Source organism: Corythoichthys intestinalis, chromosome 5 (assembly GCF_030265065.1).
Source record: "Corythoichthys intestinalis isolate RoL2023-P3 chromosome 5, ASM3026506v1, whole genome shotgun sequence".
NCBI classification, from domain to species: domain Eukaryota; kingdom Metazoa; phylum Chordata; class Actinopteri; order Syngnathiformes; family Syngnathidae; genus Corythoichthys; species Corythoichthys intestinalis.
This window is the reverse complement of record NC_080399.1, coordinates 46,769,655-46,891,550: the sequence shown is the minus strand read 5'-3', so window position 1 is coordinate 46,891,550 and position 121,896 is coordinate 46,769,655. Positions and strand designations below refer to the sequence as shown.

The following is a 121,896-nucleotide window of genomic DNA, read 5'->3' as shown; positions in this document are numbered from 1 at the left end:
ACTCCGTGGCGACCTTCATGTCAGGGAGTTCCAGCAAGAAATTCTAGCAATTCACCCCTGCTACTAACCAAAACCTGGTCTATAATGCACCATTTCTCTGGCTGCAGACTATGTGAATTAAGTTGTAAACTGTTGACAGTTGTTATTGGTGTAGCCTAAGGCTATCTTTAAAAAGACCTTGTATTCTTCTTGGCTGGATAGTGGTGATATTCAGGACTGAGCAGGTGCTAGCTGCACCAAGGTAGAGCCAGACCATAGTGATACACAGTAGGCTGGTAACACACTATCCTCTCATTAGTTAAACTTTTACTGCTTGTGAACTGAGCATAATATTGCAAGCAGTAAAATGTACTTAATAAAAGTAAGTATAACTTAAAAAAAAATAGAATATTGTGATAAAGTTCATTATTGTCTGTAATGTACTGATAAACATTAGACTTTCATATATTGTAGATTCATTACACACAACTGAAGTACTACAAGCCTTTTACTGTTTTGATATTGATGATTTTGGCGAAAAAGTCAAGAAAAAACAAAAATCCCTATCTCAAAAAATTTGCATATCATGAAAAGGTACTCTAAAGAAGCTACTAACCTAATCATCTGAATTAACGAATTAACTCAAAACCCCTGCGAACGATTCTTGAGGCTTTTAAAAACTCCCAGCTTGGTTCATTACTCAAAACTGCAAACATGGGCAAGACTGCCGACCTGACTGCTGTCCAATAGGCCATCATTGACACCCTCAAGCAAGAGGCTAAGACACAGAAAGACATTTCTGAGCGAATAAGCTGCTCCCAGAGTGTTGTATCAAGGCACCTCTGTGGGAAGTCTGTGGGAAGGGAAAAGTGTGGCAGGAAACGCTGCACAACCAGAAGAGGTGACCGCACCCTGAGACAGACGGTGGAGAAGGGCCGATTCCAGACCTTGGGAGACCTGCACAAACAGTGGACTGAGTGTGGAGTAGAAACATCCAGAGCCACCGTGCACAGCGTGTGCTGGAAATGGGCTACAGGTGCCGCATTCCCCAGGTCAAGCCACTTTTGAACCTGAAACAGCGGCAGAAGCGCCTGACCTGGGCTACAGAGAAGCAGCACTGGACTGTTGCTCAGTGGTCCAAAGTACTTTTTTCAGATGAAAGCAAGTTTTGCATGTTTTGTATGTCATTTGGAAACCAAGGTGCCAGAGTTTGGAGAAAGACTGGGGAGAAGGAAATACCAAAATGCCTGAAGTCCAGTGTCAAGTACCCGCAGTCAGTGATGGTCTGGGGTGCCATGTCAGATGCTGGTGTTGATCTACTGTGTTTTATCAAGTGCAGGGTCAATGCAGCTAGCTATCAGGAGATTTTGGAGCACTTCATGCTTCCATCTGCTGAAAAGCTTTATGGAGATGAAGATTTCATTTTTCAGCACGACCTGGCACCTGCTCACAGTGCCAAAACTGGTAAATGGTTTACTGACCATGGCATTACTGTGCTCAATTGGCCTGCCAACTCTCCTAACCTGAACCCCATAGAGAATCTATGGGATATTGTGAAGAGGAAGTTGAGAGACACCAGAACCAACACTGTGGATGAGCTTAAGGAATAGGCGGAGTTTGACTTTTGGGGCAGGGGGGCACAACATGTTGAAGACCCCGACACGCAGTGTCAGCAATAAAATTAACTTACAAGAATATTAATAATAATTAGTTGACAACGAGTGTTTTTTGTTTTCCATCATTCTTGAGGGAAATTCTAAATAAGGCTGCTTAGGCAATACTTTTCACCAAGATTGTCATCCATTGAATATGTTACGCCCGCCAGTGTCGTGTCAATGTAGTTAGCCCAGTCAAAAATTGTATCCCCTGGGCAGAGCCATATGGAGGTAGATTTGTGTCTTTATTATTCAATCAAAAAAAAGTTGCTTCAATCAAAATATATATTTTCAATTTTAAAAAATCGCTTCAATCAACAACAAAAAATGTGTTTGAATGCAAAAATAAATTTGAAACTCAAAAAAATGCATGTGAAATCTATTTTTCCTTGATAGAATTTTTTTCTTGGATTTGAGTCGTTTTTTTTTTTTTTTTTTTTTAATTAAAGCAACTTTTTTGATTGAAGTAATGTTGATATGTGTTTGGGCCACATTTTGGCTAGGACGTTTTTGTCTTTATGATTCAATCAAAAAATAAGTTGCTTCAAAAACTATTTTCAAAAAGAAAAAAATATCTTCAATCAAAAAAAAATTTTCAATCATAGAAAACATTTTTGAATGTGAAAAAAATATTTGAGATTGAGAAATTTGCATTTGAACACTTAATTTTTAATTGAAAAAGTTTTATTTGATTGAAGCAATCCTTTTTGTGTTTGGGCCATTTATGGGTAGGACATTTTTGTTTAAATCATTCAATCCCCCCAAAAAGTTGCTTTAATCAAAATTTAAAAAAAAAAAAAAAAAAAAAAAAGGATTTTCAATAAAAGAAAAAAATCATTTGAAAAATAAAATTGCCCTCCCCTAATTTTTTAAAAATTATATGCAAAGCAAATGACTGTCTAAGGCGCTAATCACATGATCTGTCCGAAAAGTAATTTTGACCCATTATAAAAATATTTTTTTTGTTGTTCATTTAATTCATTTTTGTTGCAGTTTTATTGCTTTACAACTTTTATATATATAGGAAAGTCAATTTCATGCAATGACACTTTTCGGCCACTTGGGGGGCCTGGCCCCCTAGCCCCCCCCCCCCCCCCCTTAAAATCCGCTTATGGCTTAAGGCCGCTATCAAAGCATCCTGGGCCTCCATAACACCTCAGCAGTGCCACAGGCTGATTGCCTCCATGCCACGCCGTCATGACCACGCAGTCATTTCTGCAAAAGGATTCCCGACCAAGTATTGAGTGCCTAGCTGATATGATTAATTGAAGGTTGACTTTTTTTGTGTTAAAAAAACACTTTTTTTGTATTGGTCGGATGAAATATGCAGATTTTTTTGAGATAGGGATTTTTGGTTTTTCTTGACTTTTTTGCCAAAATCATGAATATTAAAACAATAAAAGGCTTGAACTACTTCGGTTGTGTGTAATGAATGTAAAATATATGAAAGTCTAATGTTTATGAGTACATTACATAAATAATGAATTTTATCACAATATGCAATTTTTTATAGAAGGACTAATATGTTCAGTATGTTGTGAAATTATGTTATATGGATCTGAATTATTTGGGTTTGGGGGGCCCGGTCAATTTCCTTGCCCCAGGCTCAACTCTGATTTGTTCTGACACTGGTTGATCAAGTTGCATTCCATGTACAGAATTGACCGTATTTGAATTTAAGTGTTCAATGAAGTTGTTGCTGCTCAGTGTTGAAGAAAAGGCACTTTTTTGGAAGGGTCGCTGGCGGTCCCTAGCCGAACCGCAGTTAGAGAATCACTATCCCAGAGGGCCACGCTCTGCAGCCGGCTTTCTGTCTCCGCCTCCATCTCTCAACAACAACACAGGAGCGACCTCGTCCCCAGCCTGCCAGCCTTTGCCCCGTCCATGTTCAGCCTGCCCCCCGCTGCCGTGTCCAGACGCTTTTACCTCAAATCAACGCGAGCTCTTCCAAGAAAGGCAGAAAATGTTATCTTTTAATCCACCGCTGGAAAAGTAGTTCCAGTTCTGAAGTCCAACAGGCGCGATTTGGCGTCGCCGAGGAAGTTTTTCTCCCCCCGCCCCTCGTCGGATTTTGGCCCCGCGGTGGAGCCAGGAAAGCTCAGATCTGGGGGAAAGGAACGCGTATGATGTGGATCTGGTACATTATACTCGGCTCGAAAACAGTAGGTAAGTTTTACAAATGAGCGCTACAACTAACTAATGTCTGTCAGATGCGCGAAAGGTCGCGGGGAGAGTTGAGGAGGGTGCGTCGTGGCATGTCTAGCGCCTACTAGCTAGTTTGGCTGGTTGAAGAACTTTATTCCCCTCTATAAAATGTGGATTTTTGCCGTGAGCTGAGTGTAAAAACATTGTTGAAGCAATCCAGTCGATTCGTCTCTGATTGATTAGAGTTTTTTTGTTGAAGCCTCCTTCCACGCTTTCCATCCTTCCTGTGTGAGTACTGCGCCGGCGAGGAGAGTTTTTCAAGCCGCGAGCACCCTGACACACTCTTACCCAAGCGGGCCATGCATGGCAGCCAGGCCCAGCAGACCTGACAGAGGTGGCTTTTCACTAGGGCTTCATAACGGGACACTTGGCACTTGACTCGTCGGCTTGATTTGTGTTGTTTTCTTAAATAAGCAAAAGATGGCAAACGTTGCTCACTTTAACCCTTTACTGGGCAAGTGACTTTTTGTCAAAACAACAACACAAAACTAACATTATTAAATTAATATGATTATAGTAATAACTTTTGACCCCAAAATGTGATGTCCACATATGTGGTTGCCAGGTCTTAACAAAATAATAAATATAATAATTAAAAAAAAAGTTTTAAATCAAGGGGGTAGTTTTGGTCTTAACATTGGTAGGGACCATATAACAGCATGACTTGCATGTACAATTTTTGCTGGGGATGGGACATTAATAAGACCAAACAGATTTTATGACCGGGTATCAGATCATTTGCTCAATGCAAAATAAATCTGTATTGCTTACATACTACATACATACTATACTAACTTTCATATGTATTGGTTGAGGTGATACACCGTTTGATTTAAACATTTTTTTTTAACTCCTAAAGAAAATTTTGAAAACTTCCAGAATAAATGTCTGGATTTTATCAGCAAATTAAAATTTTCAATATTTGAACATAACTTAAATTACATTACAATACACAATAAAAACAAACTTGTTACTAATCTCTAACTATCTAGGAATGAAAAAAAAACAACATTTGTCTTGACCACTCAGCACTGTATGTCTGAACAAAGAAATTAAATATAACTGAACAAATTTATTGTTGAAAAAAAAAAAAAAACACAGGTAAAACACTACTGTTTTTGTCCACACGCACAGCCAAACTCAACAAAAAAATGAAAGCTACTTTGGGCTGCTTTAAGATCACATGAATAAAATAGAAATTGGGGAGAAAGAGGTTAACCTCGAATCACTACATGTCTCGAAATTTAATTAACGTTAACATAGAAAACACAACACGAGGACACTTATCTCTAAGCAGCTTCCTACTCGATTTTTGCACGTTAGCAAATTCACACAGTTTATGGTGATGCTAACTCTGATGCAGGTCACACTTTCAGTAGCAAAATTAGTGGTGTGTTCCCCACCTCCACAACATTGGCATCTTTTTACATTATTCTATTTATTGTATTGCATTGTATTTCTGTCAGGGCTGTGAGTGCGTGTGTGCGTGAGGGTTTGGACGTGTCAAGTCATCAGCCAATCAAACGTGCGGTTGAGGAACAAAAATGGATATGCACATTCAGCAAGTGAAAAGGAGTAAATGTAAGTCTGATCATAATGAAAAAAATTCACTTAATAAGGGTAGGTTCAATTCTATCCGTACAACATATGGGAAGAGGATCTAAATTATCTATATAACTGAACTCATTACATAATGCAAATAAGGTTGCTTAAACGTTGGTGGGGACAATTTGAGCATCCTGAAAAGTTGGTAGTGTTATGTCCCTTCCGTCCCTATGCAAACCTACGCCTTTGTTTTAAATTATTAATAATAATAATAATACGGCGGAACAGTGGAATAGTGGTTAGCCTCACAGTTCTGAGATTTTTGGTTCAATCCGGCCTCCTTGTGTGCAGTTTGCATGTTCTCCCTGCACCTGCGTGGTTTCGCTCCAGGTGCTCCAGCTTTCTCCCACATCAACAGACATGCTTTGTAGGCTGATTGAACACTCCAAATTGTCCGTAGGTGTGAGTATGTGTGTGTGTGGATGGTTGTCTGTCTCTATGTGCTCTGCGACTGACTAGCAACCAATTCAAGGTGTACCCTGCCTCCTGCCTGTTGTTAGCTCAGATAGGTTCCAGCACCCCTGCGACTTTTGTGAGGTTAAGCGGTTCAGTAGATAAATGAATGAATAATTATAATAATTAATAATAATATTACAGATAGACCTCGAGATACGACAGAGTACTGTTCCCCAGATGGCAGACCGACGTTGAATAAACGTTGATTTTCCATTAAAATCGTCGCTATAGTTGACATTGAAATATTTGACAACAAACAATGTTGAATCAACTTGCAAATACCGATGACACCTGACAGTGACGTTGAAACAACATTGTTCTATGGTGTGTCAGGCGATGGTTGGGTTAGCATTGTTTTATAGTTGATAAAATAATGTTGACAAATAATTGATTTTTGATTGACCGGGAAATATGACTGAAGTCATCGAATTATGGATGAGTGGGAGTTATGGTCAAAAATGGTTGTGTTCGTGGCTGAGCGGGAAGACTGCATATCACCTTTAGGGAACTCCACTGGAAACGCCTCATTTAAGGATAGCCATATATAAAGGTAAGCCTTTTGCTTTTCTTCAGAGCATTTATCTGCAATTATGTATTACCGCAGAACAAAACGCGTTTGCCATCAAGGTTGTACATAAAACGGTTTGCCAGACACAACGTGACAAAGTTGCTGAAATTGTAAGAAACGGTGCATTGGCTGTGATTGGCATACAAGCAAAGACCTACGTCCAGGATAGGATGTTAGCTAAGTAGAACTTAGTTCAGGCAAACGTAATTCTTTTTCCAATTAAAGTGCTAAAATCACTAGCCTTGTCTAAATTAATTTATTGAACACTAATACAGTGCAGTCATTTTTCCATTGTAGCTAGTCAACTAGCTAGCTCTGTTCCCATATGTAGCCCTAACTTGGTTTGGGATTGGTTGCTAAATTAGTTTAAAAAATAAATAAATGAATAAATAATAGATTAGTCGACTAATCGTAAAAATAGTCCGCTGAGTAATCGGGAGAAAATTATTCGTTTGGGACAGCCTTAATCGTAACTTGAGGACACCCTGTAATAATAATAATAATAATAATAATAATGATAATTAAAATTAATAAAAACAGATATACACTCTGGTAATGGCCCACATTATGACTAAGTTAAGTTCCTTTTTCGTATAAAACAAAACTTTCAACTTTCCATTTTCGGCGATTTTGGCGATGCCAGTGGACACAAGCAGCAGTGTTTTGACCTACTGAAGACTGCATTTCCCCCGAGGTCCTGTGCAAGTGTCGTAAAATCCTGATCTGCCAGTTGCCTGCAGTCAAACTGAACTACATTTGTGTTACCAATGGCTGTGTGAAGGATGAATAGAGATGAGGTAATGAATCTAATTGTGGCTGAACAATATTATATGACAATGTAACCAAAGGGGAAAGTGACGTATGCCATAAAGCAGGCAGCACATTTATAGTTTTTTGTGTGGTAGGGTTCCTACTAAAGATGTCCCGATCACCTTATTTTCAAAGTATCGGAATCGGCAAAAAAATATCGGACATGCCTTTTATATATAATTTTTTTATTTAAATCGTTTTCTAATTGTATATAACGTTACAGACAAAATGCCTTACACTCATCCAGAGTAGTTTTGGCTTAAAGTAGGGCTATTAAATTTATTGCGTTAACGGCGGTAATTATTTTTTCTTAATTAATCACGTTAAATAATTAACACATGCGCTGCACGTCCCACTCACGCATTGTTGCGTTCAATCCATAAAGCCGCCGTTTTACCAATATATAGAGCTAAACGCAGCGTATAATGAGTAGAGAGAATTTTGACAGCCTTTGGAGCCTTTTTTTATTTGGCTAAAGCCTTACATTCCCTCTCTCAACAACTAAAATTACCGCGGGAGGCAATGTGAGGAAGATTGGAGGTAGCTGATCATTTTCTTAACACCCTATGTTCTTTCCCAACGCAGAGAAGATATATCAATTGGTGCCCCTACGCACAGTCATGGTTGGACTTCCCATCATGCATTTGGGTTGAATGGCTGTAGTATCATTTACTGAAAGTTCAACAAATAGTCACAATATACAAAGTCACATTTATCCTTTAAGAATTGCAAGTCTTTCTATCCGTGGATCCCTCTCACAGAAAGAATGTTAATAATGTAAATGCCATCTTGAGGATTTATTGTCATAATAAACAAATACAGTACTTGTGTACTGTATGTTGAATGTATATATTCGTCCGAGTTTTATTGATTTTTTTCTTAATGCATTGCCAAAATGTATATGATCGGAAAAAAATTATCGGGAATGATTGGAATTGAATCGGGAGCAAAAAAAAAGCAATCGGATCGGGAAATATCGGGATCGTCAGATACTCAAACTAAAACGATCGGGATCGGATCGGGAGCAAAAAAACATGATCGGAACAACCCTAGTTCCTACCCCCTTCCTCGAAGTTGCTTTGTGCCAGTGAAAGTAATACAGACACCTAGGACTGTGACAGAGGTGTCATTCAACTACTTGTAAGTCGATGTTTAATCACAAAAGTGTAAATAATATGTTAAGTAAAGGTTGAAAAGTTATTAAGTGTTGCTTTAAATGTGATTGTTTTCAACTCATTGACTGCTGTTGAGTTCATTTGACATCCCATTCATTTAAAGTGGCTGTAAATGTTCATCTTTCAATGCCATTGGCGACACTAAAGGTCCAATCCATTTTGACTGGGAGGGATAGCAGTGATCATTCGGTGCTATCCTCTCCCAGTAAAAATGGATTGCACTTTTAGTACCGTAAATGGAAAACAATGAAGTCCTGTAAAGGGTTAAGCATCTTTTTAAAAAAATTTTATTACTTCACTTATTCATTCATCCATTCATTCATTCATTTTTTAAAGTAATTAAATACAAACTCTGAAATGTAATACATCACTGAAATAATCAGGTTTTCATTTACAATGATTCACTGACGCCTGTCACTGGAAGTCAGGAAACAAGTTTTCTATAGGCTTAAAGTGCATGTGACACGAAAAAGCATGTTTATTTCATAATACACACGGTATTTTATGCTCCTGAATGATATGGACTGCTTGGATGTGTGTGGAAGCGATCGCTATATTTATTTAGTTTTTTTTAATCCCGCGCCATGAAAATGAGTGACTTCCGGCTTCGGTCTTGCATTGAGGAGGAGGGCGCTGTGACATGTACGGGTGAAGGCGTCCTCTTCACTAAACAGCGGTACTGTTGTGTATGAGGACTAAGGATTCAGCTTATTTTGCGGCTTAATAAGTTTATTTTTCGCATCACACCAGCCAAACGGCTGCAGAAAAATCTTGCTTTATGAGGGAGAGGCGTGTGCGCCTTTTTGGAGTTTCAAAAGGTTCCCATTCACCGTGGATATTGGCCAAAACAAGCCCTACTACTGTGGGACCATTGGACTTACGAGGAAGTGAGTAAACATCTTGTTTTGTATTATGTCAAATACGAATACAGCGTTTACAAAGTAAACACTACAAACTTTCTTTAAATAAAGGACTACTTACATTTGATCATTGATAGGCATATAAAAAGCTCTCCTCAAGCACATTAGCTGCATGTTAGCTGCACAACAACTGCAGCCGCCCTCCTCTGGGGAACGAACTGTAAATTGCTCTCCGCCAGGCAGTTTGCCAATCCGCGAAAACAATCGACAACCCCGTCGTCATGTCAAACAATCCGGGCTAGTTATGTGTGATTTTCCACTTCGAAGACTTTGAAACATCACTCGGTTCGGGTTAGCATGTCGGCTAGCTGTCACGCCTCTTGGTTTGTTTACATTCTCCGAAGCCGGGGAAGGGAAATGACATATGTCTGATTTAGGTGTCATAAAATATCGTTCGGGAGGTGCGACAGTAAAGGTGAAGTCGACAGTTTTGACCTTATGGAGTCATTTTGCCATGTCGTCCTGAATAAGTGCATTTATGTTATTTCATGTTCCATTTAGCACAAGACTGTTATTTGTCATGACCATGCCATTTATTTAGCAATTGGGGTAAATACTTGGATAAAAAGAATATCCTGTAAAAATATTGAAGTAACGAGACAGAAACAATGACATTTTGCAGCTCTTTTCGTCGCGTTTTCCTCGTTATGAATAGTTCCCCCTCGACGGGCTGACTGGTCCTTCTCAAGCCATTTATTTAGCTATTGGGGGAAAAATACTCGGATAAAAAGAATATCCTGTAAAAATATTGGAGTAGAGAGACTGAAACAATCACATTTTGCGGCTCTCTTCGTCGCGTTTTCCTCGTTCTGAATAATTTCCCCTCAATGTGCTGAATAGTAAAACCGATGAGCCCAGTCACCCGCTGACGTCATCCACCTGTTGGGGACGCTAGAGCCCTATAATGGTAGGCGCGGCTAACCGGCAGATTAAAAGACTAATTTCTCGTCATCTGCGCTTTGCTAAATTGTTGTATATAGTCGAATCGTCTCAAAATATGATTCTAATTCACATAATAATGCTATTTGAGTTTTTTTCTCCTGTCGTATGCTCTTTAATACACACAAATTAATTGTAACATTTTTGTTTTGTTTTTGCCTAAGCCAACAAAAAATGGACACGTGACATAACTGTTGTCACAGTTGTTGAGTCTATACATTAACGTTGCTGAGCAAGTTAACAACTTTACAAGAGTTACGATCAACAGCTGACACTGAAAGCGTTGTAAGTTTGCGACCCACAAACTCTCCTCGTGTTTATTCACAATAAGTTTTCAGAGACACAGAACTCTGGATAATGTTGTCTAATATCAATTAAGCGTGTTCACTATTTCTCAATGATCATTCAGCACAGCTATCAAACAACCTTGACATGCTGCTCTCGTCCAATCCACCACTTGCATGCCATCGCTGTTGTACTACCCATGAAACCCCATATGCTTCCACACAACTTAATAAAATGAAGCAGAAGGACCTTGAAGCCCCTTTTTGTCATCCAAACGTCCTGACATCAGCTTTTCTTCCTTTTCCTGTCACTGTCAGTTGTCACCTTTGGAGTGTGGATGCTACAATGAACTGAAGAGCATTTGTGGCAGGACTGCATGCACCGAACTAGAGGTGTAATAATCATTGATAAATTGACTACTATTTTGAAAATTGACCAATCAAATCCTTGGACTTTCAACATCTCAACAGAAAATATTTTAAAGATTTCTGTTTACGCCCATGAAATCAAACAGAATATATTTGTTTGATCAAAAGTAAATGTTTGAAAACATTGGATGTTTTTTTGAGAGAAAAAAACAACAACATATTTACCAATTTCTTACTTATTGGGGAGTAAAACAACTATTCAATCAGAGTCAAATCTTTGAGCATTTTCTGCATTATCAAATTTTAAATGTCCTGTTTTGAATAAAGGGATTTGATTGAAATATTTTTTTCTACCTGATCCACCGATTAAGCAAAGAAGTAATTGCAAGATTTAATGATTGTTAAAATAATCATTAGTTGCAGCATTACACCAAACCGTGATGGTTTGGGATGAATAAATATAATGTCACTGTCCCAGTTGCAGCTCTAACTTGCAATGGAAAAAGTTTCTTTTTTCCAGAGATATCCAGGTTCTACTTTGCTTAAGGCTGAAGAGGATTAGATCAAGACAAGATGAATTTACTGACACAATACCAATCATCTTTTTGGTGGTGCATTCTGTTCACTAACTACATGCTTCTTGTTTAATCAATCAATTTGTCATCTATTAGTTATTGTGCCATCAGTTTGCACAAAAACACACATGCACACACGCACTCAAGGATTCATTTTCCAATTATAATAAGACCACATAAGGTAATTTCTCATATTGAGAAGTAGAAAATGTCATGTTTGTGTAATGTGTTTTTGGTTTAGCAGTTTGACTTTGCTCTTGTAGGCATTTCAACTCAGTAAAGTGTGACTGTATCCTATTATGTCTCTGGAATGCTAAAGCCCCTTTCAGACATACGCTGAACTCCGGGTAAATTTAAACGGGTAGCCCTTTTGTCTGAAAGCAATTTTCAGGGTCGACTGACACGGAGATGACACGGACATTAACCTGGTCGCGTCCTAGTATAATGTCCGGGATATACCTGCCATGCGGCATGTGTGAAAGCAGCCATTTAATTCCCGGGTCACAGCGCGAAGGCTGATGGTGTAAATATCATGGCGGGCCGATCGTCATTTCCTCTTTCTTCGCAGTAAGACGAAAAGCGGTAAAACAAACATCTCAATTATCAACATGGCAAACTAGAAAGATAGCAAAATTAAACTGGAAACATAACCAAATAATTACTACAGGATCATTGAGGCTAGGAAGAGACGTTCCATCTTCCATCTTTGGAAATGTGTGGTTTATTTTGTTGCCAATGCTGACCAAAAATGACGTTATGTCTGGGTTATAAAATCCGGCCCACGCCCTCCCCGCATAGTGAGAGTAAATAAAAATCTCTTGTAAACAAGTTTGTTTATTGTAATGTATTATAAATTGTATTGTATGTATATTGCACAGTGGCCACAGCAATATTTACAATGTTGTACATTATTCAAAATAAACAAGCCATTTTAAATGTTTATACTCAAATGTTTATTGTTTATTTATAAGAGATGTTTATATACTTTATGTTCACACTGAATGTACAATTGTTAAATATGTTAAATTTCAAAGCTGGTAAATAAATCAAGGAGAAACTTTTAATTTGTATTTCATACATTTATTCAGATTTTCAAATTATATAACAGTTCACTTGGGCAAATTTATCGTTATCGAGGTAAATCTGCTCAATAAACCGTGATACAGTGGGGCACATAAGTATTTAGTCAACCACTAATTGTGCAAGTTCTCCCACTTGAAAATATTAGAGAGGCCTGTAATTGTCAACATGGGTAAACCTGAACCATGGGAGACAGAATGTGGAAAAAAAACAGAAAATCACATTGTTTGATTTTTTAAAGAATTTTTTTGCAAATTTAGGTGGAAAATAAGTATTTATTCAATACCAAAAGTTCATCTCAATACTTTGTTATGTACCCTTTGTTGACAATAACGGAGGCCAAACGTTTTATGTAACTCTTCACAAGCTTTTCACACACTGTTGCTGGTATGTTGGCCATTCCTCCATGCAGATCCCCTCTAGAGCAGTGATGTTTTGGGGCTGTCGTTGGGCAACACGGACTTTCAACTCCCTCCACAGATTATCTATGGGGTTGAGATCTGGAGACTGGCTAGGCCACTCCAGGACCTTGAAATGCTTCTTACAAAGCCACTCCTTTGTTGCCCTGGTTGTGTGTTTGGGATCATTGTCATGCTGAAAGACCCAGCCACGTCTCATCTTCAACGCCCTCAATTTTCACTCAAAATCTCTCTATACATGGCCCATTCATTCTTTCCTTTACACAGATCAGTCGTCCTGGTCCCTTTGCAGAAAAACAGCCCCAACGCATGATGTTTCCACCCCCATGCTTCACAGTGGGTATGTTGTTCTTTGGATGCAATTCAGTATTCTCTCTCCTCCAAACACGACACCAAAAAGTTCTATTTTGGTTTCATCTGACCATAACACATTCTCCCAGTCCTCTTCTGGAACATCCAAATGCTCTCTAGCGAACCGCAGACGGGCCTGGACGTGTATGTTCTTCAGCAGGGGGACACGTCTGGCAGTGTAGGATTTGAGTCCCTGGCGGCGCATTGCGTTAGTGTCAGTAGCCTTTGTTACTGTGGTCCCAGCTCTCTGTAGGTCATTCACTAGGTCCCCCCATGTGGTTCTGGGATTTTTGCTCACCGTTCTTATCATTTTGACGCCACAGGGTGAGATCTTGCATGGAGCCCCAGATCGAGGGAGATTATCAGTGGTCTTGTATGTCTTCCATTTTCTAATAATTGCTCCCACAGTTGATTTCTTTACACCAAGCGATTTACCTTTTGCACATTCAGTCTTCCCAGCCTGGTGCAGGTCTACAATTTTGTCTCTGGTGTCCTTTGAAAGCTCTTTGGTCTTGGCCATAGTGGAGTTTGAATTGTGACTGACTGAGGTTGTGGATAGGTGTCTTTTATACCGATAATGAGTTACAACAAGTGCAATTAATACAAGTAACGAGTGGAGCCTCGTTAGACCTCGTTAGAAGAAGTTAGACCTCTTTGACAGCCAGAAATCTTGCTTGTTTGTAGGTGACCAAATACTCATTTCCCACTCTAATTTGGAAATAAATTCTTTAAAAATCAAACAAGGTGATTTTCAGTTGTTTTTTTTTTCATTCACATTCTGTCTCTCATGGTTGAGGTTTACCAATGTTGACAATTACAGGCCTCTCTAATATTTTCAAGTGGGAAAACTTGCACAATTAGTGGTTGACTAAATACGTATTTGCCCCACTGTAAGTACAGAAGGCTATATTGCCCAGCCCTACCCATGAGTACCACAAAAGTGCTTATACCTACTCCTGAGAAAATGACTGGGTCAATGAATAACAATAATAATGAATAATGAGTTGTGTTTCTCTGTCATATTTCAAAACCTATTGCAATTAGTGGACAAAGAACATTGACGTTAACTAAAACTGTCATTTTCACATGTTACGTAATAGCAGTGGGGAAATAATTTTGATCGCTAAGTAAGCCTGAACGATATATCGTTTAAACATCGCCATCGCGATGTGCGTGTGCGCGATAGTCCCATCGTAAGCACGTGCGATAGTTTTTCTTTTTTTTAATCCACATACGCCTTGCTTTCTGGTCTGCGCACAGCCTTAGACTCTCCCTCTCCCAGCCTTTTGATCCTCTCAGTCACTGCGGCACAACGATGGCTTTGATCTGGCCAAAGAAGCAGACTTCACAGGGGCATCTGTCAATCATCGTTTAAGTTGTTAAACAGTTTCTGCAAGGAAGCCGCGCTGGAATGAATGTGTGTACTGTGGGGACGTTGGAGACATATAAATGCCAGAAGTGATCATGAGGAGTTTGAAATTTCTACATGTCACTTCAACGGCCACAGCTAAAGTAGATAAACAGAAGCGTTTAATAAAGCCAACCATTTATCTGCTACAGTACTTTATTCCTGTTCAAAAATGATTTGGTTGGACAATTATGTTTAAAACTTATCATAATTATGACATTTGAAGTGCTTAAAAACCATTTATTTATAGACATTTTTTAAATCACTTTGGGGGGAAAAGTGAGGAAAAAAACATGTCTTATATGTATCTCTTTCCAATGCTAAATTTGAATAAATACATTGGGCACAAAAAACACACACCAAAAAAAAAATGGGGGGGTGCGCTACTTTGCGGTTTTTCACTTATCGCGGCAGGTTCTGGTCCCCATTAACCGCGAAAAACAAGGGATGACTGTACACTGTGGTGATGGTGAGTCATCAAGTGTTTCCAAACAGCTATTTAAGTCATCTTGTGAAAATTTCTTGAAAAAAAAATATATACATTTTTTTTAATATCGCAATATAATATCGCAATATGTCAAAAACCCCAAAAAAATCACAGCAATTGTTTTTTCCAATATCGTTCAGGCCTATCGCTAAGGATGTTTGATAATTTAACACCCTGTCATCTTAAAGGCAACGATAACACATTTCTCATGTCCATCCCAGCAGGAAAAAAAAGCACAAAATTTAATTTCTCTGATGTGCAATGGTGGAGAAAAACGTAAATGAAAGCCAGTATCCTGTAGTTGGTTGCCTGACTCAATATATATTGTCAGATTGACAGCATTACCTCACTTACCAAATTTAATTCTGATCCTTCTGCAAGAAATGGAGGAGTAGCAAGTTTAGTTACTGTCCTCGCCAAGAAGAAGAACAAAGCAAGCGAGAACTTGAGACCTCCATCCGGGGGCAGTCTAAAAATGCCCTCTGAGAGGACGACACTGTATTTGTCCCCTGTGTTGTTTTCTCTGCCTAGGCAGAGTGGCAGCTGGTCAACCTGCTCTCCCCATCATCTGTAGTCATTTGCTGTTTTGTTGTTGTCTCATAGACGCCATGGCAGGCACTTATCTGCTGACAGTCTATTTTAGACTGCTGTTTGGGCATTGCATCCAATGCCGTACTACAAAAACAGCACGTTAAAGCTGTGTTTCCCAAAATGTGACAACTATAGCAGTGTTTCCCAACCCTTTTTGAGCTGAGGCACACTATAAGCATTAAAAAAATCTCAAGGCACACCACCAGCTGACAATCTTAACATTTATATCTCTCTAACCTATATTATCAATATAAAATGTTCTCATCATTTTTTCAATAGGAATCAAATAAACACATAACAAGTATTTAAATAAGTAATTTGTTTATTTTTATTCAAAATAGCAGCAGTAGAAAATCGATTTTGTGTTCACACCAACGTCGCCAAGTCCGCGGATCCCGAAGATCTTCAGTTTTACGTAATGTAAAAATAAGTTGTACAAAGCGGTTCGAAATGAATGTCCTAAAATCATCAAGCGATATGTAAAAAAAATGAAAAACATTACAAAATTCAGGCTCGGACACACACAACTTCATGTTTTCCATGGAATTCCTCACCAACACGCCTTGGTATGTTGCAGTCTGCCTCGCAAAAGGCAGCAAAGCGGCAAATCTCTCCAAACATTTGAAGGACAACCATGAGGATTTGTTCCGCAAACTATGTCAACAACGAGAGGTGATTGTTGTTCATCAGTTCACTACACTCACTGTAATGTCAAAGAAAATAAGTTTAATGCTCCTCCAAACCAGTAGTAAACCTTCAGTAACCTACATACAAAGGCTAAAACGGGTCCAGGCGTTAAAATTAAATTGGTTTAATCTCCCAATGCAAGTGATTTATGTAGTGCTGTTAGTTTAGCGCGTTATTTTGATTAAATTAACGCGTTATGAAAATTAACGCAATTAATTATGAGTATCAGCTCGCTCTTAACTACCTTTTTCACCTCCCGCTATGACAGGGCTGTTCTTTGACCAACCTCCGTTGTGTTTACTTTACAGAATCTGCATGTAAATGAGTAATGTAATTGTAGTTGTTGAAGATGTTGAAGATTAATGATGTGATTATAGTTGGTAGATGACCCGTTTCCAAGCGAATATCACCTGCCATATTGTTAGCCGCAGCAAGCTCACCACTGGGAGCTAACCGCTAGCCGTTAATGCTAATCTTCAGTTACATTGATTGTTGGAGGTGAGCTGCCTTATCATTTTGATACAACTGCTAAATGAGTATGTTGGTTAATGTTCGTGATGATTATTCTATTCACTTGTGAGCAGTGTGTTTCATTTATATTCATAAATGTATTCTTTATTCTTGTTCTATTCATCCATCATCTACTTCCTAATCAGGGGTCGGGTCACTGGGACAACAGAAGACAGGCGTAATGTATTGATTTACTTACCTGGTTCTGACAGCGCAGCGTGTCAACTACGTAGCACTCAGCTAGCTGTGCACTTGGCACTTAGGCTACAGTGCCTTGCAAAAGTATTCGGCCCCCTTGAATCTTGCAACCTTTCGCCACATTTCAGGCTTCAAACATAAAGATATGAAATTGAATTTTTTTGTCAAGAATCAACAACAAGTGGGACACAATCGTGAAGTGGAACAACATTTATTGGATAATTTAAACTTTTTTAACAAATAAAAAACTGAAAAGTGGGGCGTGCAATATTATTCGGCCCCTTTACTTTCAGTGCAGCAAACTCACTCCAGAAGTTCAGTGAGGATCTCTGGATGATCCAATGTTGTCCTAAATGACCGATGATGATAAATAAAATCCAACTGTGTGTAATCAAGTCTCCGTATAAATGCACCTGCTCTGTGATAGTCTCAGGGTTCTGTTTAAAGTGCAGAGAGCATTATGAAAACCAAGGAACACACCAGGCAGTTCCGAGATACTGTTGCGGAGAAGTTTAAAGCCGGATTTGGATACAAAAAGATTTCCCAAGCTTTAAACATCTCAAGGAGCACTGTGCAAGCCATCATATTGAAATGGAAGGAGCATCAGACCACTGCAAATCTACCAAGACCCGGCCGTCCTTCCAAACTTTCTTCTCAAACAAGGAGAAAACTGATCAGAGATGCAGTCAAGAGGCCCATGATCACTCTGAATGAACTGCAGAGATCTACAGCTGAGGTGGGAGAGTCTGTCCATAGGACAACAATCAGTCGTACACTGCACAAATCTGGCCTTTATGGAAGAGTGGCAAGAAGAAAGCCATTTCTCAAAGATATCCATAAAAAGTCTCGTTTAAAGTTTGCCACAAGCCACCTGGGAGACACACCAAACATGTGGAAGAAGGTGCTCTGGTCAGATGAAACCAAAATTGAACTTTTTGGCCACAATGCAAAACGATATGTTTGGCGTAAAAACAACACAGCTCATCACCCTGAACACACCATCCCCACTGTCAAACATGGTGGTGGCAACATCATGGTTTGGGCCTGCTTTTCTTCAGCAGGGACAGGGAAGATGGTTAAAATTGACGGGAAGATGGATGCAGCCAAATAAAGGAACATTCTGGAAGAAAACCTGTTGGTATCTGCACAAGACCTGAGACTGGGATGGAGATTTATCTTCCAACAGGACAATGATCCAAAACATAAAGCCAAATCTACAATGGAATGGTTCAAAAATAAACGTATCCAGGTGTTAGAATGGCCAAGTCAAAGTCTAGACCTGAATCCAATCGAGAATCTGTGGAAAGAGCTGAAGATTGCTGTTCACAAACACTCTCCATCCAACCTCACTGAGCTCGAGCTGTTTTGCAAGGAAGAATGGGCAAGAATGTCAGTCTCTCGATGTGCAAAACTGATAGAAACATACCCCAAGCGACTTGCAGCTGTAATTGGAGCAAAAGGTGGCCCTACAAAGTATTAACGCAAGGGGGCCGAATAATATTGCACGCCCCACTTTTCAGTTTTTTATTTGTTAAAAAAGTTTAAATTATCCAATAAATTTTGTTACACTTCACGATTGTGTCCCACTTCTTGTTGATTCTTGACAAAAAATTAAAATTTTATATCTTTATGTTTGAAGCCTGAAATGTGGCGAAAGGTTGCAAGGTTATAGGGGGCCGAATACTTTTGCAAGGCACTGTATATTCCATGAAGCCGGTCGTGCATAATTGGTCGTGCAGCCACTTTTGCATGACATAGTTGTATTGCAAATGTTGCACTGAGCTAACTGGTATCTTTTTTTTTTTTTGTAAAGTTAAGCCAAACTTTTGAGCGCCGCCAACACCGCACCGTGTCCATGGTTGTAATCAAGTTGCAATGCATCAACACGGACTTCATGTGGCTTCTTCTTCGTGGTTTTCGGCAGGCAGCATTTTTTTGTCCTGCCCTGCGGTCAGGGCATTGAAACATGGAATCGAAATTTAAAAATCCAAACGGTTCCGGGAGAACCGGAGTGTTAGAACCGGGTCCCATCGATGCTCGATGCCCAACCCTAGTGTCGACACAACACTAGTTATTATATACTTGCCTATTTTTGCATTGCTAGTAAAGTGTTGGCATCCCTAAAACGGCAAACAAACAATTAAATAAAAGCTTTGTAAAAAGAAAAAAGAATATGCAATCCTTTTGCTATTTTAGGCAGGAAAATGGCTGGGAAGGGCAGTTCTGCTGTGCACATATTATTATTCACTTTGCTGTCTGTTTGCATGCATGGCTTCTTTATTCTAAATCTGAGCCTCATTAAAGCCACACTTGGTCTGTTGCTTTGTGAATGCTTTTGCCTGTGTGCCTTTGTTGGATGTCTTTGATGAAGGCCAGCTTTACAGTTGTGCTTACTTTACTGCAGGCTTCAGTGAGCTTAAGGAACATAATGGAGAATATTCTACATTCATACATGCAGACACAAATACTCTCTAAAATGCGCACACCCTCACTCACTGAGAACGCAATATCGCTTCCTGCTGCTCCGCAGAGCCTGATTATGTCTCCAGCCCGTTCAGAGTAGTCTACATTTTAAGTGTGCTCTTTATCTTTGAACCTTTCAAGCCTTCCGGTGTGTTATTTTTATTCAGAACTGTCATGAACATGCCTTTTTTTCCTTTACATTAACAGCTATGATTATGTTTTTACCCACTCGATTGTTTCACATTTTACATTTCTGTCTTTAAAACACATAGGGAAGTCCAGATGATGAGATAATGCCTTTGGAAACTCCTGATATGTTAACTAACAACATGTGAGTTAATTGATGGCAAAACTTGGGATGTATTTAAGGCCACACCTTAACTCTCTACTTCCTCGTTTGAAATCATGAAAAATCATAAACTGGCCACGAAATCGGAGAACAACGTGGCGCTCAACAGGTCTGGCCTATCCTTGGGTGCAATTTTCAGATGCTTGAAGGTGCCACGCTCATCTGTTCAAACAATTATACATAAGTACCAATATAATGGTAATGTCCTTTCATCACACCGCTCACTGTCTCAGAGTTGAACATGTTTTAGTCCTAAATGTGCGAATAAACTGCAGAGTAAAAGCTAAAGACCCTGTGAAGATGTTGGATGAAGCTGGTCAGAAAGTGTCATGATCCGCAGTGAAACAAGTCCTGCAGTGGCATGGGTTTGAAAGGAAATTTATTAAGGAATATAGACAGATTACAAATATTGCATTGCAAAAAAGACACCAAGACAAAGATCTTAACTTCTGTGGTCTGATGAAACTTAAGTGGAGCTGCTTGGGCAAAATCCAACATTACATCTGGAGGAAAAAGGGGAAAGCTTGTAGACCTGAGAATACTATAACAACTATGAAGCACAGAGGCGACAGCATGTTGTTGTGTAGCTGTTTTGCTGCATCAGGAACAAGAGCTCTTCATAAAATAAACAGCATAATGAAGAACGAACATTACATGGAGATATTAAGGTGACATCTCAACTAGGGTTGGGCATCGTTTGAAATTGAGCGGTTCCGATTCCGGTTCAATGTTTCGATTGTAGTTCCAAATGATTCTCGATTCCGATTCTTTTAAGGGGCAGGGTAAAAAAAAAAATAAGGCATGGTAAAGAAAATCTACAGTTTAAAAATTTATTTGTTTATATTAATGTCTTTTCGATTTTTTAAAAAGTTATATGAATTGAAAATTTATGATTATTATTTATATGAATTTAAAATTAATCATCAATATTATTAATATTATCAGGTTTCCTTATTTGTAAAACCAATTCTGTTGTGTTAACAGACGCAAGCAATGTTTTATGTTGTGACAATACCAGTTAGGCCAGTGAGTGGCGCTGTAGGAGTGCATAGGTATTAGGGCTGCAGCTATCGAATATTTTGCCAATCGAGTAATCGACTGAAAATTCTATCGAGTAATCAGATAAAACATTTTTTTTAGGTAAAGAGCAATTATAAGTATACATGAGAAAAAAAGACATCCAATATTGAACCATTTTCAGTCAATCAATGTCTTTTTTTCGATGTACATTGTTGAAAACAGACAACAATCTCAGATGTGACTAGAAAAAAAATTCAATGCTTTTTACTCAAAAAAACTTCTAGATCTTAAAAAAACAAAAAAAACATATTTCTTACCTAAAAATGTAATTACGCCTGATAACACACATCACTTGAAAGCTACGTGTTTTTCCCACGTGTTTCAATTAAATTTCCATTCGTGTCTAGCTATTTTTAAGTTCTAGTTAAGTTTTAGGTTAGTCTAAACTGAAAGTACTAATAGGATTTTGAGTTTTTGCAGTGTTCAAAATAAATGTATGATACCTGCTGTATTGGAGCACATTAGGAACTAGTGCTACTTGGTGTTTTATTCAGAAATGACTACTGAGCTAAAACTGACAGTTAGCTTTATTATGTTTTAATTTTACACCCTCATCACTCTACAGCGCTGTTTTTTTTACAGATTAAATAAAGCCTGTATGTAAGACGCGTTAACCACGCATCGACAGTGGTCATAATCAATAGAAACCTAGCCCTCCGAAGGGCTAACGTTACGTGAGCGAGTGACACTAACATTATATTTATTAGCGCTGAGAAGTCTACTGCTTAAAGATGGCGGCTTTTTACAAACGCTGCCCAGACGCGGCCGTGACTGTCATTTCGCATCTAGTCCTAAATGCATGCGATATCTATGAGACGCATTGGACACTACCTGCTACCACACTAGCATCATGCGGGCGTAGTTTTTAGCAACGTCGGCGTAGTTTGTAGCGGCTGTCGGCTGCAGTAAGGTTTTTTTTTTTTATTGCTTCTTCCTCTACGCACGTGACGTCAGCGCGTTGTCCCGCATTAAAAGTAGTCCAGGCAAAACGTGATGCTTAGAGCTGGCAAAATTAAAAGATTCTTTGAGGTGAATAAAATTACTCGGATCAGTTTTTAAACTCGAGTTACTTGAGTTGCTCAAGTATTCGTTTCAGCTCTAGTACGTATAATGCGGAGAAGAAGAGATGAGAGCATCTGGCTAGGATGCTTTGTGATGTGAGGCTATGTTTTTACTGCTAAGAGTTCATTAAAAACGTAATTGAATGCTTCATATGGCTGCTTCTTTCTAAATAAGCAACACAACAGATTCCAAAACAAAAATCCTTTTAAAACTGTTGATTTTAATGGAGGCGTCTACTGCTTTAAGGTTGCAGCTGTTTACTAACACCAGCGAGTCTGTCATTTCGCATCTAGTTCTATTTAGATGTGATATCGACCATAGCAATAATACGATTTATTCTCATACTATTCCATCCAGCCATCATCTACTGCTTAATCCGAGGTCGGGTCGCTGGGACAGAAGAAGACAGACGTAATGTATTGTTTTACTTACCTGGTTCTGACGGTGCAGCGTGTCAACTAGGTAGCACTCAGCAAGCTTTGCACTTGGCACTTAGGCTATATTCCATGAAACTGGTCGTGCATAGTTGGTCGTGCAGCCACCTTTGCAAGATATAGTTGTGTTGCATTTTTTGGGGGGGGGGGGTTAAGCCAAATTTTTCAGCTCCACCGCACCATGTCCATAGTTGTAATCAAGATTCAATGCGCAAACTATGCTTGTTGTGGCTTCTTTTTCGTGGTTTTCGGCAGCATTTTTTTCCCGCTCTGTGGTCAGGGCATCGAAACCTGGAATCATTCCAGGAGAACCGGAGTGTTAGAACCAGGTCCCATCGGTGCTCGATGTTCGATGCCCAACCCTAATCTTAACATCAGCCAGGAAGCTGCTTAGCTGCAAATGGGTTTTCCAAATGGACAATGACCCTGAGCATAAAACGGATTGAAGATAAAAAAGTCAATGTCTTGGAGTGGCCATGACAAAGCCCTAATCTGAATACCGTATTTTTCGGACTATAAATCGCATTTTTTTTTTCATAGTTTGGCTGGGGGTGCGACTTATGCTCTGGAGCGACTTATGTGTGAAATTATTGACACATTTAGTTGAGTCATAAAGTGAGGTTCTGTGACCATCCTCTGGCAAGGATGTTTTGATGATTGATTTGACATCTATGGACCATTTAGAAAAGATTTAGCCCCCAGGTCCCTCCCAAAAATTCCGGCATTTTTTTCTAGAGAGCCAAGTTCAAAATGGTGCATGGCCACATCTCAAAAAAATAACTTTTGATCTGATTGACCAAGAATCATGCATGAAGGCACTTTTTCATACAAGTAAACCATGAGGATTCTAAATCTGACATCATTTAAATCATTAAAACTAGTTTTGACATTAAATTTCAAGATGGCCGACATTCAGTATAGTGAAAATTGCCAGATAACCAGCTGGGGGTACTTCCCCCTTAGGGTCTGCCATCTTGCCCTGAACCATTCTTCGTCAGGCCCCTCACCAGAGACCAGTTTGTCATGGGAGGCCCTACCAAGAGCACAAGGCTCCAGACAAGATAGCTCTCGGGTCATAGAGACACACAAACCTCTCCACCACGGTAAGGTGACGGTTCCCGGAGAGGGTAGTTTTTTTTGTTTTGTTTTGTTTTTTTTTAAAGATTTTTTGGGGCATTTAAAAAAAAAAAACAATTCAGAGGTGCCACTTGCTGTATGTGGAGAGGAAGGTATCATCAATAATAGCAACACTTGTAACCAGAAAGCATGTATCAGTTTGAATCAGAGCATTCCGAGTCACTGCGTTCTGAATAGAGAGGTGAGAGCTCTTCCTCATCCTCCAGTTCTTCAACCCTTGGCGGCCATCGGGTGAGTTTTACAGATTTTATATCATCCATGATCCGCTGAGCCACATTGTACACCAGCTGCTCATTACTGACGCCAATGGAGTTTAGTGCAGCTTCAACATATGACCCACCTCCAGACGTGTCATAGACTAGGTCACTCTGGTTCCTCTGTGAGCGTGAATGGAAACCAATCTTATTCCCAAATTCCTGGGTCAGAATATCTTTGATGTAAAATGATTTAATGCCAGACGTTGGGAATCCATAATGACAAATTATAGAGTTGTAGTCTTGGAGGAGGCTCTGCAGTAACCTTAACTCATGTTCCTCATAAATAATTTTTGTTACGTGATTAAAGAACATAGTCTGTGCCTCACGTAGAGTGACATTGTGCATATGTGGGAGTTTGTCATCTTCTGTCATTTTCTTGTATTTTGTCACATATTTCATCCAACATGTGTAATGATATCGGATCTCAAGTGCATAGGGCTGATCAGCTGCAGAATCGATGATTCTGTCCCGCTTTGCCTGATCTTCCAGGGCCACTGTATGGTTCTTGAAAGCTGCCCATGCATGATCATAGGAAATCAGGCTCAACTTTGTGCCTGGGTGCTTTGGGGACTCAGGCCTACAACACCAGACACATTTTGTTTTATCATGTATCTGCCCAAGACTTGATCGCAGTCGTTCGGCAGGTGGATCTGCAGCTCTGAGACGTTCATCTAATATAGAAGATGACTGAGATGGGCATTCATTAGTCTCTTGTTTTCTCTGTCTTGTTTTGGCTTGTTCCAGTTTTATAGCGTTACATAGCGTTAACCTACATGCTTCGTGGACAAATTTTCCAACTGGACCTTTATCCCAATCAACAGTTGCATAGACCTGCCCAAACCTGTCAAGGCCACTCCATAAAAGTGACTTTTGTTTTATGTTTTCCCATCGCTGAGTTGACCTAATGGTATCTGTGGCTTCATTACACAGGGTACCACATTGAAGAACACATGCAGTCATATTTGTCCCTGTTGATATATTGTTTTCTTCCATAATCAAGCTGTTGTGCCATGCAGCATGTCTTAAGTATCTATTTTCTGTAATTCAACAGAGAGGTCTCAAGGTGAATGAGCTATCCTGCATGGACGATGAAGACATCTGACTATTCTCTATTTGAGCCTAACTAGCCTTTAGCATTTTCCCGTATAAAAAAAGTGTTTTTATCCTGGTTTTGTTGACTTTGTAAGTTTTAGAAAAGATAACTATACATTTGACGAAATGGTAAATTGCATAAAACTATATTCTTATGACAACATACGCATTTAAAGGCTGCCTTGAAATATTCTCTAAAAATGTAAGAAAAAAAAATATCCCGGAAGAAACGATATAGCCCACAACAAGGGGTCACGGCCTGTAAATGTTGAGAACCACTGCACTAGACGGAGGGCATCTTTAATTTTAATGTCGAAACTAGTTTTAATGATTAAACCAATGTCAGATTTGGAATCCTCATGGTTTACTTGTATGGAAAAGTGCCTTCATACATGATTTTAGGTCAATCAGATCAAAAGTTAATTTTTGAGACGTGGCCAGGCGCCATTTTGAATTTGCCTCTCTAGAAAAAAATGCCGGAATTTTTGGGAGGGACCTGGGGGCTAAATATTTTCTAAATGGTCCATAGATGTCAAATCAATCATCAAAACATCCTTGCCAGAGGTTGGTCACAGAACCTCACTTTATGACCCGACTAATTATTATATCATTTCACATGTTATTTTGGTGTTTTGGATTGACACTGATGGTTTGGTAAATTTGTTAGCATGTTCTTTATGCTATAGTTAACTGAATAACTCTTAATAGCTATTTTACATTAACATACCGGCCATTTTCGCATTTCGTTGTTCATGCATCATGTAACAATATCATACTGTACACTTATTCAGCATGTTGTTCTCTATTGTATTTTTATTTTAAATTGCCTTTCAAGATGACATATCTGTTCTATGTGTTGGATTTTATCAAGTAAGTTTCCCCCATAAATGCGACTTATACTCCGGTGCGACTTATATATTTTTTTTCCCTCTTCATAGCGCATTTTTGGCCTGGTGCGACTTTTACACAGGTGAGACTTATAGTCCAAAAAATACCGTACTATCGAAAATTTGTGGGCAGATCTGACGACAAGGCAACTGACAACCCTGACTCAGTTACACAAGTTCTGTCTGGAGGAATTAGCTGTGATTCCACCAGAGTACTGTCAGAGGCTTATCAAAGGATAGCCAAAACATTTGACCTAAATCATGCAGTTCAAAGGAAATACTAGTAGCCATTAAGGATTAAATGTAAACTTCTGACCTCTAAGAAAATTATATAAAATTCTCTCATAAATTCTCTCATTACTGTGGCATTCAACAAAAATGATTTCAGTAATCTGACAGACCCGAGACTAGGTTTATTCTCATTTGACTTCAGACAGTGAGGCAAAAAATAAAATGTGTGTTTTTGCACAGTGTCCTCACCTATATATTTAATGGTTTTTTAATTTTTTTTATACCATAATTCCTTCTCTTCTTCTGTCTGTTCTTCCTTTCTCTTTGTTCCCCCCAAAACCTTTTCTATCAAGCTGTTTTTTCTAAATAGACAACACAATATAAACAACCATAATAAGAGTACACCCAGCTCCCACGTGGCACATTAAAATGTTCAGTTATATTTAAAACATCATTTTTAATCAACGTTCACTGAATAATGTATTATAGCTTACACTTTAGGCATTGTGTGTGTGTTTGTTAAAAGGTACGATATGGAATTTTTTGTGTTAATTTGAAATACTTTTCTACTCAATGCATTCTCCACCAATGCCATGATGATTCCACAGACCCCTAACATTTAAATGGGACTGCCCCCAAAAGCCCTTTTTTTCCCCCTTTAGGAGACAATGTTCGGACCGTTCTCTCCGGGCCAACGCGCGCATACCTGCGGCAGTAGTGCAGTCTCACCGAGCCTCTGCCTAGTCCCCATTGGGCAAAAACACATTTCTAACCCACCAAAGACCTGCTACTAACAGTTAACAATCACATTTCCTGTTTTTACATTTTATGGTGCTGATTTGATGGGCCAAACCCATTGGTTTATGTCCGTGCTCGCACAAGCATGCGTGCCATGCAAGAGCTAGCTAAGCTTAGTTAGGCTTCAGGCTGGAGGTGGTAGTCGTGAGTAAAAAAGTGACAAGCTCCATATGGCACCTTTAAACTGACACATTTAAATAAATATGAACTTTGAAACTACAAAAAAATGTTCACCTACCAAGATAAAAAAAAATTAATGCTAATCATAGGAATAATGACACAGTAATTTAGACAAGAAAATACTTTCATCTGATTAGTTGTGCATACAGTTGTGGTCAAAAGTTTGCATACACTTGTGAAGAACATAATGTCATGGCTCTCTTGAGTTTCCAGTTATTTCTACAACTCTGATTTTTCTCTGATAGAGTGATTGGAACCGATACTTCTTTGTCACAAAAAACATTCATGAAGTTTGGTTCTTTTATGACTTTATTATGGGTGAACAGAAAAAAGTGATCAAATCTGCTGGGTCAAAAATATACATACAGCAGCGCTAATATTTGGTAACATGTCCCTTGGCCATTTTCACGTCAATTAGACGCTTTTGGTAGCCATCCACAAGCTTCTGGCAAGCTTTTGGTTGAATCTTTGACCACTCCTCTTGACAGAATTGGTGCAGTTCAGTTAAATTTGATGGCTTTCTGACATTTACTTGTTTCTTCAGCATTGTCCACAATTTCTCAATGGGGTTTAAGTCAGGACTTTGGGAAGGCCATTCGGGCCATTCCATTACCACTTTTGATGTGTGTTTGGGGTCGTTGTCCTGTTGGAACACCCAACTGCGCCCAAGACCCAATCTTCGGGCTGATGACATTAGGTTATCTTGAAGAATTTGAAGGTAATCCTCCTTCTTCATTATCCCATTTATTCTCTGTAAAGCACCAGGTTCATTGGTAGCAAAACAGCCCCACAGCATAATACTACTACCACCATGCTTGACGGTAGGCATGGTGCACTTGGGGTTAAAGGCCTCACCTTTTCTCCTCCAAACATATTGCTGGGCATTGTGGCCAAACAGCTCGATTTTTGTTTCATCTGACCACGGAACTTTCCTCCAGAAGGTCTTATCTTTGTCCATGTGATCAGCAGCAAACTTCAGTCGAGCCTTAAGGTGCCGCTTTTGGAGCAAGGGCTTCCTTCTTGCACGGCAGCCTCTCAGTCCATGGAGATGCAAAACATGCTTGACTGTGGACACTGACACCTGTGTTCCAGCAGCTTCTAATTCTTGGCAGATCTGCTTTTTGGTGATTCTCGGTTGAATCTTCACCCTCCTGACCAATTTTCTCTCAGCAGCAGGTGATAGCTTGCGTTTTCTTCCTGATCGTGGCAGTGACAAAACAGTGCTATGCACTTTATACTTACAAACAATTGTTTGCACTGTTGCTCTTGGGACCTGCAGCTGCTTTGAAATGGCTCCAAGTGACTTTCCTGACTTGTTCAAGTCAATGATTGTTGAAGTCAATAATCACTCACAAGAAATTGCTAATTCTTGTTGCTGTATGTATATTTTTGACCCAGCAGATTTGATCACTTTTTCTGTTAACCCATAATAAAGTCATAAAAGAACCAAATTTCATGAATGTTTTTTGTGACAAAGAAGTATCTGTTCCAATCACTCTATCGGAGAAAAATCAGAGTTGTAGAAAATAACTGGAAACTCAAGAGAGCCATGACATTATGTTCTTCACAAGTGTATGTAAACTTTTGACCACAACTGTGGATCGTAACTTACTACTGTATTTAGAAAAAGAATCACTGATTGCTTGGAAATTTGCTGCCACTGTTGCTGATGGCATTTACATAATGCCATGTGTAGTACACAAAGCAAGGAAAGAACGAATTAATTAGATGGCATGTTGTTTACTATGATTTCTATTGAAATAGTCCGTATTCCGCTGCGAGCATTTCGCTGTCCTCATTTATCGAGATCAGTGGCTAACTGTAAGTGGTGCAATGATGGGGGGCTCATTTGTTACCTGAACTGTAAAGTACTAAAATGCTTGTCAACTATTTTGACATTCGTAAATAAGGTTGGTCAAGTTTGCGGTAAAAAAGTCTCAAAGCATGGTCGTGAAAGTGATTTTCACAATGTTCAAAACCAATGAGATCATGTTTTTTTTGTTCCTTTCTTCAACATACACAATACACAAATGTTCCTCTGTGCTTTCTCTCATGTCTCCACACCCAACTGTCCAGTTATCTTCTGCCTCTCATTTTGAAGGGCTTTGTGTAAAAGAAAATGCTGTTCTCTGCTGATGGAATAGTAGGGATGTCCTGATCCGATTACGTGATTGGAAATCGGGCGGATCACGCCATTTTCCACAGGACTGGAATCGGGTGAAAAGTAACGGTTTTTAATTCAAAAAATATATTTGTTTCTTCAGCCTCTCACCTCCTTCCTGCTAGCTAAGCAGTGCGACCAAACGTTTTTTTTTTTCTTGGCCACGAGCTGATGTTTGGTACTTAAAGTTTACGATGATTGACAGGTTTGTAGCTTTGAACTAGTGAGAGAAAGCTTGTTAGCTTTACGATCAAAGGCGCAAATGTGTCAATCATCGTTTAGTTTGTTACACATCAGTCTGTGGCAACTCATTCAAGTAAGATGTTGTTCCTTGCTGCGTGAGCATCAAAGCGTGAGTGAATTTGAGTTGACACACTCAATGAAGCATTTAATTAAGACAAGCATTTTTCAATGTTATTCTTGTTTAAAATATTTCACATTATGAAAGCGGTATGGTGGGAGAGTAATATGTTTGAATTTGTTTGTGTGACTTTGTTGTCAGCACATTCAACTATGGAAAGAAAACAAAGTATTTTATAAAAATATTTCATTCATTCAGATCTACAACATGTTATTTTCGTGTTTCCTTTTATTTTTTTGAGCAGTGTATGTCCCAATTTCAATTTTTTCCAATATCTTTGCCAAATTTCGTTTTCTTTTTAAGGGCTAAAAATTTACAAAATACAAAATAATACATAGGCATTGTCAAAAGATATAAACTATATATGTTTTATACTCCGCAACTCTCCGGGAAACAGCGGAAGAGGAAGTATTGTAAAAAGTACAGTCCTGTAATATGTTTGGAACTTTTATTCAAATAAAAACAGAAAAAAAATATCCGATATCGGATGGGAACTCTGTATCGGCAGATTCTATAAATCAGGTGACTCGGACTCAGGTGCAAAAATATGTGATCGGGACATCCCTATGGAATAGTAATTACACCTATTATTTAGGTTGTAGCTTGTTAAGGTTTTGGTACCCTTCTGTGTAAATGAGGAAAACCTTTTTTGGGGTTTTCTCTCTTGCTTCAATCTAGTATGTTATATTCATTCTCAAGAGTAAAGCCTGTAGGCCAGCCATGTACAAAGTCCGGCCCGGGGGCCATATGCGGCCCTCGGTCAAATTTCTTCCGGCCCCCATCCTCTGTCATGATAATCATTAACATCTGGCCCGCATAGACTTAATATATTGGTCAGCAGTACTGCTACCAGCATATGAAGTAGCTTACACACTAAATGCTGCTCCTCATTTACCCACTAAAAGGCAGCAGCACTCTAAGCAACATTACCCTGTGTGACCCTTTACTCCCAATTTTCTAAAATGGCGACAATCAACAAAAACTGTTGACTGCGACGGCCGACGCTTCAGGGATATGTGGAAAGTGAACTATTTCTTCACTAAAATACACAGCTGTGTCTGCATCATTTGCAAAGAGACGGCACTGTTTTTAAATAGTTCACTGTTAGGCGATATTACGAGAGGCGATGTTACCAAACAAGACACGCTGACATGTACGAAAAGATTACAGGGAAGAAGTGAGAAATTGAAGCAACTTGAAGCTAGTTTAATTTTACAGCAGCATTATTACATTATTACATTACATACATTACATTACAGCAGTATTTCGCAAGAGCCCGAGAATCGAAAGACAACGCCACAAAGGCTAGTTGCGAGATTGTTGGAATTATTAATTTTAAAAATTAGGTCTGCAGCTATTGATTATTTTAGTAGTCGATTAATCGATGAACTAGTTAGTTCGAATAATCGAGTAATCGGATAAGGAACATGAAAAATTAAAATACCTGAGCTGAGCCTCAAACGCTATAAAAAATAAATAAGGATTGACAAAAGAACAATGGCTAATTTACATAGCAAATGTCTGCTAGCTTAAATGCTATAAAATACTTAAGCTTTTTTTTTTTTTTTTTTTTTTTTTTAACAATGCTCTTGACAAATGGTTCGGACACATATTCCCACAAAAAAAAAAAAAACTGCTAAATATACCAATACACTAAATTACGAATGCATTTAAAAAAAAAAAAATAAATTGCTCAAACAAAAACTTTGCTTATGTTGGTTTTAACATGGAGCAGCTGGATTCAGCCATGTGAAATGAGTCAGACTAGAGGGCAGTGTATCACTTTAATTAAACGAATACTCGAAGCAGCAAAATTTAATTCGAATCTTTTTTCTTTAATCGAATGCTGGAGTTAATCGAGTCATCATTTCAGCACTAAAAAAAATAATAAAGCAGATCTGACACACAGAATGGCTTGCTAACATTTCCTTAAATATATTGTTCTACGTAAAGGATGTCAGCCAAGGTCGGCCCTCCACATTTTTACCACACCAAATCTGGCCCCCTTTGCAAAAAGTTTGGACACCCCTGCTGTAGGGAATTTTCTCACAGGCAGAAGTATTTAATTTAACTCACCAAATCAGGACTGTCCATAATATTTTGCCTCGTGAGCTACTTTTCAAACGACCAAGCAAAAATCCACTGTACCTAAATTCATATTGGGCCGGCAACTTGTACTGTATATCCGTGATGTTACAGTACAAAAAGGCTGTCTGTTGCACATTTTAGCAAATGGACTAAACGATGCCAATAGGTCACTAATGGCGTCAAGGCCCAATTCTCTTGGCAGTGGGCACAGATCCTGAGTCTTTTAAGTGCAATGAAGCTGGCCAGCCGTACAACCCATTTTCAGCAGAGCAGCATAACACTATCCCTTGGTCAGTGCGACACTCATTATTGCTTGCTCTGTGGTGTCTGATCTCAGCTAAAAGGCCATGTTTCACATTTATGCCTATTAGGCACAGTGAAATGCCCCAGTTTATTTGTGCAACTATACTCAGAGAATTAATATGTGCGTTGTTGTCAAGAACTGTTTGTACAGTGGTACCTCGACACATGATCGCTTTGACACACGATCTTTTCGACATCCGACGGGAAATTTGACTCGCCATTTGGTTCTACATCCCATGACATGTTCGAAATATGACTATTTATGACAGCGCCGGAGTTTGTTTTCCCGCAAGACAGACGCACGCCAGATTTTCTTGTGAGAGAAATCAACATTGGTTCCAAGAATGTTAGTGCAGGTGATGAAAAAAGGAAAAATGTGAGGCTTACGTTTGAAATGAAGATGGAAATGATAGAAAAATATGAGCGTGGTGCGCGCGTCCGTGAACTGACTTGACAATACAGCAGTAGCATGTCTACGATCTTGGCAGTCCTCCTCCAACCTCCGTTCGCCAGTCTTTAGAAGTTAAGGTGAAAATTATTACTTTGGTAAAATCGCAAAAAAAATCGCTAGCTTTGTCAGGTTTTTCATCATTTATTTAGGAACTTGTGCAACACAGCATGCCTACTGTCCGCCGCAGCTGAACAAAGTGAAAGTAAAAAGTCCCTCTCACTCTGTCAAGTCAGCCACGCGGGACACCACGCAAACACATCCGCTACATTAGAACCCAATTCATTACATTATTACAGGTATTGTTATTACTATTATTATATTATTATTCTGATTTTTATTCACAATTTATTAGTTTTGCTCTGTTTAATTGCTATTTGCAATAGTACCAGCAGCATTTATTAAGGATTTAGTGTAGATTTTTGGGCTGTGGAAAAAATTAATGGAATTATAATATATTCTTATTCTTACCATATCTACTTACAAACAAGGTCCTGGAACGAATCAACTTCAGATGTAAGTGGTACCTCAACATATGATTGCTTCGACTCAGGATCTTTTTGACATCCAACATAAAATTTGACTCGCCATTTGTTTCTACATCTGACGACATGCTCTAAATACGGTGCTCTATGACAGCATCGTACTTTCTTTGTTTCCCGCAAAACGAACACACGGCAGATTTTCTTGTGAGAGAAATCAACATGGGTTCTAACAATGTTAGTGCAAATGGTGGGGGAAAAAAAAGGAAAAAAGATGATGCTTACAGTTACCATTGACCTGAAGATAGATATGATAGAAAAATATGAGTGTGGGGTGTGCATCCGTGATATGGCTCACTCATCAATACAGACGTAGACGGTCTATGACAGTCCTCCTCCGTTTGCCAGTCTTTATGAGTTAAGGTGGCAATTATTATTGTGGTAACATCGCCAAAGAAATCGCCAGCTTCGTCAGGTTTCTAATTATTTATTCCATCAACTTGTACTTGGTGTCCTACACAGAAAGTAAACAAGGTGAAAGTGAAACTAAAAAGGCTCACTCTGGAACGAATTACTGGAATTATAGTGTATTCTTATGGGAAAATCCTGCTCAACATACGACCATTTAGGTTTACAAACAAGGTCCTGGAACGAATTAACTTCGTATGTAGAGGTACCACTGTAATTTCTTCTGATATGTCTCTTATAAATATATTACTTTTTTTTCCACAGAATGGGGATTAATAAAACCGATTACATTGTTAACTATCGCATAAATGCAAATCAAATCCACCTTGTGTTTCTTGCTGGAGGTGTATTCAATTTCTCTTGTGTCTACTTTTTTTCAGAGAGCCAGCTGCTTCCAGGGAATAACTTCACCACAGAGTGCAATATCCCTGGAAATTTCATGTGTGGAGATGGGAAGTGTGTCCCTGGAGGGTGGCAATGTGATGGGTTGCCCGATTGCTTTGACAAGAGTGATGAAAAAGGCTGCCGTAAGACCACTTTATTTGATCATGGTTTTGTCTATCCTATCCCTCATCTGAGAAATTCTTCATTAATTGCTTTGCTTATTTTACCACATTTGACAATGTAGTCATTAAATGGTAATGCAAGTGTAAAGAAAACGCAAAGACAAAAAACATTAATAATAACAAAAACAAAACAATGGTTTTGTTCAATTAGGCTGCCCATTAAGTCTCGTGGTGCGGAAAAAAAAAAAATATATATGGGATTTGAGCTGTGATCATTTGGTTTCTATGTGGAGTTTGTTTGGTTTTATTGTTTCTACAAGCATCTCCTCATTGATTTGTGGATTGTCATCTTTTTCTGAATCGTGATTGAACTGTGAGCTATTTGGAGTGTATTGAGATTATACGTATGCTCTTACTGTATTTGTTTTCAGTTTCCATAATATGGAATTTTTTACCCTTTAGCCAGACTGCCAGAATCCCGCAACGACCCGCTCCAACAACGCGGGCAAAAGGCCAAACTGTGTGTTTACCTTAGTTTTAACGCCTTTTACTGACTCCATTTTAAAAGCTGGAAAAAGGCTTTGAAACACAAGTTGACAATTCATTCCAAGTCGACATCAATCAGACAGCAAGGAAAAAAAAGTTAACAGACCCAGACGAAGAGGAAGGCTAGAGTAACAAAAGATTCCAGAGTAAAATGGCAGCGATTAGTTAAACATTAAATCTTTTAAAGGTTCTTGGGAGGCGGGCTGTGGTCCGAAAGAAGGGTTTGTTTGGGCGTTGTTTAGGGTTATTGTCTGTTGTGGATTGGGCAGGAGAATTCGGGCTTGACTACTGTCAGCGCAACGTGAGTTCAGGATTTTGCCAGCCTCAGCGCCTTGTTATTGCTGAGTGTCCAACGGGGTCCTCCGTTATCAGATGTTCCTTGTCGGAGGAGAGTATGTCCTTTCATTGTTCTGGAATGTCCATTGTTGGTTACCAGAAGAGCTGATGGTGGAATTTGGTGGTCCAGATGTGGGCTTGTAGATGTCTTGGCCATCCCCTGCTTGTCTCGCTCCGTTAGTGTCCGTCTCGCTCAGTCAGATGCATGACGCGCGCATTGGGCTTCCGTTGTCAGCAGGCATCCTGTAGTTGTTATCGCCTGTATCTGCCCGTTGTCTTGGCGCTGCAAATGCCAGTCACTCCAACTCCACTCATACTTCAGATATATCTTACTTAGAGGCGTGCAAAATTTCCGATTCTTAGATTATTCGCGATTCGGCCGTGGAAGATTTGAGAACGATTCACAAACATCCAAATTCCGATTATTGAAATATGCCAAGTAAAGCGGAAGTACAACACGCTCAGCGCGCCGCGCGGGCTTCGGGACGGAACGGAGCGGGAGTAGCTAAACATTATGCTTCTCATTAACCGGCCCCTCGGGTAATGCCAACGCTCAACTCACGGCTCTAGCTCAACTCATGCCACGAGATAAAAAAACACAACAACATACCTGCCTGCTGCCGAAAAGCTGCTACAAGTACAGCTAAGCTACATAATGTTACGGTAGATATCATTTATATAGGACTAGATGGATTATAGACTCGGTAGCGGTAGCAGCACATCTGCAAAAAGCTAGATGCGGGCGTTAGTAAACGGCCGCCATCTTAAAGCAGTAAACTTCCCTGCAATGCTGTTGTAGCGAACCTTCCAAGCAAAACTAATTAACTTTTTATCTAAAATACTCCTAAATCGGTAAAATATTGACTTGAATCTATCTTTAAAATAGTTTTAAAACTTTCACATGTCAAAAGTAGACAAAAGGGAAATTATGGAATAACGGGAGCAATTTTAACGGTTGATTCACAACATTAAATTAATTGAATGTAGTTTAAAGCTGCTGATACAGAATGGGGACTGGAGTTTTTTTTTATTTAATGTTATTTTTGTATATTTGTTTACTGCTATATGTTAACTTGATACTGAAATAGTAGTTTGGTTTAGCCTGATAGTATTTTTGAACAATTTTGGAACTAATGTACAAAACTTAATTTAAAAATTAATTAAATTTTTTTTTTTTTAATTAAAAATTAATTAAAAAAAAAAAAAAAAAGGAGGGGGGTGCATCAATAATCGTTTTATAATCGAATCGGAGCCTCTGAATCGTAATCGTAATCGAATCGTTAGGTGCCCAAAGATTCCCAGCTCTAATCTTACTTGTTTTGTTAAACCATGATTTAAATGCTATTAATTTTATATTGGGTGTGTTAAAGTAATATAAACAGTAAAAAGGTAAATATGGGAAGGGATACTATTCCCTTCAATAAGATAGACAGAACCCACCGACAAACCAACCAAATAGGCCCTACCCCACAGTGTCAGACGATGAATTTTCACACCGCAAGAAGTGATATTAGGAAACACGTTTAATATGTTATTCAAGTGACGTCAGCTGCTGGAGCAGGAACCCTGCCTAAACATCGGGTCAACAAAGGACCATATAAAGATAGAAAAAAAAAAATAGGGCTACGAGAATAGTCATAATATTACAAGATTAACCATTTCAATACTAAAATCACGCCAGTGGGATCAATCATGTCTTTAAAGCACCATAAAGAATAAACAATTTCACTTAGAACGATGCTGTCAACATTACTTGAAACTGTGGACTTCAAACTCCCAGTTTTTACTTGGCACCAATAGACCATGGAAAACCAGGGACATGATCGTTTTAATTTGATGGTAGAAAATAGGTTTATCTGTGCATGAGTGTACACTAAAGGGCAGTGGGAAGTCATGCTCTTGGGACTGGACAGTTGAGGCTTCATTTCTTTTTTTTTTCTGGTCATAGTCTGGAGATTTAGGTGTATTTTTGGGCTAATATGGTGATGTGATCACTTGAATTTCATGGGTGCCAAAAGTGATGAACAGGACTGTATCTAAATGACTTGTGATGAACAAAGTATCTCAAAATTACTGTATTAAGTTACCATTGTTGTCATTTACAAAATTATATTGTGCTGAGTTCCCCGAGCTTTTTTTTTTTTTTTTTTTAATGTGTTAAAAAAATTTAACGCTGCTATGATTCACTGTGGTGACCCCTGACAGGAAAAGCCGAAAGGAAAAGAAGAAAAATACGTCAATAAAGTAATGCGGCGATAATGCGTTAACTTGCCCACCATTATTTATTTATTTATTTTTATCTGAAAGTTGATTAATTAGATTAATAACTGAAGAATTAAAATTGCTACTCTTCTTTTATTTGTGGATGAATCACAATCAAATTTGATAGGTGTATTCTAGAGATGTACAGGGTGTTCCAAAATGGTTGACCCCATTCTAAATGCCCATATCTCGGAAACTACTAGATGGATCTTAATGAAACTAAATTCACTTTATGTTGAAAGTCATAAGTTTTATTGGTTAAATTTACAAAGAAAAGTACAAATATTTGTTGGTTCTATTACAGATTTTCATAATTGTTCAATATGAGCGCTGCCTGTGACTCTGCACACGTCGAGTCGGTATTCGAGCTCGTGCCAAACTCGCTGAAGTTTCTTGAAATTTTTGGTGCCAAGTCCTAATTTGTTTTGTAGTTGGTGCCTTCTTTGCAAAATTTGTGAAGAGGGCACGCTGCACAGTCTTCTCTGACTGAGTCCGAGCATACTCTAACACGCAAAATGCCTTTTCTTTTGAAGTGTACGGCATTTCTTTACCTGAAAAGATAGAAGTGCCAAACGTTACACACAAAAACTTGAAATGTTTCTACACAACCTGTGAAAATTTTAGGTCATTCCAACGAAAATTGTCCGAATTATTGGCCTACGAAATGGAGTCAAACATTTTGGAACACCCTGTATATGCATCGATTCTCAGAGCTTGAGTTTTAATTTTCTGTCTCAGGGCTGATTAATTACATTAATTAATTTTGGCCCTGTGTGCTCGTGGGTTATGCTTTTAATGATTCCTGGCTTTTAGACTTTTAGGGAGCAACCCAGGCAGTCGTAGTTCATTTTGTGTAGTTCATTTTGTGTATTCTTGGATTCATGCAGTATTTTATCTAATTCCTTTAACTAGGAGTGGGAACCTCTTGGTACCTCACGATGCGATACGATTTGCGATACAACACTTATGATAACGATGATCTGACGATATAGCGGTACAATGATTTTCAATACATTGGTCAGGAAATCCTTCTAGGATATTCTACAAAAAACTAATAAACAGAAAAACAAGCTTCTGCTGTGAATTGGAATGAGTTTATCACTAGTAGATGTCGAATCCATAGCAGCAGGGTGGCAGCGAATGAATGACTGCCATCCCTTCTACTTCAAACGGATTGAACGTCTATGGCCGTCAGTGGCAGCCAATGCCAGGCAATGAGTAGTTTTGGGTCATTTACCTGTTGATTTTCAGTTACGTCCTGTTGATTTTGAGGTATTTTATGGGTCACTTGCTGTTTATTTTGAGTTACAGAACAGGAAGTGACCTGGGAATCACCCAAATGAATAGGCAGTGACTCAAACTCAACAGGAAATGACCTGTAAATGCCCCGAAAATTGGACCGAAAGACTGTGAATGCTCTGGTTTCGAATGAACGAACGTTCTCAGTCTAAATGGATTGGGCGTCGAGCACCTTCAATGGCAGCCTTTTTTTTTTTTTTTTGACACCTTTTAAAACGATACTTCGATTCTTGACAGGAGCATATCGATAACCTTTTGGGATACAGAGTATCACGATATATCACCATTTCGATATTTTGTCACACCCCTACCTTTAACTCTGTACTTCTAGAATGGGACGCGCCCCCCCAGGGGGGCACAGAGCAATGCCGGGGCTGGCGCACCTGACCTCTGTGAACATACTTTTTTTGCCATACTAGAATAAAATGTACTTGCACATCCACTCTGTGGGTGGCAGTGGCACTCTCATTTTCAGAGTGTGCGCAATAATTTTGAACCAAGCAAGAGCAAAGAGCTATGAAGAGCTGTGCGCCGTTTTCCGGCCGGCCTCACGCCGCCACCCGCTGTCTTCTGCGGTTCTCACGTGTCCGCCTGAGAAGTGCAATTTTGGGCTTCGGATCTTCACAACCTCCGGTTCTCCCCCGACCGCGAGGAATGCGCTGTTTTCGGGCTGTTTGACTTTTAATACAGTGGGAGACGAGGAAAGTCCACTCTGTTTACTGTGTCTAAAAATGTTTGTAGCGGACAGCAGGAAGCCAAATCAATGAAGACGTCACTTAACAGACATTAGACCCCAATCTCATTGATAAGCCGCTTGATTGTTTTTCAGCGAAAACATGCTGAATATTGCCAACAATCGTCCCCCGCTTTGTCATTGTTACATCAGTAAACCATTTTGCACTGTTAGCATGCTCAGTGCAAAACACCCCACACCATTGCAAAAATTTCAATGGAGCTGATACTGCAAGCAGCAAAAATAAAAACTGTCCCTCTGTCCAGTGACACTTTTCTTCTATTCAGTTTTGTTTTTTCGGTCAAATTTTTTGGCATATTGCCTCATGAGTTAATGTTGCTAATCAATTTGAATTTATTAAAATTTATTGATTTCATTATTTTATTTTTAAGTATCAAATGGTCAAAAATGAATGTAACTTTATTTTTACAGTTTGAATGTGACGTTTTTTCTTTTTTAATTCAGGCAAATGGATGCACTTTACGTGTTTTCTGTTAGAAACAAAAAAAATGTTAATAAAGGTGTTCTTGTAGGTTGATCTATGTTTTTCTTGAATAAAAAAAGGACACCATGTTTGGCAGAGGTTTACTTATAATAGTAATTTTATAAACAAATGATATCATTATTTACAGTAGTAGCAGAGTTTGGGGGAGGGAGGCGCGAAACATTTACGTCTTCCCGGGGGGGGGGGGGCGTGTAACAGAAAATAATTGATAATTGAGAAGCACTGCTTTAACTGCATTAAACGCAGGAAAATGTTCCCACTTAACTTCCACAACATTTGGGATAAAGACATACTGTATCAATATCTCTAATTTGCAGAATCTTTAAACCGAAGTCAATAAACCCACATACTCAGAGAGACGAAATAGATTCTGACAGAGGAGTGAAGAAGTAAAGCTGACTGAGCCGACTGGGCCTCCGAGCCAGGATTAGCCTCTTTGCCCTTGTCTGGGATGGGCATGAGCAGGCAAAGGGGGACAAATGAAAAGCATAGACAGCTAGGGTGAATGGGTTGACTCATGATGCAATGAAAGGAGATCAAAAGGTGACACAAATGCTTTTGATTTGAGACTTGCATAAAAAATGTTTTACATTTTAGAGCAATTGATTTTCAGCACTAGAATATTTCCACACAATATGTAGGGCGGCATCAGGGTGATGAGTGGTTAGCATGGCCGCATCACAGTTCTGAGATCAAGGATTCAATCTCCAGTTCCACTCCTCCTGTGTGGAGTTTGCCACATTCTCCCTGTGCCTGTGTGGGTTTTCTCTGGATTCCTCCCACATCCCAAAAAACATGCTTGAGAGGCTGATGATTTAATCCTCCACATTTTGTTAGGTATGAGTGTGGGTGCTATTGGTTGATTGTCTCCTTGTGCCCTGCGATTGTCTGGCAACCAATTTAGATTGTACCCTGTCTACTGCCCATAGTTAGCTGGGATGGGCTCTAGCCCCCCAAATGGCCTTGGAGGAGGATATGCGGTGCAAAAGATAAACGAATGAATGAATTTGGAGGAACCCCACTGTTTGGCACTGAAAAATAAATATAGCAGGATTTAAACATTTTCATCCCATCCATAAACTGCACATATTAATGGACAGCAGGGAATATAAATTAGGGCTGCAGCTATCGAATATTTTAGTAATCGAGTAATCAACTGAAAATTCTATCGATTAATCGAGTAATCAGATAAAACTTTTTTTTTTTAGGTGAAAAGCAATTAGAAATATACATGAGAAAAAAAGACATTTAATCCAATATTGAACCATTTTCAGTCAATCAATGTCTTTATTTTCGATGTACATTGTTGAAAGCAGCCAACAATTGCATCTAAGATGTGACTAGAAAAAAAAATTCACTGCTTTCACTCAAAAAACTTCTAGATCTTATAAAAAAAAAACATTTACCTAAAAATGTAATTACGCTTGATAACACACATCACTTGAAAGCTACGTGTTTTTTCCACGTGTTTCAATTGAATTTCCATTTGTGTCAAGCTATTTTTAAGTTCTAGTTAAGTTTTAAGTTAGTCTAAACTGTAAGTACTGATAGGATTTTGAGTTTTTGCAGTGTTCAAAATAAATGTATGATGCCTGCTGTATTGGAGCACATTAGGGACCAGTGCTACTTGGTGTTTTATTCAGCAATGACTACTGAGCTAAAACTGACAGTTAGCTTTATTATGTTTTAATTTTACACCCTCATCATTCTACAGCGCTGTGTTTTTACAGATTAAATAAAGCCTGTATGTAAGACACGTTAGCCACGCATCGACAGTGGTCATAATCAATAGAAACCTAGCCCGCCGCAGGGCTAACGTTACGTGAGCGAGTGACAGTAACGTTATATTTATAAGCGATGAGAAGTCTACTGCTTAAAGATGGCGGCTGTTTACTAACACTGCCCAGACGTGGCCGAGTCTGTCATTTCGCATCTAGTCCTAAATGCATGCGATATCTATGAGACGCATCGGACACTACCTGCTACTAGCATCACGCGGGCGCAGTTTTTAGCAACGTCGGCGTAGTTTGTAGCGGCTGTCGGCTGCGGTAGGTTTTTTTTTTACATCAGCGCGTTGTCCCGCATTAAAAGTAGTCCGGGCAAAACGTGATGCTTAGAGCTGGCAAAATTAAACGCTTCCTCGAGGTGAATAAAATTACTCGGATCAGTTTTTAAACTTGAGTTACTCGAGTTGCTCGAGTATTCGTTTCAGCTCTAATATAAATACTGTACAACTAATTTTCTTTCTTCTAATGTTTCTCTTTCCAATCTTTGAATAAGGAGTGTAACGATCTATTTTTGCTCATGGCTAAGAAAGTGCCACATTCACTGAGATGGTGCATTTGAGTTATGCAAAGCTTGCTTTTGTGTTGCCATATAGCTTGCACCATTCTACTAAATGAAATAGCCCAGGGGCTTCGTCCAGCTCCTCCATAGGGATCCCAAAGCATTCCCAGACCAGCTAGAAGACATAGTCTCCCCAGCATTTTTCTGGGCCTCCTCCTATAATTGTTACCGGTACTGTATTCTCAGTATATACAGGTAGTCCCCAAGTTACGACGTACTTGACTTATGCGATTTCGACTTTACGACGCCGGCGTCTCGTCCGCCAATATTTCTCCAGTCCTTTTTTGTTGTTGTTGCATAAACAGTACCTGATTGTACCTCACAGTATCTTATTTTTTTTCTTTACTTTGTTAACATGACGTGTTCTGTCCTCACTGAACATGAAGTTGTTCAGCTTTACAGACATCTTTTTGAAGCTTTTTACTTCCTTCACTTTTGAATAATTTGTAAAGCTATAACACACATATGTACACTTATATTCAAAACGACACATATTTTAACAATAAAACACTTGGCACAAAACAATTGGTGTTCAAAAATCAATCTAGTTCGGGGATCGGCAACCCGAGTTTTAGAGCCGAATTTGGCTCTTTAGCGCACTCCTAGTGGCTCCCTGGAGCGTTTCAAAAATGTTTGAAAATGGAAAAAGATGAGAGAGGGAAATATATATTTTTGTTTTAACATGGTTTCTGTAGGAGGAAAAACATGACACAAACAATCTTAACGTTTTCCAATGCTGTAAAAATATTTACAATAATTATTGCATTTCAACATTTCTGTCAACGAAGATTTTCGTCATAGCCTGCCACGCACGTTTCTATCAGCAGGGTGGCTTTTGTAAACACAACACCGGCAGCTATATGATGGGGCATGGATTCCAAAGAGGAAAAAAACTGAGGAGAACAGAGGATTCAATGTTTCTTGGGCCGAATCAATTGCATTCATTGCCAATGCGGAAGGATTTTCTGAATGTTTGCTCTGTAGCAAGAAGTTGTCAAATCACAAAAGGAGTAATATGGAAAGACATTTGCAGGGAAGGCATACTACTTTTGCAGCTGAGTACCCAGTAAGTGTGATTTCATGACTTCTGGACAAGATAAGAGGAGTGCAAAAATAGATTTAAAAAGTGCATTGTATCTCCAAACTCCACTACTGCTGCGTGTTTTGTTGCAACACGGGATAAATAAAACGTGGAAAACCGTTCACAGATGGTAAATGGTAAACCGGTAAATGAAGAAGTCATTCATCAACATATCATTTGCAGACTTCAAAACAAAACTGAGATAATACAGAAAATCAAATACATGCCTCTCGCACTAAAACAGTGAAGGACATGGGGCATAAAAATGGCAGGCAACTTCACCAATCAGCAAATCAAGGACATTAATTCAGCGGCAGCATACTCTGTGATGAGTCGTGTGATGTGATTGATAATGAACACCCATCGCGTTTATGCAGGTACATGAACTCTTATATTATACTTTACCTTTTCAAAAGAGTGCTGTTTTATTTTCATAAATGCAGGCTACATTTTGTTGCACTATGTTTGTTGCCCCAGATAAGTGGCACGTTATGCACGTTCTATTTTATATTTGTTTTTTTTTTCGAATCTTCAAAACACAAATGACATTAAAATTCCGATTTCTTTACTGCATTTCTTTAATTTTATCAAAGCAATTAAACATAATTCATTAATATTGTAATGAAGTTAAACTTGAGGCAGTGTCGCACAACAAGAAGTACTCATGTGGTGCGTCATTCTCTATAGAATGCACTGCAAGGAAAATAAACGTTTAATCATGAAGGCTCATTATGTATTTATAGCCAACTTAGTCATTTTGATAGTAGGCTAATATAGCTAATATAGATATATACAACATGTGTTGCCTTCATTACAATGCTTATATAAGGCTTTTAATTTTTTGCGGCTCCAGACATATTTGTTTTTGGTTATTTTGGCCTAATATGGCTCTTTCAACATTTTGGGTTGCCGACCCCTGATCTAGTCTGATCAATATGTAAATTTAGTAGATTAAGTTAGCCTAATTTGCCTAACAAAAGTCCTCTATCTTAAATGCTACAAATGCTAACGTATTTACAATTTTCATAGCAAATTGCTCACACGTAACTTCACATACTGCAGCTGTAAACTTAATTACAAATGCATACACAATCATATATTAGCTGAAACAACTTACAGCCTTATGTGGGCCAAACCAGAGCGCAGATGTCCTTTATCCATGTCAGACGATAGTCTGCTCCTCAGTCATAAGGGGACAGTCCAGCCAGACCCAATTCTGCCACCAGAGGGCAGTGTATTCGCCAACATTAAACAAAATACAATATTTTTGGACTTTTTAGATAGTTATTTGGGGGTACTTAAAGTGTTAATTCCGACATAGGTGGAAATTTGTGGAATTGGTTTACATCGCCAACGTAGGAAGGGAACTCGTTCGTAACCCAGGGACTACCTGTATCACTGTGTTTTGACGATATACAGAAAGCACATCTGCAAATGTTTTTTTTTTTTTGTGTTTCGTTAATTTTTTTAGAAAGCGGACAGAGGAGGGGATTGGGTAATTTTAGCTGTAGATACTGTTCTACAGAAAAAAACTTGATCGTAATTGGTAAGGGGGGGATTAAAACATCAATTTTAAACAATACGAAACAAAAACAATTCTTTGGATAATAATACGCTATTTACCAAATCTTCCACGATTCGATTCAAGGGCCGTTGAGTTTATTACAATCATTTATATTTTACCTAAAGCAACAAAAAATGCAAAGCAATTTTAATGTTTTTGACAATTTAATTGCTGAAACATTTCTGACATTTGAATGAAAATCAAGTTTTTTTTTTTTTTTTTTCAAAAAAACAGCACATCCAAATGTACTATGTTGAATAGTGTCTTGATCGGTTTTGATGGGATTGTGCGTAACTAATAAAGATGCATCATTACACTCTTACTTGCTACCTGAAAAATGAGCTGTGACAAGTTAAAGTACAGAAAGGGGCATACGAGGGGAATTATGAATGTAAAGACTTTAAAACGTTTACCTCCTTTCTCTATTGCCAGAAACCAGTTAGTTCTAAACCGACATGGTGAATTGAGACCTCTGACATTGGACATAAACACATAACAAAGACATTTTTATACTATTAAAACATAAAACTGATTCAATACATTGAGCTCGTCATCTCAAGGGTAATCTCATTCATGGAATGAATATTTTTAGGTCAAGTACAATTGTAGGGCTATAATACTCCCATCCTTTTCATTTTCTATTACACAAGAGAGAGGATACAGAAGGAGATTTTTATTTTATTTTATCATGTTTTATTGGAGGCTCTTACATAGTCATATTAAGCTAATCAATACTCTACAGCAACTTGATTTTTTTTTTTAAATAATATTTTCTTATTGGCTGCATCTTTTTATTGGCACTCCAGTACATCAAACCAGTGTGGTGCAAATTGAATTCACCTTATTGGATTACAAACAATTGTGTTATTGCTCTCTGCAGTAATAATGCAGCGTGTTTTTGTCATTGGGCTTTTTTTTATTGCTAACTCTGACTTAACAAAATTGATTAAATCTATTCTCTATTCTACTCTATTGAACTCTGTTGAAACATCTTCAATCGATAACAAGTGCTCTGAGAGAGATTCTGAAGGTCCTCTATTGAAAAAATCGAGACAAAAAAGGGTTTCTGGCTGTAACTCAGAGATTATGCACTCAATTATCAGTTCATGTATGTTTTCAGCATTTATCTTCAAACATATTTCATGTATTTGAAAGTAAAGATGTACCGAGACCAGTATCGGCAGGGGGTGGCCAATCCGACCCAAAATGGTGGTATCGGTATCGGCGAGTACCAACAAAGAGGGCGCCGTTACCATTTACCAGTCCAGTATAACACTTTTTTTCTCCTGACAATCACTATACTCTCTGTTGTGTGACACTTAATCACTTTGCATGCCAAGCAGCTATTGCTGTTGGCCTGTTCCAGACCAATGAGGGCTGCTCTTAACCAATGCCAGGGCAACTTTTTCATATGTAGGAATATATATGATATATCATATGATATACATATATTTGTATAATATTTAGAATTTTAATTTTTTTTCTTTAAAAGACTTTAAAAAATTATTCACTCGCATATTTTAAACTTTTAAACAAATTACATTGCAATGAAACAAATGGTGTCTGTAAATAAGTCACGGATATCTACCTCATAACTATCGCTTAATTGTATTTTTTTGTTGTTTTTTTGTTACTGTTGCATTTTCCCCGATATTTTAGATGGTAAATAATCGATCCAAACAAAGAAAATTTGAAAACACAACACGTTTAAAAGGGAAAATATGAAAAAGAAAATCTCGACCACTCCTTGATGTCTGCGATATCTGCACCGCGACCCTTGTTACATTACCATGTTTCACTCATAAAATCCCCCAAAAATCCGGCTGTGGCCATTCATAGCTGTGTCTTGACACATGCTTGATACATGCTAAATGGAGTTTTTAGATCGAAAAGAGGTAAGTACGCGATAATCTCGTTAAAATCCTGGCGTCTTTAATTATGCTCTCTCATGCTCTCACCTCCAGTTAGCGTTTTGCTGTTTATAAAAAAAAAAAAAAAAAAAAAAAAAAAATTAAATGCCCTCCTGTTCAATTTTTTTTCTTCCCCCAGAAAATTGAGATTTTAAGCTTTCCAATGATGTATCACACATGCATATTGGACAATTTTTAAATTTGGCCAAATTGGGGTTCTCCTGAGTCACCTGAGTGTTTTCCGCCATATGTATGTATTTCAGACAAAATGGTAGTGGTATGATATCGGTATCGGGGCCAAAAAATGGTACCGGTGCAACACTATTTGGCAGCAAATCTATCAACATGACTGCACAGCCCCATCAATTCAATGTTTCTACGGATGCAGACGATTAATGCCCTTCTCTAAATTTCTTCTCAGTACTTTAACTCATTTGCTCCCAAAATTGTATAAATACGTTCTATTTTTAATTGCTTCAGTGTCCCAAAAACGTATTTATACGTATTTTGCGTTAAGAGGCATCTATAGGTTCCGATGTATCTAAGATACAATGCACAAAGCTCAAAACTCATTTTAAAGCAATAAAACTGGTCACTGGAGGTCAGTAGCGCATTTGGTAAGAACTCATCTTGGGCCAAGAAAGGAAGTGAAGAAAAATAATCAGGAAACGGTAGTTGGAAGGATCTTGTGAAGACGCATGAGAATTTGAGAAAAATGTGGAGAACGATCGGGGGGGAAAAAAGGCAAACGACACTAGAGGAGTGTTTTGAAAAGAAAACGAAACCATCGTCAAAGAAAGATTTAAAAAAAATATCTTGATGAGACAGACGGTGACCTCCACAACAGCGTCAGGTTCCACACGCTGGAGCTCACGTTGTGTTACTCCTTTGCCCGACGTTGAAACCAACGATGAAGATGATGAAAAAAGTGAGACCGATCTTGATCCGGACTCATGAGATTACTGGGAGCCACCTCATTCAACCGGGAGCAGCCGAGAGCCTTCCCCGTTGTTATGTGCGCAAATAGTTCAACAGTTCAATAGTTTAGTTATGTGTAAATAGATTGTTACTTTGCGATCAAAAGCTCTATTTGTCTTGTTGTTTATGTTATTTTGTAATTTTTTTTTTTTTTCTACCTGAGAAAATACTCCTGACCTTCTTGGTAAAACCCTGCATCAGGTACCATTTTGATTGATTTTTCACACTCACAAGTTTTGAGCAAAGTCAAAGAAATCTTTGAAATCCTGTTTCACTCTACCTCTGTGCTCTTTTTTTGTGTGTCGTCACTTCATCCCTTTACAGCATGCCTTTACTCCTCAATCAATCATCCATGCCCACCACAACCAAGCCTACCAGTGCCAAACAAGTAATGTTTCTTTCTGGGGAGGTAAGGCAAGAAAGAGTAAAAAATGGGCATACAGGTGCCTATTGGGAAAAAGCAAAACACAAAGTACACAAGTTCACTGGCAGATTCCACATGAATTCTGAGCTTTATAGGAGGAAGAGAAAGCACGAAAGAGCAAACACAAAGTATTGTTCAGGTTCATGTCAGTTTGAGTTGCTGGTCTCCCTGGCCCCGAATGCAAATTCTTGTTGATAACTTTAAATAGGAACACTGAAACACGAAATAAAATGTTTCAAAATTAGCTACTCCACTTTGTTTGGTTTGTTCAAAACATGTAAGGATGGTAATTTTCAGGCCATACTGTGTGCGTGTCTTCTGTTTTTGACTGGTAATCAGTCCAGGTTGTACTGTGAATCTAATATCTATTGGGTGTTGACCCCAATGAAAATGTTGACATAGTTAGATGTGTGCTCAAGGGCAAGCACCACTATATAGTAATTACAGTATATCATCCAGCTACTTGCTGTACTATAATCATATCTAACATTCTGCTTGTAATAGTTTCACCTCAGGAATACGCTCATGTTCACTTGTGCTGCACTGATCAACACCCTGCTCTATTATGGAAAACAACTTCGATAGCGTGAGGAAAAAAGCATTTGGGATAGATCAGACATGTCCAAAGTCCGGCCCGGGGGCCAAATGCGTCCCGTAGTCAAATTCCATCCGGCCCCCAGCCTCTGTCATAAAATCAATAACGTCTGGCCCACACACAAACTTAATAAATTGGTCAGCAGTACTGCCACCAGCATATGAGGTAGCTTACACACTAAATGCTGCTCCTCATTTACCCACTAAAAAACAACATTACTCTAAGCAACATTACCCCGTGTGACCTTTTACTCCCAATTTTCTAAAATGGCGACAATCAACAAAAAAAAAGTTCACTGTGACGGCCAACGCTTCAAGGATAGGTGGAAATTGGACTATTTCGTCACTGAATTACGCAACAACTGTGTCTGCCTCATTTGCAAAGAGACGGTCGCTGTTTTTAAAGAGTTCAATGTATGGCGATTTTACCAAACAAGACACGCTGACATGTACGACAAGATTACAGGGAAGATACGTAGCGAGAAATTGAAGCAACTTGAAGCTAGTTTAATGTTACAGCAGCAGTTTCGCAAGAGCCCGAGAGTCGAAAGCTTAGCCACAAAGGCTAGTTGCGAGATTGTTGAAATTATTAATAAAAAAAAAATAATAAAGCAAATGTGACACACATAGTGGCTCGCTAAAATTTGCTTAAATATATTGTTCAACATAAAGGATTTCAGCCAAGGTCGGCCCCACACATCTTTACCACACCAAATCTGGCCCCCTTTGCAAAATGTTTGGACACCCCTGGGATAGATCTTCAAAAGTTCAAGTGATGAAATTAGTAATGGGCAGAGAACATATATAAATACAATATGCTAGTATACTTTGCTGATTTTCTACAATATACTGTAGGTGCTGGATGAAAGTGAAAGAGGTCACCTTCACGATTCACATTTGATGATTGTGTTTTTCCATGTCTCAAAAGGAAACTGCTTAATGTTTGCTTTAATAATATTTGTCCTCTTCTAAATCCCACTCAGTTTATGGTATAGGACCTCGCATCCAAGCCCTTAAACTCCATCCTATTGCTTTCCCTCCCAGCCACCCACAAATTTCCCTTCATCAGCTTACCCTTGATGTGACTTTTCAGTTAATTGGGAACACAAACACTGGGTCAGATATATCTTGCCAGCAGCAGATGTGGTAATGAGGATGTAGATGAGACAGGAAGTGAATCAGGGATCTTGCAGCTATAACATTGCGGTTGTTACCGTAACCGTTTCTTTTGTTTTCTTTTTTTGTATAGAATGCGGCACAATGTGTTTTAGGGAAGAATTAGAAAGAAAATAGAAAAGTACAATTCCAAAATTTTGTATATGAAAATATGTTCTTTATTCCTGTAATTTTCTTTTATACCATGTACAATATTTTGGTTAGAGCCATGTCTTTTTCCTCCCTGGACTCAAATGGGCATGATATACCATGCTTAAGGAGCTTTGGGTGGTTATGGGTGTGCTGTCCAGGTAAACAAAGGCTTCCCAGATGACATACAGATGGATTGGACTCAAGCCCAGCTCCCTCCCTTGTTCTGCGGATTACTTTTCATCTTGGAGATGGGCGCTCCCTCTGTTGCTGTGCCTATCCCTCCTGCCTTGCCAAATATATTTGTGCTTCTTCAAAGAGCCTATAACTCTGTCCACAACATTGTTGTTTACTGAAATTATTGTGCCCCTAGCTTTTGAGATCTGAGGATTTCAGCATTCAGGGATTTTTATTTTTTTGTGTTGATGCTCCATGAAGCCAGGACAAACAATTCAAGAGTTGTTTACAATGTTATAGCAATTATAGCAATAATAATATGTAACATATATTATATAATAATTAGGGTTGGGCATCGAATAACGATGGGACACGGTTCTAACAATCCGATGCTCCTGGAACCGTTCAAATTTTTAAATTTTGATTCCATTTATCGATGCCTTGATCGCCGAGCGGAAAAAAATTGCTGCCGAAAACCACGAAGAAGAAGCCACAAGAAGGGCGTGTTTGTGCATTGCAACTTGACAACAACCATGGACACGGTGCGGCGGCAGTCAAAAGTTTGGCTCAACTTTACAAAAAATTTTAAAAAATGACCAGTCAGCTCAGTGCAATATTTGCAACACAATTATATCATGCATAGGTGGCTGTACGACCAATATGATTAAACACCTCCGGCTTCATGGAATACAAGTGCCGAGTGCTAAGTGCATACCTGGGTACTACGTATTTGACATGCTGCACCGTCAGAACCAGGTAAGTAAAACAAACAAATCGTCTGTCTTCTGCTGTCCCTGTGACCCGACCCCCCGGATTAATCAGTAGATGATGGATGGATGGAATAGTACGAGAATAAATCGTATTCTACGTCGGGCTATGGTCGATATCCCATGTATATAGAACTAGATGCCAAATGACATACTCTGCAACGTTAGAACATGTAAAGAGAACTAGATGACAGACTTGCTGGCATTAGTAAACAGCCGCCATCTTAAAGCAGTAGACGCCTCCGTTAACATCAACAGTAATAAACGATCTTCAAATTATAATCAATGAAAGAATTTATACTAATGCATCATTGTAGCTCCAAGCAAAGGTACATGTATGGCAAAAGAATATGTGTAAATGCTTTCTCCGTGAGCTTTTGAAAAAATAAACATCTTTGGGAAAGTGCACTCCTGTGGAAAGAAACTTCATCACATTCAAGTTCAAAGACTGATATTTATATTCAAGTTAAAAACAGCCCTTTGAGAAGTTCATATAATTCATAATTTTCACATTAATTAATAATAATAACAATAAGCGAAAATTAATTTTAAATTCATATAATTAAAAAATTCATCGAGAACTTAAGACATTAAACGAATCAATTTTTAAACTATAAATGTTTTGACCCAGCCACTTTTCTTTGGAGACCTGCCTCTTAAAAGAATTGGAATCGTGAATCGTTCGGAACCGGAATCAAAATGTGGAATCCCAACCGGAATCATTTAATTTCAAATGATGCCCAACCCTAATAATATCATATTTTTTATATGTATACACAGAGTGACCGAAACAAAACTTTTTAACAATCCAATAACACCAAGAGTAATAGAAGAAAAATATTTTATTGGTAGTAATTGAAACCTTAAAACATTTATGGAATTTTCATTTTTACGTCCTTTAAATGGTGGCCTCCTGCATGAATGCATTATTGAAATATACTGTTGACCCCTGTTGACAACTTTTTGAAGTGCGAATTGGCAAACGAGTAAGTGGGAGGCTGGGAGCACTGTGAGACAGTGACCTTGAGCAAGTAAAAACTATTACTATATATACTATAGCTATTTTAGTAATCATACTAAACTCAGGATGAAATTCATAGTATCGCAGCTGTCAATGAGAAAACTAGCGTCAGATTTCAAGAATGCATTCATTTGTATAGGACGAAGCCATTTAAAGAACATCATTTTAAAAAATGAAAATCCCATAATTGATTCTTAAATGGCATGTTTTAAGGTTCCAATTACAATGAATGTCACCCTGTGCCCCTACACACACGCAGACACAAACTCAGCTCACAGGACGAAACCACACATGATACCGGGCCCATGGGAAAGAGAACGAATTAGGGATGTCCTAAATCAATCACTTAATCAGAAATCGGGCTGATCTAGCCATTTTTCAGATGATTGGAATTTGGTGAAAAGAATCTGGCTTTTAAACCCTCCCTCCTGCAAAGCAGTTTGGCAATACTGTCCAGCTTGTGTTTAGTACTGAAAGTTAATGATGATTGACAGGTTTGCAGCTTTGATCTTGCCAGATAATCTTGCTAGCTTTTTGATCAAAGTCACAAATCTGTCAATCATCGTTAAACTTGCATAAGTGTGCTGTGGCAACTCATTGTGTAAGTGAGAGACTGTTCTCAGCAGTGTGAGCATCAATGCGTGAGTAAATTGGAGTGGACTCAATGAAGCATTTAATAAAGACAAGCATTTTACTACATTATTGTTTAAAAATAACTTGGATTTCAAAAACGGCATGGTGGGACAGTAACATGTTTAGAACTTTTGTTCATATAAAAACAAAAAAAAACTTTTTATCGGGATCTGATCGGGACTCTGTACCGGCAGATTCTCAAAATCAGGTGGCTCAGACTCAGGTGAAAAACTATGCAAATGGGACATCCCTAAAATGAATAATACGGATAATGTCCAGAAAAACATACTTTTTCTTCAATTTGACAGTCCCAAAACAATGCAGGTGTGCATTCATAAAGATGAGCCATGTATACGTTTTGGGGTACAAAATGGACTCGAATGAATGTCAGACCTACTACCAATTTTTAGATGACACTTTCTTCACAGCAGTGGCACAGGAAAGTGTCTGCATCTTTCAAGAGGGTTGGATAGGTTGGTGGTTGGATAGTTAAGGCCTTAAAGATGAAATTAAAGGCTTTAGAGCTGAAAAACTAATTAATTTGAATGGCCCCTCTTTACATGCATTTAATGTTGTAATTGCACCTGCAGAAGATTGAATCTAACCAGTTCAAGGAAGTGACCGACTCTGTAAATGGGAGGCCTCTTGACTGTTCTCGAAAAGGAAGTGTGGCTATATTGGCCACAGAGGCTTAAATGTTGAGGTTTGAGAGATTGTTAACATTTTGGGTTGACCAAGAGCATTGTGGTTGTGCAATATAATCCTCAAAAATACTATTTGCCTACTAATTGTGCACGTAGTGTACATAATGTGACTTTGGACATCCTTCCCTGTTAGTCCTTTCAACAAATCGGTGACCTTTTTTTTAGATCCATCGGACTTGTAGGCATAGCATATCAACATCATTGTTCCCAGCTTGGCATTAACCTGCCCAGCAAAGAGGGCCAGTCTTAAATCTGAATTGATATCACACAGCACATATAATATCAAACAGATTGGTTGCTTAAGATTAAAATGTTTTGTTTTGTTTTTTAAATATAATAATGAACAGTCTTCAAAAGTGTTTTAGATAATTTGGTAGTTCATGTGACTAACTTCACGACACAAACGACCTGTATTCACTTCAAATATTGTCTGAGACAGTCAAGACAACTGAGCAGCTGCTACAAGCCGCATAAATATTTATTGCAGAACCTGTAAGGGAAGCTCATCTACATGCTCATCGTCCTCATTGGGGTCGACCATACTGCAATCTGTCATAATCATAACTGACTTGAGTGGGCACATTCTTTAATTCAATAGCATCTGAACATAAGGCTTGACAAATAAATTCGTACAGGGCAGATGTCAATATTGTGAATCTGCAAAAATTTGATTTTTTTTTTTTTTTTTTTGTGTGTTAACAACTCAAAATTTAAAGATCAATATCACTTTTTTGCCGTTTGCGCTACAAAACAAGTGCTGTGGACTGGACACCAAATGCTATCTACTAGTTTATTTACTTTTTTAAAAATGTTGAATATACAATGAAAAAATGCCATATGATCATAAAACTGGAGGAAGTCTTGGAACTTATGTTTGAAAGAAAGCACTGCAAGATGGCGGTAACAAGTGTCTTTAGTAGTTCAAGATGTAAACTTGCCTTCTTCCTGCCCTGCTACATGTGCTGACACCTATTTGTGGGCTGGTGTTTAGTTTTGGTCAAATGCATTATTGATGCCTTCTTATTACCCAGAATACAGGCACCTTAAATGAGCATCATGGTTACTCCCTGCAATTTGTTGAATCAATTGCTGTGTCCAAAAGGATGAGTATGTCATGCCGATCTTGGATTTGCCCCCAGGTTTTGCATTAGTCTAACAAAACTGATGTTTTTTTCGCCTATGCTTTGACATTAACATGTGATCTTGCTTTATTTCTTCCCACCATTCATTCCCCAGCTAAAGTCAAGTCAAAGTGCGCACCCACATTCTTTGCCTGTGCCAATGGGGTCCACTGCATCATTGGTCGCTTCCAGTGTAATGGCTTTAGTGACTGTCCTGATGGGAGCGATGAAGAAAACTGCAGTAAGTTTCCCAAAATAAACAGACATGAGTTTCATATGTCTGAATTTCTGTGCAAAGTTTTTATTCTTGCTATTAAATATACAGGCTAGTCTGCCCTCGGCACCAGATCTAAATATGCTGGAGAAACCTGAAGGATTTAACTCCCATTATGCAAGTTCAATGTACTTGTACTTTACAATGTAGCTTATGTAAATCCACGAATGTAGTATTGTAAAAATAGCATTAGCTATACAGGTAGTCCCCGGTTCCAGTCCTACAATCTCCACGTAAATCGCAATTAACCCTTTAAATCTCAAAATATCTATCCAAAAAGTCCAAAACTACAGGTAGTCCCCGGGTTATGAACAAGTTCCATTCCTATGCTGGCAGTGTAACCCGAATTTCCGCGAAAGACTGAATTAACCCTCTAAATTTCAAAATAACTATTCAAAAGGTCCAAAAGTACTGCATTCTGTTTAATGAGGGAGGACACACTGCCCTGGTGGCACCGTTCGGCCTGGTTGGACTCACAGAGGAGCTTACACACTAATCTGACAAAGACAGCTGTGCTCTGGTTTGGCCAACATAAGGCTGTAAGTACTTCCTGGTAATATATATTGTATGCATTTGCAATGAAGTTTAGAGCTACAGTTTGTGGAGTTATATGTGAGCGATTTGCTAAGAGAATTGTAAATACGTTTGCATTCGTAGCATTTAAGCAAGCGGACTTTAGCTAGGCAAATTAAGCAAATTTAATCCCCTAAATTTACATATTGATCAGACTAGACGGATGTTTGAACACAGATTTTTTTGTGTCGTGTTTTATTGTTAAAATGTGTGTCGTTTTGAACATACTGTACATGTACATATGTGTGGTACAGCTTTACAAATTGTAAAATCTGAAGGAAGTAAAAAGCTTCAAAAACTAAAATTGCCTCGTTAGACATCTGTAAAGCTGAACAACTTCATGTGTAGTTAGGGCAGAACACGTCATATTAATAAAGTAAAAAATATGATCCTGTGAGGTACAATTAGGTACTGTTTATGCGACTAAAATAAAAAATGACTGGAGACAAAATGGTGGGCCAGACTGGTGTCGTAAAGTCAAAATCGCATAAGTCGGGTATGTCATAAACTAGGGACTACCTGTATTATATTAGGGTACAATCATTCTGGTGACAAAAATTATTTTTTATAGGCCTAATGAGGCTAAGAGTTCAACTCTAGAACATCAACACAATGACATTTTATTGAATGCATCATTCCTTCCCTCAAAACTCCTATAACAAAAAAAATAATAATTGAAATTAACCGCATAGTTTTTGAGTTGAGTTGAATTGAGCCACAGCAAGACCTTAGCAAAAAGGATGCTCCTTACTGCCAGCCACTGCCTGATGACGTCATTTACAGAACGCCGCCCCAGCACTCCATTTACAGAAGTATAGCATCACGCTTCACAACAATTTTCAACGATTTACCCGTGAGATTCTTGATGCCATATCGATGCCTAGCGATGAATTGCTAACATGAAGGATCGAGACTTTATCAGCGCCCCCCAAAAAAATCTTCAGCAAGGATTTGGACAGGGAAAAGACGATTCAGAGAAAAATGGGTTTACCACTCTTTCCTTCGTGCTTCGGGTTTGGGAAGTAAGATTGACGAACTGGTAAATAACCCCACACAAATTCTACTTGAAGTTACGCATTAGAAATGACATAGTCGTTTTGAGGAACTCGTCCAAAGTTTAAAATCAACTTATGCAATTGTTTTAAGGTGTCAATTTTATAAAATCTAAGGCAATTATCGGTTATTGGGATTGGCCTTGAAAGGTCAAAAGTTATTGTTTCATAGAAGCTTAAAGAATATATCATGCAACCAGAGATGAAAACTGCTCTCACAGTAAGGTCCATGAGTTTGTTTGAAACCCTTGAGTGTGTTTTAAGGTGCAAACAAAACTTTTATAGAAGTTGACAAATGTTATTTTTTCTCTTATTTACAGCAGGTAACCCATTAGTTTGCTCCGAGGCCCGCTTCAAGTGTCGAAATGGTCGCTGTGTAGACCGCAGCTTTTTGTGTAATGGTCAGGACAACTGTCAAGATAATAGTGACGAGGAGCTCTGCCTGAGTACAGCAGGTAAGACAAGTGCATTGATGATAAATTCATGTCACAATAAGTCCAAATAAACCCTGCTTCATATTTTAGAGACTCAGTAACACAAATTTCTTCTCTGCTATATTTCCACAGAAAAGTAAGGATTTGTTTTATTTGTGTAGCTCTCAAAGAATTACTAGTTGTACTAAAAGCAACAGATTTCATGATGTTAAAACCTTCTACACGTCTGAACAGCCCCAGTCAAAATGTTGCTACATATCTAAGTTAAATAAAATGAATTCATTGCAATTCCTGCTACTTTTCAAATGTAGCTGTTTTATGCGTGGAGTGAAAGTATAGTATGTATAAGTATAGTACTGACTGTCAACACTGGCGAAATTGTAGTGATTCGATTTGCATTTCAAATGTGAAACAAGCGCCTTATGATTGGCTGGCAGCCAGTTCAGTTTGTACCCCACCTCTTGCCCGCTGTTAGCTGTGATAGGCTCCTGCACCCCCGCGCTCTGCGTGAGAATGAACGGTACAGAAGATTACTGAACGAATGCTTAACATAGTGTCACAGTGTATCCTGCCAAGTGAGATTCATTGTTCCATATATTCGCTACGAATATATTTCACATATCAATCTGGGAAACATATTTCATGAGAGAAACCTTCAAAAAATATACAGCTAATGATTAGATGATGGCTCACCTTGTCAGGCTTGTCAAAAAGACACTATAGAATAAAAAAAATACTTTGTGAAAAAAATGTTTTATCTGAACATTAAGAAATATTTAATTGGAAGGAAATAATAATTATAAGGAATTTAAAAAACATTTCATAATAATGTTGACTTGTTTTACAATTTAAGGGCTATAGTGTATTACATATTTGTCTGCTATTTCATCAAAATGGTATTTATTTCAAAACTGTCTTTTATATATTTCATTATGACTCTTTTGGGCTTCAATAGAAATCTTGTACATGTAGTGTTATTCTCTATCAAGTGCAAGTGGCAGCCTCACCTCACACAGACATCTGCTGTCAATAGCTTTCGTCAGCATTTAAGGCACTCTTTCAAGGCAAGTTGAGATGTCTCCTGTGAGCTTTTACAGACCTCGAAAGAGTAACAAAAAGATGATAAAATAGTTTGATGGTCTTCAAAAATTACTACCTATCATCTAAAGCACACACAAGTAATTTATTTAATGCTGAGGTAAGCAAAATGAGAATTTATTTATTTATTTGGGTTGTAGTCCCGTGTTGCATCTTGCCAAAATTTGCCTGACATTTTGCATGTAAAATTTATAAATAGATTAATCTTTTTACTGACCTTAATGTTATGCTTTTTAGTAGTCCTAACTCCAATAAATCAGTGATGAATATATAAAAAACAGCTACAGATTACCAACTGCATCACTGTAACTACAAAATGTATACTTTGTTTTTCTAAAAAGAGAATTTAAACATTGTAAACTTCTTATGCTCAAGAATTTATTGCAGATACTGTGTATAGTGTCTGTCCACCACTCAGTTCAAAACAGACGTCAATGAAAGGCGTTATGATGAACTAGAATATGTTGTTAACCATCATATAAATTATAAATAGTCCACATGCAAAAAAGTAAAAGACCCACTTTACATGTCACAAAATATGTTTTAAAAATAGATTTTTAAATACCAAATTAGGGAGCAGTAGCCCCTAAATTGAAAAGGAATTTCACCGTAGTAACACCATTTACCATTACAGCCATAATACTTTTTTTTTTTCTTTTTTTTTTTAAACCTTGTCCTGTACAGCTGCTTACACACGGAGAATGGAAAAGTAATCTTTTTTTCCAATCCAGAATCCTTTGAATCCTCATATTAGTAGCAATTTGTAATCAATTGTGAGCCCATTTGTTGTCCCATTGTTTAATAATTATTGACAGTCATCCTCTGGCCAACATGCACCCTCAACTAAGTGTCCAAATAAAGCTGGACAGACTGACACACACACACACCGATTCTTGTGAATTACAGTGTAGAGAGAGGATAATCATATGACATTTGAACCAAATGTGGATCTCAAAGGGTCCTTTAGCCATCTTGACAATTAACTCTCTAATACAGTGAATGTTGGAACCTACAGTACTAAAAAAAATTAAAAGACTAAAAGAAAAAAACTGCAAGGCAAAAAAAAAAATCATTTTAAATACACTCAGTAGTAATTTTAACTTAAGAATTTGTTTCTGTAAATTCTGCACTACAGAGCGAAGCTGACTATAGGATGCACCACGCATGAATTTCACAAACTTTAAGAAAAAAAAAACACTAATTAGCCATGCAGGTGTACATGTTTAAATACGGAATATTTACATAGAAAAATGGTACACAGAAAGATTTGATTAATCAAAAATCTCTTTTCTAATCAAATAAAAAAATAACAAGCCGTGTTAGGTACTCCTCATTCATATGCAGGGGCATTCAGGGTAGCCAAATATTGCCACTAGTCCTGCTGGTGTGTTTGCAGCCAAACCACAAAAGTACTTAACCCCACTTAACTCCACTCGTACTTGGGTCTTTATATGGGTCTGAATTTCGTCCAGAATACAATTCTGAGTTAGTGTTTTTCATATGCAGAAACTTCTCCATCACTGTCACCTGCCAAACCATTCATATTGCTTCTTTATGCTGGTGACAAAATTGTAGCGAGACTTATCATTTAGAGTCATTGCTACCGGAAGCACAAATGAAAAGTATGACAGGAAAAATGACTTTCATCAGGACAGAAACAAAACCCAAAAGGTCGTAATTTCCTTAATATTAAACGTAGAATTTTGCACCACATATTTTAAATAATGTTTAAATAGCTTTATAATGAATGAATGAATAAATACCAGAATAGATTACTGGTAATTAATTAATAATTACATGATTTAACGAAGCTAACAAAGAAGCTCCATTTTGGCAACAAAAATACATGAGTTCACAGTCACTTATTCCAAAATGAAGTTGTTCTCACCGTCATTCACTTCTATTTATGTGAGATTTTTCTTGGCCTGCCAGTCCAAGTCTTAACTAAAACGCTTCATGTGGTCTTCCATTCCCTTGCAATTTCCTCACAGTGGAAACTGACTGCTGAAGAGGAAAAACGGTTGCAAATAGCCACATTAAATACTGTTTCTTATGATTGGTATGTAGTGTAGGTCAAGGGTCAATGAGCTTGCCAAACAGAATTTTTGTCCCAAATGTATTTACCCGCCTTCTTTAATTTAAATCATTATTGCACACATTCCATGATGCCTGTACAGTGGTACCTCGACATACAATTGCTTTGACACACGATCTTTTCGACATCCAACGTAAATTTTGACTCGCCATTTGTTTCTACATCTGATGACATGCTCGAAATATGACTATTTATGATAGTGTCGCAGTTTCTTTATTTTCCAACAAGACGGACGCAAGGCGGATTTTCTTGTGAGAGAGATCAACATGGGTTCCAAAAATGTTAGTGCAAGAGGTGAAAAAAGGAGAAAGGTGAGGCTTGCCATTGAAATGAAAATGGAAATGATTGAAAAATATGAGCTTGGTGCGCGAGTCCGTGACCTGGCTTGACAATACGGCCGAAGAATGTCTACGATCGCGGCGATCCTCATCAGACCTCTGTTCGCTAGTCTTTATAAGTTAAGGTGACAATTATTATTATTGCAACATTGCTAAAGAAATCGCTTGCTTCATCAGGTTTTTAATAATTTATTGCAGTACTTGTGCAACACAACATGCCTACTGTCCGTCGCAGCTGACGCCAACAGAACATGAAAAGTAAACGTAAAAAGTCCTTTGTCACTGTCACATCAGTCACGCAAAACACCTCGGCCACATTAAAGAACCTGATTCGTTACATTATTACTGGTATCATTATTGTTATTATTACTATTATTATATAATTATTCCGAGTTTTGTTCATAATTTATTTGTTTTGCTCTGTGTAATTGCTATTTGCAATACTACCGGCAGTACTTGATAAGGATTTAGTGTAAGTTTTCGGGCTGTGGAATGAATTAATGGAATTATAATGTATTCTTATGGGAAAATCCTGCTCGACATACGACTTACAAACAAGGTCCTGGAATGAATTAAATTTGTATGTAGATGTTCCACTGTATCTTAGCTATAACTTACTTTGTTTTTCCATTATGATATAGTAACTGAAATTGCTGATCCATACAACCAATGATTTATAAAAGGTTATAAATGGACTTAAAAAGGTGCCCAAGCTTTTTCTTACCACAGTATAGTTATTTATTATGCTTTTAAAATGAACCAATCCAGAATGAAATCCTATCTAGAGTCAGGCTAATTTCCACATGAATCTTCTTTAAAGGGCAATTGACCTTAATAATGGGCAACATTTAGTGGGAAACAGAAGCCTAAGTGATGCATTATGTGTCAGTCATCTTTTGCTGTAATGGCCAGGTTATTTTCTGCTCCATGACAATTCTGTAAGTGTCCATTCACCCGCAAAACGACTTTGCTGAAGTTGTTGCCAACAGACCGTAGCAATTGTAAATCGAGATATAATTCAGACCTGCATGTGGAGATTTCACGTCCGTGTAGACGCTGTTTATGTATCCATCAAGGAAATACTAAAACAAAGGTGCTAACTTCAAAAACATGACAAAGAACTGTTTCCCAGAGGGAAACAGGTATCATGCCAAGTCTACAAGAGACAAAATGCAAATGATGCACAGTGGAAGAAAGATAATAGAGATGAGACATTTAGGAGAAATATTTGAGTGTGTAGGGAAAAGGGGAATCAGTGAGGTGGAAAAGGAACAGGTTGATGGGTACAGAATGGAGGAGAATTCATGATAGCGTATAGAAAAATTAGAAAATATGAAAAATAAGCAGAACATGAAGGTGTATGCTGAAAAGGGAATGAACGAGATGTAGAGTCTCCAATATTATCACAGAGCCGATAAAAGCATTTTAAAATGACATCGGATAATATCGACTTTGGGGTTTTTTTCCGTTTTGGGCTAATATGCATGTTGCCTTCAAAGTGAATCTAGAAGCCTTCTACCTTTGTACAGGGGCTAGTCACAGCTTAACATAGCAGTTATCCATATTTACCATCAGATGTTTCCAAACTAAGATGCTTGGAATTTGTTATATGAGCAGACCATTTGCATTCATGATGGAAAAACTGAATGAACAATAAATGATTGAAAAATAACAAATGATAAATTCATGAATTAGCCATAATTCATGATATTAAGGCAACGACCGCATATATCACCAGCTCACGATACTCTTTCAGTCTAGCTCATTACTTCCATATTCGTACCATGATGTCTCTTGATGAACTCACCAGCTCACGATACTCTTTCAGTCTTTCTTGGCCACTTTCTTCCAATGGAAATCTGCTTTTCTTGCTGCAGACAGTTTGATTTGGAGTATTAGTGCAGCTTTTCTGCTTTGGTAATTGTTTCACCCATTCTTTCCTCCTTTGACACTGTTTATGACACAATCTTGCTTAGAACAGCCATTTTTGGGATTGTCCATTGTTGTTGGAGTGATGTAATAGCAATATTCTACCTCAGAAATAGTTTGTAATCTAAAATAAATGAAGATTTGAATATGTATTATCAATTACGCAAACATTCAAACAAAAAAGTAACGCCACAAAAGACACATGAATATGAAACAAACAATCAAATTCTAGAAACAACTTCCATGATAGTATACAAAGCATTCTTTTAAAAACATTTGATAATATTTAAAAATATACTAGTAGTATCTTATGAGACAACAAACTGTAAAGTTGCACCAATAAAAACATGTTGTGCTGTTCATGAGGTTATGCATAAGGCTCAAATCAATGTTACATTTTTTTCATTTGTAGAATTGAATAAACTGTTCTGTTTCATTGCCTCTGTCTATTGAGCTATAAGACAATTTCTCTCACAGCACTCAGACAGACTGAATGTCGATCCCAAGCTGGTTCACTCCTCAGGGATGGGTTTTGAGTGATGCTTTATACCTACTAGCATCACAAAGACACAACATCCCCCAGGTAGTCTACTAGGATGCTTTCTGCATTGAAATTCATAGAAATAGAATCAAAATGGGGAGCTGTGCTTCCTGCACACATCGTATTTTCCTTTTAGTCGAAGTAGTTTTACAGAAGTTGCAGCAAATAAAGGTCAGTTTTGGAATTTCAAAAGTATGTACTTTACACCTTCAGATTTTACAATAACAAATACTTTTTAATAGGGCGTATCTTGTTGTTTTTTTTATTTACTAACACTGATTCTGATATTTAGTAGAAAGCATTTCCACTAACCAATTAATCATCCAATTATTTGGAATAAAGATGTAATGAAAAAAAGTGGGCAGTGGTCGAGTGGTTAGCACGTCTGCCTCAAGGTGGTCAAGGTGATCAAGGGTTCAATCCCTATCTATAGCCTGCTTGTGTATAGTTAGCATGTTGACACGGTGCCTGCTTGGGTTATCTCTGGGTTTTCTCGCACATCCCAAAAACATGCATTGCAGGCTGATTGAACACTCTAAATTGTGCCTAGGTATCTCCTTGTACCTTGCCGCGTCTCCTTGTACCGGATACCGGGGAGGTGCCCCCAGGTGTCATACCGCGCATCTCTCCTGGCCCGTGGGTGGGCTGGGCGGGGTTGCGCCTCCGACCCCGTAGTCTGTCTCCGGCCCTGTCCGCCTCCCTGGGCCGCGGTAGCTGCCGCTGCCCTCCTGCCGGCAGGGTCGTCGGCGGGGCCTCGTGGTGCCTGCGGGGCCCTGGGTGGGGCTTGCTGTTCCTTGCTGGTGAGGTGGACGTCCCCTGGTCTCTGGCGTTTGGCGTAGCGCCTGCTCGGGGTGCGGGGTGGGTGCTCGGGTGGCGGGGGGAGGGGTGGGCGGTTGCGGGTGCGCTGTGGGTGGTCTGGGGCGGGTGTTGATCGGGGCCCTGCCGCTTCTCCCGCCCTGTGGCCGGTTGCTCCGGTGGACGGGGCCACGCCCGCGGGAGCCAGCCTCTTAACTCACGCGCTCCTCACTTCAGCACTGTAAATATCTTTTACCCTGGCACTTACATACTCATTCATTTCTCCGGGGGGAGTTGGGCGTGCCGTGTCGGCTGGGGGGCTGTGGCGGCGGCTCGTGGCCCGGGTGGGCAGACGGGGTTGGGGATGGGCGTGGAGTTGGTGGTGCGTCCCCTCTTGCCATCCCCAAGTGCCGGTAGATGGGCGCACGGGTGGCCCGGGGGACCACCTGTCATGTACAAGACGGAGGACCCAGTTGAGTATCACAGACACAGGATTTTATTGATGTTGACAGGCAAGGGAAAACTATCAGGTCAAGCGATAATGGCAAGTTCACATGCAGACCTATGTTTAATCGCAGACGACCTGACACTGGATGTTGTCTGCTCGAGGCTTATATAGTGTTCTCAGTTATTCTTTATGACATAATAAAGGACTTTGTGATGCATGAGTGTGAAGCGACATAATAAAGGGCTTTGTGATGCATGAGTGTGAAGCAATATGATGAAACATTACTAGCTGAAATATTACACATGCAAAAAGATGAAACATTAATGGCAGAAACATTAATACGTGAACATTACTAGCTGAAATATTACACATGCAAGAAGATGAAACATTAATGGCAGAAACATTAATACGTGACAGAACCTCCTTCTCAAGGGACGGCTCCAGAAGTCCCAAGGATTGAGCCACCGAGGGCTACTAATCAGAGTCCATGGCCTCATCCTCTGAGGGCATTGGCTCAATCTCCTCTTCGCCAGTGGGGGAATCAACTACCGATGGCACAGGTTCGGGTTCAGAGTCAGAGTTAGATGCAGGCATGGGCTGAGAGCAAGTCGCTCTTGGTCGACCCCGCCGGACAGACGGTTGGTCCGGATGGAGGCGGTGGAAGTCTGATATGAGGGTCCGATCTACAATCCGCCCAGCTGGAACCCACATCCTCTCTTCAGGGCCATATCCTTCCCAGTCCACCAGATATTGGAGGCCCCTGCCCCGACGGCGTGACTTGAGCAGGCGGCGAACTGTGTAGACAGGACCGCCTTCCACCAGGCGAGGAGGGGGAGGTGGTGCCGCATTGGGGACCAAGGGGCTTTCATGGACTGGCTTTAGTTTGGAGACATGGAAGGTTGGGTGAACCCTCATAGACCTGGGTAGTTTGAGTCGGATAGCTGATGGGCTGATGATCTTCTCGATGGGAAACGGACCAACGAACCTGGGTGCCAGTTTACGTGACTCCACTTGGAGTGGCAGATCTCGGGAAGAAAGCCATACCTTCTGGCCCACTTGGTAAGCAGGGGCTGCGGTCCGTCGTCGGTTGGCTCTGATTGCATAACCCGAAACAGACTTTAAAAGAGCGGTACGAGCTTGAGACCAGATTCGACGACATCTCTGTACGCAGGCTTGAGCGGAAGGGCAGGAAGCGTCACCTTCCTGGCTGGCAAACAGGGGCGGTTGATAGCCGAAGACCGTGTGAAAGGGAGACAGGCCGGTGGCAGAGCTGGGAAGGAAATTGTGAGCGTATTCCACCCACAGCAGATGTTGCGTCCAGGAATGGGGGTTTCGTGAAGCCATGCAGCGGAGGGATGTCTCAAACTCTTGGTTGAGTCTTTCCGACTGGCCGTTTGACTGGGGGTGATAGCCTGACGTGAGGCTCGCTGTGGCTCCCAGGAGGCGGCAGAACTCCTTCCAGAAAGAGGATGCAAACTGCGGACCCCGGTCAGATACGACATCCCTCGGTAGTCCGTGAATTCAGGCCACCTGCTCCATAACCACCTGTGCCGTCTTCTTAGCAGTGGGCAATCTTGGCAGCGGGATGTAGTGGGCCATCTTGCTGAACCTGTCCACGACGGTGAGAATGACAGTGTTTCCTTCAGAAGGAGGGAGTCCAGTTACAAAGTCCATTGATATATGGGACCAAGGGCGTTTGGGGACTGGCAGGGGTTGGAGCAAGCCGGCTGGGGGACGGCTGGTGATCTTGTTCTGGCTACAGGTGGGGCAGGCCTTCACAAAGTCTTGGACATCTGTTCTCAACGATGGCCACCAGAATCGCTGGGAGAGCAGGTGGATGGTGCGTGTGACCCCAGGGTGGCAAGCCAGGTGGGAGTTGTGGCCCCACTGGATCACCTGGGACCTCAGATTATCAGGAACAAAGAGGCGATCAGTGGGGCAGGCGCTGGGGCCAGGCTGATCCCGGATGGCTTCTTTAACCTGCTCCTCAATGTCCCAGGTAAGCGTGGAAACTAGGCAGGATCCCGCGTTAACAGGACTGACAGATTCAGGGTTGGTGGGTATGATCGCCTCCCTCAGGCAGGTCTGATGGCATCTACTGCCCCATTCTCGTACCACTCCAGTTTCCCAATCTATGTTAGGGTTGTGCTGGCGCAGCCATGGATACCCAAGGATGAGAGGCTGACCTGGTGAGGGGAGCAGATGGAACTGAATGGACTCGTGGTGGTTTCCGGACAGAAGCATGGTCACCAGGGCTGAGATGTGGGTCACTGTGCCGAGTAGATGTCCATCCAGAGCTTGTGCAGGAACGGATGGGGAAAGTTGGTGACGCCGAATGCCGAGCTGCTGGGCTAGATCCACATCCATGATGTTGGCCTCCGCTCCAGAGTCGATGAGAGCGGTCAAGTGACGGGTGGTGTCAGACAGCAGGAGGCGAATTTGGAGAAGGGGTTTACGAATGGGGGGAGACAGAAGACACGTTGAGCTCACCCGAATCTCCCCGACGTCTGGTGAGCTCTGGCTTTTGCTGGGCAGGTTGCGATTCGATGACCCTCACCTCCGCAGTACAGACACAGGTTAAAGGTGAAACGTCGCTGGCGCTCTTCAGGGGTTAGTGCAGCACGGCCGATCTCCATGGGCACAAGCTGGTTTAAATGAGTGGGAGTAGCAACTGGAACAGGCTGAGAGGCAGCTAATGGAACAGGCTGAGAGGCAGCGGGTGCGTTCCGACCTCTCCTCTCTCGCCGTCGGGTCTGAATCCGACGGTCAATGCGGTTTACAAGGGCAATGGCTTCATCAAGGGTTCTGGGTAAATCATAGGAGACGAGCTCATCTTTGATGTAGTCCGCCAGGCTGTAATAGAATGCGTCGATCACAGCTTCCATGTTCCAATCGCTTTGCCTCACCAGAGTTCGGAATTCAATCGAATACTCCGACACTGACCGACTACCTTGACGGATGGTCATAAGGGCGCGGGATGTCTCAGCGTTAGCAAAGCCCGGGTCGAACACTTTGATCATTTCATCGGCAAAGGCATTGAAGTTGTTACAAGCTGATGTTTGTCTCTCAAATTCCGCTGTTCCCCAAAGCCGAGCCCGACCAGTCAAGTGGGTGATGACGTATCCAACCTTAGCCCCTTCGGTTGAAAAGGTCCGGGGTTGCAGGGAAAATTGGACTTTGCAGCTTGTCAGAAACGCTCGTACCTGAGTTGGGTCGCCGTTAAAACGTTCGGGGTATCCAATCTTGGGCTCAGGAGCGTCAATAGCCAAGGCTGGGTTCACCGGAGCCGAGGCTTCTGGAACCAGATCATGGGATTGTGATGGCGATGGAGTTGCCAGTTTGGTGAGAGTTTGGATCACCTGAGTCAGTTGTTCTTGCTGTTGCTGGAGTTGCTGCTGGTGTTCTTGGCCGATCTGGATTAACGATGCGAGGTCACCAGACATCCGGGAGACCTTCTTTTCCGTTTGGTGAAGACGGTCCAGAACAGAGGGTTGATACGCTGGTTCCTTTCTGGTCAGGTCGTACTGTCATGTACGAGACGGAGGACCCAGTTGCGTATCGCAGACACAGGATTTTATTGATGTTGACAGGCAAGGGAAAACTATCAGGTCAAGCGATAATGGCAAGTTCACATGCAGACCTATGTTTAATCGCAGACGACCTGACACTGGATGTTGTCTGCTTGAGGCTTATATAGTGTTCTCAGTTATTCTTTATGACATAATAAAGGACTTTGTGATGCATGAGTGTGAAGCAATATGATGAAACATTACTAGCTGAAATATTACACATGCAAGAAGATGAAACATTAATGGCAGAAACATTAATACGTGAACATTACTAGCTGAAATATTACACATGCAAGAAGATGAAACATTAATGGCAGAAACATTAATACGTGACACCACCCTGGATTCCCGGGGGGACGAGGGCTCCTTTGCCGGGCTGCGGGAGGAGGGATGGGCTGCGCTGCCCCCCCCATTGAATATAACACAATGTACCACACAGACAGAAAAGCAATAATTATAACACTCAAAGAGTTGTAAGTCAACCTTTGAAAAGTCCACCTTTACCCCATGAGTAACCACCCACCCACTGTTTGAGCTCATTTTTGTTACCTGTGTACCCCACAGTCAGTCATAATCCAACTGCTACCATGGGCAAGACCAAAGAGCTTTCGAAAAACACCAGAGAAAAAAAAGTAGAGCTCCACAAAGCTGGAAAGCAGCTTGGTGAGAGTAAATTAACAGTTGCAGCAATTGTTAGAAAATGGAAAAGGCTAACAAGACTGTTAATCTACCTCCGAATGGGCCTCCATGTAAAATCTTCTCGTGGGGCATCACACATGATGAGAAAAGTGAAGGCTCAGCCTAGAACTACACGGCAGGAGCTCATCAATGACCTGAAGAGAGCTGGATGCACAGTTTCAAACGCTACTCTCAGTAGAACATGACTGTGCAATGGTTTAAAATCATGCTTTGCTCAAAAGGTTCCCCTGTTGAAGCCAATACATGTCAAGGCCCATCTGAAGTTTGCCAGGGATCATTTGAATGATGCAGAGGGGTCATGGGAGAAAGTCATGTGGTCAAATGAGACCAAAGTAGAACCTTTTGGTCGTGTGTGGAGGAAAAAGAAGGATGAGTACAATCCGTAGAACACCATCCCCACTGTGAGGTATGGGGGTGGAAACCTCATGCTTTCGGGCTGCTTTTCGGCAAAGGGGACAGGACGACTGTACTGTATAAAGCAGAGGATGAATGGTGAAATGTATCGTTAGATTTTGAGCCAAATCTTACTTCCCTCAGTCAGGGACTTGAAGATGATTCGTGGCTGGATCTTCCAACATGACAATGATCCAAAGCACACAGCCAAGCTGCCCAAGGAGTGGCTGCGTAAAAAGCATATCAAGGTTCTGGAGTGGCTTGGCCAGTCTCCAGACCTCAATCCAATAGAAAATCTTTAGATGGAGCTAAAACTTCGTGTTTCTCATCGACAGCCCTGTTACATCCCACGGACGGCTCTCTAAGGACGTAGCATAAAACAAGCCACACAAATTTACAAGTGGACACAAATTTATTTACAACAATCAAACTCGCAATGAATATATACAGAATGCCGAAGAGGCGTGACTTCAGGGTAAGCCCAGGCCAAAACAACAAACAAAAGGAACTACACTTAAACCCAACCCGCTAACTAAACCCTGATCATGTAAAAGGAACAAAGAAAAGACAGCCACTAACCTAACTTCCTACGCTATACAAAACAGGAGAAAACGGGTTGAACAGAAATGGCGACTTACCTCTACTTGCATCAGTGCTCTTATTTACAGTGGTGAAAAAAAAAAGATCCAATCACGAATAAACACAAAAGACCTCACCGAAAAAGCGGGAGTGTATCAAACTAGCGATCAAAGCACACGAGAGTGAATGGCGAGCAAACAGCTTGCGAGGAGGCCCGTGGCAGAATGCTGTCAAATGCGTCCTCCTAGAGTGTTGACAGCGGCAGGTTTATGAAGCTTGGCGCCTTTTTCGTGGCCAATCAGCGGCGGTGACGTCGTCGGTCCGTCCGGCGCCGATCAACTTGCGTCACAGTGGGGGGGAAGCAGCCAGCTGGCGGAGGTGACGATCAGCTGACTGGAGGACTCTCAAAATAAAACACAGTTAAACGGCCAGGGCCGTCACAAGCCCCAAAACCTGACAGATCTAGAGGAGATTTGTGTAGAGGAATGGGCCAAAATCCCTGTTTCTACCATGTAAAAATCTGGTGAAGAATGACAGAAAGCGTCTGACATATGTAATTGCAAACAAAGGCTTCTGCACTTAATATTACCACTGATTTTATCATGGGTACAAATACTTATGAACCCCAGTAAATTACAAATAAATTATTGAACAATCATACAATGTGACCTATTTTTTTATTACATTATGTCTCTATAAGTAGAAATAAATCTATGATTGAAATTTCAGACCTTTACATATTTTCTAAGTGGGTGCAAAATCACAAGGGGTGCAAATACTTATGCTCCATACTGTAATATATGTTTTTGGACAGTTACTTTGGGGTTTAGAGGATATTTAGGGGTAAAAGGGTTAATTTCAATTTAGGCAGAAATTCCGGTTGTGTCGCCAGTAGGAGTGGGAACCACTTGGTACCTCACGATACGATACGATTTGCGATACAAAGTTCACGATAACGATGACCTGACGATATGGCGATACAACTATTATCATTACATTGGTCAGGAAATCATTCTAGGATATTCTACAAACAACTATTAAACAGAAAACAAGCTTCTGCTGTGAATTTGAATAAGTTTATCCCTAGTAAACGTCCAATCCATTTGAACTGGGAGGGTGGCAGCGAATGACATCGACATTCATTCATTCCCTGCCATCCCTCCCACTTCAAACGGATTGAACGTCTATGGCCGTCAGTGGCAGCCAATGCCAGGCAATGAGGTTCATTTTGAGCCATTTAAGGTCAATTACCTATTGATTTTCAGTTACTTCCTGTTGCTTTGGGGGTATTTTATGGGTCACTTCCTGTCAATTTTGAGTTACAGAACAGGAAGTTACAGAACAGGAAGTGACCTGGGAATCACCCAAATGAATAGGCAGTGACTCAGACTCAACAGGAAATCACCTGTAAGTGCCCTAAAATGAACCGCAAGTGACCTGTAAATGTCCTGAAAATCGGACAATGAATGTGAATGCTCTGGTTTCGAATGAACAAACGTTCCCTGTCTAAATGGATTGGGTGTCGTGCACTGTCAGTGCAGCCTTGGAGTTAATTGAGACACTATTATGGTGGAAGGTTTTGGTAGCAACTTTTTGACACCTTTTTAAAACCATATCTCGATTCCTGGCAGGAGCTTAACGATAACCTTTTGGGATACAAAGTATCACAATATATCACCGTTTCTATATTTTGTCACACCCCTAGTTGCCAGGGTAGGAATGGAACTCATTCGTAACCTGGGGACTACCTGCATATGAAAATCAATTACATGCGAATATTTTTCGGCCATTGGGCGGGCACGCCTGCTTCCCCACAATCTCTGCGTATGGATACCCCCTTCAAGGAAATACAGTAACTTTCTGTTAGATTGCCTTTACTATGGGAATATGGAACCCTTTAAGAAACTTAGATTGAAATCTACATACCAGTGCATGTACTGCAATACATACACAGCTTACTCCTATAGTTGATATAATGCCTTTATGAATTTCAAGCTGTATCACCCAGCCCTTTTTTAAAATTAAAAACTTCTAAAATTGACTTGAGCTCTGTAGTGATTATTAAACAAAGCAGTGCCTGCTATATTTCAAATTTTAAATAGCCTATATTAAATATAAAACAAAATATTATAACTGTTTTGTAATGGATGAGTATGGTCTAGTACATTTCACTTATTATTCTAGCCTTGAATCTGAAGTTTGATTCATGTGAAGGCTCAGTGGAGCATCGTGACTCATCACAGACTGTTCCAGCAGGCAGTTCAACCTTTTATTTTTTTCAAATGAATTTTGTTGTTTCCACTGTAACAACAATCAGGTGATGTTTGTAGCTTACTTTACTTTTAAAGAATACTGCTTTCAGTAATTAGATTTCATACCCCTTTTCCTCTTTGGCTTATCATCATAGATACCCTTGTGAAAAAAGGTCCTCGGAAACATTCTTAAATGTACAGATTTGCAGCCAAGGGAGCAAATGAGGTCAGATGATAGTGATTATCTTTGTTTTTTCCTGTCTCACTCTGTTTTTGTCATGGAGCTGGGTTTTTCATGTTAGGAAATTCTTTCTTTGAAATTTCAGGACAAATTCTGTGTTGTTGAATCACCAAACCTTTCAAGTTCATTAGGTCAAAAGTACTCAGTGTACGGAGGAAAAATATTAACATAACACTTTTGTTTTTGCTCCCATTTTTCTTGAACTGAACTCATGGATCAGAGACTTTCTGTGTTCCAAATATTGCTCAACAATTCTGTCTAAATCTGTTATTGAGCCCTTCTCTACTGAGATAATAAATACATTTTAGTGTTGTGGCATATAAATATACTGAAAAGACAACATGATTATTGTATATCCCCACCAGAAAAATTGAACGTGTATTAAGTTTTCATTTCGTTATTTGAATTTGGCAGTACATCCAACTGGCCTCCTGACCACATAACGATGTTAACCTCACCAGCCAAGGTCCTCAATTTTCAGTGTGTTCATCTTTGTTGATCATTGATCAGCCACCTGGACAGTGGCTACATCAACGGGTTTGCATGACACAGGAATTTACTCACAAAATGTCTAATACTGTCCCAGAGAAACTCATCAGTTTGTTAGTCCTCCTTATTGGAGTCTCAATCTGACTGCAGTCTGCCACCTTGGAGACTTCAGTGGGCAAATGTTTCCAAGCAAGGGAGCCTGGTAATTTAGATAGGTGTTCACTTCATGGATAGATCCCAATTTTCACCATACATTATGAATGGTTGGCTGATAGTATCTTTGCAGATTGGGGAATGGGCAAGCATCTGTAATGGACTATGAACATCGGCGCATTTCATTGATGGCATTTGGAATACATAGAGATACCATAATGAGATCCTCAGGCTCAATATTGTGCTATAGACCCCAATCACCAACGTCACACAATCACGTGATCGCTGTATTTTGCCACCATATTGTTCGTCATTGTGTGCCGTATTGTCAATGATCGTAGTTTGTAAAGGTGGATTCACTTGCAAATTATGGAAGCCCCGGTGCTTTCAGACGCTGTAAACTCATTGGATGAGTTGCATAAAAGCCAATATTTGGAAAAGCTTCGGTCCATCCAGTCGCCAGATCCATATTTGATGCACAAACCGATGTTTCCTCCCGCCCGGTCCCGTCCCGTGCGTCAGAGCTCGTCCTGAGACCACAAAATTTCCATTCATACTCCAGTTTATGTCATGATGAGGAGTCGGGAACCCAAAATCGGCACCGGCCCGAATATAAACCGACATTTGTTCAGCTAAGCGTCACCGTTGTCACGATTGTAAAATGAAATTTGATCGACAACGGGCCGGTGTGTGCCGAAAAATAGCTGCCCCGCGTGAAATGTTTCCCCTGCCGGGAGCGCGTATTTATAACGCTATATTGACGTGAAAACATCAAATGTTTTCATGGACGCATTACAGTAATGGATTTAAGACTGTAAGATCAGTTTTAAATAATTAAATTACACAAAATATTAGTAATGTATTTTAGTAACAAATCGTGGACTGGGCCACATAACCATCTTTGAACAGAAATGTATTAGTCTACAGCAGTGGTCTCAAACCGGTCCTCAAAGGGCCGCAGGGGGTACTGGATTTCATTCCAACCAAACGAGACAAATACCTTTTCACCAATCTGGTTTCTTACAAGTGTAATCAGTTGATTGCAATCAGGTGCTGCTTATGTTAGTAGAAACCTCATTGGTTGAACTGTTTGTGCTGGATCTGTTGGAACAAAAACCAGGACCCACTGCGGCCCTTTGTGGAGTCGGTTTGAGACCGCTGGTCTACAGGTTTTCACGACCATATACCAATGATAATCACACAGGTATGACATTTATTAGTTCAAGCAGAATAAAATAATACACATTCACGGTACAAGAAAGTCGTTTCCGTGTGGGCGCTCTCGTCAGGGGGGACATTTCACGCAGGGCGGCTATTTTTCGGCACAACACCTGTTGTTGCGCTCACCTTCTTGCTGCGCGACAGTGGCGACGAACTTCGTAGTCTCCATCTGATGAGGTCTATGATCGTGTTGGCATCATATTGATTTTTTCGCCGCTGTCTAATGGCTGTCGACACAAACGCATCATGGACCGAGATAAACAAACCGTGCTGCTTTCGAGATTTGCCCTTTTAACAATGGGCACACAGCAACTACTAAAATGACCGTTTATCTTCTCTGTTACTGCAACCAACCGCCACACATCTCTTCACCATTTTGATTAATCAATGTTAACGATTGTCAGGAAGGTTTTTGGGTTCGTTTACTAGGCGGTGATTCCTTAGACGAGCAGAAAAACACGCAGTAATAGGAGGAATGTACGTAGCGGTAATAATATGTAAACACGATGAACTGACGGACAATATGGCGGCACCAGTCAGGGGGGCGGAGTTGTGACGTCACGTGATTGAGGTCTATACGTCCATGACCATCTCATGTGCCAGCATGATAATGCACAGCCCCAGGATCTGTTCACAAATTTTAGAAGCTGGTATTGCAAGGCCGACATATTACCCAACATGTAACCTACTGAACATGTTTGGAATGCTCTGAATTGGCATGTTAGCAGTTTCTGCAAAGTAACACCAACTTCACACATCAATTAAAAAGGAGTGGACCAAAATTCCAAAGGGTGCTATAAACAACCTGGGTAATTTTATCAGACAGAGTAAACAAGATGTCTGAAACTGAGAGAGGTATTAGCAGTAGACATTATCTGGTATCCTCTCCCAATCCAGGATTGGCTGCAAAAAAGTACGCGTTGTGCGAATCTTCTGTTTGCGTCCCTAAAATTTTAAGTTAGGGGCCTCTGTGCTCCTAGTAAAAAATGTTACTCTGGAGCCCTGCAATGTAAGACACACTTGTATCAAATTTGCTCAGATATACAGTATTTAATTTGATGAGTCTATTTAAGGACAATTTTTTAAAAAAAGTGTTTTCTCGCAGGCATTATCAATTTAACAATAGTAACTAGCAGATTGATATCAGTTTGCAATATTTTCTCTAAATCTCTGCAAATGTTTAGATTTCAAGGAACTCACAATATCTCATAAATGCTGTGTTATTCTGTGTACACATGCAGTGGGGTATTTAGTACACTTGGACACCATGTTAGGGATTTTCTTTGTGCAGCTTTTCATGTCCCCAAGTGTAAGATTGATTTCCCTTCATAAAATCATCATTTTGGAATTCTGCTAACTTACTGTCATTGCAAAATGTTACATTCACCCACATTTTCCTCATTTGGTTAGTGCTACCTAAAGCAGTGTTTTTCAACCGGTGTGCCACGGCACACTAGTCTACCGTGCGAGATCGTCAGGTATGCCGCAAGAAGTTATCCAGTATCGCATTTTTTTAAGAGTTTAACAGTCACCTCTTTAAATGGTTTTCCTCCCGACATCCACCACGCGGTGCTACTGCTTTATTTACATTGAATATGTTCTTCTTCTGTTGCTGCTTACTTTTATGTTGGAGTTCATCTGCGAACGCGTGTGTGCGAACCGCTGAGTTCCCGAGTGACGAGTGGTCAAGGTGGATTTATTTTCATTTTTTGTGAATAAATGTGCATTAGTGGAAGCTTCTCCCCGTTTTGTTACTTTTATGCACGTATCCTACCTACCACACGTTACAAGTTGCAGTTGGAAAGAAGGAGTAGGTAAAAGGTTGCAGTCGTGTGAGCAAGTTATTGCTAGTGTTGCGTTCAAGAACTGCTCAGATTTTTAGCCATCAGCCACCTTGCTGTCCGCGGACCCCAGCACGTCTACTGTACATCATTTGAATAGAGTCGTCAAGTGTCAATATACACGAAAGTGTCCTTTCCATTTCATCCCTATGTGAGACTGTCAATCCTTCCCCTGTGTTTTATTCCAACACACTGTTGAGAACAGCAAGGTACTGTAGGTGATGGCTAGAAATCCGAGCAGTTCTTGAACATGACGCGAGCAGTTGCATTTGTTCTTGTTCCAAAACAAGTCGATTGACTATTTTGTTCGCCTCCATGAAAACACAGAAAAAAAAATGCAACTTTTTTGAGAAACACTACAAAGGTAAATGAGAAAGCCCTTAAAGCCAGTTAGTTACCTTGTTGCTAAACTTGTTGCTGAATCCAAAAAGAGACAATACTACCTCCTGCAAAGCCATTGTCAGTGAGATGCTCGCCCCTGATGCGATAAAGACATAACGTCTCCCTGTCTGACAATTCTGAGCTTTTCAAGCCTAACTGCTATAAAAAAATAAAAACAGAGAGAGACTAAGAGCTGTTGACGAAGATTCCTGCCAGGATCTCGGCTTTGTGTTCATCCATACAAACTCAAGTTTCACAGTAAGTAAGTATAAATATTGAGAAATTATTTTATAATTAAATATATTGTATAGAAAGTAATTTTGCAACGTAAAAACGTGCTGTGACCTAGAAAAGGTTAAAAACTCTGACCTAAAGTTCATCCCATATATACCTCTTTGCTACTCAGGCTGCCAGATGTATCTGACTGCTCTGTGCCTCCTGCTTGTCACCCTACCTACAGTTTAGTCTGTGTTGCTGCTGGCAGCAGTACATTTTTGTCTTAGGTTTAGACTGGTCCATGCCGCAGGATCCAATTGCTGCACATGTGCTAAGATCCAAATAGATCCTGTACAGTATCTTCTTTATTGGCCATTTAAATCACATCTAAGTTTTGTGCTCAGTTGCTGCATTCATCTGACACATCTGAGCTTGATATCCACTGTCAAGCAATTTTCCACTAACCTTTGAGCCCAAAAGAAGAGTTGCCATGGTGACTGTACCCCATTAGACATGATAGAATGAGCCAGTGGTCTAAGCCTCAATGATCCTTAGCAACCTTTCTCCTTCATCCATTCAAACCCAGCTCCTCAAATGAAAAGGTTTTTGAAAGGTGTCCTAAAAAATAAGCGAAACTCCTGCTAAAATTTGAAGCAGTGAGATCATGAGAGTTGAGCACATACAGTACATTACCTCACATTTGTTTACTGTTATCTATTTATTTATCTTGTATCTGCCAAATAATATTTATCTATATAATCTTATTAAATATTTCTGTCAATTATGTGTTGGTGAAGCCTTTTTGATGGTTATAAATGAAGCTTGTATAAAAGTATAAAATTACTGTAACCATATAACACTCCTTAGGATGATGAACAACATGGTCTGTAACATACTTAAGCAGAGCATAATCTCCTTCTATCAGATACTAGGGAAGTATTCCAACAATGCCATAACACACTTACAAGAAAACCATTGTATTACCAAATAATCTGAGGGCAAAGCTGGATCGGTGAGGCATAGGGTTAGCAGGTATCCTGTCCCAAATACTACAGGTATTTAACATCCGTGGGGGCATTCCAATTTTTATCAGACCTCTGAAATTCATCTTGCAGTGTTTTTCTGTTTTGCATACATCACAATTTAACAATGTGTGTGTGATTTCTCATCCATAATACAAAAGTCCTAAGTAATTTAATATTTAAGGAGCTGTACTGCATTGATTGTACATACAGTACCTACAGTTTACATGTGTGTGTCTCTACCTTCCTCTCCTTTCCTGATACCGAATTCATCCATAAATTCTACCTTATCTTTCCCCTTCTGTCCTCTGGCCTACCGCAGTCGGCTTTGACTGAGTGTTATGGTGGTTCCGATTGTAGCACGCAATGGAGCGAACAAGTTATTACAGGACAGGCAAATAGAGGTCCCATGAAGCATGACAACCTCCTTTCGCACACATTTAAGTATAAAATAACAGTCAAGATATATACTTAGAGCATTGTACTACATTTACATACAGAGTTTAAATCTATCTTTCCATATGCACGGTAATTAAAACGGCAGAGCAGCAGAGACATATTTCAGAAATGCCTTGCCACTAAATGGCTAACAAGCAAAGTGTGTTTGTGTGTTGTATGACAACAATGATCAGTTTGACAACACCATTACAGTGGCACCTCTACATACAAAATTAATTTGTTCCAGGACCTGGGTTGTAAGTCGAAATGGTGTATGTCGAGCATGATTTCCCATAACAATACATTATACCGTGTTGGACCGAATATAAGACGGTGTTTTTTTGCATTGAAATAAGACTGAAAAAGTGGGGGTCGTCTAATATTCGCGGTCTAGACGTTATACACATTCATGAAGCTAGATAGCGTCAGATATCATTGGTTAATGCAGTTATTGCAATTTTGTTGTTTTATCACAATAGATTGGTTTATTTACATTTCAAAACCAGAAGCCATTCATTTACGAATGTGATCGCACTTTAGTTTACATATTTAAATGTTCAGATATTATGATTTGAATGAGGCAAAATAACATGCTTTTTCTGTCAAATATACTATATTTATAATCTTTTTTTTTTCAGGTGTACTGTAATTATTTTCTGTATAAAAATTAATTTGGTGTTCAAAAAGTCTTTTTTCAAACTTGAGTCTTGAAAAAGAGGGGGTCGTCTTATAATCAGGGCCGTCTTATATTCGGGCCAATACGGTAATTCGATTAATTCGTTCCACAGCAACTCCTTAATAAATAATGAAGGTACCATTACAAATAGTCAAATAGTAATTACAGCAAAACAAACAAATTATAAATACAAATCATAATAATAATAATATAATAAAAATCTAACGAGCGGGTTCTACTGTGGCAGTTGTGTTTTGCATGCTGTTCCTGAACAGACTGACGAGAGAGTGAGAGCGGTGCGCTACAGTTTTTACTTCCTCTTTTCATGTTCTGTTGTTATTGGCGTCGGCTACAGCGGACTATGCCGTGTTGTGTTGCACAAGTTCTGAAATAAATTATTAAACCCCTGAGGAAGCTGGTGACTCCCTTGCCGATGTTACAATAATAATAATTGTCACCTTAACTTATAAAGACTAGCGAAATTAGGTCGGAGGAGGACTGTCGGGATCATAGATATATTGCATCATTTCCATTTTAATTTCACTGGTAAGCGTCACCTTTTTTCACAAGCTGCAATATCCTTCTTGGGACTCATTTTGATTTCTCCCACAAGAAAATCCACCGTGCTGCCGTCTTGCAGGAAAACAATGAATTTGCGATGCTGTTGTAAATGGTCGTATTTTGAACATGTCATATGTCGAGAGAAATGACGAGTCTTACGAGTTATACGTCGGATGTCGTAAGGATCGTACGTCGAGGTGTTCATATGTCGAGGTACCACTGTATATATTTGTAGCATTATAGCACAAACTGTATTAAAAATAATAAATATTTGTAAAAAATCACACACACAATATGCATAATATGCATACACAAAATGCATAACGAGTAATTTGTGTGAATGCAGAATATTAAATAGATGAGAAACCCAATGCCATTTTTTTCTCTGTCAATCAGGCCATCAAAAGTGTTTACACATTATTTGATCCAAAAAGACAGTCATCTTGTCCTGCAAAGTGCACGTTAGCAAATTGAAGCAAATTATTCTTGCCAATCAAATTTTTCATAAAGGGTGTCATTTTAAAGGTATTCTGAGTGAACAATTTAAAGTCTGAGGGATTAACTCCAGAAATCATTATTTATATGTTGTACATGACATGCTTTTATTTTTAAATGTTCACTGGTATGTTCGCTAAACCGCGAACCGTAAGTTTTACACTCAAAAAAAAAAAAAAAAAAGTGCACTTCGCTTTTCGTTTTGCATGTAGTGTCAGTAAGACATTTTTTTCATTTTTTTGTTTGCAAATGCTGTTAACCAGCGATTTTTCATGTTGAAAGTGTCACCTTTTTAAGTTTTAACTGCATTTTTTTCTTCATTTTGGAAAAGACTGTCAATGTTTTACAGCAGGCTAAAGTGGTTCGTACGTTGTCTTTTTTCAATGAGCTTCAACGTAGCAATGCTAACGTTTTACACTGTTTAATACAGATGTCTTTCCTTATTTTGTATGTCTAAACTTTAATTCTACGGCGTGTTGATGACCAATAAACATCTGTTAAAGCAGTGTTTTTCAACCTTTTCTAAATCGCGGCACGTTTTTACATTGGAAACATCTCACAGCAAACAACAAACCATAAATGTTCCAAAATTACTTTCTGTACAACACATTTAATTACAAAATAGTTTCTCAATATTTATACTTGGTGTGAAAGTTGAGCCTGTTTAGAAGAACAAAAAATCGATATTCTGGCAGGAATCTTTGTCAATAGGTCTCAGTCTCTCTCAGTTTTTTTTTTTTTTTTTTAATCGCAGTTAGGCTTGAAAAGCTCAGAATAATCAGACAGGGGGACTTTATAATAATAATAATACATTTTATTTATAACGCACTTTTCCTGATTGGCTGGCAACCAGTTCAGGGTGTCCCCTGCCTACTGCCCGTAGTTAGCTGGGATAGGCTCCAGCACCTCCGCGACCCTCGTGAGGAAAAGCGGCATGGAAAATGAATGAATGAATGAATGAACGCACTTTTCCTTTAGCAATGTCTTTTACCGGATCAGGGCCGAGCATCTCGCTGACAGTGGCTTTGCAGGCAGCTAGTATTAATGTCTCTTCCACAGTGTGGGACTTTTGGGATTTAGCAATAAGGTAACTTGCTGGCTTTGAGAGTTTTCTCATTTACTTTTGTAGATTTTCTCAAAGAACTTGCCTGTTTCTCTGTGTTTTCAAGAAGGCGAACAAAATAGTCCATCGACTTGTTCGGAAGTGACGGGTGTTTCGTTTGGAGAATGGAGATGACGTTTAAGCTCACTTGGCACCATGGCGCTGTTGGAATGGATAGCTGCTCGTGTCACGTTCAAGAACTGCTCGGATTTCTAGCCATCAGCCACCTTGCTGTCCTCAACAATGTGTTGGAATACAACAATGGGGGAGGATTTACGGTCATCAAATATGGATAACATTGAAAGGACACTTGCATGCATATTGACACTTGACTAATCTAATCAAATATTGTAGACGTGTCCACATTGTTGCGGACAGCAAGGTGGCTGATGGCTAGAAATCTGAGCAGTTCTCAAATGCAACACGAGCCATACCTTGCTCATCTGCACACGGCCACAACCTTCTACCTACTCTATCCTTCCTACTGCAACTCCGCTCGACGACGTAAAAGAAAAACACTGTGTTAAAGGAAATACAGTCTTATACGCCATCAATGCCAAGTGCATTAAGCACACACAAACACACGCACGCACAAATGTATGCACGCACGCAGCGATAAATTTATTGCATATCGCGACAGGCTTAGTATTGATACACACAAACATTGTCATGATATGGCCACATCCAACAGATCCAGTCAAGAATTAGCAGTGATTTGATTGCTGTGTTCGTAGCTGTCATTTTTCAATAAAATATATTCAACAGCAGGGAAAGAGTAAGTGTACTAGCGCTGTCCCAAACGACTAATTTCTTCCCGATTAGTCAGCCGACTATTTTTACGATTAGTTGACTAATCTAATATTTTATTTTATTTTATTTTTTACTAATTTAATAATGAAATATTTGTTTAAAGCTTATTAATTCACAAAAAAACATTTTGGAACACCTAAATTATTTATTAACGTATAAATAAATAACATAAATATCAATAATAAATCGCAAACAATGAGGTCAAATGCTGCTGGCATTAACTGCTGCAAAAAAATGTAAATGGAAACACTGTGAGTTCACCTCCTCTAAAAGGAGTAAAAACCATTCTTACTCTTTTTGCGTTATGTCATTGTCTATATTGTTCTAAATGTTAAATTGAATTGCAATGTCCCGGACAATCATTTTCAAAATACTTTGTGTGAGTTTAGATGCTCTTTCTGGTGTGCATTCCGCATTTTTTGGGGAGGGGAAAGACTGTTCAACTTTTGTTTGTTTTAACCTGAAGATAACGCAGAGGGCACACTGAAAAATTACCACAATTATTTTGAATGAAAGGCACACATATACACAGTAACAAAAATTAAGTATATAGTATTAATTTTATAGTATGCTACTATATGTAAAACTTTATAATATTAAATAACTAACATTAGTGCAGTCATGGATTACAGTAAGCAGGCCAGTGGTGTTTCCATATATATTTTTTATTATATTATGTATATACAGGATATATGTATATATTTTCCTTAAGTGGGAGCTTCCATGATCCTAATAAATTTAATAATAATTTTTAAAAATATATAATTATATTAATTATTTTATTAAATAAAAATGCGCGTTGATACGACACACATAAAGGCAACTTCCATTTAAAAAATCGTTAGAGAGTTGTATGGACTTAGAATCCGCTAGCTTGTTGTTTCTTGTTGTCTTCGAAAATTATACTTGGGTGACGGCGCTTCAAGTGTTCATTTATAGCCGACGTGCTACCGTGGTATGCAAGCTCATCTTAGCAAAGAGTACACACAGTGACACCCTCCATATTTTCGTTGATATAATTCCAGGCTCTGGCTATTCTGGTCCGCTTTTTTGGCTTTATACCGCTTTCACGTGTTACCATCTCTGCCCTTTTTGGAAATTGACGGTGTTTTCAACTCCTCACCAGCGATTCACTTGGCTCGTTGTCGTCGGTTCGTCTGGGTTCGTCCGATTTCCTCCTCGGGAAGGCGGCGGCGTTCATAAAAACACCAAGAGGCGTCGGATGGCTCTTTAAGGATACTTTTATTGACCGAAACAAAAACGTGAGGGATGAAGTCACTCAACTTGGCGCTACCTGCTCACTTTTCCAACTCGCCGATCTCGCGCCCTCTCTCTCGCTCGCCCACTTTCTTCCACTTTGCTCAATCTGACAACGCCGGTCACATTGAAATAACAGTGCCCACCTTGGGGGTGCCAGTAACAACCGCTTGTATCGCGAGCGCCTGCCATTCTAAACTTTATCCACATGTAATTTTTTTTAACCCGTCATTACCCGTCGACGGTATGTTTTGCCCGTCGACGCATTTACGTCATCGATGACGTCGACTAGTCGGGACAGCTCTAAAGTGTACTTACAGTAAGTTTTTTTTAGATACTGTCCTGTTCAGCTGTTTGACACGGAGAATGGAAGTCTTAAGTGTCCGATTGGTCTGAACAGTCTTAATGCTTCACATTGACAGTATGCCATACTCCTATGAGAGTATGTGAGAAGCATACTTTTTGATACAGACTCAAAATGAAACTCTCTCTTGCAGTCTTTTTTTTTTAAGTCGAAACTGATTTAGTAACATCTTTCATACTGACTGAGGTAATTATCCTACATCTTACATGCGATGGTATTTTCTTGTTATAGCTTATGTAAATGTGATGCAGGAGATGATGCAATTTGAAATATACTGCATATTTGGATACGTTTGCTATGCTATATGTGATGACAGTAATGGTAAGCGCACAAATGAACTATTACTGAAGCCATATAAGATGGTCTACTATCCCCCTTTTTCTTAGTTGCCCAGCATTTTTCTGTGGCAGAAGCATGTGAAATGCCTGCCCCCTACTGGTGCTCTCTCCTTTTCTCATCTTCTCTTTGCAACTCTTGCACTCTTTTTTTTCCCCCCTCTTCTCATCCCATACAGGACATAATATTCTGAGCCTGCCTAGTCTGTCTCTACTCCTACATCTTATTATATCAGACAGAAGGGAAGGTAACTGAAGTAGGCAGCACCCCACCTGTAATTAGCGTCACACAAAGTGACTATGCAATGAGGGGAAGTGCAGTTGCGACCAACTTCTATCAGCCGTTGACAGACTCGGATTAGCAAAGCCTGGAAAACTGAAGCTGAGGGATGATAACTAATTTCCCCCCTTCACATTTGAGTCTTTTTAAAGAAAGTGCTTTATGAATGTAAAATAGGTCTTCGCGTGCTGAAGAAGCCAAACTGCGGGGACTGCCGTGCGTATCACCTCCCTGAGGAATATTTTAACAGTATGTTCAAAGTAGTGGATATCTCCAGCTCCACTTTTCTGACGTGGTGTAAGTGTGGTAATTAAGTTATAGGAGTTTGTTATCATCCCAAGTTTTATTTAATCTTCCTCTGAGTCTCATTCATCTTCAAGAGTGCGTCCTGGCAGTTTGTGGCTTGCATACATTGACAAGTTAACAATAATGAAAAAAGAACACTTATATCAGATTTTACTTTGGCTGCTTGGTAACCGCTGGTTGTGCCTTTTCATTTAAGGTAGGACATGTTAATATTCTGTTGGCATTTGGGGTCCCAATTTTTCTTGAATCTTTTTGCCCAGTGAAGCAAGTCTGCATTGGCTGCTTTAAACTTGAAATCCAGTGAAAATAGGAAATGAATGTTATTTGAAACTTCGACATATTTTTAAGTTAATTTAATAATACAGTTAAATGTTCTTAATTTACACTTTAATGCAATATAGTTTGGTGACAAGACTCAACACAATAAATTAAGCTAATTTAACTTCACTTGACAAAACTTGTTATTCATACATTAATAGTAGGGTTGTTCCGATCATGTTTTTTTGCTCCCGATCCGATCCCGATCGTTTTAGTTTGAGTATCTGCCGATCCCGATATTTCCCGATCCGATTGCTTTTTTTTTGCTCTCGATTCAATTCCAATCATTCCTGATAAATTTTCCCGATCATATACGTTTTGGCAATGCATTAAGAAAAAAATGAATACAACTCGGATGAATATATACATTCAACATACAGTACATAAGTACTGTATTTGTTTATTATGACAATAAATCCTCAAGATGGCATTTACATTAAATAACATTCTTTCTGTGAGAGGGATCCACGGATAGAAAGAGTTGTGACTTTGTATATTGTGACTAAATATTGCCATCTAGTGTATTTGTTGAGCTTTTAGTAAATGATACTGTAGCCAGGCCCAAATGCATGATGGGAAGTGGAACCATGACTGTGCGTAGTGCTACCAATTGATATATCTTCTCTGCGTTGGGAAATAACATAAGGTGTTAAGAAAAAGATCAATTGCTACCTTGCTTCCCCACATAGCTTCCCATGATATTTCTAATCGTAGGGAGAGGGATGGTAAGGTTTTAGCCAATAAAAAAAAGGCTTCAAAGGCTGCCAAAATTCACTCTACTCATTTTATGCTGCCTTTTATCTCTCTATATAGGTAATACGGCGCCATTACAGATTGAATGCGATAATGCGTGAGTGGGTCGTGCAACGCATGCATTGCGTTAAATATTTTAACATGATACATTTTTTTAAAAATTAATTACCGCCGTTATCGGGATAAATTTGATAACCCTACCTTAAGCCTAAACTAAAGACTCTGGATGAGTGTAACATATTATGTCTATAACGTTAAATACAATTAGAAAACGATTTAATTTAAATATATATATATATATATATATATATATATAATATTTTTAAAAAGGCATGGCCGATATTTTTTTGCCGATTCCGATACTTTGAAAATGACGTGATCATCTCTAATTAATACATTTAGTTTTCCCACATCCAGGATGTAATACAACAAACACCGAGGACACAAGAAAAAGATTGTAAACCTTAAGAGAATAGTGAAACAATACAGTGAAGTGTATTAGAAGGGAAATAAAAGATGTGCACTATACATGTGACTGAAAAATGTGCCTCCACCTGTTTGACACCAGGCTCACATTCGGTTCTTCTTTTTTCTATATGGTACATTCCCATGAGACTTCTGAGACTAGAAAGTTGCAACAAAGGTAGGCGTAATGTCAAGATAGTGGCAGGATATGGAGACACAACCAGCAACGAAAGAAGGAGAAAGTAGATTGCATTCACTGTTTTTCAGGCGAGATGCTCTGTATTTGGGATAATCTAACCTGAGTGCATTCAACGCATTCTGCACATCATCTCAATTACTGAATAGTAAATTACCGATGGTAGGGAAAAGTGGATGGGGAGGGAGGCAATACTGGAAGTCAAAACACTGCAAACAAAAAGAAACCGAAGTGGTGGGGAAGAGAAGGCATGGACAGTGAAGGAGTATATTTTATGGAGAGAACCCTCAAGACTGCAATAAAATTGATTGTACACTGGAGAAAATGCTACTTCAAAGATGAGAAAGTTAAAAAAAAAAAAAAGAAAAAAAGAAAAAAAAAAAAAACTATTACACTATTGTTAATGAAACAAGAAAACATGTCGCCAAATATTTCTTTCTATCTAACTAAAATTATAATTTTATGTGGTCTTATTTTCTTGTCAAATGGCTACATTATACCGTACATACTTTTCCTTCAAAACATACTTTTCCTTCTATTTTATTTTTTGCCTACAAGACCCTGAAAGAATCGCAAAAGAAAACAAGCTAGAAAACTAGCTATCTCAAAGATTATACTGAGAGATTATCCAGTGTTAGAGGTTGTTTTCACTATGATTTAATGAAATAGCAAAAATTAAAAGCTTGTTCATCATTTACAATCACAAATCCCGGTGTATGTTAACACCGAGTTTGCAAGAGCCACGGACATTGAAAAGTGAAATAAATGATGAACCTAAGGCTTGTGCTGTTGTATGACACAAATGGAGAAGCAACTAATTTTGTTGTTGATCTCACACTTCATCCAGTGTGTACAAATGATGTTTGCAACTGCTATCTATTCATCAGATTGGCTGACAATTTCTGTGAGTTGGGATGTCATTTGGCTCTTGTAGCCTCTTGCTGCTCTCACAGTTTTAGTCATGGAAATCTTTGTGCTGTGCTAAAGTGGTAAGCACACATCCATGTTTTGTGTGGGTTCCTTCACATTATGAAAATTGATTAAGATGTTAAAATCAATATGTGTGTATCCCCTGAGTATATCACTCTGTCAAATGCACTTATTACCGGTTGACATACACATACAGAACCTTTTTTCCCCTCATAAAAGAAATGGAAGTAACTTCAGTCGCATTCATTTATATTTTCTTTTTTCTATCCCTTGTGAGTTTTGCAACCGCCTTTCAAGCCAATGCAGCTAATGTGGCGAGTAAGCATGAAGAGTTCCCTTTGTGTGTGTGTGTGTTTGTCTGCCTTCCCAAAGGACTGCAGTGACATCTGATAGGCAGACTCAGTTAGCTGTAGGGGGTGCCTCCATTTGTGCTTTTTTAAACCAGGTAATTATGGAAAATGTTCTTCGCGAAGAGTCCAATCCCCAAATAATTGGTAGCAGGAAGCATTCACCAATTTTAAATGACTAGGGTGGTGGGGGGTCTTATTTTATTGGCTGGTGCCTAGTTCAGGAAGCTAGCGGGTGTAGCATGTGAATTAGATTAGATTTAATTAAGGCACGGGCCCCCTGACTACACACTGGTACATGAATAGGTTGTATGCCTCACTGCTCGTTGTTGGGAATTCAACAGTATGAGTGCACATGCACGTACATTACAAAAGCCTTCTAGTACCCTCAAGGTCAGGTCGACAGAGAAAACATGCAACAAAGACCCTGAAAGAATCGCAAAAGAAAACAAGCTAGAAAAGCTTTTCCATTAGTAGCTTCCCCTTTGCAACTAATTTCCCTGAAGGTAAAATAGAAACACATATAACTTCTGGTTGGTTTGTTTTTGTTTGATTGTTTTTATCTGCAGCTGCTGACTAGCTTCATCCACTCTTCTAACTCTGTGTCATGTATAGAAAGGTTTCTTATATTAAGCCAGGTATATGTTGTACCCCTGTTCATGATGCATATTGTCAAAACAAGCATCTTTCACAATACAGATTAGAAGCTCTGCTTGTATTCCCAGAGGTCCGTTAAATCTATGAATTGCCAGGGATTTGAAAGCTGATACCCCTGAAGTGTTAATCACCGAATACTTCAAAACACTACAAAGAGGTTTTTTCCCTCCTAGCTTCAAGCCCCCCAGGTGGAGGCCTGGTCTCACTATAGCAACCTGGTGGTATCTTGTCCTGGTCATTTCCAGTCAAGTTCTCTTGGCAGCATCCACAAACTGTTTGCAAGGTTGCTAGGCAACACAGACCACACAAAGTCATACTTGGAACTGAAACAAAGTGTATTCAGCCAGCGAAGCATTACTTTTGAACAAGACCAGAAAACGTATTTCATTGTGCGTTTTGAACTTTTTATGAGGGACCTAGAGGTTTGTTGTTTATAGGCTGAGCCTGAGGCACTTGTATAATTTGAAATAAAACAGCTTTATAAAATACTCCCTTCTCATTAGAACTGCTTGCCTGCAATGCCTTATTAAGTGGAACCTTGTCCCTCTCTTCCTGCCTTCTGCAATTGAACAACACTATCTGCCTGTAAGAAACTGAAATACTATCTACAGTGCTTTACCCTGATTCTGATGCTAACACTATCTTTACGAGATATTCCCTCCATTCTAACTATAGAATAATAAAAGGTAGTACTTTTTGACATTTTAGCGCTGGTGTCTTTTATATTATTTAGCTGTCTTTTCATATCACTGGGAACTCTCCTGAATTTTGTTTATTATAGGGTAATCCTGTTCTGGATATTAATTTGTACTCCTAACCTTTGATCCTCTGTTACCTCCTCTTATATTTAGTGTCAAAACCATGAATTATGTTTTATTTGAGGTTGCTTGTATCACATAGCCTCTTTCCTTTATCCTGTAGTAATGAATGCGGTTTTAAAATTGTAACCCAAGTCACCCAAGAGCTGCAGCATTGGGTTTCATGAACTGCTTTTATACCTGTTATAAAATGCTTTCATGCTTTCATAGCTTCTCTTTAGGATCACTTTGAGTCCATTTTCAAATGAAGACTGATAAGTGCTTTGGCTCTACAGCACCCCAGTGTCTACTCCCTCTGTTCCGCATCCTTTTCCCAAATCAACCCCTCAAGAGTTCTTTCTTCCTTCACCACCTTTATGATAACTGACCCCATTTCACTTCCTGACTTCCTACTGCCTACATCCTTTCTTTTAATACGTCCTCACATGATCTTATGTATTTCCATTGCAGAAGCACCTGGGCAGGACTTTGTGACATTGGACTACCGTCTGCGTTATTACCCTAGCATCACCTATGCTGTCATCGGAAGTGCTGTCATCTTTGTGTTGGTTGTAGCCTTGCTGGCCTTGGTGCTTCATCATCAGAGGAAAAGGAGTGTTCTGCTTCCTACTGGTGTAAGAGGAGCCTCTCACCACCACCAACCATTGCTCCTGTCCCGCTTGGTCATCTTGGATCGCGGTCACATGCATCCTGGTGATCCGGTTCACTCCCCTGGCTCCCCCACTGCAGCCAACCAGTATAGCTCATCTCCTGAGGTTCTGCAATTCTTGTCTGACACCCTATGTCCTACCACACAGCCAGTAGAGACGCCTCCATCATACTCTCAGGCAGTTATGGATGTCAGGTAAAAAGATTTTTTTTTTCGTTACTTTACAGCTCCAACTATACTCCCCATTAATGACTAACCATTTTTTGCCATTATCTAACTTCTAAAACAGATGACAGTACTACAAGGTTATATTTCTAGTCACTGGTCAGCTGAGGCCATCTTTGTAACATTTGAGACTTCAGATGACATAAATCCGAAAGCCATGTTCTTCGGTATACATTCATTGAACCCCTAATATTCAATAATTCATCTAATTGCGTTTTTCGATAACACTTTGACAGTGGCGTCATAAGACTGTCAAAATTATGAAATGACATTGACATGAGCATTAATCAACGCTTATGACAGATGTCATTAAGTGTCATTCGGCAAATTTGTCGCTAACTCGATTTGTGTCCAGTCCGCATCTTTTACATCCATTCAAAAGTGACATAATCTGACATCTGTCAAAACTCCCAGTCATCATGGATTCAATGCCTATCGCCATCAAAGGAGAGGATTGAGTTAATTGGTAATTGTCTAGTGATATATCAAGATAAATGAAGCAAAATATCAACATAGAATACAGCACTATGATAGGGTAGTATGTGCTTTCTTTGTTTCAAACATGACACCACCCAACACGGTCACATACTGTTTTATTGTTTCACTGCATAGAGTACATTATCCCTCCATATTTACATTGCTCCTTCTTACTTGCACCGAATATGCTAATTTAAAGGCTTCAAGCAAACAGCCCAAGCACCTGTAGGTTAGCAGGATATGGCACTTGAGTTAGATCGGGCAAACATTGCGCTGCTGTAGCCCGCCATTCTTGTATGAACGAGAGTACTGAACAGACGTCTATAAAATTCTGCAATCCCATCAACACCACCATGGAGACCTATAAAAGCTTTCTCATCTTCATAAAGAATCAACAACAGCCGCTTCCGTTCACCATTTTCCTAAAGCCCATCAAGAAAGTAATGTCAAAATGCAATATACTGTACCTTCAAAGAAAGAAAATGTGGGAGAAGTTTAATCCCTTAGTTTGTCCGTCCAGACATTATTGTCATTCATATGAAGGTACCGCTCATTCATCATCATTGTCATCATAATTTAGTTTTAAACTTCTCATTTCATACTGTAATAAAGTTAAAAGATGATTTTGGCATGCATTTACTGTATTGTATGTGCTTAGCTGCAAGCAACTCATTTTTCATAAAACAATTTTGGATTACATTTGTAAGACTTTGAATTGACAAAGTGGTCTATGTGGTCTGGAGGCACTATAAAGGCCAATTCATTTACTTACTTCAAAATCAGTTTTTCTTCCTGGAAAAATCATATTGCACTGGGTTGTGGCATGCATAACACATGTAGGATATATAATAACTAGGGGAAGCATAAGGGTTTGAACCTGGCTTACGGATCTTGAAAACCCAAGATTCAGTGTGTTAGAAATGTTGAATATTATACTATCCTGCTATACTATTGTATAAATGTTCAATAGTGGAAATGGTATCAAACTTTGATTAGCTGATTAACTGAGATCACATGCAAAGGTTTCCTGAACCTTTAAGCAGAACAAACTGTCAATCTGGCTCAGTAGGCTACACAATTATGGGTAAGACTGCTGACTTGACAAGTGCCCAGAAGAAAGTCATTGACACACTTTACCAGGAGAGTAAGCCTCAAAAAGGCTACGTGACCGTTAAGAATACTGTTTTCTATAGCGGCTCAAAAAGTGTCATGCATGCGTTAATGAGCAGTAATGATACACACATCATAATGATGCGCTAAGTAAAGTAACCTGCATGCACAGATGTGATTCCCTCCTACTTCACCTTCCAGCCACCACGGTTTTACCCGTTGCTAAGCAATAAAAATGGAGGTCATCAACAGCCTGAATTCCTATTTTAAGGCACTTGATCATTCAGACCACAGCCACATTCCTAAAAATTTAGCCAATACAGGATTTAAATCCATACAGGAAAGCATCACCGATCGGATTAGGAAATACAGTGGGGCAAATAAGTATTTAGTCACCCATCAATTGTGCAAGTTCTCCTATTTGAAAAGATTAGAGAGGCCTGTAATTGTCAACATGGGTAAACCTCAACCATGAGAGACACAATGTGGGGGGAAAAAACAGAAAATCACATTTTTTATTTTTAAAGAGTTTATTTCCAAATTAGAGTGGAAAATAAGTATTTGGTCACCTACAAACAAGCAAGATTTCTGGCTGTCGAAGAGGTCTAACTTCTTCTAACGAGGTCTAACGAGACTCAAGTCATTACCTGTATTAATCGCACCTGTTTTAACTCATTATCAGTATAAAAGACACCTGTCCACAATCTCAGTCAGTCACACTCCAAACTCCACTATGGCCAAAACCAAAGCGCTGTCTAAGGACACAGAGACAAAATTGTAGACCTGCCCCAGGCTGGGAAAACTGAATCTGCAATAGGTAAAACGCTTCGTGTAAAGAAATCAACTGTGGCAGCAATTATTAGAAAATGGAAGACATACAAGACCACTGATAATCTCCCTCGATCTGGGGCTCCATGCAAGATCTCACCCTGTGGCGTCAAAATGATAACAAGAACGGTGAGCAAAAATCCCAGAACCACACGGGGGGACCTAGGGAATGACAGTGAGCTGGGACCACAGTAACAAAGGTTACTATCAGCGACACAATGCGCCGCCAGGGACTCAAATCCTGCACTGCCAGACGTGCCCCCCTGCTGAAGAAAGGATACGTCCAGGCCCGTCTGTGGTTCGCTAGAGAGCATTTGGGATGATCCAGAAGAAGACTGGGAAAATGTGTTATGGTCAGATGAAACCAAAATAGAGCTTTTTGATAGAAACACAAGTTCTCGTGTTTGGAGGAGAAAGAATACTGAATTTCATCCGAAGAACACCATACCCACTGTGAAGCATGGGGGTGGAAACATCATGCTTTGGGGCTGTTTTTCTGCAAAGGGACCAGGACGACTGATCTGTGTAAAGGGAAGAATGAATGGGGCCATGTATCGAGAGATTTTGAGTGAAAATCTCCTTCCATCAGCAAGAGCATTGAAGATGAGACGTGGCTGGGTCTTTCAGCATGACAATGATCCCAAACACACAGCCAGGGCAACAAAGGAGTGGCTTAGTAAGAAGCATTTCAAGGTCCTGGAGTGGCCTAACCAGTCTCCAGATCTCAACCCCATAGAAAATCTGTGGAGGGAGTTGAAAGTCCATGTTGCCCAACGACAGCCCCAAAACATCACTGCTCTAGAGGAGATCTGCATGGAGGAATGGGCCAAAATACCAGCAACAGTGTGTGAAAAGCTTGTGAAGAGTTACAGAAAACGTTTGGCCTCCGTTATTGCCAACGAAGGGTACATAACAAAGTATTGAGATGAACTTTTGGTGTTGACCAAATACTTATTTTCCATCATGATTTGCAAATAAATTCTTTAAAAATCAAGCAATGTGATTTTGTTTTTTTTTTCCACATTCTGTCTCTCATGGTTGAGGTTTACCCATGTTGACAATTACAGACCTCTCTAATATTTTCAAGTGGGAGAACTTGCACAATTAGTTGTTGACTAAATACTTATTTGCCCCACTGTATCTGCGCTATATGACTAATTCAGACCGGCTAAAGGCAAAAAAGAAAAAAAACTGAAAAGGGTCACTTCAGCCTGTAAATATAGCTAAAGTATTTGCTAAAGTGATTTTTTTCACAGTGCTTTATCCAAGAATTCTGACAAAATAAGTGAAGATGAAACGACACATCATCTGCTGGTATTGGTACACTGTTTTCTAAAGTTGACATTCAATGTAGCCATCTACCAGGAAAGAGCATTTTTCCCTCAGCTCACAAACTGTGGAGAAGCTCATTTCATTTTCAAGCAGAGCTTGGCACCTGCCCACACTGGCAAATGGACCAAAAGCTGGTTTAACGATCATGGTTTTACTTTCTTGATTGGTCAGCAAAATCAAATGACCTGAACTCCATTGAAAATCTATGAGCTGTTGTTAAAAGGTGGATGACCTGAAGGCAGCTATCAAAGCAAACTGAGCTTCCATTACACTCACTCAGTGCCACATTACGTTCACTTTTATTCCATGGTGCGTTTATGCAGTATTTCATGCTAACGGAGAGTCAACCAAGTATTAAGTGAATAGAAATGAACATGATTTTCAGGAGCTGAAACATCCTTTTTGGACATCTGGTCTTGTGTGGTTGTTAAAATCTTTCCCTCGGATAAGCGGGAGAAGATGGATGGATAGACAGATGGATGAAAAGACAGACAAAATACAGTCTAGTGAACTTTGTACTGTATTTACTAAATATGTGGGCAGTGTTGATTTTGGCAGCCCTTTTGATTTCTTCTTAGTCTTTTGGACAAAAATACTTATTACTAGTCTTAATCATATTTTAGTCATTTCAAAATGTGTTCGTCTTCGTCTAGTTTTTGTCGACAATTACACAAAATGTTTTTGTCTGTAAACTTCGAAAAGCGATTGTCCGTGAATAAATAAATAAATATAAGTTTTCCAACAATTTCGAATAAACATTGACAGACGAGCACATACAATAATTGTAAAGTCTACAAGGACATCACCATCTTTGAGGTGATAATAAATACTCAGCAGGAAAACAGTACATTATTTTCAATTAATTAAACTCACCTGGACGCAACGAACTGTATGTAAAGTTTTCCTAGACTTTAAGGCTATGTCTACACTAGGACAGATCATTTTCTCCAGGGTATTTTGCCAACTATTTTTGTCCACACTTCGTTTAAGGTGTGTTTAAGGCCCACCCGCTTCTGCAAGGTACGCCTGCATTTGGGCAAACTACACATGCGTAGAAAGGAGAAGCCTCATGTGTTACGTCAGCGCGCGGTTTACCTCTGAACCGGAAACTCATTACTCGCCCGTGGCAAATTTCAAAATTTGAAAATTTCGAAAAAGACTGTCATTATTTTGTGATCAGTTTTTTTCGTGATCGCAATTGAACGCATCATGCAGGAGCGAGAGTGAAGGGAGAGCACGCTCGGCTTTTACGAGCTGGCACCAAAGGTGACTGAAAACAACGAAAGCCTGACATCTATACTTGGGATGTTACAATCGATGCTCAGTTGCGCTCTCACCACTTGGAAAATAACAAATAGACGCATATGGTGTGGCACTGCGTATATTTCCTGGAAGCCGCAACCAGGACTGCTTGTGCATAAAAGTTGTGATCGTGGAAGTGGCGAGTTTTGAAAAGCAGATTTGTCTTGGGAAAAAAAACTGATCGCGCGCCTCTTTGAATGGGGGGTACTACGCAGGTCACTTTTTGGGGTTTAGTTTTCCATTTTCATATACAGTACTCATGTTCGGTCGACATTGATTTGGGAGGGGCCAGCCCCGCAGCTGGCTGATCGAAGACAACTTGGGAGACGAGCTCTGTAAAAATATCCACAATCTCATCTCCACCTCATCCGCAAATGGGCACTCAAATGAAGCATATTATTGAGACGTAATTTAAAGGTTCAAGAAAAATGTGTGGAAAAGAAAAGAGGAGCAGGAATGCCACGTCGTAATCGTCCACCGCCATTGTTTACGATGCTGTCATTCCGCACTAAAAACAGCGACGGCATGACATCCCTTCCTGAGTAACCGAATGTTGTACGGAGACAACAGTCCATATTAGGCGGCGCATAGGTGGCAGTCTAACAACTAATCCGGATAATAGGCATACTAGTGTAGGCGACATGCCGTATAGTCCAACTAATCACATGTTTAAAGCCATTATCCATCCTAGTGTAAACGTAGCCTAAGACGACACTCATTACGCTAAATGGTAATGTTAACGCGAATTAGTGTGTGATGATCACTCAGCCCAGACCTTTAAAGGTTAAAGCAACATTGCATAAATAGCCACAATAAGAAAACAAAACTTACCATGTAGCACCTGCACATGTGTTTCAAAAAAGTAGCCTGGAGTGGACACACTCTTACTCACCGGCCAGTGAGTAAGCGTGTCACAGCATGTAACATAAGTGACACGAACAAACAATGTTACGATGCGTGCAAACTACACACAAGATAAGAAAATGTCACACATCGTGAACTTATGACCGAAACTATGGCGAATTTTCATCTTGTCTCGTCAGACAAAAACTGGCATCCATCTCGTTATGTTTTAGTCACCCAAGACATGTTTTTAGCTTGTCAGGTCATCGTCATGAAAAAATTGTTCGTTGGCGAAATATTTTCGTTATGGTCATCATTGACGAAAACAATACTGTATCAGAGCCGCCGCGCTTGAATTTAAGTTTGTGTTTGGGGTTTAAAGTAAAATTAATCAGGGCACTGGTATACTAGTCCGTGACAAATCTTCTCACTTGTGTGCAAGTTGACCTTTGTGCCCTCAAATATGTTTCAGATGCTTGTTTCTTTGTCTTTAAAAACATGAAATTGCTAACGTTAATCCATCATCTTTGGAAATAAGTTTTTTTGGGTATCACATGGAAATCGGCCGCTAATGATAGGTGACTGATTTATCGATCGGAGAATCAAAACAAAAATTTTGAATTGTCTCCCCTCTATGACCAACAGTAATACTGTATATTGTTTACACTACCATCTCAAACTGAGCTGAGAGCTTGAGTTTGTTACAGTGCAGTGGAAAATTGGTGTTACGTTGCTAAACATTGCGCTAAGAATTATTGTGGGGTAAACAATACATTTTTACTCATTATAGTCAGTGTTGTCAGTAACGCGTTACTGTGATTTGATTACTTTCTTTTAGTAACAACCAATCTAACGCGTTCATTTTTCCAAACCAGTCTCTGATTAAAGTTAGTTTCCTAACTGTCTGTGCGTTACTATTTTGTTATTGCCTCATAATAAATGTAGAATGAAGACTATTGTTGTCATGTACGGAGAGCATTTCGAATAGAAAACGTTAGAAACGCTCCCATCTTCTCACTACGGGTTCGTTTCCATGGTAACCGCTCACAGTTACTTCCTGTTTTGATCTCGAGTCACACATGTGTTTTGGGACTGAGAAAGGCCGTGACGAACCCAGAGTGCACATTCGAAGCGAGTGTGAGGGAATGTTGATCTGTGTGCGTCCATTAATGAACATGAGTATTTTTCCTCCATTCTGGAGGGTTTCAGCGATAGGTTGAAGCCGCTACACGGGCGGCCGTTTCGTAGCTTTGCCGTTGCAACAGCAAGTAGTCATCGTTGGCAGCATTGTTTACATCATACTGGTGTTGCACATTTATGCCGTGAGGTGAAGTGTTCGTTTAGCATCATCGGGATGTGTTGTAAGTCCGATTGAGTGTAAAGTTCTTAGTTGCCGCCATGTTTTGTGGCCAAATTGTGTGTACGGCATCCTTCCAGGTTGTGCGCGCGCATTCGCATTGTTTTTTGTAGTGATGGGACAAAATGGGCCGAGGTTCCGAAGCTTGTGTCGAGTAATGGGAGGGGCATTTCCACGAAGCTTGTAGCGAGGCACGCGTCGTTTCGGCAAAACCCGGAAATGATGACGTGGGAAGCCTCTCTGGCGGCCGGTGTTGTGCCGGCTGCAGCGGCTGAATCTCGTGAGCGCTTCGGAAGTGATCCGACGTTTGGCGCGCATTGCAAAAACAAGACAGACTACGGTATAAATTGGTTGCAAAACGCAATGGCCTATTATCTCACATTTTGTGCATTTCGGGCTCCTGTACTTGTTACATCTGTGCGCAACAGTGCAACCAGTGCAATCTTTTTTCAAGCCTTGTCCTTTGCTTGCGATGGAACCTGCGCGAAAAAAGCGATCCTCCCCTGTATGGGAACATTTTGATTTGATTGCTTTCAATAAGGTAAGGGAGAAGAACTACTTTAATATATATGTGAGTGTACTGGGAGGCACAAAAGAATACCTACCCAAATGTATATAAACTGCCACTCAAATTTCTCTGCACCCCAGCGTCATCTGTGCTTTGTGAAAAAATATTTTCTAAAGCTGGTGAAATATTGTCCAAAAAAAAGAAACCTTTTAAGGCCAGCCACTGTGGGAAAGCTATTATTTCTAAATAAAACAATAACAAATTACCCTTAGCACTTGTTGTATTTTGTTCACATATTAGATTACTAACACAAGCACATTCATATCTTTGTCATAAGCAAATAGCCATTGAATTCTTAGCAATGTTGACCTCTTGGGTTTCTAGACCACTTGATGGCCCCATAGGGTAAATGAATCACCATGAAGCTTTGCTACATGTGCAAACCAATTGGCTGCAAAGCTTCATTGCTTCATGAGGCTTCATTTGGCCATCACTAGTTTTTTGCACTGTTTATTGCACAATTCATTTTATGTGATTATTGTGCAGTCAATTTGCATTGTTTTACATTGGCAGTGAGATGTTGTTAACCCTAACCCCTAACCTGAAGTTCAGAATTTTTTACATTAGGCTTAATCTTTGATTTAGCGGGAGTTTAATTAATCGGTGGAGTTGATTTCGACAAATTCCATGCAGTTTGTCTGTTATTTGTTAGTTTCAGGGCTCCTTAATGGATAAGCTAGCACGAATCAATTGTGGTTGAAATCGACTCCATCGACTAATTACCCCAGGATGCATTACTACCAATCCCTGCTAACTCGAAGATCAAGCTTTGTGTGAAAAATTCTGATCTCCCTCTTTAAATTAAATTATCGGAAAGTCAATTACATGTGATGACATGTTTATGTTGTCATTCTAATGTTGAGGCAGCAAAGGGAAAAAAGATAGATTACTTTTATAAGGCAAAATCAGTAATCTGTTATTTACTTTTTCAAGTCATCTGGGACAACAATGATTATAGTTCTCATTTATGAATTTATTGAAGATGTTTATTTGACACTGTCACTGAACATCTGAACTCACAAAGAGCATTTTGTTACTTGTGCTTATGCTCATCATGTATTTTTGTTTTCCAGTCGGCCTCCATGGTTCGATCTCCCGCCTCCTCCTTACCCTCCGGATGGAGAAGAAACTTCGGAGGGCAATTTGCCTCATTACGAGAGCCCTTCTGCATCGCCCACCCTTAGAACTATGTCCTCAAACACTCAACCCAGTTCAAATTCTAGACATTTTTAACACTGCACAGCACAGACCTGCAGAGGCACAACACATAAGACTGAATAACTCCGTTGAGTATTCTCTTCATCCTTAAAATTTGTATCTTGGCTCCCCCTAGTGGACTCATTATGCAGAGCCTTCATTTCAATTAGTAATTTGTTTATTTCAGATGGAATAATTCCACATGTATAGCTATATTTTTTTAACCAGTGACCACAGCCTTAGAAGATTATCTCAAGTGAGCTCGTAACAGTGTGTTAGAAGTCTAGATGATGGTTATTTCATCATGTGTAACAGTAATTATGTCCTATTTCAGGGGATACATATGGACCGTGTACATCCAAAAATGGCAATCAACCTGTTAAATCTAGCTTTGGTTGTGTCCACATGTTTGGTTGCATCATGATGGAATGATGTTTTAGCATTTATTCAGTATTGTTGATACTCGAATTAAGGCTGGTCTTCTATTGGAAGACAAATCAGTGCTCTAGTAAAAACATCGATAAATGCTTAATGCAGTCCATATCTTGGTCCAGTTAGTGGTATTTTATCTCACTAATAGGACTAGAGGCATATTAGAACAAGTAGTATTACAAGTAAGTAGGGTTTTTGTGTGAATGTTTTCAACATTGAGACTTCATTAGAAGGAAAAAAACATTCTGAAACATTGAACTCCTCAGTAAATTTGTAGGTGTTTTTATTCTTGCGTTATTTGTTTTACACGCTATAATTTAATTAACTTAATAATTAATTTAATAATTAAAAAAATATCAACATTAAGCTTTGGAGATGTGCTTTTACGATTCAGAAACAGCTAACTCATAGGTTTGTGGTTTTAATAGCGTGCAAAAGAATAATATTACATGTCAACTAACTGAAAGTTAATCAAGGGTACTAAAATGACTATGAAGATGTTTCAACTGCATTATCTTGGATGAATTCATATTTTTTGCGGGGGTATTTAAAAGCAGTAATAGATGTTTGAGGGTTTTTTTGTTTTGTTTTTAACAGTATCTACTAATTACTTTTTATTACAGATAATACATGAGTTGGACCAATTAATTGAAATAAGTAGAAGAAGTAGTCTCTTTCTCAGCATGCACTTAGCAAAGTACAGTACTTCCTCAACACTAACAAAATCATTTGTGGTGTATATCGTAAAAATCGCACTTACTGGACAAGGATTTTACGTGATGCCCTATGCACCTGAAAAGCTACACATTACATTACCGGCCTACAAGTTTGTTCAAGATTGTCAAGTTGTATATTACAACAACAATAGTTATATATTGACTGCAGCTGAAATCATTTTAGAGGGACCGTGTGGTTTGTGAAAAAGAATGGTGGTGGTTTCAGTGGCATAATGGCAAACCAGCCTGAATCTATCTCATGTTATCACTTTCATGATATTACAGACATTGTGCAAAGTGCCTATGCAAATTGTTTCCATGTGAAATGATCACTGATGTTGATATTATCAAAACAATAAGCAATTCTGACTGAAATTACACATTGTTAGAAGCATCCATGTCTCATAAACGTTTTTACTTTGATTTGCTTGTCAGCAAATATTTGCTATTAATGTAATTTATATTTCAGAACTGAGGGGGGAGCTTTGGTACAAAAAAAAACATTCAGTACAATATTAATTTACGTTGTTATAATGTAAATCATTAGTATTGTTAATTTGTCAGAAGAGGTAGTATGTTTCAATGATGTGATTAGGTGAAGGATATAGTGTATATTTTTTTTAACATGTAAACATCTGTTGTGTTCTTTTGTAAATAAAAAGTATTTTGTTTGTAATCCCAAACAAGTTTTCATAAAAAAAATAAAAAAACGAAAATAAATAAATAAATAAAAAACACTGACAAAATAATGAATTTGAAGATCTTTCCACACCGAAGAGACAAGCATGCGACACAAATCTGTATGTGCTCTTAAACTAACAATTTGAAAGATGGCACTCTGCTGCAACTGGAAGCCTTTCCCGTTTTTCTCTCTCTCTCTCTCTCTCTCTCTCTCTCTCTCTCTCTCTCTCTCTCTCTCTCTCTCTCTCTCTCTCTCTCTCTCTCTCTCTCTCTCTCTCTCTCTCTCTCTCTCTCTCTCTCTCTCTCTCTCTCTCTCTCTCTCTCTCTCTCTCTCTCTCTCTCTCTCTCTCTCACTCACTCTGTAATACATATATTTACTTTACAGTCATAAAGACCCCTGTTTCATAGTCAATGTTTGTGATATTACAACTTAACTTTAACTCAGTGCTTCTCAATTATTTTCTGTTACGCCCCCCCAAGGAAGACGTAAATGTTTCGCGCCCCCCCCAACTCTCTGCCGCCACTGTAAATAGTATCATTCGTCTATATTACTATTATAAGTACGCCTCAGCCTAACATCGTGTCCTTTTTTTTTCTATTAAAGAAAAAAAGTAACATAGATCAACTTATAATAAAGTATAACTTTTTTAACATTGTGTTGCTTGTAACAGAAAAGACAATGCGCATCAATTTGCCTGAAGTTAAAAAAAAAAAAAAAAAAGTCACATCCAAACTGTAAAAATACACTCAAGGTACATTTTTGACCATTTGATACTGAAAAATAAAATGTAATAAAATCAGTAAATAATAACAAATTCAAATTGATTAGAAACATTTACTCTTCAGGACAACATGCCAAAAAATTTGACCGAAAAAAAACAAAACTGAATAGAAGGGGGGAAAAAGGTCTCTGGACAGAAGGAAAGTTTTTATTTTCGCTGATTCACCACAGTGCTCACTGGTTTACTGATATAACACTGACAAAGCGGGACGATTGTGACAATTGGCAATATTCGGCACATTTTCGCTGAAAAACGTGGCGTCTTAACTGATTTGGCTTCTCCGCTATAATCATTTTTAGACTCAGTAAACAGTGGTCTTTCCTCATTTCCCACTATATTAAAAGTCAAAGGCAAACGGCCCGAAAAAAGCGCATTCTCGGCGGCCGAGGGAGAACCGTAGGTGAGGGCGGTGGTCGTGACGATCCCAAGCCGAAAACAGCACTTCTCGGCCGGACACGTGAGAAAGACAGTGGGTCGCTGCGTGAGTCCAGCTCTGCATGAGTCTCTTCCGTGTGCTCTTGCTTACTTCAAAAATACTGCACGCACTTTGAAAATGAGAGCGCCACTGCCACCCACGGAGTGGATGTGCAAGTACACTTTATTCTAGTACGGCAAAAAAAAAAAAAAAAAACATGTTCCCCGAGGTCACTCGCGCCCCCCCTGGCATCGCTCTGCGCCCCCCTGGGGGGGCGCGCCCCACCATTTGAGAAGTACTGCTTTAACTGTACAGTAACTGTATTCGTCCTCTATTGGTTCCATGTTCAACCAATAGATGTCACCATTTTTCCAGAAATGAAGACCTTAGAGTTTGTTTTTTTTGGTTCGAAACAAGTACCCTTGCTCATACAATATTTATGTGACCAATTATGTCCAATCAGTAATGTCACAGATCTTTAAGACAAATTACCTACTATTGTTTTCCATATAAATCAATTCGCGATCCTTATCTGCCACCTTGGATTCATAGCAACTATCTACATCATAAAACGCCCAATTCTATGAATCACTTACCCCTCCCCGTTTATGATTAGCATCCCCCTAGTGCTTCTCCTCATTACGTATGTAGTAGATTCCTTGTGAATTCATCAGCATGTCAGCACACACTGTCTCAACAATTTACCAGTGTAGCACTTAATCATTTGTTATCAGCCCACCCTCATTCATCTCATAATTATTTTATTTTCAGCACCTTCACAACCCTCAATTATATTCAATTGGTCTCAAACTCTGATGCGAGGGGCCCATATTGGCGTACCACCAGCACTTAACTACACAGACTTTAATTAAAAGTCTGCGGGCCACTTGGCCCTTTCTGTCATACTGCCTTGCAGCTGTTGGATTTCCGACAATGCTTTAAAACTGGGAAGCAACTAATCAAATACATACAAACATGCACGTGCACCAAATGATTTATCTTTCTATCAACCTGGAATTATTCCGCTATGATGAACTTTGGTTCACTGTATGCGCACTGGAGAGAATTTGAATTTTTGTATTGATTATGACATACTACAATGGACAGACCACCTGTCGTATTTCTGTTTGAAAACAAACAGGTAACTTTTTCAGTCAGTTTTCTTTTAAACAGGTATGAAATTTTCACTAGTGACAAATCAGACCGAGGGTGACACATCCTATTCCATATGTACAGTGTATCGCAAAAGTGAGTACACCCCTCGCATTTCTGCTGATATTTTCATGGGACAACACTGACAAAATGACACTTTGACACAATGAAAAGTAGTCTGTGGGCAGCTTATATAATAGAGTTCATTTATTTTCCCCTCAAAATATAGCCATTAATATCTAAACTCCTGGCAACAAAAGTGAGTACACCGCATGGGAACTACGTACATCCCTAAATGTCAAAATTGAGTACTGCTTTTCATTTTCCATCCAAAATGTCATGTGACTTGTTACAGGAGTGCTGTCAGCATTGCTGCAGAGATTAAAGCGGTGGGGGGTCAGCCTGTTAGTGCTCAGACCATACGCCGTACTCTACATCAAATTGGTGTGCATGACTGTAAACCCAGGAGGAAGCCTCATCTGAAGACTGTACCCAAGAAAGCCCGCAAACAGTTTGCTGAAGACATGTCAACAAAGCTTGGTCTGATGAGACGAAGAGTAATTTTTTTGGTTCCGATGGTCTCAAGCATGTGTGGCAGTGACCAGGAGAGGAGTCCAAAGATAAGTATGTCATGCCTACAGTCAAGCATGGTGGTGGGAACAACCCCCCCACCACCACCACCACCTCTTCAATCTCTGCAGCAAAGCTGACAGCACTCCTGTAAAAAGTCACATTACATTTTGGAGGGAAAATGACAAGCAGTACTCAATTTGGACATTTAGGAATGTACATAGTTCCCATGCGGTGTAATCACTTTTGTTACCAGGGGTTTAGATATTAATGGCTATATTTTGAGGGGGAAATAAATGAACTCTATTATATAAGGTGCACACAGACTACTTTTCATTGTGTCAAAGTGTCATTTTGTCAGTGTTGTCCCATGAAAAGATATACTTAAATATCTGCAGAAATGTGAGGGGTGTACTCACTTTTGTGATACTGTATTTTAGCTGTTAATACACTTTATATACATTATTATTCTTTACATATTTCAACTTGAAAACTGTTATTCTGGGTTAAAATTGTGTACCTTATCGTGCAGGATGACCACATATGAACCACAAATACAACAACATGACTGCACGCGACATGTCATCTGGTTGTGCTGCTCATGGCAAATGAATTCCAGTAATGAAGAAAACATTGCTCTTGTGTTGTTTACAGCATTGTTAAATTGTGCAAGTGTACCTAATGAAGTGTCCTGTGACGATATACACACGAGTGCTTCTTTTTAGTGTTCACTTTCAGTCGTGCAGTTATCTCAAGGCCACCTTCACTCACAAATAGGAGCGTATACACGTACGCTCACTTTGGCTGCTGAACCATAGCTGAGGCACACTGGAGATAAGACCGTATGTTTTCAAATGTAAATGGTGTTAGTGTGGAGGGGAAGCGGGCAGCATTGTTCGTAGGCAGAGGCTATGAGGGTCTGTGAGGAGCTCTGCCGAGGCTTTGGCCGGTGTGGCCCTTATCAGATGAAGAGCAGGCCTCTGATGGAAGGAGGGGTCGGCGAGGGGCGAGCGTTGGGTAGGGTTGAGAGGGCCAAAAAAGAGAATAGAACAGCTGGCGGAGTCACGCGTGCAGCCCCAAAAACATACAGAGCCCAGACACGCTGAGCACGGTGGGAATCTCCTCCGCTCAGAGATCCACAAACACACGGCCTCTTGTGTTATAATCAGCCACCAACCAGCAGGTCTGAGCACTTAATCACATACACAGGGACAAAAAAGGGGAGGATTGAACATTGGACAGGATCGCAGAACACATTCGGTTTAAAACCTTGCAAAAGATTCAAATACGTGCATTTCCATAAACACAAGGCACACAAAAGTAAAAGTAGCGAGAAGGTGTCTTGATCGAAATCTTAACCCCAAGTGTTATCATTCAGAAATTTTAAAACTTACTTTCCATTGTGAATTAAGGATTGATTAATTTTATATAAAATACCTAAATAACCGACCTTGTCCCAAAGCCCCATCTAAAGTAACAAACTTTTACAACTTTGAAATATATGCATCCTCACCAAGTTTGAGTGTTCTGTGACATATAAACATTTATAAAACTTTTTAACGTTATTAAATTTTTTAATATTTTGTTATTAAGATGTGGAAGTATAGTTTTTTATGTATATGGTAAAATGCCTACTGTTCGAGCTCACTGATAAATAACAAACCATCAGGACACAGTAGATTTGTGTATTTTGTTGTGACAATTCATGCATAATTTCATACATCAGAACTTGTTTTTCTTCAGATATTGAGGTGTTTTTTTTTTGTTGTTTGTTTTTTACTTAACATGTTTCGTTCAGTTATCCCATCAAAACACGTCAGGTGAAAACAGGTGTGTCTGGAGGTGAAAATATATATAAGTGGAGACACAATGAAACTGTATTGACTAGATTCATGCATTATTCATCGAGAAATTCTGTGGAATCATTTTCTATCATGACAGTGAACAAAGTGAAAGAATATTCATTGATCCAAAGCCTGATAAACTGTCAAAAGTGTTGTGAAATGTGTTCTTTTGCAGCTCTCAATTGACAAAGTGTTGAGGAAATTCAAACTCTCACTATAATCACTCTTGTAACAATTCAGATTATTCCTTCATCAACGGTGGTTACGACAGTCAGCATACCGATACTTCATATAAATGTATGTATCTGTATGTGCATGTGTCAGTCTGGAATTAGCAGCTGAAACAGTAACACTCCCCTGCTTATAAAAAGACTGGGGGGTGCTGGCTCTTGTCCCTTGCATTCAGACCAATGTTAAACACACAAACTAGCATGCTAATGGGTAATCCCTGAGGAGCAGCCACCTTTGTCGCAGCCCTTTAGAGGATGTCTTTCTTTGGGAATGAGGTGACAGCCACCAGGCTGCCTGCTACTGGGCAGCCAGCATGTCACTAGATAGTGATCTTAGTCCAGAGGGATGCCAGCAGGTTGCTAGGACCTGACGGAGGTCTGATGAGCAGAAGATTGACATTTGTCTTGATATCCTTTTTTGTTTTGTGTCTGTGGAACACCGGGAGGTTTGTTATCTTCCTTAATGAGAGGAAAGGGAAAGTGTGCCGTAGGGGCGCTTTGTCATGCAGCAGGTGGTCTCTTATGTGTCTTTAGGGACCTCGACTTAATCTGACAGAATACAGTATAGGATTGAGATATAGCACTGAAATGTGATGCATTCACTGATATCGAAATAATCGGAAGCATTTCCGACAAGTTCTGTGCATGTATACTGCAGAACAGATGCTAAACAACAGCTCAAAATATATTCATTTTTTTCTAATAAGACCTCTAGAAACAAAACACATCTCAGTTGAAGTGGTGTCGGGAGGCTGAAAGGGCCAGAGGGGTGCTCCTGCCGAGAAGGCCACTTGTTCATGTATTTCCGTGGATTAAGGACATTCCAGTTCGCAAGGTGGACTCCAGGAGAGGGAAGCAAGTCGATTAGTCGGCTGTCACTGAGTAGCAGGCAGGAAATTCCACAGTGCAAGGTGCAACTGGATGACCAGAGAAGGGAGTACAATTTATTGGGAATACTTAAATCCTTCCTATCCTGAGATGTGGCCAATAATATGAGCAGCTGTTTAAGTTTTAAGACTACAATGCTTCCTGTGTGGGGTGGTGTATTTTGTTAGCTGAAGCTTCACTTCATGATGATTATTTTAATACATCCAGCCCTGGTTTTATACTGTCTGTAATGAAATATTGTGGCCTCATCTCTACGCTGTACACTCATCTGTCTTTTCACCCCCAGAGAACTGAGCTCCACATTCAGCACAGCTCGCGCACATGCACACACATACTGTAGTAAACATGAACACAGATCTGCTTGTGGATGACTTTGTTGTAGGATATCAAAAGTTTGATAGCCCTTATGTTCTCCAACTCCTTCATTATCCATACACCATGGCCATTATTTCCTCTTATTTCTTAACAAAACACACATAGCATAAAGCCATGCTGCCCTCCCTCGTTCCCACTCCGCCCACTACCCGAAGCCACTCTGTGCCCCGCACGTTCCTCTCAGACAGGCAGCACGACACTGGACCCCCCGTCCCCATCTTCTCCATGGCCACCCCCCAAAAGCTTGTCCGAGCCCCCCAGTTCCATCCATCATATTTGGCCCCTGGCCTTCACCGCGTCCTCACAAAAGCAGCCAAGTCAAAGAAAAGAAAAGGTGAAAAAAGAGGGGGAGAGGAATACAGCCGCTACCATGCAGAACAGTGCTGGCCCGAGGACCACCTTTTGTCCCAAGCCCTGCCTCTCCTCGCTTGCTCTTGCCTGCAAACACACCCTCTTCTTGGGCGGAACAACAGCCCGGAGGCCCGGGGGATGGAACTGGGGTGTGATGGTTGCCAAAGTAGAATGGTTTGTCCCCCTCCATGGCCCCCTGGTCACCAGCAAACCCTGTGTGTTGAGCTGTCAAACAGGGCCGCCTTCACCCTCCCCTTGCGTCCACGGGCACTCCCTCTGGGGGGCAGCAGGAACCCCCGAACCCCTGAGTCAGGGACCCACAAGCAGAGGAACACTGTGCTTCCCTCACATACCTCCACTGGTCCGTGAAGTGAAACTGTAGAACTCAGGTGAGGAGGGGTGGTGAAGGCACATCTGCGAGAGATTTGCATAGTTTGACATCAGTGACACCTGTGACTTTTGTGTGCTATGTGCATTCAAGTGTAAGTGCGACTGACCACTGGATTTTTTTTTTTTTTTTTTTTTTTAGTTAGTGTTTCAAAAGGGAAGAAAGAGGAACTGCTTCTTACAGTACCAGCTGATTGACATGAAATAAAAAGAGAGCAAAACGTTGGGATCCGTTAAGTGCGGCAAACAAATGCAGACGCATGTGTTGGCCAACCTGTCTTTGTTGCACACGAAGAGAGGAAAACCCCCACTCGGTCAAGTTGACACGCTTTGCTAAGAAACAATGTTACGTTGTTGGTCATGGATGTTAGGAGTCCTGCAGCTGTGTGGACATAATTGGCAGTGAAAAGGAAAAGGCTGAAATAACCGAATTTGATAACAGTGCTTTATAACGGAGAGGACAGTGTACTGCATATTAATTTCAAATGTTATGATTGAAGCTAATTCTAAAAACTCTTGTTAGTTGTAAAGTATTTTATGTGTGCGCTATGATTAACTTTTGTTACAACTAGGGATGGGAATCAAAATCCGATTCCAATTCCAAACCTGTTCATAGTGTTTTGAGGCCTCGACATCACAATGAAAAAGCCTTAACGATCCCTTTAACGATTCCTGAAGACGCGTATTGCATCGTCACGCGTTGTGACGTGTTTTGTTGTCCAGACGCATCAAAATAGTATGGCGCCCAGAACCACTTGCTTCAAAGTATGGCTACACTTCACCAGGAAAGAGGGTGAAAATGAAAGGTAACGATGGTTTAGCACGAGCATTGCAGGTTCAAACGCTCAAAAGTTTGTCTTCACTTCACGAGGAAAAATTACAACAAAGCGACTTGAAGTCATTGCAAGGTGGAGATAACTGCATCGGGAGGGAATACGACTGTACTGTCCTCACCGAGACGCTAAGGGTCAGTCCTGGCAATACAGCTAGCTAAACTCCCAAATGACGTTAGTGTAATTTGCTGACTTTATTCAACCATCACTTAAAGAGTGGAACTAAAAATAGAAATGAAACAAATCAATTTCGTCCACAATAACAAACAGGTTCGCATCAATGTAAATCAGCGATGATTAGCTGCTAATACAGTAATAAAACAAACGGTTAGCATGCGTTCGCTAGCATTAGGACATCGTTCAAACCACTACACAACTGGATTTAAGTGTCCCATCGCGAGTGCATACACACAACAACAACACAAAAGATGATACATACAGGCGTTGCCTCTGTAGATATTTTACAAACATTAACAAAGAGCATGGGCTTGTAGCAGTGTTTCCCTCTCTCACTAACTCGCTCACTCGCTTGGATGCTTTAAAGCTGCACTTCTTCACGTGAGCGCGTTCTTCTTCGCGTGAGAAAACGCAAGGGCGCCCCCACTTGAGCGTGAAAGCACACTAAAAACTAAAAGGCATGCATTTCAATATAATGGTAAATAATACACTTTAAAACATATTGTCAAAGGTAGAACAACGACGTATATGCCAATATATACCAATTTCCTTTTATTTCTATTAGAAAAATGTTTCAGTAAAATGTTACACATGCTTGTGTATTAGCCACTTATTTCCACAGTTTACATTGAGACTTTGGGCCTCTTTTGACGTCGTTGTGAGTTTGTAAGGTAGTGACTTCTGATTAAACAAACTCGATGCAAATCAAAACGTTTGTTCTTCTTTTTCCCCAAATTAGAATCGATAAGAGAATCGATAAAGAATTGAATTGTTAAGCAATATCGATAACAGAATCGGAATCGTAAAAATCGTATCAATTCCCATCCCTAGTTACAACACATACTGTATTTTCTTTGACACAGTTTCAACTATAAAATTGATAGGACTTAAAGGTGTAGTTTGTCACTTTTTTACTCGAGACTGCCACTTCCGGCCTAAATAGTAACTGCAACCTGTGTTTAGCTTTTGCATGGTGCGCATGCTTGTACGTAGCCTGGAACTCCAGACTCACCGCTGTTCCAGCTATAGAGTCTGGGAGCTAGCTCCTTATTGGCCTCTCGAGCCCGAATGAAATTGTCCTTGAAATCAGATTCGTTTTCTGCGTGACGTGTTCTTAACGAGCAATGTCACTCTTGCGCGTCGGAAGTCGTCTCCATAACAACGCAGATGGCGAACAGAAGACCCAAGAATATGTTCCTATCCGTGGTAAATTCAAGGGCAGTTTACATGGCGACTCTGGGACACGAAGACGCAATGACTGAGTAGCGGAATTGCCTCGTGTGCATATGGTGTCGGCGAAGATGAAAAATTCTGATTCCTGCCTCCAAAGTGAAAGAATTCTATTGCGGGTGGTTGAGGGGGGGCTGGCTCCGCATGCATAACAAAAGCTCCTGCCATGCGGGACCCGCGCCGATAACGTCAGCACTCGCACACCTCACATTGGGCGTGCGCAGCAGTGCTACTAAATATTAAAAACAGCTAATGGCGGAACGTTGGCTTTAATAATCTGTTTTAATAATATTTTTAAATTTAGATATGTTGAATGTTTCCATTTTTGTGCCTTTTTGAACAAAAGAAAATGCAATTGCTTGGAGTGGGCGGGCATGTTGTCTTCTGGGCTGAGGAGATCAAAGTGCATCATTCGCTGTCGCCTTGTAAATCTGCACTGCCCCCTAGGGCCTGGCATGAATACTACATCGTTTTCATGCGGAATTGCGACATTGTTCAAATGGAGACGGAACCATATAAATGCAAATTTGAAATTTTTCGTCTTTTCGGAGAGTCACCATGTAAACCGCCCCTCAGTTTTAAATGACCAAAAACACATTGAGTCACTTAGGGGCAGTTTACATGGCGACTGTGCAAAACAAAGACGCAATGACTGAGCAGCGGACTTGCCTCGCGTGCATATGGTGTCGACGAAGACGGAAGGCGAAGACGAAAATTTCTGAATCCTGCCTCCAAAGTGGAAGAATCCGATTGCGGGGGATTGAGGGGGGCTTCCTCGGCATGCATATCAAAGGCTCCCACGGCGCAAGACCGCGCCGATAAAGTCAGCACTCATACACGTCACATTGGGCGTGCGCAGCAGTGCTACTAAACATTAAAAACAGCAAATATGGCGGAATGTCGGCTTTAATCTACTGTTTTAATAATATTTTTAAATTAAATATGTCGAATGTTTCATTTTTTGTGCCTTTTTGAACAAAAGAAAAATTCCATTACTTCGAGTGGGCGGGCATATTTTTTTCCGGGCTGAGGGAGCTTGGTGGGGTCAAAGTGCATCATTCTCTGTCGCCCAGGATATCTGCACTGCCCCCTAGGGCCGGGCATGAATACTACATCGTTTTCATGCAGAATTGCGACATTGTTCGAATGGAGACGCAAATGCAAATGCAAATTTGAAACTTTTCGTATTCTCGGAGAGTCACCATGTAAAAGGCCCCTAAAACCAACAGTCTGTCTCGCACTAGCCATGTTGAATAAACTTCTCCGTTCTTCGCTCTCCTCATATGTTTACCTCCTCGCGCTAGAGTTTCATGTCGCTTTACCAACGTCACGTCCACCCTTCGCTGATTGGTCCACTTCGCTGTCTGTTTGCTGTGGCTTGCTCCACCCTGGGAATTTGATCCGCGGAACAGTCGCCAGACTTTATAGCTGGAACAGCAGTGAGTTTGGAGTTCCAGCCTAGCTTGTACGAGCACGAACATAAAGCAATGAGCCTTTGGCCCATCAAATCAGCACCAGAAACTAAAAACAGTTAGTAGCTGTTAGTAGCAACTTTAAGTAGCTGTGAGAAAAGTGTTTTTGCCAAGCAGAGGCCAGGTGTGGGCTCGGGGAAAAAGTGCTGCTGCCGCGGGAATCTGTACAGGCGCGTGTTTGACCCAAACACTCTCTATTAAAGGGAAGAAAAGGGGATTTGGGGGGGCAGTATCAGTTAAAATGTCAGGGCTCTGTGTAGTCATCAGGGCATTGATGGAGCATTCATGGAGAAGAAAAGTATTATAAATTAACACTAAAAATTCCATAAGTACCTTTAGAATTAATTACATTTGGTATTGATAGTGTAGTTGTTAATTTACCTGTTTTCTGTGAAGCCGGAGCAGGTTTACTTTACCGTTGTTGACTGTGGCTAATTGACTGGTGACTAGTCCAGGTTATGGATGGATGGATGGATGGATGGATGGATGGATGGATGGATGGATGGATGGATGGATGGATGGATGGATGGATGGATGGATGGATGGATGGATGGATGGATGGATGGATGGATGGATGGATGGATGGATGGATGGATGGATGGATGGATGGATGGATATGCAAGCAGTCTTTTTTTTTTTTTTTGGATCCATGTAGTGAGTTTAACTATTTTGGTGTGAAACGAACAGATGAGATCTGACCAAATGAAATGATTGTATGTCAATATTCTACATCCCTTGGCTTTGTACACATCAGGCATGGTTGGTTAAGCTTCCTCCATGACGTACTGATATTCAGCTCTGGAACACTGTGCTTTATTTGGGCTCAGCAAACCGGAGCATTTTTTTTTTCTTTTTTTTTTTATTAAAAGCTGTTCCTCAGCGTTAAATTGGTTTCTTTAGAGTTCATTCTTCATTTTGACTGTATTGTGCTCTTATTTAAAGATGGCCATGATTTTACTGCCCCATTTATTACATAATCCAACGTCACTGTTTTAGTCTCTCATTTTTGTTAAAGAACAAAGGTTATTTTTTATTTGCTGAGTTAAATCCCGGTAGGTTTTGTTTCTAGGCCAGGCCGAGTGCATCTATCATTAAGAAAAAAACTTTATATGTGCAAAAAGCCCTATATAAATGCACTGTAATTTATTTTTGGGATTATCTAATCTATCTAATCCAACATGTTAAATATGTATGTAAGAATGTATGTGCAGTATGCATATATGTACAGTATGTATGCATGCATGCATGAATGAATACTAGGAGAGACTGTGAAGTAACATTACTTAATAAATAGTAGGTTCATACATGCAAAGGTTTCTCCAAATCAAAGCATTTACAGTCTACAAAATGTATGAATAATCCAGTGCTGCCGCAAGGGAAGACATGGATCACAAAAATTGCACTTAACGAATAGCTTTATTGCAGCGAACTCAAACACGACTGGTTGCCGCTAACGTCACCACACACACGTAATAACGTCGCTTGCGCGTTTTCATATAATTTTTGGATCATGCTCACACCACACACCACACTTCTGTGCACGTATATACTGCCGGCTCCCTGGACAGTACCTGTAACAAACCATTTCAATGAAACATTTCTACAGTAGACGTTATTTTGTGTATTTCTCCCGTTATTCTACCATTAATTCTTTCCAAAAAAAAAATTTAATATCTCCAGCAACGTGTTAGTCCCGGATGCAGACCAGTTTAGTCTTGCTCCGTCACAACCCAATGTGAGTTGCGACAGGATATGAGTGACGCATGCGTAGTACATACTGTTTACGGCAAGCGAATCGCATACGTACAGTAACAGTTTTGAACTGGAAGCATCAGCGAAATTGTGTTGAACTGCTATTAAATTGTGCTTGCATGTATGAGATCATGAACACGTTTTCAAATAATACATAAAAGTGAGTACACACATTACATTTCTGAAGGTATTTAATTATATCTTTTATGAGAAAAACAATGAAGATATGACTCTTACACAAGTCAGTGTACAGTCTATATAGCAGTGTAATGTATTGTTCCCACAAAGTAACTCATAATACAGCCATTATTATTAGTATTAGTATTATTATCAAGTAGGAATAAACATTGTTTTTAAAAAATATAAAATAAAATCCCCGAAACATATCACATATGCAAATTGTAAAAAAAAATCTACTTGCAAGTTTAGCTTGTGCATGTACTATGCATGCATCACTCATATCCTGCCAGTACTCACATTGGGTTGCGACAGCCCCTACTGCGTCTTCCCCTCACTCTGCTTCTACTTGCTTCCGGAAATAACAGAAAAGCATATACTGACGTCAGAGACATGCGCTTGTTCCGAAATTTTACAGTAAAATGTTGTCATGCGCAGATTATCAATCGACACAAAATACCCCTCTCGTTCCGAATAGAATCTTGATCCTAATTGGCTGGATTGAGTTGGAATATTCCGAATGGGGTGTTTACATGAAGAAATTTTTCTTCAATTTTCTTCTAGGCTTTTAATCCTAAAATAAAGTGTCCATGAAAACGTAGCCACTGAGACAAAAGTGACTGATGTAAGAAAACCTTATTTGAGCACTAGATGAGAAGGCACAAAGAAACATAGGAGATATAATTTTCTCAATAATGTATTGTTTACTTTGAAGGAGAACAGAATGAGTTAGTAAATCTGAGATGAAAACACGCCTTATCAGAAAAAAAAAACTATGTTTCATTTTTTTGCTACACTCACCATTTTGATGCAAACATCAAATTCAAAATGTGAGCATGTGTGCAAAACAAAAAAAGCTTATGGTTTAAACATTCAATATCTGGTCATTGTCTTATATTCAAATGAATATTGATTGAAAAGGATTTGCGTTTTGCTTTTATTTGCGTTTTACACTGTGTCCCAACTCCATTGGAATTGGGGTTTGTAGACCCGTGGCTGGCCATGTTCCAGCTCTATTCACCCATGTAACAATAGTGCATAGAAGCTATAAAAAGCCTGCCTGTGTGAGTCCCTGGTGTGTGTTTAAACATGTAAAGCTGTGTCCAGTCCGTGGCGGCACAGATTGTGATTTTCCCAGGTGAACAACACCATGAAGATCATTGCATCTTCAAGCTCATTAAGGAGCATTCTGAGCCATTAGAAAGCATTCAGCAGGGTCTGCATGCCCCCAGACTCCAGGGTAAGGGCACAGAGCCATGCCCGAAGGCCACGGGGTGGGGACCTAGGCTCAAAAGGCCTCGGGAACTCAGCAGAAGGAGTCGAAACATTTTTTTCTCTCTGTGAGCAATGTGTGGGTGAAGAGGCACAGGCGGGTGTGCAACAGCTTGCTTGGTTCCCTCGCCTGAGGAATTTAAACGTTCCTTGAACTGTTGAATGAAATGATGGATGCATTTCAAGCACAATTCCTGAAACATTTAGGTTGCGCAATCAAGCTAATTCCAACTGTGGAGCTCAGTAAGATGACATAATGCTGTAGAGGTTGTGTTGACAGATGAGCAAACACAAACAGTCCCCCTTGTGGACGGCAGCCAGATCCTCCAGCATCAGCAGCCTATTGAATCTGCTGACTATAGAGTCGCACCGCAGACCACTGTCATGCTATTCAGTGCTGTGTGTTGCTAGGCAGAGTGCACCAGCCCGTGGCATGTTAACGTGTTTGTGTACGTATGTGCGTGAGCGCGCGCGTGTGCTTGTGTGTGTGCATGTTGCAAGGTTGCTGCATCCTCTCCAGATTTCTTGATTGTTATAAATGAGAGTCATGTCAGCACAGGGACCCCAAGCCATCTGTGAAACTCACACACATTAACACACATACACCCTCATAAATAGTGCATGTTGCACTGCACTTGTATAGACAAATGCTGTTGATACACTTTGCTTGAATTCAATTTATATTTTTCAATCCCGAAAATTGACTTAGTTATCAGCACACATACAAACGAGTGAACATACGTCTCTCTGCTACACACATTGAGTCACCGTAGTTCCAAACGAGACAGTGAAAAGACTGTAAGATGGTAAAAAAATAAATAAATGAATAAAATCGAGAAACTAGCCCTCCTTGTGTATACATTATAGTATGTGGCTACAGGTCAAAGGAAGAGACTACACAGGATGTGTGGAGTTGGTGGTGTAATGTGTCAGTGATAACAAGCTCCATTTTAATGCTGAATAAGATGTTCTGCACGATGTGGAGGATAGACCCTGACTTATTTTTTGGGTCTACTAAAATGGGATTTATGTCGTCTTTAATTCAATTAATCAGAATGTTTCCTCTGGTGAGCAGGAATAGTCAAATATTTATAGACTTGCACTCCTGGGTTTATTTTTCTTTTCACTTACTGCAGCACCTGTGAATCACACTCTAGCGTCACTGTTGTAATAAAGTGGGTGTCTCATCAGAGACAATTTATTCTACTTATTCCAAAAGACATTATGCTGGCCTACATAAAATGTGTTTTATTCATCTATCCATTCATTTTCTATACTGCTTGTCGTCATGAGGCTTGTGCGTAAATTGGAACCTATCCAAATTTGATAAACAAGGTTCAGCTTGAACTTGTCACCAGTTGATACCTGTGGCCATGTAAACAAACTACCGTAATTTTCGGACTATAAGCTGCTACTTTTTTCCCTCATTTTGAATCATGCGTTTTATAGTCCAGTGCGGCTTATTTGTTGATTTATTTGGGTTAATAGGCAACACTTTATTTGACAGCGGCATCATAAGACTGCCATAAGACCATCATAATTATAACATGACATTATCATGGGCATTAATGAATACTTAGTCATTAAGTGTCATCTGGCAAATTATGTCACTAACTCCATTTATGTCCAGCTCAGATTTTTTGTATCCGTTCAAAAGGGAGATACTTTGCTGGATGACACAAAATGATACCATCAAGCATTCATTAATGCTCATGGGAGTGTCATGTCATAATTAAGATGGTCTTATGAGAGTCCTATTGTTATTAACAGCAAGCCATTGATGTGGATCCCAAACACAGACCAGGAGATCATGGATAGTGATTTTTATTTGTATTTAATAAGTACAACAAAGGGAGCACGCCAAAAAACGTGAGTATAACAAAGTATAACTGAGAGAGCACGCTAGAAGGTGCGAACATAACAGAGTACAAAAATCTAACTACAAATTCCAAAAGAGCACAAAAGTAAAAATAATTAAACCAGAACACGACCTTAGAACATCGGTAAGCACAAAGGATGATGAAAAACACACAGCGGTCAGCAAGGCAAGTAGCAAGCAATAGTTCGACACTTGATCGACGCTGATGGTGACAGGCTTCTTTAAATATTGAGCTTTCTTAAGCACATGTGTCTCATTACCCCGCCAATCTGACTCAGTCAGGTGCTGAATAGAGAAAAAAGAACTGAGAACACACACAAACATGACACTTATAGCACCGATGTCAAAAAAAGTGTTACGAAATTCCATGACTAGCAATTAATGAAACAACTAGATTAGTAACTGAAGAAATAATTAGCACAGAACATGAATTTTGATTTGTTATTTACATCTGTAGTGTTGCAATGCATGCTAGGAGGCATGTTGGACGACAACAGTGTTGAAAGCTGGTGGCAGCAGAGGTTGACAGTCTCCCCAAGGAAATAGTGATAGCCAAATGAAGCTTCTTGAAGCAATGAATCATGAATGAATGAATCATGGTGGTTCATTTGGTCTTATGACAGTCTTATGATGCCGCTGTCAAATAAAGTGTTACTAATTGATATCTTTTGGTGTAAATATCCCATAATACAGTGAGGATGGGTGCGGCTTATAGTCCAGTGCGGCTTATCTATGAACAAATGCCGTCTTTGTGTCAAATTTGGTAGGTGGTGGCTTATTGTCAGGTGCGCCTTATAGAGCGAAAATTACGCTATTTAGTTACATTCCACATATATTTTGGTTTCGCAATTTGCCTTTTGTGGAAGCTAAAGGCAAAAAATGTGCCATTATTGGACATCCTGTACTTCGCAATAGGAAATTGAAGATTTTTGGCATTTTTTTCACCTGTACAGTAAATGTTTTTGAAGTGTAAATTTTAAACAATTATAATCATCTGTACTTTAAAACATAGAATAGACTTAATCTTAGCTGCGAACAAGTGATTTTTTTTTTTTTTTTTTTTTTTTTTTTTTTTTGTGAAACTTGTATTAATTAATGCTTTGAAGGAGAACCTGCTTGCTTCATTTACACTTAAAGGGGCAGAAAATGGCTAGCAAAAATTACCTTAATGTGAAAGACAGTTGTTTAAAGTATACTTGGACATCTGGTAATGGAGAAAATAATGTTTAAACAAAACAGAAAAAAAGACACCACTAATGAGTGCTGTCATTGTGTGATGACTGTGACGTCAGTTATACATACGCCTGGGGGCATCACATAAGTGCTAAAAGACTTGAACACAGGAATAAAAATGATTTAATTTTTTTTTTTTTTTAAAGCCGCACACTCTTTAAAGTTACTTTACCTCTTTGTTTTCTAAAATATTTTGGGGGAAATACTTATATAAAGAAAACCAAAATTAAGCCAATCACCATTCACCTTTTTATTTGTGCAGTGTATAGTATGCTATTTATTTCTGTCTTAGTTTATGTTATATATTTATTGATTTTATATTCCATCAACTCATAATATTTCTTTTTAATGCAAAACAGTACTTCTTATTAATTATTTATGCTAATATGATAGCCTATCTCTCTATACATAGTATATCCTGAGGGCTATTTCCCCATTCATAAAACATTATACCTTCTACAGCATGCACTTGACAGCGTGAAAACATGTTTTTGTATATGGCGGAAAACACAGACAAGACTGAAAAAGCAGTTTCTGCTCTTGCACTCCTCTTTATAAGAATCTGCTGTATTTTAAGCCAAAAGAACTGTTGTGTTTGATAGAACAATATGTCTATATGCTGCCATAGCAGATTCATGCCGCATTAAGCCCCCGAACTACTTTTGATTTGCCCATTTTACCCTGAAAACCCCCGTTTACAGATGTGGCGAAACCGTTTTTGTGTTAACCTAGCCATGAAAACAAGGTAAGTAATTATATTATTCAAAATGTCTGTCATTTTTAGCTTAGAATCATTAACTCATATCTCATATTTTGTTTAAAAAAAAAAAAAAGACAAAAAGATGATTCACTCGCATATTTTAAACTTTTAAACAAATTACGTCACAATGAAAAAAAATGGCGTCTGTAAAAAAGTCACGGATATCTTCCTCATAACTACCGCTAGATTGTATTTTTTTTTTGTTACTGTCGCATTTCCCCCGATATGTTAGATGATAAATAACCGATCCAAACAAAGAAAATTTGGAAAAAAAAAAGTTTAATAGGGCAAATATTTGAAAAAGAAAATCTCAACTATTTCTTGATGTCTGCGATTTCTGCACTGCGACCCTTGTTTTATTACCATGTTTCACCCATAAAATCCCCAAATAATCCAGCTGTGGCCATTCACAGCTGTTTCTTGACACTCAGTGATACATGGCACATGGAGTTTTTGGATCGAAACAAGGTAAGTAAGCAATAATATCTCGTTAAAGGCGTGGCGTCTGTAATTCTGCTCTCGCTTGTTCTCACCTCCAGATCGGGTTTTGCCGTTTAAAAAAACTTTTTTTTTTTTCAAAAAAATGCCCTCCTGTCCAAAATTTTTTTCCCCAGAAAATTGAGAGATTTTAAGCTTTCCAATAATGTATTCCACATGCATATCGGACAATTTTGATTTTTGGCCAAATTGGGGGTCTCAGAGCGGAACTTCAAGTCATCTGAGTGTTTTCCGCCATATACAAAATGATTTTCAGACACCGCTAGTGCAGACTGCGAATTATTTGGAGCCCAGAGTTGCAACATGTGTAGGCCTAAATGCATGTAACTCAGAATATTATCAGGTTTTCAAACCTTACAGACACTGGAGGCAATAGCGGAGGCTTGTTGCTATTTCCTTCGAACTACAATGCTGAACAGAAAGGTGGTTGCCGTAGTTTCCTGAGTTGGTATGTATTAGTGCAGACCAAGACAAAGCAACCAATGACTTGTGGTCCCCTTTACAGCTGTGTGTTGTCTGCCAGCCATGAGATGGACTGAAGGCAAGAAAAGGAGAAACACAAACAAGTTGGCCAGAAAGAGAAAAGATTCAAAAAGCAGTCTTATCCAAGGGTGAATGTCAGAGAAGGGAAAATATAAAAGTACATTGGGCATGAGTAAAATCCCACCTTAAAATCAACAGAAGTATGAGTTGCAGTAGTACCACCAGTGAAGTCGGCCCTGCCCATTGCTGCTTGTAGTTCTACCAACAGCGCCAGAACAAAAAGAGTTGTAAAATAGCACAGTTGTAAAAGACAAAGAATGAAAGCGCAAATTCACACAAAAAAGCTAGTAATAGTAAAGGGTCAAAGCTGCAGGAGCGCGAACTCTTGACCTCCGTGGTGATGGAAGGCTGCCACCCCATTTAAAACAATATACTCATCATCTTCCCCTCTGTATGCGTAACGAAGCTTCCCCGCTGGCATCATTCATCACTAATCACGTCTGCCATCCTCCCTCCTTTTGCTAAGACTCTCCTATGCTCCACTTGAGAGGCTTGCCTTCTTTGAACAAAAGACATCTTCCTCTCATGCTCCTTGCAAGAGACAGCAGGACAGATGAGGAGACACAAGAGCATCAGCTCATCCTTTTAACGCAAGAAACTCTTGAGTGAAGAGGTGGCAAATCCACTGTGCGACTCAGCGGCTTAACATGCAAATGCTTCAAAAGACCTGTGGCTCTCTTTAATAGTAACACAGCAGGACAGCCCACCAATCTCTCTGCCTATGCTTTGTAAAGCACACGCCCGACAGCGTTATATTAAGTAATGCACACAATATCCAGGTAGATACTTATTATGAATGTTACTTGTTTACAGATTGACAGCTATAATTAGTTGAGGTTTTCAACTTTATACATTCCTTTGATATAAAATGACACCGTTTTGTAAAAATGGGCTCCTCTGTGTTCCGACTCATCATCCAAAAACAGGAAAGAACTTTCTAGACACTAGAGGCATGTGTTTTGTGCATGAGTATGAGTATGCATATCACCGTGCGTGTGTGTCGATGTGTTTTCCTTTGTGTGCGTGGCAGTGAGTGTACGCCCGCATTCAGCGCCTCCGTGCAGCTAATGAGTGGCGGCCCACCTCTCCAGCAGGCCTGGCAGGCCTCAGCTATGAGGCTGGGGCTGCTTGCTTTCTCATGGTAATCACACACTTTGTCCCTGGGTGGATAATCCTGCACTGGCTTTGTTTGGGCCCCAGAGGAGAGCCCCACAAGGTCGACCCCGCTTCAAAGAGCCACAAAGAGCCAAAAGCAGTAGCGGCACCCCACTCTAGGCCCGCGCACCCCTACACACAGATATCTACAAAAAGCACGCCTGCATGCCCGCACTCATTAGTTATTCTCAATTTCAGCAGTCATTAAAAGGAGCGGCACACACACATGCTCACATTCACACTGCAAACCAAGTACATGGAAATGGAAAAGGGGGTTTTTAAACTTTTACAGCCCATCTCTATAGATAAATTCAGTTCAAGGGAGTAGGTTTTTATAGGGACGGCAGGGACATAACATTACAAACTTTGCTCAAATTGTCCCCACCAACTTTTAGGCAACCTTATTTGCACTATATAATGAGTTTACTTACGTAGGTAATTGAGATTGTCTTCCCATATGTTCTGGGAATACAGTTGACCCTACCATTTCTAAGTGAATTATTTTCATTACGTACAAACTTACATCTACCCCGTATCACTTGCTGAATGTGCCGCTCCATTTTTTCCCCCTTAAACGCATGTTCAGTTGGCTGATGACTTGACCCAAACACACACACTGACACACCCCACACAACCCCAACACGGACAACATGTCAACACCATGCCACCTTCATCAAAGAAGAGGGATATTAGAAGTTGTTTTTTTTCGGCCAGCAGCAGCCACTATAATTAATGTAAAAAGACATCAATGTTGTGGAGGTGGGAAACACACCATTCATTTTGCTACTGAAAGTCCGCCCTGCATCAGAGTTAGCATTACATTAAACTATGTGAACTTGCTGACCTGCAAAATTTGGGTAGGAAGCTGCTTAGAGAGAATTGTCCTCCTGTATGTGTTTTCTACTGTTAACATTTAATTAATGTGTGACAAATGTAGTGAACCGAGGTTACCCCCTCAATTTTTCTTTTTATTTTATTTATGCGGTCTGAAAGCAGCCCAAAGATGCTTTCATTTCTTGTTGATTTTGGCTGTGCTTGTGGACAAAAGTGGTTGTTTTTACATGAAAGAAGGCTCCATTTTTATTTATTTTTTTGTTATTCACTGAGACGTTTTTCAGTTATATTTAATTTTTTATTTAGGCAGACAAGGTTGAGTGGTCTTAAGACAAATGTTTATTTGTTTGCATTCCTGGATAGTTCAGAGATTATTAACAAGTGTGTATATATTGTGTATGCTGATATAATTTATGTTCAAATATTGCAATTGAAATTTGCTAATAAAACCAGACATTTATTCTGGAAGTTTTCAAATTGTTTCTTTGGTAGTTTTTGAAAACAAAGGTTTGAATTGAAGGGCCTATCACCTGAACGAATACACATGAAAGTTACAGATTTATTATGCGTTGATCATTTAGCGTCCCGACCAATGTTGAGTCCAAACCTATGCCCTTGATTCAGTTTAATGTTGCGTGATGGTGGGGTAGGGGTTGGATTGTATCCCAGTTGATTTTTAACCTCATCCGCACGGTATTCGTATTAACTGTGTAATTTTGGTGATTTGAAATGATTGTGGAGGATCCTAAAGATTTTAATCCTATGTGAACATGCCTTGCCTGTAATTTTTGCAGTAACAAGCACAAGTGTGCCACAGCACGCTACAGGCTGAAAGCTAACACGTCACCTACCGGCAACAGAGGCACTAATTAATTTTGAAATTAATGAATAAGCCTCGATATATACAAAAAAAAAAAAAAAAGAAAATATGGGACTCTGAGGATCAATAGATTTCAAGATGATTTCTTCACAAATGAGAAGGACTTCAAAGTTACATTCCACAAGTACAAAAACAAAAAGGTCTTGAATTCGAAATTACCTGCCATAGTTCACCAAACACAGATATCTGTAGATAATATTAGGCCATGTCTACACCTGGCAGTTTTTTTTTTTTTAAACCGAAGATCCTGCCCTCATACGTCCTGAAAAACATAATTACAGTAGTATGAAAAAGTATCGGAACATTTTGAAATTCCTCACATTTCTGCATAAAATCACCATCAAAAGTGATCTGATCTTTGTCAAAATGACACAAATGTGAAAAC

General features: G+C 39.6%; 1 protein-coding gene across 2 annotated transcripts; it reads left to right on the top strand.

Annotated features, from left to right (window-relative positions):
• The first annotated feature begins 3,466 nt into the window (after positions 1–3,466).
• ldlrad3 (low density lipoprotein receptor class A domain containing 3) lies at positions 3,467–99,874 on the top strand. 2 transcript variants are annotated; one of them, XM_057836547.1, is made up of 6 exons: positions 3,467–3,800; positions 33,933–34,079; positions 54,480–54,605; positions 56,584–56,718; positions 88,661–88,949; positions 97,870–99,874. In XM_057836547.1, exons 1-6 carry the CDS (start codon positions 3,758–3,760, stop codon positions 98,027–98,029), a joined length of 900 nt encoding a protein of 299 aa, XP_057692530.1. In that variant the 5' UTR covers positions 3,467–3,757; the 3' UTR covers positions 98,030–99,874. The 2 variants fall into 2 exon arrangements, with proteins under 2 accessions (XP_057692530.1, XP_057692529.1); XM_057836546.1 differs by having other exon boundaries at positions 88,556–88,949.
• Positions 99,875–121,896: the final 22,022 nt, after the last annotated feature.

Bases quoted from the DNA above. Each gene is read 5' to 3' on its own strand.
- ldlrad3 (XM_057836546.1), top strand. From the start codon at position 3,758: ATGATGTGGATCTGGTACATTATACTCGGCTCGAAAACAGTAG. The intron at 34,080-54,479 runs GTAAGACCACTT...TTCATTCCCCAG, and splicing joins GAGTGATGAAAAAGGCTGCC to CTAAAGTCAAGTCAAAGTGC. The intron at 54,606-56,583 runs GTAAGTTTCCCA...TCTTATTTACAG, and splicing joins GAGCGATGAAGAAAACTGCA to CAGGTAACCCATTAGTTTGC.